Consider the following 121,896-nt stretch of genomic DNA (forward strand, 5'->3'; position numbering starts at 1 on the left):
CAGACCCTACTTCCACTCCAGCCCAACATAACCAACACCCTGTACGGCAGTGCTGAACAACTGAAGAGAACAGCACACTATTTTTCCTTGGCACTGTCTGCAAAAGAGCTCACAGCTCAGCAGTAAAAAGCTGGCTAGAAGAAGAAGAAGAGGCTATTCCCAAACATGGGAATGACTTCTGGAGTCAATCCTGAAAAACAATGACCTGGTGAAATGTATTCAGCTTGCAGCACGCAGTGCTACACCCTGGCTGAACCTCGGTTGCCGTTAAGGAAATTTATTTTAAAAGTTTGTTTCAAATTTTCTAATTTTTTTTTTCGTAAGTCATTTATTTTCTTAACATTTTAGTCACGGTTAAAATTCTCTATTCAACTCATACCTTCGTGGAACCTTTTGGGTGCGTAAAACTGGACGCGGATCTCGAAAACGGCTTTAACGATTTTCCTAGAATTTAGATAGCTGATGTATATTGCTGAGAAAAGTATTACTAGCTCGTTGACCACACTGAGAAAACTCTGGTTTGACCGTTATAACTTTTAAAAGTATAAAAATAAATTAATTAAAATTTTGCTAGAGAACCAGAAAATATTTATCTTGAACGGACCAGACTTCTAATGGTGTTTCTGCATTCATTCAAGAGTTTAATAAATTAATGTTCAGTAACATTTTGCGTATCGTCTTCTAGGTCTAGATCTGAAGGTTTATCTTATCATTGGAGTTTTTAAATCTAGTTGATCTTTACGTTCTTTCTCAGGGGTGGGAGCGGTATTGGACGCGGCGAAAATGTTCCATTTTATAAAATCTAAAATTAGTTATTAAAAGAAAAATAATGGCTCAAAAAGTTGTATAAATGAGGTATTGTTTCGTTAAAAAATGGACTTTAAAATGTTTTTCTTGTTTTAAAAATAAAATTTGTTAACCTTTGTAAAACTGGATACTTTCATACCAAGTAGAATTGAAATAAAAATAGAACATATCTAAAAAGTAACTAGATCTTTTTGATCCTTCACAAAGCTCGACCACGAATTGCCAACTACCTCACGATTTATTCAAACAGATTTTCTTTCCAACAAAAGAATGACATTCAAACAGAAAAACCGGTCTGACTGTGTTTCAACATCGCCTGTTTAATAATGCATGCAAAAACGAACTAGAATGTAAAAAAATAAAATACCCAGAATTCTTAATATTTGATTTCAGTATCTGGTTTGTCAAAACAAAAAGAAAAATACAATGGGCTGTGTTTTTCTTTTATACTCAAATTCAAACTAAGATTTCAATTTGAATGTTCCCTTGTGTAAGATAAATGGCAAATGAACAATGGGGGTAAAAACCCAAAGTTTCTTGAACAGAAACCTAGAAGTTGACGTAAACAGCTTCAGAGATAGATACATAAGAGGGTCGGCCTTAGATTTTTGGAGGCCCTATGCGAAGTGAAATGAAATAGCAAATAAAAGATAAAAATATAAATTTACCAAATTTATTTAAAATCTAGTGTACTCCAACAATAGCAATGTGCACAAGTTTCGCCATTTTTTTCCTCTAAAAAATTGTTTAGAGTCCCTGTAGGAGGTTCTACCCATCGCAGGCCTTAGACGGCTGCTTTGCCTACGTTTAGGGTCGGCACTGAAGTCGTAAACAGAGGAACACATGACAGATTTTTTTGTATAAGGTCGTAGACAGCTGGACACATAACAGATTCTTGATAAATTTGTAAACAGAGGAACACAAGACATATTCTTGATAAAGTCGTAAACAGTGGAACACAAGATATATTTTTGATAAAGTTGTAAACAGAGGAACACAAGACATAAGACATAATTGTGATAAAGTTGTAAACAGAGGAACACAAGACATATTGTTGATAAAGTTGTAAACAGAGGAACACAAGACAAAATCTTGATAAAGTTGTAAACAGAGGAACACAAGACATATTGTTCTAAAGTTGTAAACAGAGGAACACAAGACATATTGTTGATAAAGTTGTAAACAGAGGAACACAAGACATATTGTTCTAAAGTTGTAAACAGAGGAACACAAGACATATTGTTCTAAAGTTGTAAACAGAGGAACACAAGACATATTGTTCTAAAGTTGTAAACAGAGGAACACAAGACATATTGTTCTAAAGTTGTAAACAGAGGAACACAAGACATATTGTTCTAAAGTTGTTAACAGAGGAACACAAGACATATTGTTGATAAAGTTGTAAACAGAGGAACACAAGACATATTGTTCTAAAGTTGTAAACAGAGGAACACAAGACATATTGTTGATAAAGTTGTAAACAGAGGAACACAAGACATATTGTTGATAAAGTTCTAAGCAACATTCAAAATAGTTTCTACATCTAAGTTATTGCGCTGGCTTGTAGACCTACACTGTCAAACTGACGAGACCCAATTGAGAATACCTCTAGCCAGTTTGTAGTGACAAAATCTGCCCGGGTACACTTTCTTTCTGTGTAGCGTGACACCTTTGTGATATTTCCCACAATAAATTAGAAGTACACTTTCTTTCTCTGTGTGTGTTTGTGTGACCACCTGGTTGGAATTGGGGCTCGCCGCTTTGGTCTCTGATGCCGAAATAGTAATTGAAAAAAAAAACATGCAGCGATAATAATATTTACATAAAATCATCGAAGTGTGACGATCTAATTGGGTGTTTTATTTTATTTGATGAGAGTAACACCTTTAGTAAAATCACTAAGTGTAGAGACATAAGACTAAAAATTAAAGTAGCAATAATACATAAAACACTGAACCATAATCTTTAAATACAAAAACAAAAACAAATAAAATATTCAGAAAGACATAAAGTCATATTCGAATTTCATATTCTAGGACGAATTTGTACAAATGCTCCTTCCCTGGCTCTATTAGAGTACGCTTAAATAAAAAAAAATTGTTGAAACATTTTAGGGCACAACATAAAAAGGATGACCTGAAGACCTCACACATTTTTTATCTTTCTCAATAAGTGAGCTATAAAGAAGCAAAAGTCTAGAAAAGGGGCAGGAACCACACAATTACTTCCTTATCTCAATACTGCAAAACGTATTGCTTTTTTCTGTATTAAAAAAAAACTTCTACTAATTAATTAACTAATCGGTTGATTTTTTTTATTGATTCATGTGTTGTCATCGACTTTGAATAATTATGCAAAGTTTTAACTTGATCCTAGAATGGGAAGTGGGAGAAATAATGAGTTCAAGATTTGTACCAGATAGATGGAGCTTTGTAATAAGTAGCTGACATGGCTTTAAAAGAGACATCAGTATTTAGAGTGTAAAGCTGACAAGTGTTTCAATTACCTCGGAGCGTCTCAGGAGGCAAAGGAACCAAACCTACTGGCCAGAATTACTAAGCCCACAGCAGCACTTGCAAAACTCAAAGCAATATGGAAAGACAAAAGTATCCCCAACAGACTATAACGGAAGCGCTGCAAGCGGGAAGCGTGGTCGAGGGGCCAAGAGCGCTTGAACTTGGCTTGGCTTAGCTACCTAGAATTGGGCTCGAGGTTCGACACCCAACTCGACACCGGAGTTGTGTTTACTGAGCGCCTAAAGGCAGCACGGAAAACCAACTCCTAGATACCCCCTTCCCCCACTGTCCACAAATGAGATTGGACTAAAAGCGCTCTAAGCATGCTATAAGCATGAAAGTAGTGCTATATAAAAGCTATAATATATATATATATATGCTTACGTATCTTGGATACTGACTGCAGAACTAGAGAGGAGGATCTTAGCAATGGAAATGAGATGCTGCAGAAACATCCTAAGCATCACATACAAAGACCGCATCACAAACGAAGAGATAAGAGACAGGTTAGTTCAGCTATCGGACCCCACGATGACCTGCTAACTAACCAGTGAAAATCTGCCCATGTGGAATGTTGATCATATCCTTCAAAACTGCTCTCTTTACCAAAAGGCCCGTACAAGACACTGACTCCAAAACACCCCAATAGAAAGAAAACTATATGGAGAGCTCCCTGATTTGGAAACCATTGCGCAGTTCATCTCATGTATTGGTCTAGTCATCTGAACGCACCAACATAACAATGAGAACGAGGAAGAAGAAGAAGAAAGACCTTCCTTCAGGGAACAGTACCAGGAAAAAGGAAGAGGCAGACAGAGAAAACGATGGGAAGGCCACATAAAAGAATGGACGGGCCTGCCATTGAAAGAGATTCTAATAAAGGCAAAAGACATAGAGGAATGGAGAAAGGAGAAAGACGGTCAACAAATCTTGTGTGGTGCCCCAACGGTCCGACAGACTAAAAGACAGGGATAGTTGAAAGGTGAAGGTAAAAAAGCAGACATAAAAAAAACGTATTACTTTTTTTAGGGTGAGCACAATGCCAGCTTAGGGTACTGTAAGTATTTACAGTACCCCCACAGACTTCCTAGCTGGCTGAGGAAACTCGAGCATACATTGGTTAGCCTTGGGGGCGTCACAAGTAAAAGTTTGAGAAACACTGGGCTTTAATGACAAAAGAGAGCCAGGATTATTTTAAAATCTTTTTTTTTTTCCATCTGGATTATCCTTTACTGAACAAAGAAGTTCATATCGTGTACGTCTGTAACCAGACTTTAAGCGGGGTATCTGCGTTCACCATCGTTATGGAGAATTGAAAGTCTTAGAAAAAAATTGAATAGGTAGGCCCACGTCAGTATTTACAGAAAGAGAAACGTCAAATAAACGAGTCGCTTTACTTATGCTTCTCAACCTAATTTTTTTAAATATTCTATAATCTATATTTATTTTACCTGTAAAGTACAAAATCCAGCATAAAATGCCTAGAAATGCTCTATAGAATGATTGCTAGTCTGGATTTCCTGATTCGACGGTATATATATATGTTACAACAAAAATAATGTAAAAATTAATTTTTTTTTAATTTCGCCACCGCTCTATTTTATGTGTATTCCATATTTTTTGGTTTAGTTTTCTTTTTTGTCTGTCTGTCTTTTTTATCTGTCTTTCTTTTATGTCTGTCTTTCTTTTATGTCTGTCTTTCTTTTTTGTCTGTCTTTCTTTTTTGTCTGTCTTTCTTTTTTGTCTGTCTTTCTTTTTTGTCTGTCTTTCTTATTTTTCTGTCTTCCTTTTTTGTTTCTCTTTCTTTTTTTTTTGTCTCTCTTTCTTATTTGTATGTCTTTTATATTTGTCTGTTTTTCTTCTTTTTTTTTTTGTCCGACTTTCTTATTTATGTCTGTCTTTCTTTTTTGTCTGTCTTTCTTATTTGTCTGTCTTTCTTATTTGTCCATCTTTCTTTTTTTTCCGTCTTTCTTTTTTTTTTGTCTGTCTTTCTTAATGTTCTATCTTTCTTATTTGTCTTAAATTTTTTAAATTTGTTTTTCTTTCTTATTTATTTGTCTTTTCTTATTTGTCTGTTTTTTCTTCTTTTTTGTCTCCCTTTTTTATAATTTTTCTGTCTTTTCTTATTTGTGCGTCTTTTCTTATTGGTCTGTGTTTCAGGACAAAAGCGGTATTTAAGATGTCTTCAAGGAGACGGATATTTGTAGTACTGGTGATGCTTATCCTACTGAGTATCCTGTATGTATCTCTTAGTCCTTACAAAGAGAAACAAAGAACACATTCTCTGAATGCATTCCAAGACAACAATCTACAACTAAGACAAATCATTTGTCATGACACTGACACACGATTAAGTGCCATGTCACTGCCATTCAGTGACGATGAACGCACGGGGATAACAAATGAATTGAAAAGGGAAGACAAGCCCGATAACTCAGGGGCTGTAAGTAAGTCATTTACAATTGTGTACTCTTTTAGTGCTGAAGTATGTAGTCACTTTTCCTTAAGTAATGTAATTATTTTTGTAATAAAGCTTTAGAACTAATTATCCTAGATCTGAATGTCCTAGCTTTAAATGTTCTAGATCTGAATGTCCTAGCTTTAAATGTTCTAGATCTGAATGTCCTAGTTTTAAATGTTCTAGATCTGAATGTCCTAGCTTTAAATGTTCTAGATCTGAATGTCATAGCTCTAAATGTTCTAGCTCTAAATGTTCTAGATCTAAATGTTCTAGATCTGAATGTCCTAGCTGTAAATGTTCTAGATCTGAATGTCATAGCTCTAAATGTTCTAGATCTGAATGTCATAGCTTTAAATGTTCTGGATCTGAATGTCATAGCTTTAAATGTTCTGGATCTGAATGTCCTAGCTTTAAATGTTCTGGATCTGAATGTTCTAGATCTAAATGTTCTAGATCTGAATGTCCTAGCTGTAAATGCTCTAGATCTGAATGTCATAGCTCTAAATGTTCTAGATCTGAATGTTCTAGATCTAAATGTTCTAGATCTGAATGTTCTAGCTTTAAATGTTCTGGATCTGAATGTTCTAGATCTAAATGTTCTAGATCTGAATGTCCTAGCTGTAAATGCTCTAGATCTGAATGTCATAGCTCTAAATGTTCTAGATCTGAATGTTCTAGATCTAAATGTTCTGGATCTGAATGTCCTAGCTTTAAATGTTCTAGATCTGAATGTTCTAGATCTAAATGTTCTAGATCTGAATGTTCTAGATCTAAATGTTCTAGATCTGAATGTTCTAGATCTGAATGTTCTAGATCTAAATGTTCTAGATCTAAATGTCCTAGCTCTAAATGTTCTAGATCTAAATGTTCTAGATCTGAATGTCCTAGCTGTAAATGTTCTAGATCTGAATGTCATAGCTCTAAATGTTCTAGATCTGAATTTTATACGTTCTAAATGTTTTAGATCTGAATGTTCTAGATCTGAATGTTCTAGATCTAAATGTTCTGGATCTAAATGTTCTAGATCTGAATGTTCTAGATCTAAATGTTCTAGATCTGAATGTTCTAGATCTAAATGTTCTAGATCTGAATGTTCTAGATCTTAATGTTCTAGATCTGAATGTTCTAGATCTAAATGTTCTAGATATAAATGTTTTAGATTTGAATGTTCTAGATCTAACTGTCCTAGATCTAAATGTCCTAGATCTAAATGTTCTAGATCTAAATGTTCTAGATCTCAACAGCGCGGGCCTTAGGCTTAGGTAAACTAAGCAGCCGTTTAAAGGGCCTCCGATTGTTAGGGGCCTTGCACAGGACTCAAAAATAATTTTTTTTTAGAGAACAAATTGCGAAACATGGATCAAATCTCAAAATCGCAGAACTCTGTGGCCCTACGTCTCTAGCCCTTGTTCTAGGTCTCTATAATTGAAGGATTACTCAGGGATGTTTGGATCTAATTGTTAGACTATATTTGTTAGAAGACCTTTGTTTCTTTTGGTGAAATGTCGAAACATTATTTTTAGTCTGGTGATCAGGAATCGTCCACGCAGCACTTTCGTGTATATGCTAGATATGAATTTAATTTAACTTATTTGTTGATTTTGATATAGATACATGACAGGTTTTTTTTAGCGGCCCTCGAAAGGGAAATAGACGCTATTAGTTTTATGTGGTCTGTTTGTCCGTCCGTCCGTCCGTCCCATTAAGATCTCGTAAACTGGAAAAGATATGAAAATCTGACATCATGTTAGTTTAGACCAGGGGTGGGCAACCTTTTTCTGCCGAGGGCCGCATTAAAAATAAATTGGCGACTGGGGGGGGGGGCCGCATATATATATATATATATATATATATATATATATATATATATATATATATATATATATATATATATATATATATATATATATTTGCACTCCCAATTGAGGAATTATAACAAGAGTTAGTAATTTTCTTGAACTAATTTTACGAATGATTTTTTTTTATAATTTTGCCGATATCTGTTTTAATCACAACACTATCACCACAAACATGTAATTGTACTTAATGTGAAGTATATAACTGTTTACTCTCGTGGAACTAGCTTACTAGTTGTTATCATTGTGATTGCTGTGAAATTACAGTCAATAAGTAATATTTGATATTTTAAGATTTTGGCACATCAATAAGCATCGACCTATTCTAGCACTTGATAATTTTTTTTAAAAAAAAGCATGTTCGCAGATGAATGTGGTTACAAATAATATGAAAGTTTAGTAGGAAAGTGTTTTTATAAGTGCGGGTATGCAGCTTCTGGCATTCATGAAACTCCCGCGAAAGAACTGACTGAAACTTCTCTTTCAGGTCATCTGGAGCTGAAACAGCTTTTGCATAAATGGTGAGTGGATGGTATTAAAAACTGGTCCCAAGCTGCTGACGTCTTAAAATTTGCTTTCAAATTACACAATCAAGGAATACAAATAAGCCTTGTACATTTCAACCATTTCACTAGAAATAGTTTCACCTTTCAGGTAAAGACAATGATAAAGCCTAATTTCACTTGCTGGCTTCAAGAAATGGAATAGCTTTGTTTGGAAAGAATTACGATGCACATGCATTTCGTGTGCAAACAACAAATTGCAATGCTTCCGAAGATAATAATGAAATCTGTCTTCAACTCTTCATTACAAATATTAGTAACAAGGTCACAGTCAATGTCCTTCATGGAACATAACAATTTCATCCTTGAGATTCCATATTCTTCTAATGCTTAGGCCAGTGGATACTACTGTGTTAGCGAACATCGGAATGTTTTGTTTCCAAATCTTAAAGTACTTTTCGGAACTTCCAGTCAGGGCCGGCCTTAGATAATTGGATTCACTAGGGTAGGCGAAGTGAATTTGGTGGCCCCAAATTAAATAGAAAAATATAATAAATTAACTGCAAAAAAATCTAAAACTATGCAACTTATTAAAAGCCTAATGTATTTCAAGAATAACAGTCAGGATAGGTGTCGCTATTTCTTCTAAAAAAATAATACTACAATTGACTTCTGCGGGGCTCTTAACAATCGTAGGCCTTACACAGATGCTAAGTCTTATATGAATTAGGCAGGTCCTGCATGTTTCATCTTATAATATCTGTCATACCGTCATGCAACATTAATGGTATTCAAAACAGATTTGTGTAAACTTTTCAGTAATGAGTTTATGGTTGGGGTATTGCACTTTATTTTATTTTAAAGTCTGTTTTTCTCAGTCAAAGCAGGATCTCCATCAGTTGTTACCCTTGCCATCTTGTTCAAGCCAACCCAACACTTTCAACACAGTTCTTCATAGCATTGAATAAATACTGGCCTGGACTTGTGTCTTGGACTGAATTTTTTTTTAAGTTTCAATAATTTCTATAGATATTTACAATTATTTATTTTTAATATATTTGCAATTTTTATATGTGTAATGTGATTTCTTTAGGTGTTCGCGGGCCGCATAAAACACTCCGACGGGCCGTACGTCATAGGGTTCAACACTGAACAGAGACGTGACAACAAGCCATTGGTCTCCCGAGTCTCCCCTGACCATAGGTTGCCACGTCACGGGTCAGTGTTCAGGTCTACTAAAAAGATTTGTCACGAGCCTACTCCAGGTTGAGGAACGCTATTTGCGACTAAGTGTAGGCCTAGCAGTTGCAGGACTCATAAAAAGTGAGCTGTTGAAATTCGTCTTTTGAGAAATATGAAACTTGTACAATCAATATTAGATACAAAAATTAACAGTGCTTATTTTATTACAGCACCGTATCATCCCTTCTCAGCAAAAGGGAGCAAAGGCCTACCCGTGTGTCTGCAACAAAGCCGTTCAATTTCAGTAGGAGCCTCGAATTTCGACACAAATATCTATAGTTCGAATCCACTTAGTTGTCCTCTGGTTTCCGCATGACACCTTTGGCCTTACAACTGTTTGTTCCTTGCAAAAGACAGCTGCCTGGTCGTGTCGTATGCGCTCTGGACTGTCTTTCGGTTATCTCGATGATCCTGGGTTCACACCCTGCCCGCTGCCAACCCCCGTCGTCCTGCGGGAGGTTTGGACTACCAAGTAAATAATCTTTAACTCTGAAGGGACATCCGATGATGCGAAAGTTGTAAACTATTTGACAACATAGATCTTTATTTTCTTGACCAGTGTATCTGGTGAACTACACCAACATGTTCAGCCAAAACAGTTCGACACCTGAAGCAGATCCCAACAATGCCAGCACAGTCCAAACTTGGTGGCAGGCTGCAGCTATGATAGACTGGTAATAATTAAGTAAAGATGTAGTAGACATTTAGACATACATTTGTTGTTTATAGTTTTGTGATGCTGTTTTTATAAACTTGTGATGTTTTCATAAACTTGTGATGTTTTTATAGTCTCGTGATGTTGTTTTTATAGTCTTGTGATATTTTTTTTTAATAATCGTGTGATGTTTTTTATTTTTTATGATGTTTTTATAGTCTTAAGATGTTTTTATAGTTTTGTGATGTTTTATAATCTTGTGATGTTTTTATAATCTTGTGATATTGTTTGATTTCCCTCCAATATAAAAAAAGAAATATTTAAAAAGAAAATTAAAATAAAATAGTATATTTAATATAGCTGCTACATTCAGTATTATCATGCTACCTTTGCCTCTCTCTCTCTCTCTCTCTCTCTTTCTCTCTCACACACACACACTGTGTGACTTTTCCCTTTCACTAAACCTCAGTGTCTTTTGTGTCAATACCTCTCTCACAATCTCCTACATTCCCTCCCTCTCTTTCTCTCTTTCATTCAACACAGTACTCTCTCTCTCTTCCCCGGACTTTTTGTTTCCATTGAGAAAGCGTTTAAGTACGTTTACTGTTAATGTTTAAATCAACATAAATTCAATCTATTAGAAAAGTGTATGACCTCTTTTAAACAAGTTTTCATCTGTTATTAGCTTACACTTTACATTACATTAGATCGCACGGTCTCATCGTATCATGAAACAGTGACGTCACTCTTGTCCGGGTCACCTGGTGCGATTAGCTCAAGGTACCACTTACCCCCCCCCCCAAATCAACTTTCATCAAATATGTCCCAATTAAACACTCTTGTCAGTTACTTCTTTTTTTTTGAACCAATGCAGCGAGCCGATTACTCAAATGTTATTGCACATTTTAAAATGAAATTTATTAAAATTAAAAACAGACTTAACATCACCTGAACAGGTTTCCACTTTTATACTTTAAGACAGAAATGGTATAACGTTGTGCTATGTCATTGGAACTAAACTACCTTCTAGATGTGTCTAGGCATATTTGGGCGATTTTATTTTTTTCCCGATCTGTCTGCTTTTGCCAAGATATAATTTTTCCAACTTGAGTCAGTTGAGTGTCACCCCCTCACACCCCGCTAGTGACGCCACTGACGTTACATTGTCGTAAACATTCTCTCTTTTTTTCAAATTATTTATTCGAATGCCATTTATAATATCTTGACGTTCTATAAAGCTATTATCTCTTGGAGGGACCATGTCTCCAATCAGGAAGTTAAGAGATTGGCCAATATGAACAGCATGAATGCTCTCCTGACACAAAGAAGATTACGCTGGCTCGGACATGTCACCCGCATGCCAGATGGTAGAATCCCGAAAGATATCTTATAAGCTGAGCTTTTGGAAGGAGTCAGACCAAAGGGCCGCCCAAGACTAACATATAGAGATGTCTGCAAGCGAGACATAAGAGCCACAGGGATAAGCGAAAGTATGTGGGAAAACATAGCCAAAGACCGGAGTGCATGGAGACAGACTGTGCATGCTGGGACAACCCTTGCTGAGAACAAAAGAATTGAAGCGACCTTAATCAATAAGGAAAAAAAGGAAGCTGCCCTGTCCGCTAGCCCTTAATCAGAGGCATACACATGTATGAATTGCGGCAAAGTCTGCCGTTCTAGAATTGGCCTGATTAGCCTGACGCCTTCTCAAGATTAAGCCAAAATCCATTGCCTTTCGAGACACGAGGAGCCATATATATATATATATATATATATATATATATATATATATATATATATATATATATATATATATATATATATATATATATATATATATACAAAGCTATCTCGTGTGTTAGATTGAAGACGGATATTGTTCATTAAATTTGATGTTTTCTTTATAGCAAACCTGCTCACGGAAGTGCATGGACTAGGACAAAGAGGCAATGTTTAGTTATGCTTAAGTTATGACACTAATAAGTTGACTGTAACACGTTAACGCTAGCAAGTTATAGCGCTAGCAAGTTAGCGCTGGCAGGTTAGCGCTAGCAGGTTAACGCTAGCAAGTTAGCGCTAGCAAGCAAAGTTGACCTTTCTCTCTCTATTTTCAGGTGCGAAAGGCCGGCCCTTTTGAGTAGTGTCTTTAAAGTGTTTGTTTTATGTTCCACTTTTGTGTCTTCAAAGGCTCCACTGCTGGACAAACCCTCTGTTGAAAGGTCACGTGACTTCATCCATAAAGAAATTTAAAACGCATTCCTCCATTTTGTTCCAATAACCTGTTTACACCAGTGTTTCTCCAGCTTACATCAGTGGCGTCCCTCCCCAGACGAAAAAAAAAACCGTTTGTGCTCACCTTGGGCAGCCTGGGGGGGGGGGGGGGGATGGGGTTGGGATAATCGCTGTAGGCCCCACGTTGGTTACGGTAGTTGTGTTTTTTTAATAACAAGCAAAATAAAAAAAAATTACTTTGTTGAAAAAAAAGTACTCTGAAGGGAAGAACTCCGCATTTACAAACCATATATCTCAATACTGTAGGATTGATTTCCCTTATTCAATATCAAAATAAATTATCAATTACCAAAATTTACTTCAATAATTTGTTAATTTGTTTTTATTGATTCATGTTTTGTTAGTTGCAATAAATAATTGTGTAAAGTTTCCACCTGTGTTTGGAGGCAATATAAAAATCCATAAGACATTTTGACGTTAAGTGACAAATTTACAATGATCACAATCTAAAATCTAGTAGACAAATATAACTATTGTTCTTTAAAGGAACAAAAAATCCTTTGAATAAAAACACACATACAAATTTTAGATAGATTTCATTCTTTTTAATGACATAATAAAATAAACGAAACTATTAGCACGAAAATTTCCTGCGCCAAAACGTCTGCGTCAAAACGATCACTGCGCCAAAACCGCGGCGTCAAAAAATGGCTGTACCAAAACACCCTGCTTCGGTTACTGTTATGTAGTAAAGGCATACTTTGTTTTTATGCTCTGTTCTATTGACCACAGGTATTACAACGGACCAGTGCGATACACTTGTCAACATATCAAGGCTGTTGGCAACTGGCACATATGTCAAGACTTCCCTTACACTGTCAGCCCACCTTGTCTCGTGTATTCTTTCGGGTGAGTAATATTTAGGTCAGCGGTCAGCACACCGTTCCTTGTGTATTCTTTCGGGTAAGTAATATCTAGGTCAATGGTCAGCACACCGTTTATTGTGTATGCTTTCGGGTTTGTAATATCTAGGTCAGTGGTCAGCACACCGTTCCTTGTGTATTCTTTCGGGTGAGTAATATCTAGGTCAGTGGTCAGCACAACGTTCCTTGTGTATTCTTTCGGGTGAGTAATATCTAGGTCAGTGGTCAGCACAACGTTCCTTGTGTATTCTTTCGGGTGAGTAATATCTAGGTCAGTGGTCAGCACAACGTTTCTTGTGTATTCTTTCGGGTGAGTAATATCTAGGTCAGTGGTCAGTCCACCTTGTTTCGTGTATTCTTTCGGGTGAGTAATATTTAGGTCAGTGGTCAGCACACCGTTCCTTTTGTATTCTTTCGGGTGAGTAATATTTAGGTCAGTGGTCAGCACACCGTTACTTGTGTATTCTTTCGGGTGAGTAATGTGGCCGTTGAACGCTATCAAATAAAATAAAATTGGAAGGAGCAGACCGAAATAGGAACGTTTGGGGGGGGGGGGGGGAGGAAGAAGGTGCAAAGTAACAAATGTTGTGGTTTGAAATTTGTTTATATTTCGTAAGCTGCATTTGTTGTAGCTTTACTATCTCAGATATTTCCAATGAATTCTTTAACAAGTTTTATGATCTATCGTTAAAAACCTTGTAGCTTTTTTAAAAATCTATCTTTGTATGTCTATTTAAGAGAGAGAGAGAGTGTGTGTGTGTGTGTGTGTGTAAGTGTGTAGGCATGTTAAAGTAAATCATCAAAGAATCGCTTCTTTATTTTTTTTTTAAGGAGAACGAGATTGGTGTTAATACCCGATCGTTGATTTATAGCTTTAGACAGCTAGTAAAAGTACAACTAACCGATGTAGATGTATTAAATTCTTAAGGGGGAAAAAATAAAAAAATAAATATAACATTTATATACAAATATAAGCATCATCAGCTTGAAAAGATACTGCGATTGATGACCACTTTTGTCATCGGGGTGGGGGGGGGGGCTGAGGGCTTTGCACTGAGGTTTTGTGCCTCCTCATGTGGCTGGTGAGACCTATGTTAGCCCGGAATGTTCGGCCCGGCCGCACACTGGGCAGGTTATTCCAGCTGGAGCTAGTGTCGTGGGCCTTGCTTTTCTTCTCTGGCGTTTTTCTTCTGCCAGCGTGGTTCTCTTTTCCTCAGCAACCTGCGCGCCAGTTTTCACAGCGCAACACCACGATTCTCTGTCATGTGCCTCTGTCTCCCAGGGGGCTGAGTCTATGCTGAACGCTTCATAGAAGCTTTAATTAAGAGTGTCCCTTGAAAGTAGATTTATGTATAAATACAAGTAAATGATAATTTAAACAAGATATAGCTGACTAAAAATGCACACGTCTTTTCTGTCTGAATTCTCTCGTTTCTCTTCCCTTCTTCAGCTTCTACATAGATATATATGGAAATAAACTAGGACATAATATCTCGTGGTTTCGTCAGAGACTCTTAAGCCTACCCAAACGAAAAACACCCGCCCCCAGTTTCCTCAAAGTTGCATCAGAAACACGCATATAATAATAATAATCTTTATTATCCATTCCGAAATTTGTCTTACAATTTGTGCATTACACCAAAAAAAAATAGAAAAAAAAAGACCAAACAAAAAACATTATAACTATAGAAAACCAAAGTATACATCCACACTAGACCCACTCAAAATTTGCATGCCGAAAGTTTATATCAAATTGTTTCTATTTAATGATTTGATTGCCAGGGGAACAAAAGAGTGTTTGTGCCTGTTTGTCTTTGCTATCGGTGTCTTGTATCTCTTTTGTGACGATAAAATTAAAAATACTGACTCAATATGTACTAGATAACAATCAAAAGTAAAGATTCTTAAGTTGTTGTTTTTTTAAATCCTTTTCTTAATCATATTGAAGGGCTGTCTGGTAGCGTGCTATCCCCTCAGGACTTTTGCTATAAATAGTCACACTGGGTCATGGATTTTAAGTCCAGAATTAGTCAATCTATAATATATTAGCAAAATACCACTGCCCAGTGCTATTAGAGCATGGAATGGGTTGCCTGAATCAGCCAGATGAACCAATGACTTGGCAGAATTTAAGTCATTGATTAACATGCATGACGCGTAGGACGTGATCATCTTCTTTTTTGAAGTAACGTCTGTATTTTATAAGATAAGAAGACTGATTTGTTCTCTGATTTCGTCAAGAGATCTCTGGAACTGCCTAAAGTTATTTCTTGAGCTATAAATATTTTATCTTTTCAACTATTTTTTTTCCTTTCAGAATAAACTATGACTTCTCTTTTGACAATGCCATGATTTCACTTGGCTGTGAGGTGCATTCGTTTGATCCAAGGTACATTTATCACAATATACTTGATTGTTTATTAATAGAATCATTTTTTTTTTAAAGTAGTCCAGAGATGGATTTGAAAAGCCGCATAAGTACACTAATCACAAGCTCTTCTAACTCAAAGACAAGTGTATTAAATGTAGGTCTTTTCTGGGTCTGAATAGCCAGATAAAAAAAAATTCAACACTGACAGATATTCTGCATCCTCGAAGACAGTGTCTTATATGTAGGTCATAGTTGAGTCTGAATCACTGGCGGATCCAGGGGGGGGGGGCGGTAGGGGCGATCGCCCCCCCCCACTCGGCCGACCCCCCCCCCCCCGAAGGGGGGGGCGGACGAATTTTAGTATAGAAGTCACACAATTCGTATACGAATTTATTACTTATGTTAATAATATATACTAATTATTTCTATTTCAAACTTTTTTTAGATTATTTCGCCCCCCCTTTAGTATGTTGGCCGATTAGGTGGGGTCGGGAGGGGGCGATAGCATCAATCCGCCCCCCCCCCCCCAACCATAAACTTTTGAGTGGGGGGGGCGGTCCAATTTATTTGTAGAAATCACAGCTTGCCAAAAGAATCAATTAAATATCTATATGATTAAAACTTGTTATTGATATTTTAACCGATCTTTATATTATGTCGTTCCCCTGTTGTCCGATTGGTGTGTGTGTGGGGGGGGGGGCAAAACCTCTACTGCCCTTCCCACCTAAACCCTTTGAGTGGGGGGGGGGCGGTCCTACTTTTATGGAGAAATCATAGTTTGTGAGCAAGATTAGTTGCATTGATATATAAATTTGATATTATGTCGCTCTCCTTCGGGTATCTTGGCCGATACGGTGGGGTAAGGGGGGGGGGCGATTGCATGTACTGCCCTCCCCGCTCTAGCCCTATGAGTGGGGGGGGGCGGTCATATTTTTATGGAGGAATCATATTTTGTGAACAAAAATAGTTGAATTTCTATATAATTGATATGTGAAACCATTTGTATATTATGTCGCACCACACTCTAATCTCAAATTTTATGATTAGTAAATATGAAAGGAAAAAGGTGGGAGGGGCGATACATGCCATCTCCTTTCCCTCATCGGACGAAGCAATAATTTTTCTTTTTGTATTACAGTTAAGAAATTACAAAATGTAAAAAAAAATCAGCCACTAATATAATTTATATATGCTATAAATTAAATTCTCGTATCGAGTGGCCCCACCCTTATTCTTTAATGCCAAATGCAATCATTAGCAGAAATTATAAAAAGGAGCGAGGATAAATCGTTTTCATTCTACCGCCCCTCCCATTTCCAGACAGAGTTTATAATATGTAATTTCACATGAATTTATCATAATTATTTTAAGAAAGACTTTGCTTTGGAAAAATTAGATTCTAACAAAAATTTTCAATATAAGAGTCACGATTGAGATGAGTAGCCTTTTTTCCAACCTCTACTCAATCTAATATTTTTCTAGTTAAATTTGGGACTATAACTCACAATTTATGCTTGAATTTTATTGAATATTATTTATCGAATTTTTTTTTTCGGCGGCGATCCTCAAAGCCTTAATCTAAATATGTGGGGTGTCTGATCTTTTCAAGGAACAAATCGGTTTTATTTGCAATGTATTAAGGGCGTATACATTCAAATTAGAATATTTTTCAATTACAATATTATTCAAAAGCTCCTTTTTTAATAGGGTGAATAATGAGCTTTAGGTAAGGAGAATGCGTTTCTTCAGTGAAGAATGCAAGAAAACGCTTTTAGCGTCGGGGCTTCGCCCCGAAAATCACTGATGAATAGTGAGCTGTAGTTGTCAGGAGCAGGCGTTTCTGCAGTGAAAAATGCAAGAAAACGGTTTTTGGCGTCGGGGCTTCGCCCCGAACTCCACTGATTAATAATGAGCTGTAGATGTCAGGAGAATGCGTTTCTTCAGTGAAGAATGCATGAAAACGCTTTATGCGTCGGGGCTACGCCCCGAAACTCACTGATGAATAGTGAGCTGTAGATGTCAGGAGCAGGCGTTTCTGCAGTGAAAAATGCAAGAAAACGCTTTTTGGCGTCGGGGCTTCGCCCCGAACTCCACTGATGGATAAAGAGCTGTAGATGTCAGGAGAATGCGTTTCTTCAGTGAAGAATGCATGAAAATACTGAGAAATACTGCTTATTTATTGTTATATATATATATATATATATATATCTGTGTGTGTGTGTGTGTGTGTGTGTGTGCTGTACACACGATTATGTATAGGGTTAGGGTTTACTGGGCGTTAGGGTTAGGGTTTGGAAAAAAATCGCCCCCCCCACTCCAAAGTTCTGGATCCGCTAGTGGTCTGAATAGCCATAGCCCCCCCCCCCCCCCCCCAGATGATATTGTCTTTTTTTTTGTATATATGACCTTTTCCTATATGTGAATATTAAAGGCCATAGATTTGTCTGAATAGCCACATTAAAAAAAAAAAACACTATTAGTTCATCTTATCTCTGTTGACTCTGCCTGTGGTCCCGTCGGGGTCATAGGCCACCAACCAGCTTCTTCCAGGGGTCTTGGTTCTGGGCGAGTCTCTCCAAATGTCCCACACGTCTTTCACATCTGCTTGGAGTCTGCATCCAAATCTCGGTGCCATGTAAAGACTACATTAACGATTATTGTTCATATTTCAAGAGACTATCATATGTTGTAGTTAAGGTCGACATCCGTGTTAAAAATGATATTCATATTTTTTATAATCCCATATATATTTTAAATATTCTTTACTTGTAGCATGAAATTAGAAACACACAAAAGGGGCAATAACTCGGCTTTCTATAAATGGGGAATCAGCAATGTCAACTCTGATGCTTACCAGCCTCGAAGAGATATGTACGTGAAACATGAACAGACCTGGAAGATGAGGACACTCAAGTCCATAATCCAAGAATTGGGTCACGAAAAGGTCAATTTATTTTTAAAACTACTATTAGTTTCTCTATAACCTCCTTCTTCAGCTTTTGAAAAACACAGTTTGGCAAAGTGGCATAAACCACTTTCCAAACTACAGATATATGAGTTTAAGAGTTCAAATTCCAATGTAAACCTAGGAATTACATATATATATATATATATATATATATAGATAGATAGATAGATAGATATAGATATAGATAGATAGATAGATAGGTAGATAATTAGATAGATAGATAGATAGATAATTAGATAGATAGATAGATAGATAGATAGATATATAGATAGATAGATATAGATAGATAGATAGATAGATAGATAGATAGATAGATAGATAGATAGATAGATAGATAGATAGATAGATAGATAGATTTGTACAAATTTGTCCTAGCATATGGGATGAGTCTTTCAGAGTATTTTATTAAATTTTGTTTTTGTATTTGAAGATTATGTTTCAGTGTTTTATGTATAATTGCTACTTTCCTTTTAAGTCTTCTATCCTGAAGGCCTTCTAAATTTAGTGATTTAACTAAAGGACTTAAGAGACTTTCTATTCTAATCGCCATGTACGATTACATTGAGAACTGACAGAACGAAAAAGCAACTCTTCCAATTGATAGTCTTTACCCGATCGTTCATTTTCGTAATTACAATAATATTTCCAAATTGACTTCGGGAATATTTCCTTCCTTAACAAATTATTCATCCGAGCGAGGCTCGGCCACTTGGTACTACAGATTAAAACATTTACTTTGTACTGGAAAGAAGACAAAAGTAAGAATAACAGTAACTCTTTTTATCTTCGTCCCATATGCTAGGACAAATTTGTATAAATACTCCTTCTTCCCTAGTGCTATTAGAGCATGGTATGGGGTTGCCTGAGCCAGCCAGGAAAACCAGTGACTTGGCTGAATTTAGGTCATTCCAGGACGTAATCATCTTCTTTTTTGAAGTAATATCTGTATCATATTAAGATAAGAAGATAAGATCTGATTTTGTTTGCAGAGAGTTCTCGATGTTCTAAAACTGGACGTGGAAGCCTATGAATGGGGGATCGTCGACAACTTGATTCAAACTGATGTTTTAAAATACGTACGGCAGCTGATGATTGAGTTTCACCTGTTCCCGAACTTTCCAGCTCGGTCTGAATACGTCTATTTATATAAGGTAACTATATTTCTCTCTATTTGTCAATTTCCTAGCGCACGCAGACTTACAAAGTTAAGATCTGTGGGTAGTTTTCTATACTGCAAGCAGACACCTCCCTCTAAACCCGGCCCATGCGATCAAAGATGTCATTTTTATTTCTGTGTCGATATTGTGATAGTCATTAAATAGAGTACTTAAAGATTTATAGAGAAAACGTAACATACGAGAGAGTAAGAGATACTTCTAAGACTCTTGGAACTCTAGGCCTATGGAAGCTTGTCCTAGGTGTTGAGTCTAAGATTCTTGGACATCTTAGACTATAGAAGTTTGTCTTAAGACAGTAGTCTAAGACTCTTGGAACTCTAGGCCTATGGAAGCTTGTCCTAGGTGTTGAGTCTAAGATTCTTGGACATCTTAGACTATAGAAGTTTGTCTTAAGACAGTAGTCTAAGACTCTTGGAACTCTAGGCCTATGGAAGCTTGTCCTAGGTGTTGAGTCTAAGATTCTTGGACATCTAAGCCTACAGAAGTTTGTCTTAAGATAGAAGTCTAAGTTTCTTGGATATCTAAGTCTATGGAAGCTTGTCCTATGAGAGAAGTCTAAGATTCATGGACATCGATGCATATGGAAGCTTGTCCTAAGAGTTGAGTCTAAGATTCTTGGACATCTAAGCCTATAGAAGTTTGTCTTAAGATAGAAGTCTAAGTTTCTTGGATATCTAAGTCTATGGAAGCTTGTCCTATGAGAGAAGTCTAAGATTCATGGACATCGATGCATATGGAAGCTTGTCCTAAGAGTTGAGTCTAAGATTCTTGGACATCTACACCTATAGAAGTTTGTCTCCACCTGCCTGTCTGAACAAACTTCGGTAATTCTGCAGGAGTTCAAGGGGCAGCCATCTTTGTACTATTTTGTTATTGTTTATGTTCCAAAGAAATCCCAAGATAGTGTCTTAAAAAATACCAAGAATTAACATTACTTCTGTGTTTTCAAAGCAATGCTATTTTTTTTCTTTTAATTTTGACTTGGTGTAATTACAATACGTTTCTTATTGTTCTGTCTTCTTTTTAATTGTTAAATAGTGTCTAGAATCTATATCTATTTTGAATTATTCTGATATAGAGAATCTAAATTTAACTAGGCCTACAATAAATATCAGCACAGTTTAATAGACCTTTAAGAACCTTGTCATATTAATATAATAATTAGTCTAGTTCTAGGAGTTAGATTATGAGTCTAATTAATAGACTTATTAGGACTAGATGATACCAGTATAGCTAGATCTAGCATATTATTTAGTTTAAAAAATAAAAACAAACAAAAACCCAAATCTGAGAGATATCCCAAGATACAAGATTACAGTCTAAAAAATAACAAAGATGGCTGCCCCTTGAACTCCTGCAGAATTACCCAAACTTCTATCTGGGAAAGATCCAAGCAGATGTACATTTTAACATCACTATTGCCGATTACTCGTATTCCAAGACGCTCAGGTAAGAATCGATGTTTCAGGTGTACAAAATCATTTAGATCTCGTTTTTTCCTGATGTTTCATTTTGTTCTGGTTTATTTATTTTTTCCTTGATGTTTCAGACTTACACTCGACTCAGAGAGATGGGCTTCAGAGAATACGCGACCTGGCGAGAGCCCAGGAATATCAACGAGAGACGATTTATCAACCAGCGAGCAGTTGACTTTGTGAACTATTTCTTTAATTAAACCAGATAATTGGCCACTTCTAAAACTTGGGTCCAATCTATAGACTTTGCGATAAAACAACTTTATAACACTTTGGTGCTGGAGTCTGTGTTCGTGTTGGCTGAGGAGATTCTGATGCAAACACGTAACCACGAGTAACACTGATGGTTTGCAAAGTTATAAAAACGCAAAATGTGAAAATTTCTTTTTAAAAAGGGGGCTTACCTAAGGGGATGAACTCCACATGTGCAGACATATATCTCAATATTGTAAGATTTATTTACCTTTTCCCACCTCAAACAAGATTAATTAATTTATTACTACTTTTTAATTGATATTTTTTTTTGTTAGGTACATTGAATAATTGTGCAAGGTTTTACCATTACTCGAGAAAGTGGGAGAAAGAAGGTGAGAGTTGAAGTTGAAAGTTGAAGTTGAGAGTTGAAGTTGAGAGTTGAGAGTTGTTGAAGTTGAAAGTTGAAGTTGAGAGTTGAAGATGAGGGTTGAAGTTGAAAGAAGTTGAGAGTTGTTGAAGTTGAAAGTTAAAGTTGAAGTTGAGAGTTGAAGATGAGGATTGAAGTTGAAAGTTGAAGTTGAGAGTTGAAAGTTGAAGTTGAGAGTTAAATTTGAATTAACGTGAAAGTTGAATTTGAGAGTTGAAAGTTGAAGTTGAGAGTTAAATTTGAATTAACTTGAAAGTTGAATTGGAAAGTTGAAAGTTGAAGTTGAGAGTTGAAGTTGAGAGTTAAATTTGAATTAATGTGAAAGTTGAGAGTTGAAAGTTGAGAGTTGAAGTTGAGAGTTGAAGTTGAAAGCTGAGAGTTGAAAGTTGAAGTTGAGAGTTAAATTTGAATTTACGTGAAAGTTGAAGTTGACAGTTGGAAGTTGAAGTTGAGAGTTGAAGTTGAGAGTTAAATATGAATTAATATGAAAGTTGAATTTGAGAGTTGAAAGTTAAAGTTGAGAGTTGAAGTTGAGAGTTGAAGTTGAGAGTTAAATTTGAATTAACGTGAAAGTTGAAGTTGAAAGTTGAAGTTGAATTCACGTGAAAGTTGAAGTCCGAGACGGATAGTCAGAGGTGAAATGGTTTGTATTTCGTTTCAATCGGTGACGTCTTTTGTTTCTACATACTTTACTGATCCTGGACTAATGCTGGGCTTTATCCAGGAGGTGGGGGTTTGACTACTAACATTTGAGTTGAGATCGGGCAAAGTACTTGTAAATATATACATATTTACAACAGATTTTTTTATTAGATTGTTAAAATGCTTGCTATTTCAGTTTTGAGTGGACTTTAGTTCTAATAACTCATTTGTGTAACTTTTAGCACCTAACATATAATGGGGAAGTAATCAACTTTTGAGGGATTATGGCCTAAATTGTGCCGATGTGCCAAAAAAAAACATAATATCATATCATATCATACTTTAGAAGCTGTCTACATATACTGTCAATAAAAGTTTAAATTCATTTCTTGAAAAGAAATTTGTTCATCTTTTCTTCAACCTCAGTATTAATATAAGAACAATACAAAAAATAATTTTAAAAAAAAAGAACAAAATCTTATATTAAGTGTAATTGTATTAATTAGTTTGGATAAATGTAAAGGTTAGCATGGTAGCTTTTTAAATGTATTTTTTTTAAAGTTGTAAAACATGAATACGAATTCGAGGGCTCAAGCCTACTCAAGCCAATGCACTAACCGCTGTGCTAGCGAATTGCTTATGAAAATAGAAATAACTAGCTATTGTTAGTTTCAAACTTTTTAAGCAACAAAGTATAAAGGGAACTAACTAAACTGATACCGCCACATCAGTCAATTACAATTTCTTTCCCTTGTTTTCTACCAAGCAAAATAATTGAATACCAATAATTAATTAACTAATCGGTTATTTTTTTAAATTCTATTTTGTCATGTACAAGAAATAGTTGTGCATAGTTTCAACTTGATCCAAGAATGAGTGTGGGAGACATAACGTGTTGAAACATTTTACCAGACAGAGTGAGTAGATATAAGCTTTGAAAGAATGGACGAACCCGTCAATGAAACAGACTCTAGCCAAGGTGAAGGACAGGGAGTAATGACGAAAGACGGTCAACAGATCATGTGTGGTGCCTAATAGACTATGCGGTAGGAGCAGTGGGCTAGACGGATTCATTCTTCTTGTTGTGGGGTATATGCATAATCATAATGCATTTCATCTAGAGAGTAAACATCGTGGTAGTTTGTAGTAGAAACATGACATTTTCATACCTGAATGAAACAAGTTTACACAATTTTTTTTTAAAATAATAACAGATGATTTTCCTTTGATACTAACATGATGTCACTGTGGTCAAGGGTCTTTTTGTTGTCTGTTGTATTTATGTGTATTTTTCTGTTGTGTTGTCTTTATATGAGAAAAGAGTCCTTGTAATCACAACAAATTTCCGTAAGGATCAATAAAGCAGTCTTAGTCTTAGTATTCTATCCCACGAATAGAAACACACGTATATATATATATTTATTAAGAACCAAACTAAAAACTGCGCTATTCTGAACTTGTATCTCCGGACTCGAAGACATTACCTTTGTACAATACCTCTCTTCATTTAGGTCAAAACTTCATGGGGGGGGGGGGAGGGTGGGCGAAGAGTGGGAGCTGGGTCTTTAAATTGGCTCTAAAGATTTTCCTAGACATTGAACAGTTGATGTATATTGCTGAGAAAGGGATTACTAGTTCATTACAAACACGGGGAAAACTCTAGTTAGACCGATATAACTTTAAAAAAAAAAATTAAAAAGAAATTAATTAAACTTCGGCTAGAAAATTAGAAATTAGGTCTAGATCTAGATCCAACATCGATTCTTGAAAGTATTGCTTCCTGGAATTTTAGAATGTAAGACGTTCTTGATTCAATAGTTATATACACTTTGCGCATCGTCTTCTAAGTCTAGATCTTATCTTATCTTATATAATACAGACGTTACATCAAAAAAAGAAGATGAATACGTCCTACGCGTCATGCATGTAGTCATGCATATTAACCAATGACTTAAATTCAGCCAAGTCACTGGTTTTCCTGGCTAGCTCAGGCAACCCATTCCATGCTCTAATAGCACTAGGGAAGAAGGAGTATTTGTACAAATTTGTCCTAGCATATGGGACAATGTTTTTGCCTTTAACTTTGTGTCTTTCAGAGTATTTGATTAAATTTTGTTTTTGTAGTTGAAGATTATGGTTCAGTGTTTTATGCATAATTGCTACTTTACTTCTGAGTCTTCTGAAGGCTTTCTAAATTTAGTGATTTTACTAAAGGTGTTACTCTGGTTAAGTGTGAATATTCGTTTGTTATGAATCTCACTGCTCTAGTCTGTTCCAGTTTCTTAATGTTTTCTTGAGTTGAGGGGTCCCAAACGGAGGATGTATATTCTATTATTGGCCTAACCAAGGTTAAATAACATTTTAGTTTTATGTTCTTATTTGATTTATAGAAATTTCTTTTAATAAATTCTAATGCTTTGTTTGATTTTTTTTATAGTTTCATCAATATGTGGATTCCATGACAGTTATTCATTTATTATAACACCTAGGTATTTTGCGTTTTTAGTCTGTGTTACTAGTTTGCCATGAATGAGATAAGTGGAATTAATTTGTTTTAGTTTTTTTGTTACTCTTAACAGATCTAAAGACCTATCATTGGAATATTATAAAGTGTAGTAGATTATATACATTCGCTTAACCAGGATTCTTTTTTCCGATTGAAGGGGGGGGGGAAGGGGTAAAAATGGCCTATTGTTTTTTATTCTAACATTCAATAGTTATTACGAGAAAGAAAATCGCGCTATACGTGATATAAAGGAGGTTATATACACCATCCAATGTAAAACAATTGGGGCAATAACTCGAATGCCTATAATATGGGAATCCATGACATCCAATCTCAACAACTCTAGAAGAGGTGACTAAATCTACATCTACGTATTAAAAATAAAACAAGTCTGGAAGATGTATTACAACATAAATCGTAAAGTATATGTGTGTGATGACAATAGTTGAATTGTTCCCCTGTGCAAGAGAGTCACTGAGCAATTCTGTGTTTTACGTCATAGGTCTGTGTATAAATAGAATGACATCATGATTCCGGCTTTTGTTCTATTGACGCTACTATTGACGTTATTTTCTGGTTGACATAGTTTGTTGTAATTAACCCTTAAAGTGCTGAACTGTTTTACAATGAGTGCATACACAATTCTGATGTTTAGAGGCTAAACTGTCACACGCGCTTAAAGGGTTAAATCAGTGGAGTCCGTAATACAAGATATTTATATAGTTGGATGCTCAGGTCCCTCTTGTCAGGGTTGTGTTTTCAGCCTTAGCTCGTTGGCCCGGGCCCCTGGCATTCAATATAAACCTTCGTGCTTAAAATAAATAATAGACTAGATGTTAACATATCAATGTAATATTTAATGAGATGGCATTATTTACACTGAATACAGTGATAACGTAATCTATTAGTGTTTGTAATTATTGAATTTAACAATTATTATAATATAGATGTTATGTTAATAGTCAAGTAAGCGCTCTGCACCTTGCGTTCCCACACTACCAACACAACACATAAGTACGTATTTGGCATCTACTCAACAAACGCACAACACTGGCCCACTGCTGACTCTAGTGTAGACTCAACCTACAATCCCATCACTAGCTCTCTTAGACGGGGGTACACAGGCAAAACCTCAAAGGGACGTTACATTAGCATAATATAAAATAAAAAAAACCATCTCCATAAGCTTAACAGCAATGCCACAAAGAAGGTGCGTTCAAAAATTGTTCAGCTAATTTAATAAGAATTTGTGCTAGAATGATATATCCTCCTGTGGTCCCTGCCTCCTGTGGTCCCTGCCTTCTGTGGTCCCTGCCTCCTGTGGTCCCTCCTTTCTGTGGTCCCTCCCTCCTGTGGTCCCTCCTTTCTGTGGTCCCTCCTTTCTGTGGTCCCTGCCTCCTGTGGTCCCTGCCTCCTGTGGTCCCTCCTTTCTGTGGTCCCTGCCTCCTGTGGTCCCTCCCTCCTGTCGTCCATGTCCATCCTTCATGTGGTCCCTCCCTCATGTGGTCCCTCCCTCCTGTGGTCCCTCCCTCCTGTCGTCCATGTCCATCCTTCATGTGGTCCCTCCCTCATGTGGTCCCTCCCTCCTGTCGTCCATGTCCATCCTTCATGTGGTCCCTCCCTCATGTGGTCCCTCCCTCCTTTCGTCCATGTCCATCCTTCATGTGGTCCCTCCCTCCTGTGGTCCCTCCCTCCTGTGGTCCCTGCCTCCTGTGGTCCCTCCCTCCTGTGGTCCCTGCCTCCTGTGGTCCCTCCCTCCTGTGGTCCCTCCTTTCTGTGGTCCCTGCCTCCTGTGGTCCCTCCCTCCTGTTGTACCTCCCTCCTGTCGTCCATGTCCATCCTTCATGTGGTCACTCCCTCCTGTGGTCCCTGCCTCCTGTGGTCCCTCCCTCCTGTGGTCCCACCTTTCTGTGGTCCCTGCCTCCTGTGGTACCTCCCTCCTGTGGTACCTCCCTCCTGTCGTCCATGTCCATCCTTCATGTGGTCACTCCCTCCTGTGGTCCCTGCCTCCTGTGGTCCCTCCCTCCTGTGGTCCCACCTTTCTGTGGTACCTTCCTCCTGTGGTCCCTCCCTCCTGTGGTACCTCCCTCCTGTGGTACCTCCCTCCTGTCGTCCTTGTCCATCCTTCATGTGGTCACTCCCTCCTGTGGTCCCTGCCTCCTGTGGTCCCTCCCTCCTGTGGTCCCACCTTTCTGTGGTCCCTGCCTCCTGTGGTCCCTCCCTCCTGTCGTCCATGTCCATCCTTCATGTGGTCCCTCCCTCCTGTGGTCCCTCCTTTCTGTGGTCATTCTTTCTGTGGTCCCTGCCTCCTGTGGTCCCTCCCTCCTCTGCTAACAAGAAACAAAGTTTTTTTCTTCTCCATTACGTAGCTAGTGAACGATATTAATAGCTTCACGACACAGATCCAGACATGGCGACATTATAAGACAGTGGTCTTAGACTGGACTACTGAATCTAGATATATGGTATTGACAATTAAAATTTACTTTGGTGATAGGCCTCTAGGTCTAGACTTGGATCCTGAAAGTCTATTAATAAATTTAACATAAGGAACTCCCGCTGACGTGATGTGTGTTCAAGATTGTCTAGACCTCCAAACCAAAGTTAATTTAAGCTTTTATAGTTAGAAAAATTTTAACTGTGTGACCCATTGTCATGTATCAGTTTTAGAACCCCTGTAATATTTGGTGACTAGTAGTCACTGAACTATTCCGTGCTAACACCACGAGATTTTGTCTACTGGTCGGGGACTGACCACGAGGTGGACACCTCAGTTGTTTTATGTCTCTTGTAGATGGAGGAGCGTTATTATCTCCTTAGGTATATTGTATGAGCACTGAGTAATTATTATGTAGTATGCAGTTCTTTTCATTGGATTATTATTGACCATAGTTTGTGATGGCTTATGATGCCAATATCTTTTGTGATTTATTTTATATGCAATAAATTTCATGTCTGCTACCAGTGTGTTTATCAATAATTCTAAATGTTGTCGTTGGAGACCTTAGTATACCAGTGTTGTTGCGCACTTGCAAATCTAGTGCGTGTAAGAAAGTATTTAGTTTAGAAGAGCACTATAGTAGTACCAGAAGAGGTACCTACAATAAACACGACATTCGCGTCATCACGCCTTGGACAACAATACCAGGCTGTGACACCAATTAGCTACTAATTCTTTTTCCAAAAATACAAATGAACTTGTCAAAATTCTACGAAAATCTTTAGAGCCGTCTTTGGACATTTCGGATGTCTTTGGTATGTTGTTTTTTCCCTTGTTGTGTTTTGAACCCACGAAGAATTGTATGTAAACAGGTGCTTTGCTAATGAATAAATAAAGATTATTATGTTTATAAGATCTCACTTTTTAAAAAAATGTATGTTATTAATCAGTGCTTTTTTTTTAAAAAAAAAATAGGTACCGGTACTCAGTGATTGATTGCCTAACTTTTAATTACTAATAAATTATAAATATACATTAAAATACAAGAAAAGTAAGTATTTTTTCCCCACATTCAAAAAGGTGCCGGTACGCCGTACCGGTGCGTAACGTCACACAAAAAAAAGGGCCCTGCTATTAATACTTCGTTATATCTGATGGTTAACTGACAGTTGATCTGAATGAAACAAATAAATAATAAAGTATCGTCTATTCAAATAGTTTAATTTACCTTGACATACATGACAACAGTGAGGTAAATTCTATCAGCCTCGATCTGATTCAGTAATGGGACAGTTGAATCACAGTTTTGATAAATGTCACACGTATATTACCAGGGGCTATAATTCGTGATGAGAGTTGGTGTAGTTGTTCTTCGAATTGCCTCCCTTATCTTGTTGTAATTTTTTTTTCTGGATATTTGTAAGTGTGGATGTGCGCGCTGTTCAGGTGGTTATTGTATTTCGGTTGTTGCTTTTTTTGTGTATTGCTTGAAATGTTGGCGTGTTTGGACGCATTGATTTTTAGTTTTGATGTCTCTCTAGGGCTTTGCGCTGTCACATTGTCAGGGATCTGTTTCTCCAGCATCCAGGTAGAGTTGTGCCTGAGCTCCAGCAGAAGGTTCAACAGAATCACAGCCTTGACATCGTTGACCCCCTTCCCGTAATGAAGGTTGTCGATGCCCATGACGTTAGCGGTCAGCTGAGTCCAGTCCATCACGGGCACCTTGTGGGCAGACAGCACAGTCTTCAGGGCAGCGTTGTAAGCCAGGATCTCAGTCGGCTGTTGCATGTAGCTTGTAGTCGTTTGCAATATGGTTGGCATGTGTGTGGCCAGCCAGATGAACTTTGGCCATGCGGATTTGGCCAACTCCTGGAAAATGGGATTGAACACCTGTGAGAAAAAGAAACACTTATCATGAGATCTCATAGAACAGTTCTTGGATTCGTTCTTGTAATTTTAGCCATATATATATATATTGTAATAACTTAAGTGAGGCAAACTCAACGAGGCACATATATCTTTATTTACACGACATCACAAGTTCATAAAACATCATCTTTCTTAGGCACAATCTCTCCATATTGGCTCTCTACTTGGGTGGAAATCGTTCTCCTCTCTAATGTTGACATCCTTTTAGGTCTAGTCTATCACAGTGCGCACCTTCTAGCACTAGCCTGGATGGCGGTGCGCATGGCAGAGTTATAACAATATATATATCTATATATCTATATATCTATCTATATATATATAGAAAGAGAGAGAGAGAGAGAGAACAAATTGATTCTATGTCTCAGCTTCTGACTACTTAATGAAAATTTACATCCCTGCTTATCCTCCCTGCTGTTAGGCTTTGTTTTTTAAAGGATTTTTTTATAAAGCTTACAACTCACTCTGTCTGTTAAAAAGTTTGAACATGTTTTTCTTCCATTTCCCATTCTCTGATCAAGTTGAAACTTTGCACAATTGTTCATTGTATCAGGCAAAACATAAGATCAATCAAAAAATTACCCAATTTGTTAATTACTTGTTGCTGATTAATTATTTTGTTTGATATCGAAATAAGGGTAATAAATGCTACTTGATGAGAGATGTGGATGTATATATGGATTTTATCCCACGTTTTGACAGGTTGTATCTCCGACTTCCCATTCTCGGATCAAGTTGAAATTTTGCATAATTATTTATAGTCGAGGACAATACACGAATGAATCCAAAAAATTAACCAGTTAGTTGATTAGTACTAATTAATTATTCTAATTTATAAGGAAAGGGAGCTAAACCCTGCCATTTTCAGATCAATGGCTGCAATTAGCTGTTCTTTCCCTAAGACGAGCTTTATTTTTAAACAAGCATTCTTATTTCTATTGCTTGTTTTTAATGCCATGGAAATGTTCATTATTTGTGCTAGGTGGCGAAGTTTCCGAGTGGCAAAAAGCTCGTCTTCCGAAAAGTTTCAGTTTGAATCCTGGTGAAGACTAGAGTTTGTTTGTTTTTAATTTTTAGGACACATCTGACTCCATGCGACTCTATGCATGGGGAATCTTAGCTTGAACCCACACAATCATTTAGCGTTCCCCCTCTTTGTTTTCAATAAAAGAAATTTTTTACATAAAAGTGGGCACCGTGTCCAGTCTAATTTTAATAATTTTAATAATAGATAAGCCGATGAATATATTTCGTTTGATTACAGAAGGAAGAGACTTACTTTTGAAATAACTGGATCAGCCTTGAACCGATCATGGAACCCAAACCCAGAGACATAGAAAGTGTTCGGAATTCCTGACAGCTCTTTCAACTGTCTCAGCACCTCGCTGACATCGCTGGGCCGGAGCGCTTCCTTAAACCGCAATCTGGTCTGGAGAGTAGGTTGAAAAAATAAAAAAAAAAAGGGACCGTTCATTGGCATAAGACCAGCAACCACACAGACAATACCTGTTAAATTAAAGCATTTATTTTTATTGTAAGTAGTGAAACTCCTCTTTCAGACCAGGCGATCTAAAGGGGCAGATAATGTAAGGGCCATCAATTTCTGTGGCCCACGGTTAACCAGGGTGTCATGTGGCCAGCACAACGACCAACCTCCTTTTCTTTTTACCAGCTTAGGTCAGGTACCCATTAGAGCTGGGTGGACTCAGGGGTGCCCCTAAAGATCCCAAAATTAAAAGACCCAGTCTTCATCAGGATTCGAGCCTTGACCAACGGTTCAGAAGCCAAGTTCTTTACCACTCAGCCACCGCGCCTCCACTTATTTTTATTGGGTAAAGAAAAAAATATATTTTTGATTGCTTTCTATATTCTAAACCAGTGATGCCCAAACTACGGCCAGCGGGCCAGATCCGGCCCGCGATGTGGCTTTATCCGGCTCGCCTAAACATGTTTACAAGCACTTCATTGAGTAGACATTGAGTAGACAAACGTTTCACTAATAAAACAGATGAAACCGATCTTACATAATAGCCAGTAGGCCAAATAGTGCTACGGGTTTCTGATAAAACTATTTAAAATGGTTTATTCTCTATTTCTTTTTTTTATCTATTCAATGATGTGGCCCGGAAATTAAACTGGCCCGCCGGCCGAAAATGGTTGGGCATCACTGTTCTAAACGAATAATCTTCAAGCAGGACATGCTCCTGAGCATAGACTGGTTACCCAGCAATAAAAAAATATCAATTCCAATCTCTGATATAGTATCACATGATGACCTTAAAACACAGTGCTTTCTAAGGGGATTAACTCTGCACATCTCTCGTCACGATATTTATTCTTCTCTTACATTTCCCATTCTCGGATAAAATTGAATTTTTTTGCATAATTATTTGTAGTCTACGACAAAGCATGCATCAATTAAAAGACTTACCAATTACTAGTTTATCAATAAGTGGTAATTAGTTTTTTTTAAAATTAATAGTAAAAAGGGAGTTAAACCTTGTAGCATTGAGATGACTGACTTTTGGTATTTCGTAGGCCTACACGTTTTTATTCCAGATCAAGTTGAAACTTCGCACAATTATTTATTGACATAGATATGATGTGAATTAATTTTAAATTTTTAAAACGTAACCAATTAGTCAATTAATTAATGATAATTAATTTTTTTGTTTCCTACCAACAAGGGAAATAGATCCTTCAGTATTCACAGGTATTGATAAAGTTGTTGGATTTAGTGCCCTTAAAACAATTGTTGACGCAATTTCTCCCATCAAGTTGATACTTTAAACAATTATTTATTGAACCTAACAAAGCATGAATCAATAAAAAAAATTAACCAACAAGTCAATTAATTATTGGACAATTATTTATTTTGTTTGATGTCGAATAAGGAAATTACTTGTACATTATTGATAGACTTTTAAAGGCGGAGTTCTCGCCCTTTAGATATGCTTTGTTTTTTTCTTAAAAAAAGGATTTTAAAATATTTTGCTTGTTTTAACGCGCATTAAAAATTTTTGGTTTGTTGTTAGTCAGCCGTGAGTCTGTTCATCTTATATTACTGAGACGTTGGATACCAGCTTTCCATTGAGCTAACTGCTTGTAATATGGGGATTACTCTTGAATCATATAAGTGAAGGAAGCTGATTTTGTACTTCAAGTGTGCAAGTAACTAAGCTATCTCGCTTTGACCTGTTTCTCCCCACCCCCGTGTATAATATGAAATTTACCGCGCACAGTACCTGAGATCTAGGTGTAACACTAGATGTTTTGTTCAGACATCAATACAAGTTTTGTGGATCGAAGATTTGGGCTCCTTAAAATACTCAATGCAAAGAACTGCTATCCTATCTTGTCTTATACAAGACGTTACGAAATGTATTTGTTAAGTCTTAATTATCCTTCCCACACATTTCCACACTCACATTATCATTCCTAGAGAATTTGAATCTGAGTGAGTTCCAGTAGCCAAGGTGCTGTTTCTGCAGCCAAAAGTTCTAGCATCTAGATCTAGATCTACTTCACTATCATCATTATCAGAACGAAAAGTAATTAAAAGATTTAATGATGAAAAAAAATTACAGGTGGACTGCACGATATGGTGGACAGAAACGCATTGTGGGTGGTCAAATACTCGCTACGCATGAATGGATCTAGGTTAAACCGGCTGGCTAAGAGTAATTACCTTACAGTCCAGCGGTTCTCAACCTTTTAAGCTCGGCGACCCCTTTTTACAATTCCTCACTTTGCCACGACCCCCGACCCCCTTACACACACACACAGCAATAGAGGAGTAGACAATAACAATCCATATTTTCGATGGTCTTTGACGACCCCTGGCAAATCGTCAATCGACCCCCCCCCCCAAATGGGGTCGCGACCCACAGGTTGAGAACCCCTGCCTTACGCGCTAAGTCAAAAAGTTGACCTACTTTCCATACCATAACGACACGAAGCCGTGAAGTAGGTAGATAAGACATCTCGAATGGCTACGAGACTAAGACTTTTTGAGTGTCCCCTAAAACCCACATTACAATGCTAATATCTCATAGTTTGAAAGTTCTAGAAAATATTTTGCATGCATGTTTTTTTAAGCATTACATTACTGAAAACAAGGTATTAAAAACAATTTCTGTGATCATTCCCCAAAACCTCCTTAGTTGGTCTTTAAAGCCCATGGACTAATAAACTCGCCCAGGTCTGACTGTTTACTTTTGAATTGATTAAACGAGTCTAAGTAGGTCACAGTGTAATTACATAATGCACACATACAACTTACTTTACCATTGCACTCAACGCTGTCCCTCATTATAAATGGTTTGCATGGTGGACTGTACCGCAGGTAAACGTGACATCCCCTGTCTGGACAGAGTGCACAAGTGTTAATACAAACCGTTGCTAGGCACTATGACATAGCCCCATTGCCTGATAGAAACAAAAAGTTTGGTTTGGTTTTGGTTTTGGTTTTAGGCACATCGGCACAATTTAGGCCATGTCGTGCCTGTAGTCCTTTTAGGACTACTCTCTCTCTAAACAACAAGGGCCAAATTCTATACAGTCATATCATTAAAATCAAGGTCTATTCACAGTTAAAATAGTAAAGGTGGTAAAAAAATTAATTATTTGGTAAAAATCGAATGTAAATAGTACATGTTCACAAATTCATAAATCAGATCTTCGTAGACAACCCCACTTCCCGGATAAAACCCAGTACCTTCACAGGGTCGACATTATCAAATAGTGTTTTTAAATTAGTGGCTCTAAAATATTTCTCCCTGACATCCTGGTATCTGGGGCAATCAACGAGGATATGTTCCACCGTTGAGGCGAGAGTCACAGTACTCACAAAGTGGGGGCTCGTCTCTCTTCAGCACAAAAGAGTGCGTGATGTAGGTGTGGCCAATCCTAAGTCTGGACATTCCACTTCTATCCCTGTCATCTAAAGTATGAGAAATGTAAGTCTATTCTGAAGTCCTTACACATTTGAGACAAAAAGAAAATCCGCTGCCGAGGACAGACGCAGACGGCGAAAAGAAAATCTAAATTGACCACCTGCGGACAATGGTTATGCTTGCCCCGGATGTGGCAAAATAGGTAGGTCACAGCTGGGGCTGCGCAGCCCCGGGAAATACTGCATTCCTCACTAATCTTCGGACTCGAAGACAAGCCTTATTATTACAGTGACATTCAGATATGTATTTGCTCGACTGAGAGGCCAGAACAATGCACTGGCCCAATACATCCTTATAGAAGACAGAACTGTTGGGAAAACATCCTGATCTGGAAAAGAATGCGCAGTTCATCCCAGATCTAGGACTCGTTACCTGAACCGCCCTCCAAAACGATAATGAGAATGCAGAAAAATGAGATGAAGACGATCGTGCAAGAAAGTTACTCCTTGCTTCTTACTGGGAAGTCTATTCAGGGTCGGCCTTAGGCCGCACTTTCATAGGCCCCGCGCTCATTCTAGGTGTAAATTATGAAATTAAACCATAATAACGTATATATAACAACAGGGTTTCCGCGGCCTCCTCATTTCCCAGGGTCTCCTGGAGATCTCATGTAATTACAAAGTATACGAAAAAGTATAGGAAACTTCCTGAAATTATTTAAATCTCATGAAAATAGACAAAATTGTCAATTTCGGGGAGAGAGCCGCAGGTCTCCTACTTTTAAGGTATAATGATGTATGCAAATCCGACATGAAGCGATTCAAAAAAGATAACAGTTGGTAAAAAGAGACACTAGATCCAGATGGAAAGCAAGCATAAAGGAAGAGTCCTGGATCACAGATGGCGTACACATGAAAATTAGAAAAAAAGGTTAAAGAGCGTCTAGTGATTACAGGATTTACAGCTGTACCTGTGCATCAAGGATTGGCCTCTCTAGTCACATTTGAAGATGCAAAGGAAAAAGATCGTCTCTCGAGACGTAAAATGCCACAGACTGCGACACTTAGATCTAGATCATGCATATATAAAGTTAATATTAAGAACATCATTAATAATTGAGCTTGTTTCGTCATCTGATCAGAGTAGCGTGTTATTTCACCCTAATGTATTATATGAAAATATGTATTTATACTCCACATTCTTTAAGAAATAATTGGTACGGGAACTTTATTTCTAAAAGTAAAAGTGCCAAGAGTTTGTGGTGGCCACATGGTACCTTAGTTAACCGCTGAACAGACTTTTTTTAAAAATCGTCCGAGCAATATTTCGCTCGCTATCAGAGATAAATTTTACATTTAATTATATAAGTAAGTCACACAAAAAATAGGCTGATATAAATACAGTTGTGATGTATTTTTATATTAGCAGTGTTATGGTTTAGAAGTAAAGATACTTTATAAATAGAAAATAGATCTTCTACCTTAAATGGAATCCTTAAAAGGAATCCACTATTTGTAGTGGAGTTAAATAGAATATGATCCACTACTTGCGGTGGAGTTGTTAAATAGAAACTAGATCTAAATCATGTGATATCATTGTTAATTGTATAATACCTATCATGGGCGTAGCCAGGGGGGGGTTCTTGGGGTTTAAACCCCCCCCGAAATGAAATCCCCCCCCCCGCAGGGGGGGGGCGGAATTAATCGACTGATTTTTGCTTTCATTTTGTTTATTTTAGGTGAGATTTTAATACTAAATCATCACTTACCACAGCACAGCCGAGGCAGTTTTGAGTTAAAAACCCTCTAGCAGGGGGTTTTAAGTTTAAATCCCTCTACCAGGGGGTTTTGAGATTTTAAAAACACCTATCAGGGGGTTTTGAGATACAAATCCCTCTACCAGGGGGCTTTGAGTTTAAAACCCTCTACACGGGGTTTTGAATTTTAAACCCCCTACCAGAGGTTTTTGCAGTTAAATCCCCCTCTTCTATAAAACAAAACAAAAAAAATGCAAACAACAATCCCCAAATTCCAACAGCACAGTTGAGGAAGATTTTGATTTTAAAACCCCATCCAAAATTTACGATAACCCCATCTTCAATATACAAAAAGCAAATTACACACTCAAAATTCTATGAGCGTAGCCAAAGGGGTTTTGAGTTTAACCCCCTCCCCCTTCCAGTTGGGGTTTGAAGCTAAAAAGTACCTCTTCAATATAAAAAAAAAGCAAATTACACACTATAAAATCTATGAGCGTAGCCAAAGGGGTTTTGAGTTTAAATCCCCCTTCTCCAGATGGCTTTTTCTTTAACGTTTAAAACCCCTCCAGATGGTTTTGAGTTTAAAATTCCCCTACAGAGCGTTTCGAGTTGAAAACCTCTCTCTTCAATATTATTTTAAAGCAAACTACAGTCACCAAACTCTATGATCGTAGCTAAATGGGGTTTTGAATTAAAAACAAAACAAAAAAAAACAACATATTTTTTAGTTTAAAACCCCTCAACAGATGATTTGACAAAAAAACTTTCCTTTTCGATATAAAATCTAAAGCGAAATACAGGCATGTAATTCCAAGAGCGTAGTCAAGAAAGGTTACAAATTTCTAACAATGGCTTGGGCTCCATTAATTAAGTGTGAATAGTCTTCTGCCGAAATTGAAAATCATTAAATGTGTCTCAACAAAGATGGCTAAGACAGATTTTAGGAGTCAGTCATAGAGATCGGGTCTAAATCAAAGAAATCATATGCCGAACTGGGAGTCGAATCCTTAGTAAGGTTGTGACAGAGCGTCGCATGAGGTTTTGCGGGACATGTTTTCCGACAAAATGAATTACGCAAAATAAGAGTTGCGGAAACAGCGAGAGGGTCTAAGTCAGTAAGAATAGCACATTAGGTTTTTGAAATAAAACTTTTTAATAGCAAGATAATGCACTGTAGATACCTCAGAATATGCATTTTGTTGGCTTTTAGTACCAGAAATAGTTCTCGGCGGCGGGGCGAAGCGCTGGGGGAGCGCTGCGAACTCCCCCAGACCCCCTTGCTAGCAAGGGCGGGGAGTCTACAATAAACAATAAACGTCTTCCGAAAGGGTCAGAATGTAATAAAGATTAATTATGTACACACACACACACACATATATATTTTTTTTTTCGCGGGGGGGGGGGGGGGTGTCGGGGGGGGGGAATCCCCCCCCCCCCCAAACCCTCCCCGAAAAAAAATCCTGGCTACGCCCATGATACCTATGTTAACCTGTGTTAAAGTCGTGAAAAAAAATATAGATATACTGCCTGTAGTAGGATTGGTGAAAAACAATATAGATATACTGCCTGTGGTGGAGTTGTGAACAAGAATATAGATCTATGGTGGAGTTGTGGATAAGAATATAGATCTATGGTGGAGTTGTGGATAAGAATATAGATCTATGGTGGAGTTGTGGATAAGAATATAGATCTATGGTGGAGTTGTGGACAAGAATATAGATTTATGGTGGTGTTGTAAAGAAGAATATAGATCTATGGTGGAGTTGTGAAGAAGAATATAGATCTATGGTGGAGTTGTGAAAAAGAATGTAGATATACTGCCTGTTGTGGAGTTGTGAAAAAGAATATAGATCTATGGTGGAGTTGTGAAAAAGAATGTAGATATACTGCCTGTTGTGGAGTTGTGAAAAAGAATATAGATCTATGGTGGAGTTGTGAAAAAGAATGTAGATATACTGCCTGTTGTGGAGTTGTGAAGAAGAATATAGATCTATGGTGGAGTTGTGAAACAGAATATAGATATACTACCTGTGGTAGAGTTGTCAATCAGAATGTGGGTCTCATATTTCTGGTCTCTCAAAAGCCCCAAGAGTGACATGTACAACATCCTGGTCAGTGACTCGCCCACAAAGTAAATGGTCACGTTGTCAAGCACCTGGCAGATTTGCTTTTCTGACCTCAGGTCCAACATCTGAAACCATCATCAAACAGTTAGCACCGTCACGTGACACTTTGCTAAGAGTGCTGTCTTGAATGTACAGACAGTCCTCGTTTAAAGGCGGGACTGCTTACAGGCGGTTCGAATGTTCTGGAGGACTCAACAACTGACCAGGAGCCCGGTGGGCCGGTACTCAAATGGGCCGGTACGACCACAGTGATCCTGTTCATTTTTGACCTCACGCCTGTATTTTGTAATATAAGGGCACTTAATGCCACAACGGCACGTATTAAGTTCTTAAAGGGTTTATATTATTCTCCTACAAAAAGGGCCCTCTGGGTGACTTTTTTTTTTTTAAATAATCTTTTACAGACTCTATTAGGGCCTAATAATTTAATCTAACACATTTTTTCGAAATAAAGTAATAGCCTACACCCTTAGACAGTGCTACTAGTAGGCTTCATCCTATTAGGGCCTACATACTTTGCGATAGAAAAACAAAAAAAGGGCTATATAAGGACATAGTGTTCACTGTATGCATGTGTACAGCTATCGATACATTATCAAACTTAACAGAATGATTTTCAGGACAGGTAGACCTAGACCTGGATGTCCGTCGTATAATATACAATTTATCGGCCGAATGGTATAGAAATGCCCAGGCCGATTTTGACACCCAGTCCGCCCCTGCAACTGATCCGTATGTTTTCTTTGTACAACGAAAGTTTGAGGTTACGACACTGTCGCCCGGAGTGCAGGGGCAGCGCAGTGGCGAATGTTATTGTAGATTTGACTGATACAACTGTCAGCGTAGCCTCTTCTAGATTCGTTGAACGGCGAATTTTTTTAGAAGATGAAATGATAGCCCGTAGACTACCGACGTGTCTTTTTTTTTTTATTTTACAGAGCTTACGTTTGTTCACTCCGTCTGTCTGTCTGTCTGTCTGGGAGGATTCTTTTACGTGTTTTTTTCTCCCACTTCCTATTCTCAGATAAATTTAAATTTGGCCCAGGCCCAATTTTTTTTTATAGTCTATGAGAATACGTGCATCAATTTAAAAAAAATAAATTAATTAGTTAATCTATAAGTGGTAATTACTCTTTTTTTCCTATGTAGCAAAAGGGGAGTAAAACATTTCAGTATTGAGAAATTATGTGACAGTGATTGTGAGGTTTTTCTCCTTAGGTACGATTTTATTTTTTGTTTAAGATAGGATAAAATAAGATTTCTATTTGATTGGATCAATAAAAATTATCTTATCTTTTATATTTATTTTTTTTTTGCTTGTTTTTTTTTTCCTCCACGAAATACCTAGTACGCTGTGCTTTACTTTGTGTGAACAAGATGCCACATCAGTGTCTGCAGGCTCAACTACACTTCACTTGCTTTCTTGTTGTTTGATTGTATGCGTGGTTAGTGTATGGAGTAGTGACATTTGAACTTTTGGGGTTTTTTTTTTTGGCACAACGGCACAATTTAGGAGGTCATGTCATGCCCATTAGAGTGACCTGTGCACTTAACATATTTCATAGAGTGATCTGTGCCCTTGGCAGATTTCATAGTGACCAGTGCCCTTGAAAGTGTTTATAGAATTACCAGAGCCCTTGACAGTGTTCATAGAATGACCAGTGCCCTTGACAGATTTCATAGTGTTATCTGTGCCCTTGAAAGATTTCATTGTGTTACCAGTGCCCTTGACAGATTTCATTCGGTGACCAGTGCCTTTGACAGATTTCATTCGGTGACCAGTGCCTTTGACAGATTTCATTTGGTGACCATTGCCTTTGACAGATTTCATTCGGTGACCAGTGCCTTTGACAGATTTCATTCGGTGACCAGTGTCTTTGACAGATTTCATTCAGTGACCAGTGCCTTTGACAGATTTCATATGGTGACCAGTGCCCTTGATATATTTCATAAGTGACCAGTGCCCTTGACAGATTTTAAACAGTGGCCAGAGCCCTTTATAGATTTCATACAGTGACCAGTGCCCTTGACAGATTTTATACAGTGGCCAGAGCCCTATATAGATTTCATACAGTGACTAGTGCCGTCTCATAATTTCAAGGATGGAGTCTTTTTCTACTCTAATTTAATGATCAATTTCCAATACGCTTTCAATTAGATCGAAACTCTCATACTATATACACACAATTTAAATGATTTTTTTCCGAATCTCATACCTTACACGTAGGATCGTCTGGTATCCACGTTGCAAACTCGGCCTGGAACACTTGCCGCACGTCCAACGCCCAAGGACCTTGACATTGATCGATGGTTTTGTTCACACACGTATAGCTGAAACAACATGGCGTCTCACCTTCCGGTTCACATAGAGCACGGTAGTAATGATTCCCCTCTAGGTCAACGTTTCCTGAAATAGGGCACAATGGCTGTCAACGAATGTCACGTGTTCACAGTTGACGTCATGAACACAAAGAAATGTATGTTGGCGCTTTTACAAAGCTTATATCAACTCTGTCTTGTAAAATGTTTGTTCACGTTATTTCTCCGACACCATACCTCGGAATAAAATACATTTTTCAGTATTCTTTCTTTTACCTGACAACACACACACACACAAAATCCCCAATTTATTTTGTTTGGTATCTCGAACAAGGGAAAGAAATTGTACTTGACTGAAGTGGTGGTATAATCTGAATTAGTTCCACTTTATAGGTCTCCGCTCAAAATTGAATCGATCAATATATAACAATACAATCTTCGTAAGCACCTCACTAGCAGAGTGGTTAGAACGTCGCCACGGAAAGCGTTAGACACAAGTTCGAATCCAGGTCGTTACCGTTTTCTTTTATTGCGTTTAAAAACCAATAACAGTAAAAAAAAAAATCCCACCCAGATATGCCTTTCTCCCCCCCCCCCCCCCCAACCAATTAATCCCAAAAATTTATTGTTGTTGGTCTAGATATATTACAATTTTAACTACATGACTGATTCAAACTAATTGATACAATTACACTTCGTATAAAAAAAAAAGTTTCCCATTTCAGATCTTGTGATGTATGGGGCAGATGATGTTAAGGCCATCTGTTTCTTTGGCCAACGGTTAACGAGTAGGGTGTCATGTGACGAGCACAACGACCAACCGCCTTTACTTTTCCCCAACTAACGTCAGGTACCCATTAAGGCTGGGTGGACTCAGGGGCGCCCTAAAAATCTCGAAATTTAAAATTCTAGTCTTCACCGAGATTCGGAACCCAGGACCTCATGTTCGGAAGCCAAGCGCTTAACCACTCGACCACCGCGCCGTATAAGCTTTGTATTTTATTTTATAAGTATTTTTTATATGTTTTTCTTGTTCTAGAGCAGAGGCAGCAGCTTTTGAAGGTAGCGAGCGGGGGTCGACCTTAGATGGGGCCTCGCAAAATGTATATTCTTTCGTCACCATCAGCCCATTACAAAATACGAGGGGGTCTCTGTCACACATTCTACGGTAGGCCCTACCTACCAATACGCTATAGACTGATGGATGGTGTAGTGGACTTTATGGAAAACAATGCTCCTATTCAATTACTTGCGACTATTGTTGAAGCCTTTCCGGCACCAATACCAGTTACATGAAAATTCTTAAGGTTTATGCCTGCATATGTTATTCTCCCAGAACCTAATGTAGGCCTACTGCTAAGGCCGATTTCAACCAGTGGTAGTCTGAAATGTCAACACACAAGAAAATAGAGTAGCTCACACACCCGAACTAAACTTTATTCTATACATTTCAAAATATCTAATTAAATGTTCTGCCTTATGTGGAGTATTGCACTTCGAGTGTATAATATGAAACACTACTTATTTATTGTTGTTTTTAATTAGATTCAGCTTATATGCATACTAAGTAGATATTTTTTAAAGCAAACATTTTGTTAAATAATACAAATTATTTAAAAACATTTATTTTTTTTTTACAAAAAATCTAAAACCGTTTTCATTAATGTGTTAAAAATATGCTAAATAGACACAGAAACAGATGAACTTTGCATTATCTGCTCTTAAAATAAATTGGTCTAAAAGGGGAACTATTTACTTCACAATTTAAATTTGCGTCTCAGTGATCGTCAGTTGACCTAATTAAATTCTCTTTGCATTACATGCTACTGATGGTTCCTTCAGGTCTTCTGTTTCTGTGGCCTACTATTATTGAGGCTGTCATGTGGCCAGCACAACGACCAACCGCCTTTACTTTTCCCCAACTAATGTCATGTAACCATTAGAGCTGGGTGGACTCAGAGGCGCCCGAAGATCCCGAAATTAAAAATCCCAGTCTTCACCAGGATTCGAACCCCGGTCCCCGCTCAGCCACCGCGCCTCCAACCCTAACCCAGAACTGTATCTGCAGGGTTACTGGGCACGGCTGCTGGCAGGGCTCGTACCCTGGACTATAGACACCTTCAAACGACAGTCTGGCGCACATACCACAGGACCAGGAAGCCATGTCTTTCTTTTTTCTTTATTCTTATATCGCTTTGCCCCGCTCCAACTTCGGAGATACTCTTCCATTTTCTATCCTGGCTTGTTCAGCATGAAGTTGTATTAATCTATGTGGCTGTTCCCCCTTTCATACCTTTACCGCTCAGACAGCTCGCCTCGTATTAATCTGAGGCATGTTAAAAATATCATTGTAATCAAAGTCTTACCGCATCTTTTATCCTTTCTTTCAAGGACGCCGGAGATTTTGTTGTGACGTAACGTCTTCCTCAGTGCGTCATCAACAAGCGTCATTTCCTTCTTGCTGTAGTCCTTGTTCTTCAGCCAGTGGCCGACCACCATTCTACTTATCACGTTTGGACAGGACTTAAACTCGCCCTCCAGCAACTCTTCGGTCTCGGCTCTTGTCCTTGTCTGGCTCAAGCTCCATGAGGCTATGTTGTTATAGAACGTGTACAAGACAAGAGTTGACACACATGCTAACAACAGCACACTCCTCTTGGCTCGAATCAAAGACGAAAGCGAGGCTGACAGCATTCTCACCCTTGACAACGAACTAGTGCTAGAAATAGACGTAAACTTATGTTGTGTTAAAAAAACAAAATCATTTATAGAACAAATACTTACGGGTAACAATTATAATACATAAAACTAAACTGTTTTTTTTTTCGGATTCAAAGTAAATAGAGTTTGTATTTTTTTTTATAAACTATCACTAAATGCAAATAATTAAAATTGTAACGATTCTATCTAGTCAGATTCTCTGCAAATACTACAGCACACGGAATAACCTACTCAAAGAACTTGACATCTAAGGCTCAAAATAATGTAACTCTTTAATGTCTAATATAACACAGCCCAAACTAGAATTTTCAACACCTATATGACTACTTCTGTCTCGGAAGACAATGGATGTGCTCTGATGAGTCACTGGCTTTGGTTTCGTCTTGAGACGGGGCAGAATCTGGTGTGGCTGATAAATCCAATTCTGGAGAGGCAGATTTTGCTACAGTTCATGCATGTATATGTATCTGTCCTAGGTCTACCTGATAGGGCAGCTTTCTTCTTCTTTCTCTTGACTTAGGCAGCTTCGCTACTTTTGCTCTCGGTGAGGTTCGTCCCAGCACGCACAGTCTGTCTCCATGCTGTCCGGTCTTGGACTATCTCCTTCCACATACTTTCGTCGATCCCTGTGGTTCTAAAGTCTCGCTTGCGGACATCTCTATAGGCCAGTCTTGGGCGGCCCTTGGTTCTGACTCCCTCCACAAGCTCATCATATTATTATTATTATTAATTATTATAGCTTTTATATAGCGCTACTTTCATGCTTATAGCATGCTCAGAGCGCTTTTGGTCCAATCTCATTTGTGGACCAGTGGGGGGGGGGGAGGGGTATCTAGGAGTTGGTTTTCCGTGCTGCCTTTAGGCGCTCAGTAAACACAGCTCTGCCCGAGTCGGGTGTCGAACCTCGAGCCCCCTTCTAGGTAGCCAAGCCAAGCCAACTTAGCCTCTCGACCACGCTTGGATGTGTTTTAGTATTCTTCCGTCTGGCACGCGAGCGACATGACCAAGCCAGAGTAGCCTTCTTTTTGTCAGAAGAGCATAGATGTTGTGCATGTTGGCCCGTTTCAGAACGTCCTGGTTGGAGGCATGATCCCTCCAAGAGATGCACATTATGCGGCGCAGGCAGCGTGACCCGTGTATGTTGACCAGCTCTCACTACCATGAAGAAGAGCGCAAACGTAACACCGTAGGTCAGTGTAGGTCAGTGTAGGTCAGTGTAGGTCAGTGTAGGTCAGTGTAGGTCAGTTTAGGTCAGTGTAGGTCAGTGTAGGTCAGTTTAGGTCAGTGTAGGTCAGTTTAGGTCAGTTTAGGTCAGTGTAGGTCAGTGTATGTCAGTGTAGGTCAGTTTAGGTCAGTGTAGGTCAGTGTATGTCAGTGAAGGTCAGTGTAGGTCAGTTTAGGTCAGTGTAGGTCAGTGTTTCCCAAACTTTTGGCCTATGCGTAACTCTTCTAGAATTTTCGTAACACTGAATTCCCCTCCCACCCCCCTCCCACGTATTTATTTTAATAATAAAAATGCATTTTATTTTTCTTATGTAGGCCTACATACACAAAATAGCAATTACTCTACCACAATTAAGTATTTAATTAGTGAATCTATCTTTTGCTTGCTTCAGAGACACATGAAATCATGGGCGTAGCCAGGGGGGGGTTCTTGGGGTTCAAACCCCGCCCGAAATGAAATCCCCCCCCCGGGGGACGGAATTAAGTGACTGATTTTTGCTTTCATTTTGTTTATTTTAGGTGACATTTTAATACTAAATCATCACTTACCACAGCACAGCCGAGGCAGTTTTGAGTTAAAAACCCTCTACCAGCGGGTTTTGAGTTTAAATCCCCCTACCTTGGGGTTTTGAGATTTTAAAAACCCCTATCAGGGGGTTTTGAGATTTTAAAAACCCCTATCAGGGGGTTTTGAGATACAAATCCCTCTACCAGGGGGCTTTGAGTTTAAAACCCCCTACAGGGGGTTTTGAATTTTAAACCCCCTACCAGAGGTTTTTGCAGTTAAATCCCCCTCTTCTATAAAAAAAAAATGCAAACAACAATCCCAAATTCCAACAGCACAGTTGAGGAAGATTTTGTTTTTAAAACCCCATCCAAAATTTACGATAACCCCATCTTCAATATCAAAAAGCAAATTACACACTCAAAATTCTATGAGCGTAGCCAAAGGGGTTTTGAGTTTAACCCCCCTCCCCCTTCCAGTTGGGGTTTGAAGCTAAAAAGTACCTCTTCAATATAAAAAAAAAGCAAATTACACACTATAAAATCTATGAGCGTAGCCAAAGGGGTTTTGAGTTTAAATCCCCCTCCTCCAGATGGCTTTTTCTTTAAAGTTTAAAACCCCTCCAGATGGTTTTGAGTTTAAAATTCCCCTACAGAGCGTTTAGAGTTGAAAACCTCTCTCTTCACTATTATTTTAAAGCAAACTACAGTCACCAAATTCTATGATCGTAGCTAAATGGGGTTTTAAATTAAAAACAAAACAAACAAAAAACCCAGAGATTTTTTAGTTTAAAACCCCTCAACAGATGATTTGACGAAAAAACTTTCCTTTTCGATATAAAATCAAAAGCGAAATACAGGCATGTAATTCCAAGAGCGTAATCAAGAGAGGTTACAAATTTCTACCAGTGGCTAGGGCTCCATTAATTAAGTGTGAATATTCTTATGCCGAAATTGACAATCATTAAATGTGTCTCAACAAAGATGGCTAAGACAGATTTTAGGAGTCAGTCATAGAGATCGGGTCTAAATCAAAGAAATCATATGCCGAACTGGGAGTCGAATCCTTAGTAAGGTTGTGACAGAGCGTCGCATGAGGTTTTGAGGGACATGTTTTCCGACAAAATAAATTACGCAAAATAAGAGTTGCGGATACAGCTTGCCGGAAAATGCGCCGAACGGCGCGAGAGGGTCTAAGTCAGTAAGAATAGCACATTAGGTTTGTGAAATAAAACTTTTTAATAGCAAGATAATGCACTGTAGATACCTCAGAATATGCATTTTGTTGGCTTTCAATACCAGAAATAGTGCTCGGCGGCGGGGCTTCGCCCCGCGCTGGGGGAGCACTGCGAACTCCAAGGGCGGGGAGTCTACAATAAACAATAAACGTCTTCCGAAAGGGTCAGAATGTAATAAAGATTAATTATGTACACACACACACACACACACACATATATATATATATATAATTTTTTTTTCGCGGGAGGGGGGGGGTGTCGGGGGTGGGAATCCCCCCCAAAACCCTCCCCGAAAAAAAATCCTGGCTACGCCCATGCATGAAATACATTTATTAAAACAAATGGAAACATAGTTTTGACATTGGAAAAAGTGGGCGTGTCACCGGAAGCTGTAACATCTCTATCCATTTCCGGATCTTTGCAGAACTTAGACTTGAAATGTAAAATAGAGCCGTATTTGATTTAGTAAAAAATTAAAATAAATAACAAAAAGGATTTAAAACTTAGGATATTTTATTCTAATTTATACATTAAATGGGTATTTTAAAAACAAAATCAGCATAGTTAACTGTGTGCAACGCGTACCCTCTTCACACTCTACCCGTACCCCCATTTTGGGAAACACTGCTGCAGTACAGCTCGTTCCTTCTGGACGATTGCTATATGTCTGTGTAAGTGTGTGTGTATATATATATGTGTAAGTGTGTGTGTGTGTATGTATTTGTGTGTGTATATATATGTGTGTAAGTGTGTGTGTATGTATTTGTGTGTGTAAGTGTGTGTGTGTGTGTATATATATATATATATATATATATATATATATGTGTGTGTGTGTGTGTGTGTGTGTAAGTGTGTGTGTGTGTATGTGTGTGCGTGTGTTTATATTTTTTTTATATTTTTTTTCAAGGTGATTATAAAGAAAGGGAGCATTCACTTCTAGTTTTGTAGAATGTTGCAAGAAGATTAGCGGCCCCTGTCATAACCTATGTTTTTAGATCAAGAGACGAGTCCAGGAGGCCAGATTATTATAGACCTCTGGATCGTGAGTTTGATTCATTGAAGTATATGCTAATTTCATTTCATCTCAAGTTAAGTTTGCCTATATTGCAATAATATTCTTCTCAAGGAAGTTATTGAAGTGATTTTCGTAATTGAAATATGATAAGTCTACAGAGGTTTAGTAGTCTACCAGCAGTTTGGTGCTATGAGTCAACAACCGACAATATAAAAATGATCGCGTTACCATATCACGCGTGAATTAGTGGAGTCAAAACACAGGTCTTTCCAGAGGCGTCGCCATCCTCGTCACTCGTCACAGTTATGTCTGTGCTATCTGTGTCTGCTTAATGCGCACATGATTACCACCTACACGTGTGACCACCACAATTATAACAATATATTTGCCTGTATAACCGCCAGCGGCGTAGCAAGCTACCCACGGACTCAAGTTCAAGAATATGTCGGTGGGCACCCTTCCGCCCCCCCCCCCCCCATATGACAACCTTAGGGTGTAACACAAAATTGAGTAATCTGAATGTATCTGTAAATTTACCAAAAGATATTCCAGTTCCAATACAAGGATCGTACCTTTTTTTTTTAAATACGTAATAACGCCAATACGTCTGATTCAGTTGTGACTCTCTGCTAGTCTTGGAAGTTAGTGTTAGTACTACTTACTTAACAGAATGAAACGACCTTTTTTAAAATCGCTTTTCACAAAAGTACACTTTTTGTTTCACTTTGGTGTCATCCCAAGTGCTCATGTGGGCCCCCCAACTGGTCACGAGTCATGGGCTCAAGCGCCATGAACCCCTTCGCGCCATGGATGCTACGCCACTGATAACCATATCACTATTTAAAAAAAGGGCAATAAAAGAAATGTTTGATGTTTTATGTTGAAGTGTTCGATGCTATTTAAACAAGCTTTTAGAAAATGGCTTTGGTCGAATCTATACAACAGTTCAAGTAAGGCAAGGGTTCTCAACCTGACGATTTGCCAGGGGTCGCCTAAGACCATCGAAAATATGGATTGTTTTTGTCTATTCTTTTGTTGTGTGTGTGGGGAAGGGGGTGGGTCGCGGCCGAGTGGGGGATTCTAAAAAGGGGTCGCCGAGCTTAAAAGGTTGAGAACCGCTCAAGTAAGGAGACGAGGAACTAACTGAGCTCAGCGGCAATAAAAGACATACCGAGATCGTGACATCAAAAATACGTTCATCAAATTGGCATTTTCCCCTCTAAGCCAACGAGTGAGTGGACGCTGTTTGCGGCTCTCTGTACATCTCCAAAGTCCAAAGACAAGGATGAGCCCATGTTCTAGAAAACAGCAAGGTGCCGTACCTTAATGGAAGATTTAATGAAAGATTTAAAAACCGTGGACACCAGGTGGGGAAGAAGCACCGGACGTTGCGGGTCACTAATAATATAAATATAGCTTGTATATAGCGACACTTTCATGGCTTATAGCATGCTCAGAGTGCTTTGGTCCAATCTCGTTTGTGGACCAAAAGGGAGGGGGGGAGGTTGTATCTGGGAGAAGGTTTTCAGTGCTGCCTTTAGGCGCTCAGTAAGCACAACTCTGTTCGAGTCGGGTGTCGAACTTCGAGCCCCCTTTCTATGGTAGTCAAGCCAGGCCAAGTCCAAGCGTGCTTGTCCTCTCTATGGAGACAGCTTGCCGCCCGATGCCCGATCTAAGACGAATAAATCAGTACCGAGAAATCAGATCTCTAGATCTATGTGGCCAGCACAAATTTCCCCCCAGCTTGTCAGGTTCGAATTAAGAGCCGGGTGGACTCAGAGTCGTTTTAACCATTTCGAAATTTTAAAATCCGCTTGACCACAACACCCCCCCCCCCAAGAAATCAGTTAGACCAGTGATGCCCAAAATACGGCCCGCGGGCCACATCCGTCCCGCGATACAGGTCTAACCGGCCCTTCAGAACTTCTCTCAGCAATACAATAAATGGGAATGTAAAATATATGATACAAAAATAACCGAACCGTGTCCTTGCCCTTTTTAGTTGACTTCTTTTGGTAGCACCGTGATTGGTAGCTTGCTGGTCAACATTCGAGTGTTGAATACATGGGAATGCCGAACAAAAACGTGGCTTTGAGTGAACACAGTAAATAGAAAAATGGACACATTTTTTTTGTACAGAATACGTAAAGTATATCTGTTTTAATGGAGTATTTGCATTGCAGCCTGTCATTCAGAAGTTTGAAACATCCAACTAATAGAATTAATGTTGGATACAACTTGTTTCTAATCAAAATGTCGTCTGCTCTATTGCTTTTCCATTTTCGCAATGATTTGGCCCGCGACAAGAGTGTGGGAGAATTTCTTTGGCCCGCGGGCTGAAGAAGGTTGGGCATCACTGAGTTACATTAACTATAATCATCACGTATATGTGATAGGAAATTGAACGAAAAATTAAAAAATAAAAAATAAAAAAACTACAATGCTCTTAAGTGGATGTTAGACTCTCAGCTCAAGAAAACATAAAGAAACATACAGAAAGGAAAAAAAAAAAGGTACATTAGCAAGATAAAAGACTACAAGTTAATGTAGCATTGATACATAAATCACTAAACAATAACTTATCAATACCAAAATATTTGAATAAAAGAAAAATTACCGAATAAAATACTTTAAATTCTTATCTTATCTTATTAAATATACAAGTTACTTCAAAAAAGAAGTGTTCCTAGGTCCGTCTAGTTAATTACTTAAATTCTGCCAAGTCATTGGTTTTCCTGGATGGCTCAGGCAACCCATTCCATGCTCTATTAGCACTAGGCTCTAGGGAAGAAAGAGCATTTGTACAAATTTGTCCTAGCTTATAGGAGAGGGTGTAAGCTTTTATCTTTGTGTCTTTCTATTTTATTAGGTTTTGTATTTGAAGATTATGGTTCAGTGTTTTATGCATAATCGCTACTTTACTTTTAAGTCTCCTATCCTCAAGCCTTACTTATGGCTCAAGTCATGGGTTTCTAAATTTAGTTATTTTATGAATGGTGTTACTTATGGTACAACACTACATAAACAACTTACTAATAAATATCTTAGGTGTTACAATGACACCAACACAGAACTACAAGCCATATAGAATTTTAATCCTGTTCAGCCAATAAGAATGTCAACACTATTTTCGATCCCAGTACTCCATTTTGTTTTAAACTCCTTTCCTTTCAACAAGCATTTCCACCATTCAACATTCACACTACGCTGCGCGCGACCTAACACTAGACCATAGACTATATATAGTCGTTGGTATGACGTCCAAAGACCGTCCTCTTAAATTAATGAAGAGATAGAGACAGCTAAGACAAGAGTACCTGGTGACCAAGCCTTTCTCGGTTGAATAATTTGTTGAGGAAAAGATGTTTTACCTATTTTGGAAACATTTTTGTCATGACAAAAATGAGCGATTGAGTAAAGACTCCCAATCCAAACTGTCAGTGTCGTATACATTTAGTTCTAAATGTCAATCTAGTTATCTTATCTTTACCTTATCTTTATCTTATCTTATCTTATCTTTACCTTATCTTATCTTACTTTATCTTATCTTATCTTATCTTATATAACACAGACGTTAATTCAAAAAAGAGAATGATTACGTTCTACGCGTAATGTATCTTGTCATGCATGTTAACCAATGACTTAAATTCTGCTAGGGCCAGTTTGGACGCCTCCAGGCGAGAGTTTGGCGGAATAAATCGCTCCGCCTGTCTACAAAAAAAAATCAGTGTCTACCAGGCGGTGGTTCTCTCAACCCTTCTATATGGATCTGAGACATGGACACTATAAAGAAAGCAACTAAGACTACTTGAGCGCTTTAACCAAAGATTCTTGCGCTCCATCATGGACATACGGTGTCAAAACCGCACTACAAACAGCGATGTCCTTGCTAACACCGGTATAGATAGTATAGAGGGACTTTTTATGGTCCGACAGTTACGCAGGGAAGTATCCCGTATGGGAGACGAACGAATGCCAAAGGCAGTCTTTTTTGGTGAGCTAAAATGTGGTCGACGTGACAGAACCGCCCCACGGAAACGCTTCAAAGACCAGCTTAGGCGTCAACTTTCCTTAGCTGACATAGAAGAGATCACCTTGTTGCATGCGACCTAAGAACGAGACAGCTGGAGGTCACTCACTAAGGCCGCGGGATACACATTTGAGACCAAAAGAAAATCCGCTGCCGAGGACAGACGCAGACGGCGAAAAGAAAATCTAAATCGACCACCTGTTGACAATGGTTATGCTTGCCTTGGTTGTGGCAAAATATGTATGTCACAACTGGGGCTGCGCAGCCACGGGAAATACTGCATTCCTCACTAATCTTCAGACTCGAAGACAAGCCTGCCAAGTCACTGGTTTTCTTGGCTGGCTCAGGCAACCCATTCCATGCTCTAATTTGTCATAGAATATGGAACGAGGAATGTGTCTTTATCTTTGTGTCTTTCTGGGTATTTTATTATTTTTTGTATTTGAAGATAATGGTTCAGTGTTTTACGTATAATTGCTACTTTACTTTTGAGTTTCTTTCCTGAAGGCTTTCTAAATTGAATGATGGCCTGATGGTATAAAAAGGGCAAATCTTTAAAGAATATGCTGAACAACTAGCTGAACCTTTCCTAGAGATTTTCCCCGCTTCATTACTAAACCATGAGATACCATCTATGTGGAAGTCATCTATAATTGTACCTGTGCCAAAGGTTTCCAAACCGAAGGAAATGAATGACTTTAGACCTGTTTCACTTACATCCATTGTGTTTAAATGTTTAGAAAAACTGGTTAAAATGTTTCTTCTGAATGATCTTTGTAATAAGTTTGACCCTTTACAATTCGCTTACCAAAAGGGTAAAGGTGTAGACAATGCATTCCTAAATATTTTAAATTGTGTCTACAAACATCTGGACCTACCGAACACTTATGTAAGATTGTTCTTTATTGATTTCTTTTCAGCTTTTAATACCATACAACTTAATACTATGGGCAATGAATTTTTGACCCAGTGACCTCAGAGGCTTAGGATAAACAATGTAATATCAAATGCACACAGATTTAAAACAGGGGCGCCCAAGGGGGCTGTGACATCGCCATTGTGGTTCATTTTGTACACCAATGATTTTCAATTTGATAGTCCTTTTCGCTCCTTCACGAAATTCGCTGATGATGCGGCTCTTCTTGCCCTGCTCTCAGAGAGCTCAGACGTTAATATTTCAGAGAAACTGAACACATTGAAAAATACTGTAAAGATAATTTTTTATTATTAAATGTAAAAAAAACCTGGTTATGTCATTGGCAAAAGCAAATCCCATTTGGGCAGCCGTTTTAGACAAAAGAGTTACAAGACACCGATAGCAAAGACAAACAGACACAAACACTCTTTTGTTCCCCTGGCAATCAAATAATTAAAAAGAAACAATCTTATATGAACTTTTCACATGTAAATTATGAGCGAGCCTGGTGTGAATGTAAATATTGTGTTTTTTTTATAGCTACAATGTTTTATTTGGTGTAATGCACAAATTGTAAGACAAATTTCCTTATGGACAATAAAGATAATTATAATTATTGTTATTATTATTATAATTATTATTAAAAGATTTCCCGCGGCCTCCTGATTTACCAGGAGCTCCTAGTAATCTCATGAAATTGCAAAATATACGAAAAAGTCCTGGAAATCTCCTGAAATTATTAAATCTTTTGAAAACTCATATAAATCTCTTGTAATATAGACAAAAATTGTCATTTTGGGAGTGATTCATTATGGAAAACGCAAATCCTTCTCGCGATAAAAAAAAGAAAAAAAAGAAAACTGCATTCTACAATACTCGCAACTGTGGCATCTAGTGAAAGAAGATTCTCGCGCCTCAAACTCATGAATTAAGTTGAGTTACTAGAGGTCAACGATTCATGAAGATAGATTGAAACATTTGGTAATTCTGGCTATTGAGCGTGATCTATGTAGGAAACAGAATTTTGACGATAAACTGTATGACTTCACTACGCCAAGGCTTGTAAACTTTATTTGATCGTGATTTTGTACTTAGTAAAGAATAAATAAAATGCAAAGACCAATTTATTTTCTATAGCTGTTTGCCTTCCCAAACTGGGCCCCGCACAATCCGTTTCGCATAGGTCCCCGTCAATGGTTAGGGCCGGCCCTTGTCCTCAGGGATCGCAGAGACTTTGCTTCAAGAAACGTTTGCAGGAAAAAGAAGAAGAAGAAGCGGACAGAGAAAGACAACATAAAGGAATGGGGTTAGGGTGGGCTTTGAGGGCAAACATGCCCCCTTCTCTCTTTCCGACACATAACTAAGGATTACTTTTGGGAAAAGATTAATCAGTTTAATAATATCACAGTAATTGTTTATTATGTTTACATATAATGATAATAATTTTGAGTCGCGGTGGCCGTGCGTTAAAGCCATTGGCTTGTGAATCCTGATGACGACTAGTATTTTTAATTTCGGGCTCTTTATGGCGCCACTGAGTCCACCCTACCATTACTTGAGGAAAAGTAAAGGCGGTTGGTCGTTGTGCTGACCAAACGACACCCTTGTTAAACGTGGGCCACAAAAAAAAAAGGATGATCTTTAACCCTTAGCATCATCTGCCCTATAAGTTGCAAGGTCTGAACATTGAAGTTTACTTTAAGTTATGTATAATAATGTAGTTATAGCATCTCCTAACGACAACTCCTGTTTATTTCTTTCCGCGCAGTATACTGTTTGCTTAGACCAGTGCCTTCCCCTGCCAACCCTAACCCCTCCACCTAATATGCTTATAGACCAGGGGTTCTCAGCCTGTGGATCGCGACCCCCTTAGGGGTCGATTGACGATTTGCCAGGGGTCGCCTAAGACCATCGAAAATATGGATTGTTTTTGTCTATTTTTCTATTGCTGTGTGGATGGGGGTCGCCGAAGAGTGAAATTGTAAAAAGGGGGTCGTAAGGTTATAAAGGTTGAGAACAGCTGTTATAGACTGTGTATTCTAATACCTCAGCTTACATTGGGTGACCAGTACAGGAATGGAACAATTGATAGCATATGTTGTTTTATTTTGTCTTACAAATATACGTCACCTTATAACTGTAAGAACTAGTCAAATTAAGAAATGTTAAAATTTTAAATAACAATACCAGTAAATATTATGCGCCTCAATGTCACACATCTTCAATAAGAACAGAGTGAGTTTGTCGAATAACTTTGTACCGTTCCATAATTCAGAGTGAGACTTTGTGTAGTTGTCATTCTTCGAATTGTGTCCCTTTTGATCACACGTAGGTTAAAAATAGTAACGAAATTTTCGCAAAGCTTATATCAACTCACTCAGACTGACTGGCACAAATCTGTGAAAAGTCGTTTTTTCTTTTCCCTTTTCTTGAATCAAGTTGAAACTTTGCACAATTAGCTGTTCTTGACAACACAGGAAGCATGAAAAATTAACCAAGCATTTAATTAATTTGGGGTAATTAATTTATGCAGGCATTATGTAGAAAAGTAAAGTTTCCCTTAAAGATCATGCGGTCTATAGGGCAGATGTTTGTGTGGCCCACAGCTAACGAGGGTGACATATGGCCAACACAACGACCAGCCACCTAATAGCAGGTGCCCATTAGAACTGGGTTCCCTAAAGATCCCGAAGTTTAAAAAATTCCAGTCTTCACCAGCATTCGAACCCGGGAACCTCTGGTTTGGAAGGCAAGCGCTTCATCACTCAACCACCGCGGCTCCTTTATATAGAAAAAGGGATATATGTATTGCAATATTGAGAGATATTACACTAATTTTGTTGTTTTTTTTTGTTGTTGTTGTTGTTTTTTTAATTATATAAGTTTTTTTTAGTGTTAAAGTACTTTTTTAATTTGCTTGTTTGTGTACAGTTAGCTGTGTCGTGCTTCTGTTATGATGTTGTTAGTAACCTATCCTCTTAATGTAGTTTCGGCTGCTGTTTGTCTTGTTGTGGTGGCTGTAGTCTTGTGCGTTGTTGTCACATCACCAGGGATCTGTTTCTCCAGCATCCAGGTCGAGTTGTGCCTGAGCTCCAGCAGAAGGTTCAACAGAATCACCGCCTTGACATCGTTGACCCCCTTCCCGTAATGGATGTTGTCGATGCCCATGGCGTTAGCGGTCAGCTGTGTCCAGTCCATCACGGGCACCTTGTGCTTGGCCAGCACAACTTTTATGGCCTCGTTGTAAGCCAGGATCTCAGTCGGCTGCTGCATGTAGCTTGTAGTCGTTTGCAACATGGTTGGCATGTGTGTGGCCAGCCAGATGAACTTTGGCCAGGTAGCATTGGCCAGCTCCTTGAAGATGGGATTAAACACCTGTCAGAGTATAAATATTACATGATATAAAACATGCTAGAGATTTAACTCTTTCTCTCCTAACTGACGCCACCAGCGTTGATTCCACCAGAATGTGGTAAATAATTACGGAGAGAAAGAGTTAAGAAGCGACGTGTTAGTGATACTAAAGTAGATCTATACTGTTCATGGTGAGACCGTGTTTATTATATGTGTGTTAGTGAGCTAAAACAAAAGGAGTGTTTGCAACAGATGATATAGTTTTTTTGTGATGCTTGAAGTGTGTGGTGATTACGAACTATTAATTCTAGATTTAAATCTACTGACAAAAACACCAGAGGCGTAGCTAGGGTGGGGAAGGGAGGGGGAGAATTGGAAAATACCCCTGGACACCTCTTGTAGGGGGCCCCCAAAGGATTGTGTTTTTTTAAATTAAATATTTAATATGACGCAAAATGCAGGCGACCCAAAAGAGGTCAACCCCCCCCCCCCCAGGCACTCAAATGAAGGCGAATTTCTAGCTACGCCACTGACAAACTTTAAGCGACAAACCGGGGATTCTGGGAATCAAAATTCACTGAGAAATAATCCAACGCAGAACATTTAATGTTGTAGTGAGACACACGTGAGCTATAGAGAATTAAAGTGCACGCGATGTATTCCAGATGTAGATATAAATATGTGGCTCCTTCTGTCTCGGAAGACATTGGATGCGCCCAGATGAGTCACAGGCTTTGGTTACGTCTGGATTGACTGATCAAGCCAATTCTGGAGCGGCAGAGTCTGTGCATGTATCTGTTTATGGGCTAGCGGCACTACGCCAAACAGCAGAGTGCCTTACCAGGGCACTGACGGGAGACCTAGGTCTCCCTGCCTTGTCAGCAATTGGAGTTCATCTCTCTCAGGTTTATGGGCTAGCTGACAGGGAAGCTTTCTTTTTTCTTTCTCTTGACTGATGCAGCTTCGTTTCTTTTGCTCTATTACGAAGTTCGTACCAGCGCGTACATCCCTCCCACAGATATAAATGTGTAATAGGGATAAATTCAAAGACTCAATTCACAAGAAGAAATAAAACAGAGTGAATAAATGTTGAACCACTCGACGTCTTTACTAATAAACTAAACTGGGCTCAATGAACACCTCTCTTTCTCTCTTTCTTTCTCTCTCTCTCCCTCCCCCTCCCTGTCTCATCCTCTCACTCTCCCTCTTTACACTATCCCATCAGTCTCTCTCTCTCTCTTTCTCTCTCTCTCCCTCCCCCTCCTTGTCTCATCCTCTCACTCTCCCTCTTTACACTATCCCCTCAGCCTCTCTCTCTCTCTCTCTCTCTCTCTCTCTTTCTTTCTCTCTCTCTCATTCCCCCTCCCTGTCTCATCCTCTCACTCTCCCTCCCTACACTATCCCCTCAGTCTCTCTCTCTCTCTCTCTGTCTGGACTTGAGAATGCCCTCATATCAGATGCTTGCCAGTTTGACCTGCTATACAACAAGGATGCGTAACAAGCTAGCGATCTAAACGATTTGTAGGAGCTTATGGTTTGATCACGTGACACAACTATTACGTGAGCTGTTTTGTCACAGAGTTACTTCCCGTTTATCAACGTCTACACCCCTCCCACAGACAGACAGACAGACAGATAGATAAAATTCACCCTGAACTCTACACACGCGATTGTTACATGAAAGTTGTTTTTTTATATGAAGGCTGTATAACTCAAGACAGAATCTCAATTAAATTTTGTACTTCAATAGCGTTTTGTCAACTATATAACGCCTTGAATCAACTACACAGATTTAAACAGATTTACTATGAACTCTAAATAGTATAACATCAAATCAAAAGAAACAAGTTGAACGTTTCAACTAGAACCGTATTAGTTGAAGAGCCTAGTTTGTCACTCGCCAATTTGGACTTAATAGCTAATGCTTGTATAGCAAGGTCAATCCGTCACCCTCAAATTTGTATTGACATCCTGAGATTCAGCATCTGCAGAGACAACCCGGATATTCTGTGTGGGTAAAAAGAGACGTTTTTAAAATCTTTGTGGATGAAAATACAGTACCGTACTGGAGCACATCCTGCCAGCCCAGCACCAGTAGCTGCCACAGTATCCTAACAAGTCATCATGACCGCTCGTCACATCAGTCTCCAGTGACACGCTCCGACATTATAGCGGCCTTACCGCACGTGTCTTGTAGAAGAGTGCTCTTTGTGTTGACCTCTTTCTACTCTTGGTCATTTTAGTCATATTTCTTTTTCAGCGACTTTACATAGTTCTGGATTATCTGACCTGAGGTCATCTGCTCACTTACTAATGGATTATTTTACATGAATGCTATTTACTCAAGTACTCTTGGGTTATTTACCTTTGTTACCTTGAAGTTGGATTATACTGAACATGTACGCGTTGGGGCCCTCTAAGGCAGCGGTTCTCAACCTTTTAAGCTCGGCGACCCCTTTTACAATCCCCCACTCTGCCGCGACCCCCCCCCCACACACACACACAACACATACAGGAATAGAAGAGTAGACAATAACAATCCATATTTTCGATGGTCTTAGGCGACCCCTGGCACATCGTTAATCGACCCCAAGGGGGTCGCGACCCACAGGTTGAGAACCCCTTCTCTAAGTCATCTAAGACAAGGAAATAGCCCGTTCCTGTACCACTGTATCTAGCCTATTGGATTTCTATATCATTTTGCTTTGAACAGATTGGATTATTTGCACATCTATTATCTCTTTGGAGTATTATCCTGCCTCACTACATCGACGTGCTTAGTACTAACTGAATTATTTGTATATCTGTTATCTTTTTGGATTATTATCGTACAACCTGACTAGATAATCAAATTAGTTTTGAATGTATACATTATTATTACTATTAGCATTATATCGATGTTGAAATAATTTTGTTTTTGTATTTGTTTCATTCTCTATATCGGATGTGAGTAATAAAGCGTTTACAATGAGGCTGAACAATGACCGGACACTCCAGAAGATTTCTACATTCTCAACGTAACTGGCGATTTAACACCGTCGTGTGGAAAGAGTTGTTATCCCTTCCCTGGCATCAGACAGAGCACAGATAAGCTAAGTTTTCTTTTAGTGTCTGTTGTATCGGGTATTCAGGGTCGAATCGTGCATTACCTTATCAGTAAGGGAAACAGTGGGCTAAATTTGTTCGTTTTATGATCCTTTTTGGAACTTTATGTAATTATTAAGTAGAAGAAGCAAAAAAGAAAGTTGTATACAGTATACATTTTATTTTAACCAGTCTAATTATTGAACGTAACCTCTATAAATTATTGAACGTTATAGAGTCAGTGATACTCCCCACTATCTTGGTTACCACGGACGATTTTAAACCTCGGTCGATCGATGTAATAATAAAGCAGGCCCAGAAGATAGGAGTTGAGTGTAAGGAATTAAGAGAGTTTGTTGTGAATCAACAAAAAACTGGATTAGCAAATAATGGCGATAGTAGCAGAGGAAAGGATACAAATACAGAAGATAGAGGATAGAAAGTTAAAACAAGAACGTGACATAAAAAAGTTCCAATTGATCAGACTTGACCTTTAAGGTAGCAATGGACACTTCTGATCTAAATTGTAATATTGTAGAACAAAACAGAACGTGTCACATGAGTAGTAGGTATCGTGATAAGTCAGGCACAGTTAGCCAAACACAAACAATACGCCCTGTTATGTTGTTGTTGTTATCAGTGTGATAGAAGATAAGAGAGAAGTCATTGAAAATGTCTTAGAAACTAACAAGGAACTGACTGATTGTCAGTATATTGCTAGTAATAGTGTTCAAGTTGTTGGACCATTTCAAGTACACAAAACTAAACCATTGAAGAAAATTAACTAGAGATGTTTGTCAGGTAGCTGGTTGGGGTAAATGGAAACCAGACCCCAATAATCTACAGAAGTTCTTGTACATAAAGATCCCCAGAAAAAAGAAAAAAAAGTTTTGATGTTGTGTTTCCCCTCTCCCAGTTGCTGAGAAGGAGAATGTCTACGAGGGTCACCTGAAGTCCAGAGTTCGACCAGGCATCGAGGAAAATTAAGTCTTGTCTGTCCACTTCACTTAAAAAAAAAAGTTCCCCTTTCAGACCTTGAGGTCTATAGGGCAGATGATGTAAAGGCCATCTGTTTCTGTGGCCTACGGTTAACAAGAGTGTCATGTGGCCAGCACAACGATCAACCGCCTTTACTTTTCCCTAACTAATGTCAGGTACCCATTAGAGCTGGGTGGCCTCAGAGGCGCCCGAAGTTCCCGAAATTAAAAATCCCAGTCTTCACCAGGATTTGAACCCCGGTCCCCGATTCGGAAGCCAAGCGCTTTACCGCTCAGCCACCGCGCCTCTCCTCTTCACTTAGTTTAATTTTATTTTACCAAATCCTAACAGTTCTTTTAGTGTCTAAACAGTGCATCCGACAAGGGAATAGCTTGCGGCTTGTTGCACCAAGTGGATGGCATCCTTCATCCTGTATAGTACCTCAGCAGAAAGCTGTTACGTAGTGCCATCATTTAGCGTGAATGTCCAACGCCTAGACAGATACTAAATTCACAATTCAGTGCGACCACAGACCATTTTTTTGATATTGTCACATTGAAGACTACAGCTAATTCCTAGCTGATACACTGTCAAGACTAAACTAGCTATTGAACATGATTGTATTAGAAATTTTTTAGAAGCCAACTCGGCTTAATTTACTGGAAGAGATTGTTTCTTTGTTTGACATGTTTCGGATGTTCCTTCAGAGTTGAAGATAGTTTACTTCCAAGTCCAAACCTCCCGCAGGACGACGGGGGATGGGAACAGGCAGGATTTGAACCCTCGACCATCGATAAATCCGAACGACAGTCCAGCGCTCAAACCGCATGACCGGGCAGCCATCCTCCTAGACAATCAATGTTTTTTTTTGTTTTTTGTTTTTTCTTCCCTTCCTGCTGTAGTTCTTACAAATTAAATCCAACTCCAGATAGCCATGAAAAGTAATAATACTTTAATATCCAATAAATCACACAATGGCATCAACTTTCATAAAATATCAATAAGCAAACACCAGTCCAGGAGGAAGCCACAGTCCAACTTTCCTGGACCGGGAACAAGACCGCACTGACTATCACACTCTCTCTCTTTTTTACATTCAAGGAAAACTAAAACATTCAGTTCATAAAACGTGCAGACTATTCACATTCATAACTGGGCCTGGGAGTGGATAAACAAAGGGATATAACTATCATACCAAAATATCAACAAAGTAGCATTTTCACTCTTGCCATACCTGCCCCCTGAGATCCCGCCTCTCACGGTATGACTGTTGACTGTTCAAAAGATAAGATAAGATTAGATGATAGATTGATACAGATAAGCATAATATTTAGGAATTCGACAAGCAGCTACTTACTTTTGTTACAACCGGCTCCGCTTGGAATCGATTATGAAATCCAAACCCCAGTACATAGAAAGAGTTTGGAACGTTTAACAGTTCACGGAACTGACTTAACATTTCACTGGCCTCGTTGGAGCTGAGCAATTGTCTGAATCGAATTCTGGTCTGGAGAAGTCATTACAAAAAGATTCAGTTTTTTAAATTGGCTGAATTACAAAACTATATGTTACAATGCTAATGCCCGGTGGGCCGGTACCCAAATGGGCAGGTAAGGTCATCTAAAGGGCCTAACGAATGCCACTATTGAAAGTATTAAATTGTTAAAGGTTTTATAGTAATCTGTTGTAAAAAGGGCCCTCTAAGCGTCGTGTTTAAAAACAAAAGAACTTTAACACTCTTACAGTGTAATGCTAATTTAATCTATCATATTTTCTGAAATACTGTAATAGACTAAAAACATAGAAACTCCTACTAATAGGCTTCATCCTTGAAGGGCCTACATACTTAGCGATTAAAAAGCAACACAAGTCCTATATTTCTTATAAGGATATAGAGTTCACTGTATGCATGCGTAAAGTTATCGATACATTATCAAACTTATCAAAATGATTTTTAGGACAGGTAGACCTAGAATTGGGTGCTCACTATATGGTATACAAGTTATGGACCAAATGGTATAGAAATGCCCGGGCCGATTTTGACACCCAGTCCGCCCCTGTCTACTAGACTTTTTAATATTCAAATTATAGATCTTTCGATCTAGACTTGGAAAACGGTGCGTAAAATTTTCCTGAACATGAATTTATTAAACTCTTGAATCAACAAAAATGCCTTACAAAAGGAAAATCCCCAACTCGATATTTTTATTCACGAACGCGATAATCCACTCAAAACCAGTTTGGATCTAGATCTAGACCTAGTTCTTAAGCCAATTTTTTTTTCTTTTTTTTCTTTGAAAAATTATAACGATCAAACGACACATAGTTCACTCTTTTCTTTCATTAAAAATGTGATCCCCAGTAATGCCTTTATCTAGACTTTAGTTACTTGTATGCATACAATTAGCTCAATGCTGCTGATTGTAAGTAATCGAACTATTTAGAAAGTCAAGCTGCAAGCTACAATGTTATTACGTGGCTCACATAACACACAATGTCAACTTACTGTACCGCTACATTCGATGCTGTCTTGCAAAAAATAGGGCCTGCATGGTGGACTGTATCTGTAGTAAGTGTGACAATTCCTGGCTGGACAGACAAAAAACTACAGTAAAGTGTTGAATTAAAGGTGGTCCATAAGTCTGTGGAAGCTGAGGTACCAGACGTTTTCTCAGAACACGCCTCTGCAGACCGCACTTTGACACTTAGATCATGGTTAGATAAATTTAAGTTATATAATGTACATTTTCAAAATGACCTTATTTCTTCTCTTGTGTTATTCTATTCTAGTATTCCAATTCATTTGTTTTATTAACTCTTTCTCTCCTAATCAACGATACCATCGTTGATTTGACCCCATTAAATTTAAACTAATTTTTGGTTTTAGAAAGTATAATTTGTGTTAAATAAAAAGAGCATGCATTCTCCTATAATTCTAAATCAACAGTAACGTTTTCTGATTACAAACAAAAATGTTATTGAAGTTTAATCATAACAGGGAAGAATGTACAAATGTGAAAAATGAACAATTCTTTCAGAACGTGGAAAATAATTACGGAGATAAAGAGTTAAATACAAAGACAAGGCTTATAATTATACAAGTTTCAGCTTGATCCGAGAATGGGTGTGGGAGAAATAACGTGTGCAAAAGTTTTACCAGACAGACTGATAGTAAAAAAGTTTCAGACCTTGTGGTCTATAGGGCAGATGATGTAAAGTTCATCTGTTTCTGTGACTTACGGTTAACGAGGGTGTCATGTGGCCAGCACAACGACCAAACGCCTTTACTTTTCCCCAACTAAAGTCTGGTATCCATTTGAGCTGGGTGGACTCAGAGGTGCCCAAAGATCCCTTAATTAAAAATCCCAGTCTTCACCACGATTCAAACACGGGAGCTCCTGTTCGGAAGTAAATCGCTTTACCACTCAGCCACCGCGCATCCCTCAGACAGAGTGAGTTGATATAAGCTTTGTAAAAAGAGCTGTTAAACAATTAAATATAAATCCGCTACCTGAAGCAAAAAAAATTACAATATTATTTGAAAAGTAAAATCGCATTTTTGTTTGTGATGGTCACGTGATATCTTTCTTAGGTATCGTTCACTTCTGCAGCAATAAATCTTTGTGTTACCTGCAGTTGAGTTGTCAACCAGGACGTGAGTCTCATACTTTTCGTCTCTCAGAAACCCCAGCACTGAGATGTACATCTGTCTGGTCAGCGACTCCCCGACAAAGTAGATGGTCACGTTTTTAAGTACCTGGCAGGCGGTTTCTTCTGACGTCAAGTCGACCACCTGAAATCACATCATCAACATGAAACGATGACGTGAGACTTAGTTTTGTGGTACGCGTCATCACATAGGGTTAGACACCGAACTGGCATTTTACAGGCTGCTGTGCGGATTAAGGTGTCTGGAGATTTAGGCACTGGAAATTTTGGCACCGGATAATTAGTATTTAGTATTTACATTAATAACTAAATATTTACAAAAATTGCGTAGTTATCGATTTCAAAAACTCATCATCCGTCGTCAACCTTAGGGGTTGGTGATGGAGGTGAAGCAATGAGCGGAGAATCCTCTCTACCTCTTATCCCCTGAATCTTGTGATGCCTATATTATATAATGACTCTTAATCCGGAGTCATTTTTTCCACACATTCTCAATATTGTTATTTTCACCCCGTTTTGTCACCTATTCTTTTGTATCCTGAAAATGCAGTTAGAAATTGTTATAGTTATATTTTTTATAAGTCACCAATAGCCCAGAGTCTAAGGATAAAATATATGTTAAAATGTTATAATTATTTTCAAAATTAAGATCGCTATTAAAGAGTGCCTAATTTTCCAGTGATTAATTTTCCCGCTAGGCAAAAAGCAGCGCAAGCTTAACCATTATCCGCCGGTGGTCGATTAAGATTTTCTTTAAGCCGTCTGCGTCTGTCCTCGGCTGTTGATTTTCTTTCGGTCTCAAATATGTGTATCCCGCGTCCTTTGCGAGTGACCTCCAGCAATAGTTTAATATGATAAATTACAGACGTTATGATATCATACAGACGTTAATGATTGTTTTTTTAAGGCCTCTTACCTTACAATTAGGATCGTCTGGTATCCAGGTTGCAAATTCAGCCTGAATCAGTTGCCGGATGTCTAGAGCCCAAGGACCTTGACATTGGTCAATCGTTTTATTCACACACATATAGTTAAGACAACATGGCGTCTCACCTTCCGGTTCACACAGAGCTCTAAAGTAAGGATTGCCTCCTAGGATGGTATTTCCTACAAGAAAACAAAGTCGCTGTAAACTAATGTGACAGACACATCTTAACTCTTTCTCTCCGTAATTATTTACCATACTATGTTGGAATCAACGTTGGTATCGTCAGTTAGGAGAGAAAGAGTTAAGTAACTGTAAACAAGTGTGACAGACACATCTTAAGTAACTGTAAAATACTGTGACAGACACATATTAAGTAACTGTAAATTACTGTGACAGACACATCTTAAGTAACTGTAAATTACTGTGACAGACACATCTTAAGTAACTGTAAATAACTGTGACAGACACATCTTAAGTAACTGTAAATTACTGTGACAGACACATCTTAAGTATCTGTAAATAACTGTGACAGACACATCTTAAGTAACTGTAAATAACTGTGACAGACACATCTTAAATAACTGTAAATTACTGTGACAGACACATCTTAAGTAACTGTAAATTACTGTGACATACACATCTTAAGTAACTGTAAATTACTGTGACCAGACACATCTTAAGTAACTGTAAATTACTGTGACCAGACACATCTTAAGTAACTGTAAATTACTGTGACCAGACACATCTTAAGTAACTGTAAATAACCGTGACAGACACATCTTAAGTAACTATAAATTACTGTGCCAGGCACATCTTAAGTAGCTGTAAATTACCGTCACCAGACACATCTTAAGTAACTGGAAATTACTGTGACAGACACATCTTAAGTAACTGTAAATAACTGTGACCCGACACATCTTAAGTAACTGTAAATAACTGTGACCAGACACATCTTAAGTAACTGTAAATAACTGTGACAGACACATCTTAAGTAACTGTAAATTACTGTGACAGACACATCTTAAGTAACTGTAAATAACTTTGACCCGACACATCTTAAGTAACTGTAAATTACTGTGACATACACATCTTAAGTAACTGTAAACTAATCTGACAGACACATCTTAAGTAGCTGTAAATAACTGTGACCAGACACATCTTAAGTAACTGTAAATTACTGTGACCAGACACATCTTAAGTAACTGTAAATTACTGTGACCAGACACATCTTAAGTAACTGTAAATTACTGTGACCAGACACATCTTAAGTAACTGTAAATTACTGTGACCAGACACATCTTAAGTAACTGTAAATAACTGTGACAGACACATCTTAAGTAACTGTAAATTACTGTGACCAGACACATCTTAAGTAACTGTAAATAACCGTGACAGACACATCTTAAGTACCTATAAATTACTGTGCCAGGCACATCTTAAGTAGCTGTAAATTACCGTGACCAGACACATCTTAAGTAACTGTAAATAACTGTGACAGACACATCTTAAGTAACTATAAATTACTGTGACAGGCACATCTTAAGTAACTATAAATTACTGTGACATGCACATCTTAAGTAACTGTGAATTACTGTGACCAGACACATCTTAAGTTAAGAAAAATATCTCCCCAAATCCCCTTCCCGAAAGAAAAATCCTGGCTACGCCCATGATATATATAGATATACAAGATAAGGGAGCACGGCGTGATAGTGGTGCCAACCGACGGACCAGCGATGAAGATCAAGTCAGGCGCCATTTCTCTCTCACTGGCATCGATGATAGCAGCTGATAGCAGGTGGCCTCTAAAACAGACAGCTGAAGAACTCTTACGAAGGTCGCGGGGCAAAATTTAAGACTCGCTGAATATACCTTGCCGAAGACAGACGCAAACAACAAAATTGGAACTTGAGTAGCCCCCCCCCCCCCCCCAGCGGACAACAGACAACATCTGCATTAGATGTGGCAAAATATGCAAGTTGCAACTGGGTGTGCCTGGTCATGTGAAATACGCCTCTTTTAAATTTTACCAGTTTCAGTCCATTAAAGTAAGACAAATAGTACATATGTACCCACGTCGGTGTGTAGTGGAGGAAGTGGTTTACTAAAAAATAAAATAAACAAGACACTTAATAGGTCTGTCTTTTTTAACATACTAGTTTGTATTTATAATTTTAATTTCCTAGAATTCAATATTTCTTTAAGGCCTATGGACTTTTAAATAATTTATGATCAATAAGTATTTTTAAATAAAAACACCGCCCCATACAAGCAAAAACTATGTAACTATAGCAAGACCTATGACTTTGCTTTGCTTTTACCAAATATGTGACATTAAGAGTTAACTTCGTGACTTCAGTTTGTTTTTATTATATTCTGGAGAAGGATAATGCTTGCTTGCATCCGTATTGGACAGGGATATAGTTCCAGTAACTCTACCAGGCTTTGACGATTTTAGTTTACTAAATATAATTGATGATTTCCTAGACATGACTTAGCTTCCTTATGTCTGACTAAGTAGTATTTTCTTAGAGTGTAAAAGATGTATAAATTATAATCAATCCATCAATCCAGATGATAATGAAAAGCTTAGCTAAGTAACAAAAAAATGTCAAGAACTTGGTCCACGATAAACTAAATTATATCCACTACGAAAGAACGAACGAGCTTTGGCTTTTTTTTAATCTGTAAAGTTTATAGCATGGCGGTCAATTTGTGCGTCGAAATAGTTATACAATTAATTCCCTGTTTAATTTTTTCTGTCTTTATAGAACTCGGTTATTATTTGCGAAAAACCTCTTTCCTGATTTTTTCTCGGGGCTGAAATGCGCCACTCATAATTGTGCAATGCGTCATCTTTGGCATATGCTCCATAGGTCGGCCGCCCCTGATCTAATGTAATGTATCATCTTTGGCATATGCTCCATAGGTCGGCCGCCCCTGATCTAATGTAATGTATCATCTTTGGCATATGCTCCATAGGTCGGCCGCCCCTGATCTAATGTAATGTATCATCTTTGGCATATGCTCCATAGGTCGGCCGCCCATGATCTAATGTAATGTATCATCTTTGGCATATGCTCCATAGGTCGGCCGCCCCTGATCTAATGTAATGTATCATCTTTGGCATATGCTCCATAGGTCGGCCGCCCATGATCTAATGTAATGTATCATCTTTGGCATATGCTCCATAGGTCGGCCGCCCCTGATCTAATGTAATGTATCATCTTTGGCATATGCTCCATAGGTCGGCCAACCCTTGATCTAATGTAATGTATCATCTTTGGCATATGCTCCATAGGTCGGCCGCCCCTGATCTAATGTAATGTATCATCTTTGGCATATGCTCCATAGGTCGGCCGCCCCTGATCTAATGTAATGTATCATCTTTGGCATATGCTCCATAGGTCGGCCGCCCCTGATCTAATGTAATGTATCATCTTTGGCATATGCTCCATAGGTCGGCCGCCCCTGATCTAATGTAATGTATCATCTTTGACATATGCTCCATAGGTCGGCCGCCCCTGATCTAATGTAATGTATCATCTTTGGCATATGCTCCATAGGTCGGCCGCCCCTGATCTAATGTAATGTATCATCTTTGGCATATGCTCCATAGGTCGGCCGCCCCTGATCTAATGTAATGTATCATCTTTGACATATGCTCCATAGGTCGGCCGCCCCTGATCTAATGTAATGTATCATCTTTGGCATATGCTCCATAGGTCGGCCGCCCCTGATCTAATGTAATGTATCATCTTTGGCATATGCTCCATAGGTCGGCCGCCCCTGATCTAATGTAATGTATCATCTTTGGCATATGCTCCATAGGTCGGCCGCCCCTGATCTAATGTAATGTATCATCTTTGGCATATGCTCCATAGGTCGGCCGCCCATGATCTAATGTAATGTATCATCTTTGGCATATGCTCCATAGGTCGGCCGCCCCTGATCTAATGTAATGTATCATCTTTGGCATATGCTCCATAGGTCGGCCGCCCCTGATCTAATGTAATGTATCATCTTTGGCATATGCTCCATAGGTCGGCCGCCCCTGATCTAATGTAATGTATCATCTTTGGCATATGCTCCATAGGTCGGCCGCCCCTGATCTAATGTAATGTATCATCTTTGGCATATGCTCCATAGGTCGGCCGCCCCTGATCTAATGTAATGTATCATCCTTGACATATGCTCCATAGGTCGGCCGCCCCTGATCTAATGTAATGTATCATCTTTGGCATATGCTCCATAGGTCGGCCGCCCCTGATCTAATGTAATGTATCATCTTTGGCATATGCTCCATAGGTCGGCCGCCCCTGATCTAATGTAATGTATCATCTTTGGCATATGCTCCATAGGTCGGCCGCCCCTGATCTAATGTAATGTATCATCTTTGACATATGCTCCATAGGTCGGCCGCCCCTGATCTAATGTAATGTATCATCTTTGGCATATGCTCCATAGGTCGGCCACCCCTGATCTAATGTAATGCTTGTTTTAACAGTTTAGGACGTACCATCAGAAACAGTGGCGTAGCTAGGAGTTAGCTTCCAGTTGGGCGCGCCCGGTAGGCTTGACCTCTTTGGGAACCCCTGCATTTAGCGTAATGTTTAATGCAAAAAACAACAACAACTCATTTGGGTGCCCCCTCAAGTGGAGGCCGGGGGATTTTCAAATTCTCCCCCCTCCCTCCCCCACCCTAGCTACGCCTCTGATCAGAAAGGAAGATTGTTTCTTGGAAAGGCAGTTCTGGGTTCTTTTATAACGGACTTTGATTGATCGCGTCTTTCATGCTGCAGGGCACCCTGAGGCAGCTCTGGACCAATCTGTTTTGTGAAGCTGTGAGGTGAGGGGGAATCCTGGAGAAGGTTTTCGTACAAATGAAACTCAGCTCAACTCGTGATTCGAACTTGAGCCCCCTTGTTAGGGTTCCTGCCCCTCTTATCTTATCTTATACAATACAGACGTTACTTTAAAAAAGAAGATGATTACGTCCTACGCGTCATGCATTTAGTCATGCATGTTAACCAATGACTTAAATTCTGCCAAGTCACTTTTTTTCCTGGCTAGCTCAGGCAACCCATTCCATGCTCTAATAGCACTAGAGAAGAAGGAGTATTTGTACAAATTTGTCCTAGCATATGGGACGAGGACTATTATAACACCTAGGTATTTTGCGTTGTTAGTCTGTGTTACTGATTTACCATAAATAAGTAAAGTGGAATTAATTTGTTTTAGTTTTTTTGTTACTTTTAATAGTAACATTATTCTAAACGTAAAAACATCTGTAATTCATCTAATTTTGTTTGTAAAATATCTGTGTCTCGTGTTGTTTTTATTGTCCTATATATTATGCAATCGTCTGCAAATAATGTGACTTTTGTTCCTGAAGTAATGCAATTTGGTAAATCATTTATGTAAATTAAAAATAGTAGTGGACCTATTACTGTTCCTTGAGGTACACCTGAGTTTACTGTTATAGGTGTTGATCTAGAGCCATTTATTATTACAGTTTATTCTCAGTCAGACATCTTATCTTCTTATCTTATAGAATACAAACGTTACTTCAAAAAAGAAGATGATTACGTCCTACGCGTCATGCATTTAGTCATGCATATTAACCAATGACTTAAATTCTGCCAAGTCACTGGTTTTCCTGGCTAGCTTTGGTTAAAGCTATGGAATTGAGATGCTACCTAGTTATTACATTTAAAGACCTCATCACAAACCAAGAGATTGGAGACAGGGTAACTGCAGCGATTGGACCCCCATGACGACCTGCTAACTATTGTAAAAAAAAAACGCAAGCTAAAAATCTATGGCCATATTACAAGATCCTCGGAGCTCGCAAAGACCTTCCTTCATGGAACAGTACCAGGAAAAATAATAAGAGGCAGACAAAGAAAACGATGAAAAGACTAAATAAAGAATGGACGGGCCTTCTATTGAAAGAGGTTCTAACTAAGGCAAAAGACAAGAATGGAGAAAGACGGTCGACAATTCTTGTATGGTTCCCCATCGGTCCTACAGACTAAGGGATAGGTGAAGGTAAAAAAAAAAAAGGGTAAATTAAGTTAAAAGTCTTACCGCATCTTTTATCTTTATTCTGTAGAGAGGGCGGCATATTGTTATGCATTAGCGTTTTCCTTAGTGCGTCATCAACAAGCGCAATGTCTTCTTTGCTGTAGTCCTTGTGCCTCACCCAATGGCCGATCACCATTCTACTTATCACGTTCGGACAAGACTTAAACTCGCCCTCCAGCAGATTGGCGAAGCCGTCTCCAGTCCTATCCAAATCTGGTTGGGCGCTCTTGGTCTCGGTCAAGTTCCCCGAAAACAGAAATGAGAAAGACACGTTCCGCGAGACATTGTTGTTGAAGAGAAGAGACAGGAGAATAATGCACAGCAATACGCCAGTCACAAGTTTATTGGTCCGAACAAAAGTCGTCATGCAATCTGGCAATGTGATCATGTTGGACAATAAATCAAAGCTAAAAATAGATTAAAATTTAAAATATACCTTTCTGTAAATTATTAATGAAATATACCTTTCTGTAAATTATTAATGAAATATATCTCCATGAGAAATATTGTAGATTTTTAAAATTCTTTTTCGATTTTAAGTCGTCTGTTTTGAGGTTTTAAACACAAATATTTATGATTATGTGTGAATTCGTTGTATTCTACTATTAGCTTTAATATAGTTGTGTATAGTACCGTACCAGCTGCTGCGCGTTTTATTGTCAAATAAGTTTACGAAATACATAAGTATAACAGGTGGGGTGGATTATGAATACTGCTGCAGCCGCGCAATGACAATAAGAAAATTCAAAATCGCGTCCGTTGATTGGCCAACACTGTGCTGCTCGGAAGCGCCAGCTTAAGCTTAATGAGTAAGCCATCCAAATACGTGGTTAAACTAGATTTACTGTGTAACAAGCTTAATGAGTAATCCATCCAAATACGTGGTTAAACTAGATTTACTGTGTAACAAGCTTAATGAGTAATCCATCCAAATACGTGGCTAAACTAGACTTACTGTGTAACAAGCTTAATGAGTAATCCATCCAAATACGTGGCTAAACTAGACTTACTGTGTAACAAGCTTAATGAGTAAGCCATCCAAATACGTGGCTAAACTAGATTTACTGTGTAACAAGCTTAATGAGTAAGCCAAGAAAAGTAGACTACATCTAGTCACTAGAGGACACCTTCGCCTTGCTTTGACTCATTGAAAGCTTGACATTTCCTAATATTTTTAGACTGCAGGAGGCACTAGGTCCACATTAGCTTAATTTAATTTTGTAGTGAATTAAGCAATATTAATAGTTATATAAAAATAGAAACCACATTTACAATTAAACCTTAAAATAGTAGGCCCTAATATTCAATAGTTTAAAATCAGGTGATATAGTAGTATTGAAAGAAAGTCTTGACAATGAGGTTAATTTGCGGATGTAACCACTGTAAGCTATTGCCTTAATTGTTTGTATGTTAGTTATAAAAGTCACGATCGGTTATTGACAGCATGAAAATTAATAAATAAATGACATTTTATTCAAATTTGCCTTCTGGAGTTTCTTTGTTAGTATTTTTTTTTTCTTAGAGAGGGGGCGCTTGAGGATTATTTTAAAAGAAAAAATACGAAAAGGGGGCGGTAGATCGAAAAAGGTTGCAGACCACTGCTCTAGATTATGACTTATGTTGTACTGACTAAAAAACTGGCTTGAACTTTTTGTTTTCGTTTAGAGAATCCTACATTTATTTGCTTTATCTCTATCTATTCTAGTTCTAGACTATTCTACTTTGATGATTATTATAATTAGTATAATACATAATCCCTTAAAGGCATTCTATAGACTTTTACAAATTTAAACTATCTTCATGCATAAACTATAGATTTTTAAAGGCCTATTTAAATCTAGAATTTAGATGTTTACTTTCAGACCATAGAATTATTTCTTTTTAAATAAACCTCAACATTTGTTTTTTTCTTGATTGTAGCCCTGTTTTGAATACAGCTAGATCAACAACTTCTGAAACTCCAATAATAGGCTACTACCTGCAAGTGCTGCTGAAAGAAAAATAACCCTAACAGCCTTTAAATTTACTACATATATTCTAATGCTGACAACATCAATTAGATCTAGATGCTGCCTGAAGATTTCATGTACACAATGATAAACTCAACGCACTATGATAAACTCAACGCACTATGATAAACTCAACGCACTATGATAAACTCAACGCACTATGATAAACTCAACGCACAATGATAAACTCAACGAACTATGATAAACACAACGTACTATGATAAACACAACGTACTATGATAAACACAACGCCCTATGATAAACTCAACGTACTATGATAAACACAACGCCCTATGATAAACTCAACGCACAAGGATAAACTCAACGCCCTATGATAAACTCAACGCACAATGATAAACACAACGCCCTATGATAAACTCAACGCACAATGATAAACACAACGCCCTATGATAAACACAACGCACAATGATAAACACAACGCCCTATGATAAACTCAACGCACAATGATAAACTCAATGCACTATGATAAACTCAACGCACAATGATAAACTCAACGCACTATGATAAACTCAATGCACTATGATAAACTCAACGCACTATGATAAACTCAACGCACAATGATAAACTCAATGCACTATGATTAACTCAACGCACAATGATAAACTCAACGCACAATGATAAACTCAACGCACTATGATAAACTCAACGCACAATGATAAACTCAACGCACAATGATAAACACAACGCCCTATGATAAACACAACGCACAATGATAAACACAACGCCCTATGATAAACTCAACGCACAATGATAAACTCAATGCACTATGATAAACTCAACGCACAATGATAAACTCAACGCACTATGATAAACTCAATGCACTATGATAAACTCAACGCACTATGATAAACTCAACGCACAATGATAAACTCAATGCACTATGATTAACTCAACGCACAATGATAAACTCAACGCACAATGATAAACTCAACGCACTATGATAAACTCAACGCACAATGATAAACTCAATGCACTATGATTAACTCAACGCACAATTATAAACTCAACGCACAATGATAAACTCAACAAAGTTGACTACCATGATCCCCATGTCCAGATTGTTTCAACAAGAATCTGTTGTGAAAGTCTATTAAGGATATGTCATCAGCGAACTCCAGATCTTCTAGCTTTTGTGTGAAAGTCCATTGGATTCCTTTCCCTGAATTAGAGTAGGTATCTTTTGTGACCCAATCCAATACTAGAAGGAACAGGAGTGGTGAAAGAAGACATCCCTGTTTGACTCCTGCTGTGACTGGAAATTCCTCTGACAGCTTGCCACAGTGGGCTACTTGACAAATAAAACCATCATAAAGGTTTTTGATTATTGTTATTACTTTATTTGGGATCCCATAATGTCACATTACTGTCCAGATAGATTCTCTGTCGATACTATCAAAGTCGACAAATGTTGCATAAAGAGGAGATTGCCATTCGACACATTGTTCTACAATTTTTCTGAGTGTTGCTATTTGATCAGCACAAGATCTCCCTTTTCTGAATCCGGCCTGTTCTTCCCTTTGGTGTTCACCAAGTGCTCCCTTTCTTCTGTTCAACAAGATTCTGTTGAAAATCTTGCTTGGTACTGACTACAGAGTGATGCCTCGCTTTGGCACTGACAACAGAGTGATGCCTCGCCTTGACACTGACAACAGAGTGATGCCTCGCCTTGGCACTGACAACAGAGGGATGCCTCGCCTTGGCACTGACAACAGAGTGATGCCTCGCCCTGGCACTGACAACAGAGTGATGCCTCGCCTTGGCACTGACAACAGAGTGATGCCTCGCCTTGACACTGACAACAGAGTGATGCCTCGCCTTGGCACTGACAACAGAGGGATGCCTCACCTTGGCACTGACAACAGAGTGATGCCTCGCCTTGGCACTGACAACAGAGTGATGCCTCACCTTGGCACTGACAACAGAGTGATGCCTCGCCTTGGTACTGACAACAGAGTGATGCCTCCACGATCATTGGCTTATTAAGTCAAAAATGTAATTAAAAAAATATATAAACTATTACTTTTTGAGCTCTGCTCCAAAATGCTCCTGATATTCTAATGATGAAGCTGTCTGTTATGGGCTCATTTTATCACACGATGAGTTCTGACCTGGATCACAATCACAGGTTGTGTCCCGATGGCACTAAACCTTGGTATCACTTCTAAAGATCAGCGGCACTGAAGCAGCCATAACAAAAAGCACAGTGTGACCATCACACCGGAGCTAGGTAAAGTCGTATTTCCTATCATTAAAAGACTCACAGACATTGAACTGTTAGTAAAATTCTAAAATGGGAACTCCAAATGCCATTGAATCATTTCATTCACTCACTTAACAAAGATGACGTAACTCAGACTTTGCCACTGTTACTCTGAACATGCAGCTGCGACGTACCTAGCGGTTTTGGTGTTCAATTACTTAACTGTTGGCATCAAATTGTTGTTTTTTTTTAATTTTATAAATTCCCTGACTCTAAAAAAACATTTGTTTCAGTGGGAAAAAAATGTTAAACTTCAGTTAGTCAAAAAATATAGCTTAGGTGTACAGAAGGGAGAACTTAAAAAAAACACAAACAGCACCGGGCAGGGGTTCAAGACTGACTAAGCTATTGTTGTAACCCTGTTCCTCCCTGACTAACCATTTTTTATCCACGTACAAAATAGGGTGACTTTTGTGTATACTGTTGGGCATAAATGTTAAATGTTATTTAACTTTGGTTAGGCCAATAATAGAATATAATAGAATATGCATCCTCCGTTTGGGACCCCTCAACTCAAGAAAACATTAAGAAACTAGAACAGACACAAAATAGAGCAGTGCGATTCATAACAAATTTAACAAACGAATATTCACATTTGACTAGAGTAACATCTTTAGTAAAATCACTAAATTTAGAAAGCCTTCAGGACAGAAGGCTCAAAAGTAAAGTAGCAATAATACATAAAACACTGAACCATAATCTTCAAATACAAAAACAAAATTTAATAAAATACTCAGAAAGACACAAAGATAAAGGCACATTCCTCGTCCCATATGCTAGGACAAATTTGTACAAATACTCCTTCTTCCCTAGTTCTATTAGAGCATGGAATGGGTTGGCTGAGCTAGCCAGGAAAACCAGTGACTTGGCAGAGTTTAAGTCATTGGTTAATATGCATGACTAAATGCATGACGCGTAGGACGTAATCATTTTCTTTTTAGAAGTAACGTCTGTATTGTATAAGATAAGATGATGGTCTTGGATAAACCCACATCGCTGATTGACACGGTTAAATAAACAATGGTAAGGATGCTAAGTTGAACTTAAAAGCTGCCAACTTAATTTTGTTTACAATTTCAGCTACCAAGAAGAGCTAAGACAATATGATTTGTAGTACTTCTAGAAAGTGCACTAAAAGTATCACCACTTTCGCATTCACCTATCCCTTTGTCTGTTGGATCGTTGGGGCACCACACAAGATTTGTTCACCGTCGTTCTCCATTCCTCTCTGTTGTTGGTTGTTTTTTTTTTTTGCCTTGGATAGAACCTCTCTCAATGACAGGCCCGTCCATTCTTTGATGTTATCTTCCAATCGCAAAGGTTTTACAAAATAAGCTTCCAAACTTAACTTAGACCTGTGTTTCACAAACTATCGACATTTGCTTATCCCTTCAATAAATTTTCGTATCCCTGAGTACCCTTCGCCAAAATAAATAAATAAACGAATGAAAATAATAAGGCTTGTCTTCAAGTCCTAAGATTAGTGAGGAGTGCAGTATTTCCCGTGGATCGCAGCCCCAGCTGTGACCTACATATTTTGCCACACCCAGAGCAAGCATAACCATTATCCGCAGGCGGTCGATTTAGATTTCCTTTTCGCCGTCTGCGTTTGTCCTCGGCAGAGGATTTTCTTTTGGTCTCAAATGTGTATCCCGCGTGACCTCCAGCTGTCTCGTTCTGAGGTCTTTTATGACAGCCAAGAAAAGTTGACTCCTAAGCTAGTCTTTGAAGCGTTTTCGTGGGGCGGCTGTTACGTCGACCACCTTTTAGCTCACGAAAAAAAAGACGAGCCCTGCCCAGCGTAACTGCCGGACCATAAGAAGTCCATCTATACTGTCCATACCAACGTTTGCAAGGACATCGCTGTTTGTAGTGCGGTCTTGCCACCGTATGTCCATGATGGAGCGCAAGCATTTTGGTGGAAGTGTTCAAGAAGTCTTAGTTGTTTTCTGTATAGTGTCCATGGCATGTCTCAAAGCCATATAGAAGGGTTGAGAGAACCACCGCCTGAAGGCGTCCAAAACTGATAACAAACGAAACCAATAAACGAAAAATAAAATGCTTTCTGAAAAACAAATTTTTTTTTTTAAATGAAATTTAATTAATAAATACTAAGCAATACAAAAAAAAGGTGTTACATAATTTTATTTAATTCATTTTGTAATGTATGGACCAGGTGATGTAGTGGTAGTGGTCATCTTTTTCTGCGACCTACAGTTAACGAGGGTGTCAGCACAACGACCAACCGCCTTTGCGTTTCCCCAACTTATGTCAGGTCTTCACCAGGATTCGAACCTGGGGTTCGGAAGCCAAGCGCTTTACCACTGAGCCACCGCGCCTCCAATTAATACTTAAAATATTCATAATAAAAACAGTATATAAGGCAATGTCTTTGATTCCTAAACAGAGTGCAGTAATTCACATGACTTAACAAACCTAAATGCGACCTGCATATTTTGCCACATGTCAAGCAGACAAAGTCGTTGCCCGCGTTTAATTTTCTTGTCTCCGGCAATGGACCGCTTTATATGAAAAATCAGCCGTCAACAGATGGCCACTGAAAGTGACACCGCTGGAGAGCTCTCGCGAAGATCCTGGTGCATCGCCAGATATATAATATTTAAGCAAATAATATTAATGTGGATTTGTAAAATTTGTTCCATTCATTGTTCTGTTCATATAGTTTCAATTTACGTTAAGTTCCATTTAAAAATGTGGGTGCTTTATTTGTTAAGGTTCCATAATTCGTAAAAAAAAAATTGTACTTGTGGCTCTTCGAGTTATCCCACCATGTGAACGTAGACTTTGTAATTATGTTGTAAGTATTTTTAGGCCTGTGGTCTGTATGGTCTCTGTTTTGTTTTTTTTCCCTGTTGTTTTTATTGTTTTTGGTGTTTTAAGAGACGTTGATTTAGTCACATTGCTTGCAGTCATGTGACTCGTTGTGTTCGCTGTAGTCGTTTCATTCATCGGCACCTCATCAGGGATCTGTTTCTCCAGCATCCAGGTCGAGTTGTGCCTGAGCTCCAGCAAGTGGTTTAAAAGAATCACAGCCTTGACATCGTTGACCCCCTTCCCGTAATGGATGTTGTCGATGCCCATGGCGTTAGCGGTCAGCTGGGTCGGGTCCATGACGGGCACCTTGTGGGCAGACATCACAGCTTGAATCGCCTCGTTGTAGGCCAAGATCTCCAGGGGTTGTTGGCGACTGGCTGTAAGGCCTTGCAACATGGTTGGCATGTGTGTGGCCAGCCAGATGAACTTTGGCCAGGTAGAATTGGCAAGCTCCTGGAAAATGGGATTGAACACCTGTCAGGTAAAAAAAAATAAACTGTGTTAGAAAAAATTGCAGTACAAAGAACAGTTCTAAATTATACGTCGAGCTGAGGGAATGCGTCGTTTTGGTGTAGCTGGTTAGGCGCTTGGCTTTCAAATCGAGGGGTCTCGGGTTTGAATCCGGGTGAAGACTGTGTTTTTCAATTTTGAGATCTTGAGGGCACCTCTGAGTCCACCCAGTACTAATGGGTGACTTAAATTAGTTGGGGAAAAGTAAAGGCGGTTGGTCGTTGTGCTGGCCTCATGACACCATAGTTAACCGTGGTCCACAGAAGAATTAACACGACCTTTACACCATCTGCCCTATAGATTCTAAGATCTGTAAGGGGGTACTTTACTTTTACTTTCATGCTGGCCACTCGCCTCGTATCTTGAGACTCCTTCACTGACGGTTTTGCGCCATGAGAAAGCTAGTGTTTCCATACAAATTAGAAAATACTAGACGGCCAAAGTTTTGTTTCATTGTGAATGGTTCTACGTGTCTTGACAGGAGGGTACTTACTTTTGTAACAACTGGTTCAACTTGAAACCGATTGTGGAATCCAAACCCAGCGACATAGAAAGTGTTGGGTATTCCTGACAGTTCTCGAAACTGATTCAACATTTCCGTAGCCTCGTTGGAACTGAGCAAACGTCTGTACCGTAATCTGGTCTGAAAAATAAGGTCAAGATAATCAAAAAGGGGGGAAAAAACTTGAAAAACAAAAAGCTTATATTGAGTTAATGGAGACTGCTACAAACTGTCTCTATAGTGATTGCCTTGAGTGGTACTGCAATTTGTGGTTTGTGTTTATTGTTAGACACCTTATTTATATAGGTTAGTTATTTTAGTTATTTAGCGACGCACCATAGTAGACGCATATTGAACGGGACTAGTGACGTTTGGGATATGTTGGGTTAGAGACCGGAAAATCAGTTAGCGATAGAACACTCCAGGGTAACGACGTGTTTAGTGACAGAGACTTCTACTGTGGCCTTTTATCAGAATAAATCTATGTAAATTTGTTCATCATCGTTTGACTACATCTCTTCACTTGTTACAATAGATGTGCCAGTTCTTGTTTGTGTTGTAGTTCAACTGCACGTAATACACCCGAACAATTACACCCAAACGATTGCAGAGTAATTGGTTGACTTCAAGACAGCCTGAACTAGCAACATCACAGTGGCGACCCCGAACCTCGAAGCCGGACCCCTGTTGAAGCCGAACATCGAACCGGACCTCGAAGCAGAACGTTTACTCAGGTGAGGGTCGTGCACTCGAAGTTATAAGATTTCATCGGAGTACGGCTGAACACAGCAGCATCGCAGAGTGACTTTGTTCTAGATCTACATGCAGTCGTCGCCTGTTTGATCGCACGTTTAACGAGCCGTTAACTCAGGGTGACCTTCGTCAGGACAGTAATCATCGCAACGTCTGGTTGAGTAGACTTAACCAGTATATTATCAAAGCCTGATCTTCATATGCTGAATCGACCTACAACCAGAGAAACCGTTCATTCATAACGGGTGAGAGATCGTTAGTGAACCTGTTGGACATATTTTTTCTTCGTCATAGGAGCCACATCGAGTATCAAGTTTTACCTCGTCAGTTTCGAGAAGGACAGTTTGCCCGCTGTCAGAAGTATTGTGAGTACTACAAGTTTGGTAGCTAACTAAATCGAAATCGCTCTGTCGTCTTACCCTTGGAGAGATTCTTGTGGAGCAGTTTGCTCATTGAACCGGTTGCTTGCCACGTTTATAACGGTCACTGTGTTTAACCTTTGGAAGGTTAGTAAAGTTGTATGTATCATTACTGAACATTGATATATCTAGTATTCGTCGGTCTAGACCATACCTAGACTTGTTAGCAGTGAAGTTGTGGAAACAGCTACATCCACTTAATTTCGTTGAAAACCGTTAGTCGTATAACGGAACGTCGTCGGAGGTGACCTTGGTTTCACCTAGTCTACATTGGACAGTTTGGTCTAGTGAAGCAGAGTACAACAGCAAACTTCGTCGTACTACCAGAGTAGCAGCAGAAGCAGTGAACTATTTTAGAGAACCGTTATTCGTCAGCCCAGATCAAGTCATCGTCAAGAAAGTCGTTATTCGTCAACCCAGATCAAGTCATCGTCAAGAAATTCGTTATTCGTCAGTCGTCCAGATCAAGTTGCCGTCAAGAGACTGTTGTTTATCAGTAGTCATCTACACAAGTCAAGTCATCGCCAGAAGAACCGTTAACCTATTCGTCAGTAACTGTGTACACTAAGTCGTCGGAACTACACATACGGTCATCAACAGTCGTCGAAGGAACTGAAACATTTTGCTGTGGCATATCAGGACATCTGTGGCATTACGTGGGATACTGGTAGCACCGGAGAACAGAGTCAGAACTGGAAGAGAGGCAGTGGAATTTGTTGTGATCTAGCATATTCGGGAGTCCGAACAAAGGGATCTTTCTTATCAAAAGCTAAGTGCCATTTTTCTTATTAGTATATGTTTAGATTGCCCTTAGAAATAGATTTTGTCTAAATTTGGTACGTTAGCCTGAGTAAAATCAGGTGGTGCGCCTTAAAACCCGTCGGGGTAGAAGACGTAATTTAGATGAAAAGCTATATTATACGTTTAGGATTGTAATTTGTTTTGTTTGTGTAAACGTCATATCCGTTGTTGCCTGGTTACTTCGTGACGTTATCATTGTGTGCCATATTGTCACATCCCAACCCATAGCGATAGTCTCATTTAATTATTTCATTTGTTTATATTATTTTAAATTATTTATTTTTATTAATTTAATTAGATCTGTATTTTTTTTTCACTTAATGATAGAAAGTGCGGGTAGGATTCTTTCATTGTGAATCAGACTAAAATAATTTTAGTTTGAGCGGTTAAAATCAAATATGATTTTGCCATGAGAATAATGCCGAAACTGGCTATGTAGTCAAACACTATCGTCTGGCTAAATTTAGATCTGCAAATTGTTGTACATCTCTTTGGTACAATTAAATCATCTAGACTCTAATTTGAAATATTATTAATTGAAAGATGAATGAAGGTAATACATTCTAGATATATATATCTTGTTGAAGATATATTTGACATTGTATAAACATATTTGTTTCATATGGTTAAATAGAACCATAATCTACTCTAGATCTAGACTCTAGACAGTCTTTGAATTTACTCTAGACACTTCGGTCACATCAAATTTTAGAAGTGATCATAGTTATTCATACTAGATCTAAAAGTCATAGTGCTCTTGATAACTATAGATCTAAATAGTATTATTATACATACTATAATATACTAGATTTAAATTTGTGTAATACTGGACCTAATATACAGATTTGAATATAACCATAATAACTCAGACTAGATTTACTCATTTACTAAATCTATAGATAGAGACATAACACTTAAAACTGGTATAAAAGTGTGTAAAAACCAATATAGGCTAAGTAAAAATATATATAAAATATAAAACACAATGGCTACATCATCATATGTGGACCTTAAGGAGGTTAAGGAAGCAGCTATGCAGGATGGAAAGGCCATGGAGTTAAAAGGAAAGGACTTAGCAGCTTATGTACAGCAAGTTGTGAAGGAAGAAATGGAGAGACAAAAAGAAGAAAAAAGACAAGAGATAGAAAGACAAGAAAGGATCAGAAAGGAAGAATATGAGAAGCAAAAAGAGGACCAAGAAAGGCAAGACAAAGAGAGAGAAAAAATTAGAGAGCATGAAGCTAAAATGGAAAAGATGAGATTGGATGCAGCACAAGCCAGAACTCAAGCTGAACAAGGAAATAACTCAAATAATCATACCACACAAAGAGACAACCCTAATTCGCAGACATGGCTAAAGAGAAAGATACAAAGTTTTGATGAACAGAAGGATGACATTGGTGATTTTCTGAAAAGATATGAGGCAAAAATGTCTACATTTAATATGCCAGAAGAAGAGTGGTCTGAAATACTGATAGACTTTGTTCATGGTCAAGCTCTAACAATATGCCAAAATCATGACCATCATATTGATGATAGCTATCAGGTTTTAAAAAAAGAGTTATTGAATGCCTATGGTCATAATGCTACAACTTTTAGAAAGAAATACTTTGACAATATACCATCATTAGGAATAGAACCCCAAACTACCATTAATATGGAAAAGGATTTTTTCAATAAGTGGGTAAAATTAGAAAAAGTGAATAACTCTTATGAGGGATTAAAAAATTTTATTTTAGTGGACAACTTTGTAAATAAATGTGATTCTCAATTACAATCTTTTATTAGAGAAAGAAACCCCAAAACTATAGATGAAATAACAGAGATAATGAGAGTATACAAAAATGCTTATCCAAATAAACCATTTTCTGATAGGGATAAGAGCAAAGTAGATTTAATAGGATACACCAAAGAAAATGTTGATAGAAGTAGAAATAGAAACAGATCAAATAGTGGAAATAGAAAATATAGTGAAATAACCTGTTTTAAATGTCAAGGAAAAGGTCATATAGCAGCTAACTGTAGAAGAGGGAATAGCAGGTCTGGAAGTAGAAATAGATACAATGAACAAAATAACAGTAGATATAGGAGTAGAGATAGGAATGACAGGGGAAATTATAGAAATAGGAGTTACAGTAGGGAATACAAAAATAAAGGTACAGATAGGATATATTTCATGGAAGGAAATAGGAACAATTTTGCAGTGTACCCAGGGTTTGTAGATAGAATTCCGGTGGAATTAATCAGGGATTCAGGTTGTAACACTTTGGCAGTAAAAACTAAATTTGTCAAACCTCATTGGTATAAAGGGTTTACTAAGAAAGTAGAATTAGCAGATGGCACCGTAAGGGAATTTAAAGCTATAAGGGTATACATTGAAACTCCATTTTTCACTGGTTATTGTGATGGCATTGCAATACCAGAAATGAGATATGATATGTTAGTAGGAAACATAAAAGGAGTTAAAGAATGTTCTAGAAAAGAATTAGAAGACTGGCAAAACAAATACAAAAACATAAGACAAAATTATGAAAACATAGAAACACAAAATATAACAAGTATGGTAATAACAAGATCAATGGATAAACAAGATGAGAAACAGAAAAATACAATAAATGTAATAAGTAATGATAAAGAAAAAGAAACCAGTAATGTAATACAAATAGAAAATACAGATGTTAAGGAAAGAGAGATAGAAAATGAAACACAAAATAGTCTTGAAACACAAATATCTCAAAGTGAAAAAGAAACAACACCCACATTTGCATTAGAACAAATGAATGATAATATTATTGGGAAAATTTATTCAAGAATATCAGATAAAAACAATAATAATCCAATGGAGAAATTTTGTATAGAGAATAAAATATTGTTTAGACAAACAAGTAATGATAACAAGAAAATAAAACAACTTGTCTTACCACAAAAATATTGGAAAGATGTTTTAATCATGACACATGATAATAATTTAGCAGCACATAGGGGAGTAAAGAAATGTTATAGGAATTTGTCAAAACAAGTATTTTGGCCCAAAATGAAAGCAACAATCAACAAATACATAAACTCATGTGACATATGTCAAAAGAGATCTAACAAAAGCCTAGTGAATAAAGCACCTATTCAAGAAATGGATGAACCTACAGCACCATTTCAGAAAGTATCTATTGATTTAATAGGTCCTTTAATTCAAACAGAAAATAATAACAAATACATTCTAACAGTAATAGACATGTTTAGTAGATACCCAGAGGCAATTCCATTATCAAATACAAGTGCAGAGAATATCATTAATGCCATAACTCAAAAAGTAATTACAAGACATGGTATACCTAAAATTATATTGAGTGATCAGGGATCTCAGTTTAAGTCAGAACAATTTAAGAAATGGACTAAACAATACAATATACAACACATATACTCTTCGGTTTACCACCCAGAGAGTAATGGTTTATGTGAACGATATGGTGGTTCATTAAAAAGATCACTAACAAAAATAATTCAGAATAATCAGAACAAGTGGGATCATTACATTAACTATGTACTATTTGCTCATAGAAACAACATCCATGAAGCAACACAATTTTCACCATATGAAATAATACATGGAAGAAAACCTAGAGATGAATTAGATGTTTTTAAAGAAAATCTAATAGACAATGAGAATAAATTAAATAATGACAGTGAAACAACAATCAAAACAGAATTGAAAGAAATATGGACTCAAGCATATAACAACAATAAGAAGTACAAACAAAGTGCTCATGAGAATTTAAATAAGAAAAGACAATTGAAAACACTAGAAGTAGGAAACAATGTATTAATATTGATAAATGACCTGAAAAATAAAATTGGTAAACAATGGAAAGGTCCATTTAAGGTGATAAAACAAATTAGTGATGTGAATTATCAAATTGAAATAAATGGGAAAATTAAAACATATCACATAAATAATTTGAAACTGTATCATGATAGAGAAGATGAGTTAATACAAAACATTCAGGAGGAAATAGAAAATAAATTTTCAGAAAGAGAAGAATGCCTGATGATAATAACAAATGAAAATCATAATGAAAATGATATTAAGGAAATACCTGTAATAGAAACAAAAGAGAATCAAACTTGGCAAAAGATTAATCTTAATAATTTAACTAAGGAAAAGTCAAAAGATATAACTAAAATAATACAGGAATACAAAGAAATTTTTTCCAGCATACCAGGAAAAACTAATATTATTAAACATGACATTAAAGTAACAGATCCAAAACCTATCAAGCTTAAGCCATATAGAATACCGCTACATTTACAAGACAAAGTAAAGAAAGAAATAGATAATTTACTAGAATCAGGTATAATTGAGCCATCAACATCTCCTTATGCTTCACCAATTGTGATAGCCAAAAAGAAGAATGGAGATATAAGGTTATGTATTGATTATAGGAAACTTAACAACATCACAGAATTTGACCCATATCCAATGCCAAATATAGAGGATATTTTACATAAATTAAATGGAGCAAAATTTTTTACTAAATTGGATTTAACTAAAGGTTATTGGCAAATACCTTTAACAGAAAATGCAAAACCTTACACAGCATTTGTAACACCATATGGTATTTTTCAATGGAATTATATGAGTTTTGGATTAGTAAATGCACCTGCCACATTTAATAGAATGATGAACATGATAATTGGAAACAAAGAAAATGTTATTTGCTATTTGGATGACATATGTATTTTTAATAATAGTTGGGAGGAACATTTGGTAGATGTAAAAGAAGTATTCAAAATAATAAAAGAAAGTGGACTTACAATTCAAGCAGAAAAAGTAGAAATAGGATTGGAGGAAATAATTTTCTTAGGACATAAAGTAAATAACAACATGATTAGCCCTATTGAAGATAACATAAAGAAAGTACTTAATATTGAAATACCTACAACAAAAAGACAAATTAAAAGCATATTAGGAATAGTAAATTATTACAGAAAGTTTATAAAGAACTTAGCAGAAATAGTGAATCCATTAAATGACTTACTTAAAAAAGGAAAACCTCAAAAAGTAGTTTGTAATGAGGAATGTGTGAAAGCTATTGACAGAATTAAAGATGTTTTTAGTCATGAACTAATATTAAGACTACCTGATAAAGACAAAATATTTTATGTCACAACTGATGCATCTGGTAATGCTATTGGTGGTTGTTTAATGCAGAACTATGATAACTTACATCCTATATTATATGTAAGCAGAAAATTGTCAGAGGCAGAGAAAAAATATAGTGTCATTGAAAGAGAAGCCTTAGCTGTAATATGGGTAATTACTAAGCTAGAGAGCTATTTAATAGGAAGGAAATTCATATTATTAACTGATCATAAACCTATTCAGTATATACAGCAAAAGAGCATGAAAAACAGTCGTGTTTATAGATGGTTCTTAGCACTACAGGAGTATAAATTTGAAGTGAAAGCTATTAGTGGATCTGTGAATATTGTAGCTGATCTATTGTCTAGAATGACATTGAAATGAAATAATTTTGTAAATAAACTATGATTATAGTGATTATGTAATATATATTAATATATTGGCACAATTTATATGTTATGGAAAAGGGAGATAAGTAAAGTTGATGTTAAGCATTTAAAAGTAAGTATGGATATTTTTTTTTGTGTGAATCACTTCATATATCATTGACGAAAGTTAGTTCTATGGAAAAGGGTGAGTATAAAAGAAAAATGGACAAAAGCGAATAAAAGGGTGGTAAGAAAAAATTTATTGAATATGTAAATAAAGTCTATAATTGTTTTTTGAAATATTGTATTTTATCAGATTACTACCAGTGAAGAACATTTGTGATGTGTGACGTGCCCATAAGATGCCACATTTTCTTTTATGATGAACTGTGTACTAATGAAGATGATTTTGGAATGTTATGAACTGTTATGAACATTGACATGAATATGAGGAACTGTCAAGATGAAGATGTCAAGATGAAGAGATCAAGATTTTATGTTTGTGGTCTTCCCCTTAAATTGAAAATGCCCTTGTAAGACTTGACAGTAGTGGAAAAATATTGACATATTTTTTTTTCAAGGGGGGGAGGAATCTGTTAGACACCTTATTTATATAGGTTAGTTATTTTAGTTATTTAGCGACGCACCATAGTAGACGCATATTGAACGGGACTAGTGACGTTTGGGATATGTTGGGTTAGAGACCGGAAAATCAGTTAGCGATAGAACACTCCAGGGTAACGACGTGTTTAGTGACAGAGACTTCTACTGTGGCCTTTTATCAGAATAAATCTATGTAAATTTGTTCATCATCGTTTGACTACATCTCTTCACTTGTTACAATAGATGTGCCAGTTCTTGTTTGTGTTGTAGTTCAACTGCACGTAATACACCCGAACAATTACACCCAAACGATTGCAGAGTAATTGGTTGACTTCAAGACAGCCTGAACTAGCAACATCACATTATGCATTGCCATATTTTCTGTCTTTTCCATAAAGATGTCAGGAAATTAGTTCTAAAATAGCTGTTGAAGTTTATGTTTGTTATAATATAGTTCGGATTTATTAGAGATCGCTGGTTGGTCTGGGTGCCACTGTGCGTCATTTTTTGTCATAGGTTCGCCCGCCGCCTATTGGTGTTTCATAATGGTTTTAGTTTGGCGCAACTTTCGTGCTTATAGCATACTGAGTGCGCTATGGTCTAATGACTCCAGTGAACCAGTTGAGGGTGGAGCAGTAGCTATCTGGGAGAAGGTTTCCGCATGGTCTACGACGACTTCCAGAGGGTCAAGGTAAGTGAGATGTGAACGGGGGTAAACATTAGGGGATCTCGTTTGAGCAGGCAACACCATTACAGACTCCTTGGCCCACCAGGGAGGGCAAACACCACCCACGGAACAGACTGCCAGTTTTCATCATGCTCTGGCTATAATTAAAAAAAAACAGAAATGGAAAAGTGGTTTGAGTTATGGGACAAATCCCAAACGCCCGTGGAGTCTGGGAGCACATGAGGCGCCCTGACCAAATTTCCCCGTGGTAGAGGCTGTCTAAACCTGAAGAAGCTATTATAGCACAATGCAGGACAGGCCACTGACCTGTGGGCTCATACTTCTCAAGGCTATGGCCAAATTTTGATTCGCCGTGCCCCTGCTGTGGTCAAGAAGAGGAAAGTGGTTTGAGTGCTGGGACAAATCCCAAAAAAGCCCATGGAGTCTGGGAGCGCATGAGGCGCCCTGACCGAATTTCCCCGTGGTAGAGGCTGTCTAGACCTGAAGAAGCTATTATAGCACAATGCAGGACAGGCCACTGACCTGTGGGCTCATACTTCTCAGGGCTATGGCCAAATTTTGATTCACCGTGCCCCGGCTATGGTCAAGAAGAAGAAACTGTCTCATTTTCTGTTTGACTGCCCCAGACTTGCTGATCTCCGCCTCGACAGGTCTGGGAAACCCAAAATTCTCGATCTGTATGGTGACATTTATGCACTACTCAAGACAGCAGGGTTTCTGTCCAGGGCTTTTGCAAGAGAGGATTTAAGCCTCTCAAGCCCTCACTCAAATGGAGTTTAATAATGATGATGATGATTTAAGCAGGCCGTGTCTTTAATTACCTCATACACACGTGTGTACGTGTATAATTTGTACCTAAGGTAATCCTTTACATTTAAATCCTGCTATTCGAATGAGAACCAAATCGTCGTAATTCAATTTTACGACCGTCAAATCAATAGATCAAGTTACTGCACAATGTGCACTCAGGGTTAAAACATAGCTAACAATTTGTTTCAAAGTTTGGGAAACTTACTGTCCCATTACATTCAATGCTGTCTTTCAAAATGACGTCTGTGCAGGTTGGACTGTATCTGTAGTAAGTGTGGCATATCCTGGCTGAACAAAGAACAAAAGTATTAGTAAGACTAATGGAAAAATAAAAGGAAAAAAAATCGTATAGTATCAATTAGTTTGGATCAGTCATGCAATTAAATTTGTGCGATTAGATATATTTTAACCAATTGTTTTTGTTTAGCGCAATTTCATGTTTTTAGCTTTCTCAATGCGCTTTGATCCTCCCACTGAACTGGACCAGTTGGGAAAGGGGGGGGGGAGAAAGAAAAAAAAAGGGGGGGGATATCTGTGTGAATGTTACCGTGATCGCTTTTTAAATGTATTTTATAAATGTAAAGAAAAGTGAACTGTTTATTAATCAATTACAATTTCTTTCCCTTGTTCGAGACCAAAAATAAAATTATTACCAATATTTTATTAACTAATTGTTGTTTTTTTTAATGATAAAGAATTGTTTTGTCATGTACAAGAAAAAAGTATGCAAAATTTTAACTTGATCAAAGATTTGGTGTGGGAAAAATAACGTGTAAAACATTTTTACCAGACAGACAGACAGACAGACAAGACAAACTGCTGCTTAAAACTATCAAAAATTTTCTAATCACCTCCCTTTGACACGTTTGGTCCCAAGTATATCAACGAACAGTAGAGAAGTCCAAAGTCACCTTAACATGGTAATCTTACTGGCATGTAAACGTAATACAGTAACCATAAAAAATTAGACATTAAGCTTACTTCAATATTTCTATTGGGATAGCACAATGCCATACTATTTTTTATGAAGAATGTCATTCGTGTGTATTATGTCCCGCCTGACAGCACACAATCATCTGATCAGCAGGAAATCAACTTATTATTTAGGTCACGTTACGTGTGAGTGGGGAAATAAGACTCTTCCAGACAGCCTTGATTAGCATAAACATGTCAGGGTAGAAGCTGGTCAAAAGTACGATCGCTGACGTAAAGGGTCTAGATAAATCCCGGGGAGGTAATATTCAGGGGCGTCGAGCTAACAACCGGTATCAGTCAGACTAACCATTAGTCATTGGTGCCTGTGGATTATTTAATCTACTTTTTAACTATTGGATTATACATGAACGCTTGTATTTTTACTGTGTTTTGTTTAAAAAGCTTATATCAACTGTGTATATCTGTCCGTCTGTCTGTCTGTCTGTCCGTCTGTCTGTCTGGTATTATTGTCCTGCATATTATTTCTCCCGGATCCCATACTTGGATCAGGTTGAAACTTTTATACAATTATTCACTGCGCTTTATAAAACATGAATCAATAAAAATATTATTTAATTAATAAGTCAATTAATATTTTGTTTTCACATCGGAAAAAAAGGAAATACATCCTACAGTATTGAACTATATGGCTGTAAATATGGAGTTCTTCCCCTAAGTTAACCGTTGTTTTTTTTTTAAAGGATTGTTAACAATTTGCTTGTTCCATCTACTCTATTCAAGCTTTTATACTTTGAATCAGTGCTTTTTTTTTTTGTGACGGTACGCACCGGTACGGTGTACCGGCACTTTTTTCAAAGTGGGGAAAAAAAAGTATTAATTACTTTTCTTGCATTTTAATGTTTATTAGAAATGTATTAGTAGTTCAAAGTTAGGCAATTCATCACTGAGTACTGGCACCTATTTTGTAACACACAAAAAAACAACAAAAAGAGCACTGCTTTGAATTATTTATTTCGTCGTTCGAAGTTTGAAGGAATTAAAGCTGAGAAAAAAATATATATTCAGGGTATTGCTTCTTTAGTGCATCGTAGCCGTTTATTCATTTCTGGGCTCCTCTAGAGACTCACGTTGGTGGAGACAATGGGAAGCCTTTTTTTTTTCTTTCATTGCGACAAAGAACAAAGTAACCATAATTCAAATAATCTGACTGAAGTACAAAATAACCACAATTCAAATAATCTGTAGTGCAATGGACCTCATTCACCGAAACGTACGGTCACGTGACTACCATCAACGTTTACGATTGGTGAACGAGGTCTATTGAAATTTTCCCTTTTTTTCTTTAATACAGGCTTATCCAAGTCTATTAGATTATGGTTACTTTAAGACAGGGGTTCTCAACCTGTAGGTCGAGACCCGGGGGGGGCTGAATGACGATTTGCCGGGGGTCGCCTAAGACCATCGAAAACATGAAAACTTAATATTGGGAGTTACTTTTTAAAATTGTTATTCACTCATAGAAAACTAGATCAGACTGATTTCAAACAATTTAGTCGTCGCATTATATATATATTTTTTTTACAGTTGCAGATTCATAGTATTTCTGGTATTTCTACGGCAATGTCGTGACGAAATTGAAAAGCGATTGCGTTTATAGTTACTAATAGGTTGTAACATTTTCAAAAACGTCAACCCAATGAAAGCTGGTGGGCCTGATGGAATACAAGGGCGAATCTTAAAAGAATGTGCTGAACAACTAGCTGAACCTTTCCAAGATATTTTTTTCTACTTCACTACTAAACCATGAGATACCACCTGTGTGGAAGTCATCTATAATTGTACCTGTGCCAAAGGTTTCCAAACCGAAGGAAATGAATGACTATAGACCTGTTTCACTTACTTCCATTGTGTCTAAATGTTTAGAAAAATTGGTTAAAATGTTTCTTCTGAATGATCTTTGTAATAAGTTAGACCCTTTACAATTTGCTTACCAAAAGGGTAAAGGTGTTGACGATGCCATCCTAAATATTTTAAACTGTGTCTACAAACATCTGGACTTACCGAACACTTATGTAAGATTGTCCTTTATGGATTTCTCATCAGCCTTTAACACTATACAACTTCATTTACTCATTGCAGATTAGTCCATACATAATACTAACAAAAGATGTCTATTTATTGTTGGCACTCATAGCACAATTTGTCTTTGTTGCACTTTTTATTTCATTTTGTAATAGTATATTTTTTCCGCAACATGGTTTTCCATTCTGTTAGTTATCAAGCATAATACGGAGAAAGACGTGATGCAGAAGGTTACATTCTTTGTGATTTTACAAAAGACTGTCCCGAAAACTCCTCATCTGGTGAAACAGAAGCATTGTCAGACTGTAGCAACAATAGTAGCAATGTAGCTTACTATTACCCTGATCACTATTCCTGTTCCGTCATGCTTTTCCAACTGTATGGAACATGAATTTAGTTGATGCCAAATACGAAAGTTGATAAATGCACGTCATAAAAATCAAATTTCATTTATTTGGAATTTAATTCTATGGGGAAATATCTATTTTAGGATTATACGGCAATTACATCTTGTTTTTTGCGATTAAGCATAAGGCTTTGGCAATGCATATATCTATCAGATAATCACACGCGGATATACCATTAGCAAAGGCACAGTTACTTAGACTTATGAACGAAAATGGTTTATGGGGAAGGGGGGGGGGGGTCGCCGAACATTTGGAAATAGTAAACGGGGTCGCCGAGCTGAGAGGGTTGAGAACCGCTGCTTTAAGAGCTTAATGTATAAACTTTACTGTTGCACTCTATATGTTATCCTTTTAATGTCAATGTAACATGTGAATCTTATAGTATATATTTACGTATGAAAATTGGTTTTTGTAGTTTTCATACTGCGCCTTCGTAACTGTTGATAAGAAAGCATTCCATATATTAGCACCTAAAATGACTAGCCCTCAAAGATAATCTTTACATCTTATTGGGACTACCCTTGAGTCATTTGTTATCCCACAGAAATGATTTGGCCAAAGTTAATGTGTTTTGTGTGTGTGTTTCAATGGGTGGCTGTTTCCCCTAGCAGTGCAGTGTTTTCGCAATGTATAGATGTAGGTCAAGGTCTACTACCTCTTGTGGAATTGTCAACCAGGACGTGAGTGTCGAATTTCTTGTCTCTCAAAAACCCCAGAACTGAGATGTACAATTGTCTGGTCAGCGACTCGCCGATGAAGTAGATGGTCAAGTTGTTGAGAACCTGGCAGGCAGTGTCTTCTGAGGTCACGTCCACCACCTGAAATCATATCAACATGGAGCAATGACGCACCGATTTCCTGTCGACAGAGTTGAGCCGAAGCTCATGAAAGCCTAAGCTTGTACGCCTGATTAAACAAAGGGCCCTGTCTGGTAAATGACCCAATCTTGTGTCCCGATTTAACTCTACTATTTAGAACTAATGGACTCGCAGCGTAGCATACGCCGCTATTTTGCAGTGCTGGCCTTAGGCCACTGCAACCTATGCGACCACAGTGGGCCCCACACTTTCATTGGCCCCACGTTAATCATAGGTGTAAATTATTAAATTAAACCATTTTATAACTTATAACAGATTTTCCGCGGCCTCCTGATTTACCAGGAGCTCCTGTAAATCTTTTGAAATTGCAAAATATAGGAAAAAGTTCTGGAAATCTTCGGAAATTATTTAAAAATTTTGAAAACTCATACAGATCTCCTGAAATAAAGACAAAATTGTCATATTGAGGTGTCATTCAATATGGGAAAACGCCAATCCTATGCGCGATAAAAAAAAAAAAAACGGCATTAAACAATACCCTTTATTGTAGAATCTGGTGAAAGAAGCTTCTCGCGCCTCAAAACTAATGAAGAATTATTTGTGGTCAAGAATTTTTGAAGATAGATGGAAACTTTTGGTAATTCTTGCTATTGAGCGTGCTCTTTGTAGGAAACATTTTTATGATATACTGTATGACTTCGCTACACGCAAGGCTCGTAAAGTAATTCTGTACGTAGTAAAGAATGAATAAAATGCAAAGACGAATTTATTTTCTAATTCAAACTCTTAAATTTCACTTATCCGTATCCCAACCCAAACTGGGCCCCGCGCAATCCGTTTCGCACAGGGCCACGCAATGTTTAAGTCCGGCCCTGCTATTTAGTGACTTGTGAATACAGAGAATATTACTTGTTCTTCATCCCCCCCCCCCTTTTTTTTTTTGCTCCGCTAAAGTTACGTGGAGTAACTCTAGTCCGACTTGCAGAAAAGAGTTGTCTTTCCATGACTTTGGTGGTGTCAGGAATGGTTTGGCCATGAAAAGAATGATATTGTTACAAATGAACAGTGATAGGTAGAGGTCAACGTATGACCCCGGCGAGATGACACAGCAGCTAGTGTTCCCTGGAATCTACATGTACAAACAAAGACAGGATGTGACGTGTCCTCACGTGTTGTTCCAGGGGACGAATAGATCTAAGTAGAGGGACAGTTACTAATGAACAGTGACAGATAAAGGTCACAACTTGTGACCCCGGCAAGATGACACTGCAGCCGATGTTTTCTGGAATCTACATGTATAAACAAAGACAGGATGTGACGTTTCCTCACGTGTTATTCCAGAGGATACTAGCCGTGTTTGTGCAACTTTGGACAAGCGATTAGGGACTCTATATAAGCCAGAGAGTTAATGTGAAAGTCAGTCGTATGGAGTCTTGAGTGAGCCGTTACAGTCGATACAGACTATGTAAGACGTGTGCGGCTCTGTGGAAGAGAAATGTGTACGACTCGATGCAAGTTAACTAGGGTAGAGTTAACTGGAGTGGACTACTGTCGTTAAAGTCTATACAGCGAACTACAGTGGACTTGAGCTGTTACAGTCGATACAGTCGATGTAAGACGTGTGCGGCTCTGATTCGGTAGACTTGAGTACGACTTGGTTCAGCTTTGGGAGACCTGGAGCGACACTGGGAAGTGTGTCGTTGGTCTGTTCTGTGGAATACGGCTCGAGGAAAGTTGAGAAGAGAGGAATTGCAACGAAGTGAAGAGATGAATTGCAACGAAGTATAGCTAACTGTAAACTGACAGATATTGTACAGTCTTCTACGCTACATGTTACAGTAACGAATTGTTAGAGTTAATAGTCATTAAAGTTATATGATACTGAAAGTTTAGTCGTCAAGTTCTTTGCTGTGTTTTTATTTGTGTGCCAACTAATACATCTAGCCAGAAGATTCAGAAATACGTAACAATATATATAGATGGGTTGGACACTCCGGACTAGAACATGTGGTCAAAGAACGAGCACGCCGGGAAAACACCCTCCGCGCAATTTCCTATAGTTTGCACAAGCTAACCGTTGCAGGACTTTCGATTGATGACTGGTCCCTTCAGGAACAGCGCCTGGATTGTTGACCAGGTCGTTAAGCTCTCGTACAACTCCGTACTGCGCATGGCTCTCGCACTCCCTTAGACACTTCCACAGGAGTCTTGTGCTGCTACTCATTTAGTCTAATGCAGCGGTTCTCAACCTTTTAAGCTCGGCGACCCCCTTTTTACAATCTCAATCTTCGGCGACCCCCATTCACACAGCAATAGAAGAATAGACAAAAACGATCCATATTTTCGATGGACTTAGGCGACCCCTGGCAAATTATCAATCGACCCCTAAGGGGGTCGCGACCCACAGGTTGAGAACCCCTGATCTAATGCTTTCTTTAGCGATCGTTTCTTATCTTATCTTATATAATACAGTGCACCCTTAGTGCGCAAGGTATGACTTGCTGTAGGTACTTACTTTTTAGTAAAACATTACAACCAGTGACATGCTAAAAACTAACAAAGATTACGTCATTTTGATGACGTCATTTTAGTCCATTTATACTTTTTAAAAAAAAAAGGTTCTCTTCAATCAGGGCCGGAGACAATGTGGGGCCTTTTGGGCCTCGGGTGTGGTAAAACAGACGTTTATATTTAAAATAACTTATAGCGAATCTTATGTCGGTTGCTTGAATCAGACAACTTAGACAAGAATGAAGTCAGAAAATGGATAAGGTAATGACGTAATAATCTTTAGTATAACAATAATAATAATGATTTTATGTATTAAGCGCTGTCAACGAACAAAATGTAGGCTCAAGGCGCTGTAATAACATTACAAACACAAACACGACAGCTAACATGACAAACTAATCTAATCAGATGATTGTGGACACAATGCACATCTCTCCAAAATACAAGGGTGATAATCAAAACCAAAGCTGAACGTTGAAAAAGTTTCACTTCACTTTAATCTGCAGATCACGGTCCATGTCGGTTGTTTTAGAAATAAATAAATAAAGGCGACATTACAGATACAAAAGAAGTCAATGACTACGGTCATATTAATTCTGCAAAGACACGAATACAATGCAGAAAGAATTTTGTTTTAATGCTCTTAAAAAAAAAAAAAAAAACAATAATTGCAACGCATTAAAGAATGAATGTTTTTGAAAAGCAGCCTTAGCAATTCTTTATAGCATGAATCATCATCGGCAATGTCTCGCTTTGAAAGGATTCACAAATAGTTTATTTGAAAGACTCACAAAAAGGGTATTTGTATTAATGAATAAAGGCAATTTCTAAATTGGGGTGAAATAGAAAATAAAATCCTTAAATTGTGTAAGCACACAAATACTTTCACAAAACATAAGACTGTACACCAGATGTGTTCCATACCGAACTAAGCACTACTATTAGTGCTTCTTTTTTTCTTATGTATCTCATATTGCAATACATGAACATTTTTCTGAGTTGTTTTTTTTTGCCCAATGACTGGTACAACTGGAGAAGGACTTTATAACGCCGTAAAAGAAAACAATGCAAAGTTAAAATTGGAAATAAAACACCTAGAGGGCATGACAACGTGCGAATATGAAAGGGAAAAAAAGGAATAATCTACGGAAATGGATTTAAATTAAATTGCGGCTTTTGGTACAGTGTCCAACTCACTGTTGTAATACATTTTTTTTTTTTTGTAGAAAAAAAAGGGAGGGGCGGCATTTTTTTTATTTCGCACGCAGGAGGCCACAACCCTCGCGGCGGCCCTGATCATCAACCACATAAACAGCGATGTCTTCATTGGAATTTCCTTAAGTACTATTCTATGTGAATTATCGATCTCCAACAAGAACACTCATCTGATGTATTATGTACAAAAAGTAATCATTTTCTGTAGATGATATATGAGTATTTCTTGTTTTGTTTCATTATTTTTTTTTATTTACAAAAAAAAAAGAATAATACCTTACATGTCGGATCGTCTGGTATCCACGTGGCGAACTCGGTCTGGATCTGTTGCCGGATGTCAAACGCCCAAGGACCTTGACATTGATCCACAGTCTTGTTCACACAAATGTAGTTAAAACAACATGGGGTCTCACCTTCGGGTTCGCAAAGAGCCCGGAAGTAGCGATTGTCGGCTAGGTTTACATTTCCTGGGAGAGAAACAAGACATTTTTTTTTCTTTTATTGTATCGACAATGTACACTAACATCTAAAGCAGTGATGCCCAAAATACGGCCCGCGGGCCAGATCCGGCCCGCGACGTGCTTCCATCCGGCCCACCGAAACGTCTGCACAAAATATAGAACCCCCCCCCCTTTTAAAATGTATCTTTACCTAAGATAGGTCCCTCAATTTTGTTCTAATGGATTGCTACCAAGGCATTAAAAATTTGTGCGTTTATGAAATAGGACTCAGAATATAGAATCAGGAAAAGTGAACGGATCTTTACTTTTTATGGAAAAATAACAAAACATAAACAGAACTTACGCAAATTTTTCTGACGCGTAAAAAGAAAATTCAAATACCCCCATAATTAATGTAAGTACAAGATCCTCGGGTCTCAAATAGAAAGTTCCAGGTCTATTTCATTAAGTTTTTGTATCTTTTCCATGATGTGGCCCGCGACAGTAAAGTTGTAAATTAAAATGGCCCGCAGGTTGAATTAGGTTGGGCATCACTGGTCTAAAGCTGTAACGGCAACGGTGAAACGACCAGAAGGCAAAGGTTGTGTCGAAAAATTCTACAGCATTGAATACGATGAGGAACTGAATCTCTCTCTCTGTCTCTTTTCTCTCTCTCTTTATTTCTCTTTTTTTTCTCTCTTGTTATTCTCACTTTCTTTCTCTCTCTCTCTCTCTTTCTTAATCTCTTTCTATCCATCTTTTTCTATCTGTATATCTTTACCTTTAATTCTCTCTTTTCCTCTCTCCCTCTTTGTCTCTCTCCTTCTCTCTTTATCTATCCCCTCTTATTTTGTCTCTCTCTCTTTTTTCTCTCTCTTTATCTCTCTCTCTCTCTAATTCTATTTCTCTCTCTCCCTTATTTCTCTCTCTCTTTCTCATTCTCACTCACAATCTCTTTCTTTCTCTATCTCTCTTTTTTTCTCTCTCTTTTTCTCTCTTTCTTGCTCTCATTCTATCTTTTTTTTTCCCAATCTCTTTTTTTCTCTCCCTCTCTCTCTCTTTGTATCTCTCTGTTTTCTCTTTCTTTCTCTCTCTCTTTATCACTCTCTCTTCTTGTAAGCTAGGCTCGAGAGGATCTCGTGTAGCGTAGGCACAGCACGTAGCAGTTATGAGTGAAAATTATTCAGTTTACTTTCGTTAAATTTGTAATGGGGAATTTTACAATAAGCCAAACAATGTCAAGGACAATAGTTTGAACTTCAATGCTGCCAACTAAAAAATGAGTTACAGACGAATAAACAAAGAAAATGTGATTCTGCAGTGCTAAGAGCTACACACAAATTGTCATACAATTAACAAAAAAACAGTTTATTAATAGTTCCGTTATTTTGTACGCCGGATACACCAAACAGTAAGCTATTTATAGTTTTTACGCTACGTATGAAAATCTCCATTAGTGGTTGTTTTTTTTTTCTTCCATGGAGGACAATCTCTAATGCTGACGTGGAAGCAATGTTGAAATGTGATCGTTTGTGTAGGTAAGGGAGATAATTAAGTGTTTCCCTGTTTGTGAATTTATTTATTTGATTGTCGCCCCTAGTGTTTGGTTACATTTGTTAAGCCTGTGTACTGACCATATTTCGTGTTGTGACCTCCACTATGGGTGTAGCTGTTTGTCATTCAGTGTAATAAACTGCAGTGATGCCCAAAATACGGCCCGCGGGCCACATGACGTGGTTCCAACCGGCCCACCGAAACGTCAGCACAAAGTGTAGAAAATTCCCATTTAAAAAAAAAAATGTATGTTTACCTACGTTATGGACCTCACTGAAGGATTGGTACCATGACCTTTGTATGTTTATGAACTAGGACTCTAAAAGAAGAATCTTCTAGGAAAAGTGAACAGTTCTTTGCTTTTTTGTGTAATGTGATAATAAGCCAAGATATTTGTTTTATGAAGCAAGTGTGACTATTTTGAAAAAAAAAAACATAAAAAAAAATATAAACGACATTAAACAAATATGGCGGCATTCTTAATTTTAGCCACGAATAAAAGATTGTTAAACTACGCCCAGAGATTAGAGCAGGGGTTTTCAACCTGTGGGTCGCGACCCCCTTGGGGGTCGATTGACGATTTGCCAGGGGTCACATAAGACAATCGAAAATATGGATTTTTATTGTCTATTCTTCTATTGCTGTGTGGTTGGGGGGTCGCGGCAGAGTGGGGGATTATAATAAGGGGTCGCCGAGCAAATAGGTTGAGAACCGCTGGATTAGAGGATTGATGGGAATATTTACCAAAAAGAGACTAGAAAATGAGTCAGTGGTAAAGCTAGCTACAATGTTGCTCATATTTTAAGCAGAGAGATGAAGACACTTTCAGATGTGTAAAAAAAATGGAATAAACCTCAAATATCTCATTTATTAATATAAGTACTAGAGCCACGGTTTCTAATCAAATAGTTTGAGGCCAATTTCCTTTCGTTTTTGCACCTTTTCGGTGGTATGGCCCGCGACACGGGTATTGGAAATTAAAGTGGCCCGCAGAACGAATTAGGCTGGGCATCCCTGTAATAAAGCTTTGAATGTAGCATGGTTTTGTTATTGTTGAAGTACGACAACTTATAACACTGAATCTATCTAAACATGGATAGACTGCTTCGACCGGAAAGTTTTGATATGGAACCTACCGCACCACAAGCATGCATCAGAAAAGTGGCTACACTGGTATAAAACCTTTTAAAACACTTTTTGTCTGTTGTTACCATAGAAAACATTGATAACAAGAAGCTATTTATAAACTACATTTCGCCATCGGTGTACCAGATGATAAGTGACAAAGAAACGAATGAAGATGCAATTTAGTCACTAAATAACATCTACATTCAGAATAAAGTATTCACAAGGCACAAGTTAGCCACGTGTAGACAGGAACAGGGTCAAGGTATTGACGCCTTTCTTCAAGAACCCCGCAGTCTATCCAAGGATTGCGATTTCAAAGCCGTAACAGCTGAGCAACATCGTGACGAGTCTATACGTGATGCATTCATCACACGGATTGCCTCCAAAAGCATTAGAAAACGTCTCCTAGAGAAATCAGATTTAAAGTTGGAAGCCAGAGTACTTGAACACGCCTATCAACATTCGTTGTTGTACGAGTCACAGCCAGAAACCACTTACTACAAATGCTGTAAGAGAACACTCTGCTGATTATGTCGCTTCCCAGTTGCCTGATCTACGATCCTCGATTAATTCGACTCAAACAAAACAAGAGGTAAGCGCTATATCTATCAAGTGTTACTTCTGCGGCAGGGGAAGACATTAATGCTGAGACTCACGCAATAAATATCTGCTTACCATGATCGACGAATTCTCTAGGTTTCCTTTTGCCTTTGCATGCCCAGATATGTCATCTGCTACTGTTGTTAAATGCCTAAATGACTTGTTTGCCTTATTCGGGCTACCCTCCTATGTCCATACTGACCTAGGTACTTCCTTTATGTCTGCGGAAGTACAGAAGTACCTTAACGAAAGAGGAGTTGCTACGAGCAGGACCACGGCTTACAATCCTAGAGGGATTGGTCAAATAGAGAAGCTGAACAGTAGTCTTTGGAAAGCTATAACCTTAGCTTTACACTCCCAGGACTTGAGTACGTCTCAGTGGGAACTAGTATTGCAAGACGCGTTGCATTCAATTCGGTCACTCCTGTGTACGGCGACGAACAAAACTCCAAACGAGAGACTCTTTGGATTCTATCGCAGAAGTAGTTCTGGAACATCCCTACCAACGTGGTTAACATCCCCTGGTCCCGTGTTGTTAAAAAGAAATAATAGATCCTCTAAGTATGACCCATTAACAGAAGAGGTAGAGCTTGTGAGCAGCAACCCTCAAAACGATCTTATCAGAACACCTACGGGCCGAGAAGAAACAGTTTCTTTAAGATTGTTGGCGCCCAAAGAAAAAGACTGTTTCACAGAGAATGTGAGACACCTTGTGCAGAGAGACGGTTCTTTCGGGAATGCGACACCCTCGCTTCAAAGCGAAACAGAAAACAACGCAGAGAACTCTACTCTGAATTCTCCTGTTAACCAAACAACCAAGTCATTCTTATCGGGGGGAAGTGGACTCGGTTGAAGCCCCGACCATCGAGTCACCAAGTAATGTTGTTGATACTGATTGTACCAATCCAACTTGCCGATACAACGTAAGAGAAGGAAAATCAAACCCAACTACAGGGTTTAATAGACTAATGTGTTTAATAAACAGTTTGCTGTATAACAGACTAATGTGTTTGATAAACAGTTTGCTATTAACCCGTATTACAGATGTGTTTAGATGTTTATGTTTTATTGATCTTTGTATTTGCTTTGTCTACCTGTGGTTGTGTTATATGTATAAAATTGAAACGTGGGGTGAATGTCGTGAATTTGCTTATTTGATTGTCGCCCCTTAGTGTTTGTTTACATTTGTTAGCCTGTGTACTGACCATATTTCGTGTTGTGATCTCTACTATGTGTGTAGTTGTTTGTCATTCAGTGTAATAAAGCTTTGAATGTAGCATGGTTTTGTTAGTGTTGAAGTACGACAGTCCTTAATTGAGACCGTAGACTATATACGTAGTCTATGATTGAGACTAATTTACGTTGTATGCAACTATAGTGAATGAAGCTTCGTTTAAGAAAAAAAAAAAAAGAAGAAGAAAAAAAAAATTCACTTGCTTCACAATTGTTGTGTACAGTGTACCTAGAGACCTATTCAATTTCAATTCAATTTTAGAAATAATGAAAGGATAGTCGGCCTACAATCCGTCATAGTAAGCCAGTGTATTCAAATACAGCGTTTCTCAAACGGAGTTCTTTCAGCCCTGAACCCCGTTTAAAGCGCTCCCCCAGATCCCCTAGCTGTCTGATGGTGGAGTGGAGAGAAAACGCGAATTTATTTTATTGGTGGGGGAGGGGGTTTAGAAGGGAGGGGGCGTCACATGTAAACAAAAAATAATTTGAGAACCATTGTTCTTATATGTTATTGTACTTGGTCTATGTGGGGATTAGGAATATGAGAAGTGCAAGTGTCGATGTCGAAATGAGACATTTCTTGTCATTGTATTATGATACGGTTGGGTGGCTGTGAAACGTGAACAATAGGAATATCTCCGTGGTCAGTGACTAATGTGTTTTGTTGCTCTCCCTTTCGTTCATTCAACAGGTTCCGGTGAGACTGTACGGTGGAACCAAACATGTACTTAAAGGCTTGATTTTGTTCTGGTCGATAAGAGCTGGTAGAGAGAGTTTAGTTCGAATTTGTTATGAGAGTTAAGTTAGAATTTGTAGAGAGTTTAGTTAGAATTTGTAGAGAGTGTTTTGTTAGAACTTGTAGAGAGAGTTTAGTTAGAATTTGTAGAGAGAGTTTAGTTAGAATATGTAGAGAAAGTTTAGTTAGAATTTGTAGAGAGAGTCTAGTTAGAATTAGTAGAGAGAGTTTAGTTAGAACTTGTAGAGAGAGTTTAGTTAGAATTTGTAGAGAGAGTTTAGTTAGAATTTGTAGAGAGAGTTAAGTTAGAATTTGTAGAGAGAGTCTAGTTAGAATTAGTAGAGAGAGTTTAGTTAGAATTTGTAGAGAGAGTTTTGTTAGAACTTGTAGAGAGAGTTTTGTTAGAATTTGTAGAGAGAGTTTAGTTAGAATTTTTACAGAGAGTTGAAGACTAAAGAAAGCACTGTACCTGTATGAATACACATTGAAACTGCTTCAAAATGAGACTTTGCTGGTATTCAAAAAATAAGCCACAATAGTAAATAAAAGAACTCGCATCATAACAGCCTAGTAGCACTGTTGTAGGTGTATCAGATTGGACAGAGTCAGTTTACTAATGTTTATAATAGCTCAGATTTGGCGCAATATTTTAGAGAATCTTTGGTATACATATATAGTGCACAGATATATATTGTACATAGGAAATGTTAAATGTGCTGATCAAGATTTTAATGATTAGTTTCAAAGGATACGGTTAACGAGTGTTTCATGTGGCCAGCACAACGATCAACTGCCTTTACTTTTCCCCAACTGTCAGGTACCCACTGGAGCTGGGTGGACTTCACTAGAATTCGAACATTGGACACCGGTTTGGAAACAACCGCGCCTCTAAATAAGGGGACTAAATCCATATATATATATATATATATATATATATATATATATATATATATATATATAAAATAATAATAATAATAATAATTTTATAATAATTTTATTTATAAAGCGCTGTTAACAAACAAAATGTAGGCTCAAGGCGCTGTAATAACATTACAAACATGACATTGTTATATAAGAACTAATCTAAAAAAGTTTTAAACAAGTAATCAGAAATGTTCTTCTTGACAGTGGTGTAGCATGTTGTCTGTCTGAGATCAATGAGAGTATGACGTATTTATATACCACAATCTCTCATTAAGTAGCATTTATTCCCCTTATTTTGACCCAAAAAAAAATTACTCACCAACAATTAATTTACTGATTGTTTTCTTTTTTTATTCATGTCATGCCAGATTTAATGAATGGTGCAATGTGCAATGTTGTAACTTGATCCGAGAATGGGCAATGGGAGAAAAACATGTTCAAACTTTTTACCAGACAGATTGAGTTGGTATAAGCATTGTACAAAATAGAATGTCGTATTCACCACCTAATCACCTAATTCTATTGTATACATGACTAGATTTAAGTGAACATGAACATGAAAGAGTGAATAAGGTCCTACGTCTTAAACTCTAATCCTCCAATACCGATCGTCGCTTTGGGCTGCAAGCTTCATCCATAAAGATATTACACTTGCAATGTCTGAAGCCTCTTCCCGCCTGATGTCCACTGCTTTGAGGTCCTCCATGAAAGTGCGGAGCCAAGTTATACGAAGACGTCCTTGTTCTCGCTTTCCTCGTATTGGCCTCCATGTCATCTTGTTCATTTTTGTCGGAGGACATGTCCCGCACACCTCAAGTGGCGCAAACTCATTAACTGAGTCGAGTCCCGGTTCGGCATAGGATGTCTGTCTTTGTTTGAAAGCCACGATCAACTTGACTGGTCGCAGCACGAACTCAAATACAGACACGTATACATGACCCTTGCAGCAGACACATATACTGCAACCTGCCACCACCGTGTCAGTGTAATGATATAGTCGAGATTATCTTCATCAGATTCAGACAAACGTGATATACACTGGATAATTTAGGTTAAGTAATTTTAAGTGAGCACGCCAGTCGCCATGGGAGGGGGGGGGCGAGACTTTAGTCCAAGGCCCCAACAGAAAAAGGTGGAGAGGGGGGGGGCTACAATGTTTTATGTTTCTTATACTTACGTAAGAATTAGTTTTTCTTTTTTTTTTTTTTTTTTTTTTACATGTAGGCAGGGCCGGCCTTAGGTAATTGAAGGCCCTAGGCGAAGTGAATTTGGTGGCCCCAAAATTGAAAAAAAAAACAAAAAAAAAAACGAAAAAAAAAAAGAATTGCGTGATCTAACAAGAGAATGTAATCAATCGTTAATAAACCTGGAGTCCTGGGGAAACTTAAGAGCTAGTCTAGCAGACATAGAGCACTAGAGCTTTGCAATGTTTGAAATTTTATCCAAGTTTTGTTTTGTTTTTTTTCTCTATTTTGTTTTTGTAGTCCTATGCGAGGCCCACACCAATCGGAGTCGGCTGCCTAGTTTGCCTATGCCTAAAAGGCCAGCCATGATGTAGGGTAAGGCCAAGAGGGTCATATATACCTAGGTCTAAGGCCTACCTATTTCTGGCGGCGGGCCTGAAGTGAGACAGACATCTGTGTGAGCGACTCTTTGCATCCCATATGCTTAATATCAAGGTGGCCAGTATTATACCTTATCTTATCTTATCTATCTTATAAAATACAGACGTTACTTTAAAAAAAAAAAAAAAGGAAAATGATTACGTCCTACGCGTCATGAATCTAGTCGTGCATGTTAACCAATGACTTAAATTTTGCCAGGTCATTAGTTTTCCTGGCTAGCTCAGGCAACCCATTCCATGCTCTAATAGCACTAGGGAAGAAGGAGTATTTGTACAAATTTGTCCTAGCATATGGGACGAGGAATGTGCCTTTATCTTTGTGTCTTTCAGAGTATTTTATTAAATTGTGTTTTTGTATTTGAAGATTATGGTTCAGTGTTTTATGTATAATTGCTACTTTACTTTTGAGTCTTCTATCCTGAGGGCTTTCTAAATTAAGTGATTTTACTGAAGGTGTTACTCTAGTCAAATGTGAATATTCGTTTGTTATGAATCTCACTGCTCTATTTTGTGTCGGTTCCAGTTTCTTAATGTTGATGTCCCAAACAGACAATGAATATTCTATTATTGGCCTAACCAAAGTTAAATAACATTTTAGTTTTATGTTCTTATTTGATTTATAGAAATTTCTTTTAATAAACCCTAATGCTTTGTTTGATTCTTTAATATTTATAATATTTAAGCTAAGTACTGATTTAATGAAAGTACAAGATATCTATTTTTTTTGTGTGTTGTTCAAGTTTCATTGAAGAATCACTTACTCGGTAACAAGGCTGAGTTGTTATTGACATTTCAGGTTTTACCTCATCTCTCACCTGGTAGAACTAGGCGTCACAATAGAACGAATTATGAAGACAGAATTGTCCATTTTGTAATCATTAAATAGGGTGATGCCTTCCATTATAATAAGAATAAAAATAATAATAATAGCTTTTATATAGCGCTACTTTCATGCTTATAGCATGCTCAGAGTGCTATGATCCAATCTCATTTGTGGACCAGTTGGGAAAGGGGGGGGGGGGGTATCAGGGAGAAGGTTTTCCGTGCTGCCTTTAGACGCTCAGTAAATACAACTCTGCTCGAGTCGGGTGTCGAACCTCAAGCCCACTCATACGTAGCCAAACCAAGCCAAGTTTAAGCGTACTTGGCTTCTCGGTCATGCTAGCATGTATGCATTTTGAATTAGAAAGAGAAAAATTAGTAAAGAAAAAAAATAGCAATATGTGAAACTGTTGAATAACTTAAATTCTAAATCTGTACAAATACTGTAATTTAATATTGTAAAAAAATGCGGATAAACCATATAGTATTCATAAAGTTAGCTTTGCCATTTTTGAAAAGTGAAATCCTGTTATAGAATTTCATTTGGTTCTTTAAATAACCCACTTTATTACGTTACGGTGTGTGTGTGTAGCTGTTTTGCATTGACTGTGAATCACGTGATCTGATAGTTGTATTGTTGTTCATTATTATTGTTATATTTATATGCTATATTACCACCTACAATATTATTACTTTTCTTTTGTTTTCATTTTGATTATCTTGAGTATGTTGATTATGTTTATATTGTTACTATTTTATAATTTTGACAGCCTTTGCAAAACAAAATAAAATGGCTAAACTGTTCAAGTTGCCAACGCAACGCTAGCAGATGTAACAGCAGAAAAACGTTTGCAAAGATTTTCAAACTAAGCTTATCTGCCTTATCAATGTTCTGTAATGTAGACTACACGATTGCGGAGGGCTATCTTATCTTATCTTATTAAATGCAGACGTTACTTAAAAAAAAAAAGATGATGAGTTCGTCCTACACATATCCTTAGGTTAATGTAGCCATGCATGTAAACCAGACAACCCCTTCTATGTTTTAATAGCACTAGGAGAGAAGAAGTATATCTCCAGATTTGTCCCAGCATATGGAACAAGGAACAGAGATTAAAGAGAGACTGAAACGAGAAGAAGGAGAGACAGAGAGAGAGACAAAAGAGAAACAGGTAACACAGAATGGTGTAAAAGAGAATGAGGTAAAAGAGAAAAAAAGACAAACGATTATGAGGTAAAAGAGAAAGAGATAAAAGAGAGAGAGATAAAAGAGAAAGAGAAAAAAGAGAGAGAGATAAAAGAGAAAGAGAAAAAAGAATAAACATAGAAACGATTACTTTAGAGCTACTTAAAAAAGAGGGAAGCGAAATAGAGAAACAAAAAAAAACACAACAGGATGAAAAAAAAGAGAGACAATAGATAAAAAGTTTAAAGAGAAAGAGACAAAAGAGAAAGAGTTAAAATTGAGAGAGGTAAAACAGAAATAAACAAAAGAGAAAAAAGGCAAACGATTATGAGGTAAAAGAGAAAGAGGAGAAAGAGACAAAGAGAAAGAGCTAAAATAGAAAGAGAAAGATTTAAAATAGAAAGAGCCAAAGGAGAAAGAGTTAAAAGAGAAAGTGACAAAAGAGAAAGAGGTAAAATTGAAAGAGGTAAAACAGAAAGAGGTAAAAGAGAAATAGACAAAAGAGAAAGATAAAAGAGAAACAGGTAACACAGAATGTTTTAAAAGAGAATGATGTAAAAGAGAAAAAAGACAAACGATTATGAGGTAAAAGAGAAAGAGATAAAATTGAAAGCTGTAAATGAGAAAGAAACAAAACATAAATAGAGAAAATTGAAAGACAAAAAAGAGAAAGAGACAAAAGAGAAAGAGGTAAAGGAGAAAGAGATAGACGTATAAGCGAAAGAGACAAAAGAGAAAGAGCTATAAGAGAAAGAGACAAAAGAGAAAGAGCTAAAATAGAAAGAGACAAAAGAGAAAGAGTTAAAATAGAAAGAGACAAAAGAGAAAGATTTAAAGGAGAAAGTCGAAAGAGAGAAAGTGATTAGATATTCGGGGAGGGAAAGAGGGACACGGGAATTCAAAAGGACAAAAACAGATTTTTGTTCAAGCAAGTATTGCTTTCAACAGCTTTAGACTTTAGGTACACACACAATTTACGCACATTGCAGTCCTACACACACAATAACTTAAATAATTGAAGGCTTCCTGAAACATTTTCCCATTTAGAACATCTATATGTGTGACCCATCTGAAAGCGTAAGCCTGTTGAATGTGCATCTCTCTCTCTCACTCTCTCTCTCGCTCTCTCTCTCGCTCTCTCTCACTCTCTCTCTCTCTCTCTCTCACTCTCTCTCTCGCTCTCTCTCACTCTCTCTCTCTCTCCCTCTCTCCCTGAAATACTCGGCACAATTTTCGTAAAAGTATACAATCACTTTTTGTAACCAGCTCGCGTCACCGGTAAAATAAATCTAAGTCCTCCTTTGAGTACAAACCTTTATACATTTCCATGCTTCTTTTTTGTCCATTTCTGAACCAAATTGGTCAAAGGAAAAAATACACCAAGAACACTGACATTTAATAAACTGAACTTCTGCATGGAGTATTGACTCAATATTGTGTACAGAATTCAACTACTATTCAGTATTATTCAGCACACGGGTTTTCACATAAGCTTTTGATTTGGGTGGGACACTACTCTTGTGAAAAGAAAAATGATTTCAAAGCAGGATATATTTAATTAGTCTCTCTACCGAAGGCTTCAGGACTACCCACCTGGCCTTTCCATAGCCCGAAATTTTACTATGTTCTAATGTAAATAGAGGGGTTTTTTTTCCTTTTTTTTTCTCTCGAAGGGTTGCACCAGGGGTGGCCAAACTATGACGCATGCGATATAAGTGGTGCATATCACAATTACAAGTGGAGCATTTCACACCGAGCAAAAATAAAATCATCGTCTGTTGGCAACAAAAATCAAGAAAAAAAGCATTGCCTTTTGCAAAAAAAAAAAAAAAATCAAGAAAAAAGCATGCCTGTGTTGAACACTTGCAGTATGTTATGGATGGCTGCATTGTCGTGCAGTATGTGCGCTAAACTGTCGTTTGGACTTGTGATGGTCCCGGGTTCAAACCCTGCCGTAACCCGTCGCCCTGCGGGAAAGTAAATAATCTTCAACTCTGAAGGAACATCTGAAACATTATTTTATCATTTGTGTCTGTGAAATGTTTCAATAACATTACGAGAAATATGAAAAAAACATAAGAATTCAGAGAAAAATGTGATTTGTAAGATCCTTTTATTTTGAGGTGCGTTAACTTTCTAGCGGAAAAGGTCTCAGAAGATTTTTGAAAATGAAAAAATATCGCACATGGTATTCTGGGAAACTAGGCTTTCTGTGTTTAAATTAAGTATTGTTAGGCGCTTTCGCGCTGTCTTATGCTAAGTTGACGACATTTTTGTCGCTCAGTAAAAAGTTAAGTAAAGTTTTCCCTTTCAGACCTTGCGATCTTCCCTATAGGGCAGATGACGTCAAGGTCATCTGTTGTTGTTGTTTTTTTGGCCAACGGTTAACGAGCAGGGTGTCATGTGGTCAGCACAACGACCGACCCCCAGCTAAAGTCAGGTACCCATTAGAGCTGGATGGACTCAGGGACGCCCTAAAAAATTCCGAAATTAAAAATCCTCATCGTTGGTGATCATTCGTTTTGGTTGGAAGATCCTGAACGTTGTAGATAGAAAGTTGAACTGAACCGGACGAACCTGCAGACTTGTTGAGTTGGAAACTGCGGTGACCAGACACCTCATCATACCAGACATTTCATGATTGCAACAATTCATCATTATAGCAATTCATCATTTAGGGTTAAGGTTAGGGCTAGTGTTAACTTGCTCAGTATGTTAATTACTTAATTACACCTGCATGTACTTATGTTTGCAAAATGCACTTTATGCAATGATGAAATGGTATGGTGATGAAATGTAATGATGAAATGGTATGGTGATGAAATGTAATGATGAAATGTCTTGTTTTGATGAGATATCAGGAAACCGGACCGGAAACTTTAGTGGTGTTGACGTCAATATTATCAGACAACATACTATAAGATGTTCATTTATTTAAGTGTTTAATTGGACTGGAATCGTTAGCTTCATATCATGTCATATGTATTTATGTGTACTTTTTCATTGACATTAGTAATTGTTCGTATCATTGTGCAAATATCATTGAATTAAATTTTATAATTTAATTGTCGATCATCATACACATCGTTTATTCATTTATGTACAACTGGCTGTGTAAGGTGTGTCTGTTGGGCTGAACTTCGGGACTGATAGAGTTAACAAGTAAAAAGAAATTATAATTAATTTTAACACACACTCGCATTGCAATTAAAATTACATTTTAGTACTTAGACCTATTAATAAGTGGTCAAAGAACTGACAATCGAGTTAAAACAGAAAGGAAATTTTTAAATTAAAGCTTGACCTTGAACGACATTTTTTTAAATAAAAGTGGGACATTGGCGTCCCACCCGGACTATTATGAAACACGTGACATACGGTGTTAACTCGGGACTCCGGGTCCCCTTATCAAACAGAAAGAAGTAAAAGAAAAAGAAGTAAATGAGAAAGAGGTCAAAGAGAAAGAGGTCAAAGAGAAAGAGGTCAAGGAGAAAGAGGTCAAAGAGAAAGAGGTCAAGGAGAAAGAAGTGAAAGAGAAAGAAGTCAAAGAGAAAGAAGTCAAAGAGAAAGAGGTCGAGGAGAAAGAAGTCAAAGAGAAAGAGGTCAAGGAGAAAGAAGTCAAATAGAAAGAGGTCAAAGAGAAAGAAGTCAAAGAGAAAGAGGTCAAGGAGAAAGAAGTCAAAGAGAAAGAGGTCAAAGAGAAAGAGGTCAAAGAGAAAGAGGTCGAGAAGAAAGAGGTCAAGGAGAAAGAAGTCAAAGAGAAAGAGGTCAAAGAGAAAGAGGTCAAAGAGAAAGAGGTCAAGGAGAAAGAAGTCAAAGAGAAAGAGGTCAAAGAGAAAGAAGTCAAGGAGAAAGAAGTCAAAGAGAAAGAGGTCAAGGAGAAAGAAGTCAAAGAGAAAGAGGTCAAAGAGAAAGAAGTCAAAGAGAAAGTGGTCGAAGAGGAGGAGACAAAAGAGAAAGAGGTAAATGTAAAAGAGACAAAAGAGAAAGAGTTCAAAGAGAAAGTGGTCAAAGAGGAGGAGACAAAAGAGAAAGAGGTAAATGTAAAAGAGACAAAAGAGGAAGAGGTCAAAGAGAAAGAAGTAAAAGATAAAGAGACAAAAGAGAGAGAGGGGGGAAAATGTCCACACTCTCCCTTGCCCAGAAAAATAAGACAATATATTTTTTTTAAATCTGTAAGAAGTTATTCTCTATACAGTATAAAAACAAGGTTACAAAGACAGTTTTTGTGGAAACACAAACTCAAAATCGGCCCCCGAAGTGGTCCACCCAGGCAGGTAAAAAGGCAGAAAGAATATCAGAAAAAATTCTATCAAAGGCAAATGACAGAGAAGAATGGAGAAAGAAGTTTGACAAATCCTGTGTGGTGCCCCAACGGTCCAGCAGACCAAGGGATTGGTGAAAGTGAATGTGAAGTTACATGTAAACCTGGCCTAACTGATGTCTTTGAAAAATTCCTTTAGTTATATGTTCCATGGCTATGAGTGTGGTGTAGTAGTACTAAATAGACTCCCGTGTTTGTTGCTATTAATAGTGAATAGTTGAAAAAATGGTGTATTTTTTATGAAAAAAATGATTGCATACTTGATTTTAAAAATTAGATTGTTCGCTTTTAGAAAAGAAAAAAATAGCCGTTGCATCAGAACTTTGAATGGTCTAAAAATATTATGATGTCGGATTTTTACTCTCTTTTCTAGTATACGAGATCTAAACGGTACGGACGCACGGACGGACGGACAGATAGACCACACTAAACTAACAGTCTTTTACCCTTTCGGGGGACTCTAAAAACACGTAAATATTTACTGCATTTATTGTACTGAAGGAATACAAAGAAATGATTAAAAGTATATACTTTGTCAATTAAGCATGATTAATGTTTTAATTGAGAAAAAAATTATTTATTAGTTTCTTTTATAATAAATGTACTAAATATATAATCCTGCTTGTTTTTTTTTATCACTGTATACCTACTATTGCATCGCCCTCATACGCCCTGTATACTAAAATATTTGTATTTCTATCGCATGCATCCTTCCCACTTCTACTATTTCAACTATCAACGGATGGAGCCAGTCCTCGACAGTTAAACAAGTCCGTGTAAATATAACAGGGGTGGAGAGGGAAGGACGATAAAGGTCTTTGCGTCCCCCCACCCATCACCGCCCCCTCCCTCCCACCACCTCTATAATATCATTATATAGTCATGCTTTTAAACCAGGACAATGAGAGATCTTATTACAAATGCATTGACTTGATCTATGTTTTATCTTGACAGTTTTGAGCTCTATATCTACGGTACATTGTTATTTCTAGCTACCAGTCAAGGAGGATATCTACCTGTGATAAATGATAGTTATGGCTACTAGTCAAGGAGGATAATCTACATGTGATAAATGATAGTTATGGCTACTAGTCAAGGAGGATAATCTACCTGTGATAAATGATAGTTATGGCTACTAGTCAAGGAGGATAATCTACCTGTGATAAATGATAGTTATGGCTACTAGTCAAGGAGGATAATCTGCCTGTGATAAATGATAGTTATGGCTACTAGTCAAGGAGGATAATCTACCTGTGATAAATGATAGTTATGGCTACTAGTCAAGGAGGATATCTACCTGTGATAAATGATAGTTCTAGCTACCAGGCAAGGAGGATATCTACCAGTGATATATGATAGTTCTAGCTACCAGGCAAGGAGGATATCTACCAGTGATATATGAAAGTTCTAGCTACCAGGCAAGGAGGATATCTACCTGTGATAAATGATAGTTATGGCTACTAGTCAAGGAGGATATCTACCTGTGATAAATGATAGTTCTAGCTACCAGGCAAGGAGGATATCTACCAGTGATATATGATAGTTCTAGCTACCAGGCAAGGAGGATATCTACCAGTGATATATGAAAGTTCTAGCTACCAGGCAAGGAGGATATCTACCTGTGATAAATGATAGTTATGGCTACCAGGCAAGGAAGATATCTAACAGTGATATATGATAGTTATGGCTACTAGTCAAGGAAATATATCCACCAGTGATATATGATAGATCTAGCTACCAGGCAAGGAGAATATCCGCCAGCTAAGAAGATGAGTCAAACATACTTTGAACAAAATCAAGCAATCCAGCAAGAGACCAGACTTACACTAGTTCCACCGTCTTTTAATAGTCGACAATGTGATAAAGCTTACATTGGACCTTCAATAAGTGGATAGTCGACAATGTGTTTATGGTTACATTGGACCTTCAATAAGTGGATAGTCGACAATGTGTTTATGGTTACATTGGACCTTCAATAAGTGGATAGTCGACAATGTGATTATGCTTACTTTTTACCTTCAATAAGTGGATATAAAATATTGTGAAATATTTAATATAGTTGAGGAAAAATTATGTTAATAGAACAGTAACTGCCTGGTCGAGTGGTTTTCTCTCTGGACAGTCATCTCGATGATCCCTGGTTTGATTTCTGCCCGTCGCCTTCAATTCTAAAGGAACATTCGAAACATGTATTTCAAAAAATAAACTAGTACCATTATCTGTTAGCGTGTTAGTTCAATTTCTATAGAAGGGAAAGAATGTTGAAATATGTATTAATAGAGTTATGCTACTTTGTCAATGTTAGTAATGTCCCTTTTCTTAACTGTTGTCAATCAAGATTACAAAATGGTTTATTATTAAACATTATGTAGAAATTTACAGCCCCCCCAAAAAAAAATAGAATTCTTAAGCAATAAAAGCCATAAGTGGAAACTTTTAATTTGATATGAAAATATAGAATTGTAACTAATTCTCTTAAAGGTCTAGAATTATGAGAACTTAAAATAAAAATTTATAAAAAAATGAAAATTAAAAATATTAAAAAAAAGCCCACAAAAGAGGCAAGAGGGCTCATAAAAAAAGAGGCAAAGAAAAGAGGCCTAAAGCCCAATGATCCCTATGATGATAAAGCTAAAATTGAATAGCGCAAATTATGAGGTTTCTTATTTAAAAAAAAAAAGATAAGAAGATGCAGTGCTCAAGGCAGATGTTTTTTTATTGTGTTTCTGAAGCTCTAAGTGTTTGTCATGTCTACATGTAAATAAACACCCATACCTCGATGAGTTGCCTCCCTATAACAAACTTCAGAAGCATCTCGTCAACTCACTTTGATAAGCTCGCATCGTATTTACACTAATTTGATTTTGTTCAGACAGCCCACATCTTTTTTCGTTACTATTGCCTATATTTTGTTATTTAACTTTAACTACTTCCAATGCGGAGGCGCGGTGGCTGAGAGGTAGAGCGCTAGGCTTCCGAACCGGGGTCCTGGGTTCGAATCCTGGCGAAGACTGGGATTTTTAATTTCGGGATCTTTGGGCTCCTCTGATTCCACCCAGTTTTAAAGGGTACCTGACAATAGTTGAGGAAAAGTAAAGACGGTTGGTCGTTGTGCTGGCCACATGACACCCTCTTTAAACGTAGGCCACAGAAACAGATGACCTTTTCGAGAAATTTGGGAGCGCTGGGAGCCAAAGGTGCGGTAGGGGGCGCTGGGCACAATAGTTGGCGGTACGGGGGCGCTGGGCATAAAGATGGAAAGAAGAAACTAAAGGTGCACTGAAACAAAACAAATAACAAAATTTCTTCAAAATTAAAGCTGGTGAGCTAAATATAGACAAATTAGAGTTAGCTTGCTTCTTAATTAAGAACAGAAACAACGTTAGAAATTGAGTTCGGGAATCCCATTTTCTATTTTTAAATTCTTATTTTGTTAAAAATGTTTGTTGTTTGTTTGTAAAATGTTTTACATTTTTCGGATGTTCCTTCAGAGTTGAAGATAGTTTACTTCCTAGTCCAAACCTCCCGCAGGACGACGGGGATGGGAGCGGGCAGGATTTGAACCCTCGACCATCGATAAATCCGTACGACAGTCCAGCGCGCAAACCTCACGACCAAGCAGCCATCCCGACCAAGCAGCCATTACTTTGTAATCGGATGGTATCTATTGTCCTATTACATAAGATCTGAACGAAGTGGTCGTCTCCTTTCCATTAGAACTAAAGCAGAAATATTTAAAAACTCCTTCATCCCACTGTCGGTCAGAGTGCTACTAGATCATCTGTCGTCATCGAGAAGTACATAGAAGTCTAAATTCATAAAGCGCTGGTTCGTGACTGTGTATGTGTTTCGTGTGTGAATGTTGTTCGTATTTGCATCTATATTGTTTTTGTACAGTAGTTACGCTGAGGTGCTCAATTGTAGTCAAACTGAATTTCCATTTGATTGGATCAATAAAAATTATCTTATCTTATCTTAACGATTAAGATTTGATAGAACAAACTAGATAATACGCCTTTTAGTTTATAGTTTTATTTTAACTACATATATTGATATGTAAATGTTAATTGAAAAAAAAACGTTAAAGCTAACATTCAAATAAATGAGAAATGGACGAGCTCCCATCCAAATCACAAGAAAGATAACGCTTACTATAAGCTATCCCGACAAGACCAACGTCTAATCTTTCGACTCAGGACCGGACACAACAGAATGCGACAACACATGTACCGGAAGCTCAAAATTGGAACCAGTGAAATCTGCCCATGTGGAGTCTCACCAGAGAATGCCGACCACGTCCTCCAAAACGGCTACCTTTACCAAGAGGCCCATATAAAACCTGGCCCCAAAACACCCCAATAGAAAGAAAACTCTATGGAGAGCTCTCTGATTTGGAAACCACTGCGCAGTTCATCTCATCTATTGGTCTAGTCATATGAACACTCCAACATAACAATGAGAACGAAGAAGAAGAAGAACATTCAAATAAAATAATTTAACTTTTTTAAACAAATAAAAAAACATTGACAAAGTGTTGTTACGAAAACTCGTTAGTAAGTAATGGACTATATCGGTGAGTTTTGGTGAATTGCCACTAGATAAAAAGTATTCCAACGTTCTGCTTTGAATAACGGCATTTTCAGATGAAATTATGAAATCAAGTCGGTTTCACGAACATATAGCAATAGCCAAAAATAATTCAAGAATATTCATCATGAACAATGACAAAAATCAACTATTTAAAAAATATTAAATACACACAAAAAAAAACGGCAAAGCAGGATATGTTTTAATAGCCTCTTAGAAAAATGCATAGCTTTTTTTTTTAAGTCTTATGATATTGTTTGACAACAGATTATAGCTAAAATTACAATTTTTTTTAAACATATCTATGACACAAAAACCTTTTTTTTTTTGTTAGTGATGAAATATTTTTTCAAAATTGCCTAGTTATATAGCTTATGACGACACATAGGGAACCATCAGTGGTTGGACGCTACAATGGCTACAATAAACAACATATCTATCCACTATTCACATTGTGAGTTATGATACACAGGCAATATCTTAATAAAAGTTTAGCCCGCGATTTCATTCCTATTTGAATCTAATTTTTAAAATTGTGAATAAATAACAAACCCATGGGGAAAATAACCGCACCTTTCAACAGTTTTGTGAAACAAATGATGAGCAGCATGTTAAACTGTTTTTGTAAACTGAAAGTTCGCTGGATTTCGAAAGGGGTTTCTTATTGCTCGTTTTGTTAAGCTTTTTAATTCTTCTTCTTCTTCTAGCCAGCTTTATTGCTGCTGAGCTGTGAGCTCTTTTGCAGGACTGTGCCAAGGAAAAAATAGTGTGCTGTTTTTTCTTCAGTTGTTCAGCACTGCCGTACAGGGTGTTGGTTATGTTGGGCTGTAGTGGAAGTAGGGTCTGCCTAAGGTGGGTTAGGGAGGGGCATTCAAAAAGGATATGGTTTAAAGCTTTTTAATTAAATTTTGGAATTTTGCTTTTGAGAAACAAGAAGATTCAACGGGGAAAAAAGTAAAGGCGGTTGGTCGTTCTGCTGGCCACATGACACCCTCGTTAAACGTAGGCCACAGAAACAGAGGACCTTTACAATTTCTGCCCCATCGACCACATAGTAGGCATCTAACGCAAATGATTGAAACCAGCCACCTACTGCAAGGAAAGATATTGACTTTCATTGATAAAATCATTAAGACCAAGACTAAGACTAAGACTGCTTTACTGATCCTTACGGAAATTTGTTGTGTTTACAAGGACTCTTTTCTCATATAAAGACAACATAACAGAAAAATACACATAAATACAACAGACACAACATGAATCTATTTTAAAGAGTTTTACAATCTCACATAACTTGTTTGTTGACAAATGAATTACTGCCTAAGGACAACGATGCTATGCAATTCACCTAACAATGCTCTAGGAAGAAATGACGATTCGCCTCTGGGATGTATACAAAAATAAATATAAATGACAATTATTAAATATCTGTTACTGGTGTGCAACTTGAGTAGCAGGAAAAAAAAATAGATTTACAAAATTATGTCTTTAGTAAAAAGAATGGCTAACATGGGAGGCACAAGGAGGCTGCAATTAAATATTTCAGTAAAATTCCAAATTTGCCTTCTCACGCTTATTTATACGTGTGTTTTTTTAAGGGAGGTGCTGGCGGATTCTTTTTAAAGAAAAAATACGAAAAGGGGGCGGTAGGTCGAAAAAAAGGTTGAAGACCACTGCTCTAATGGCACAAGAAGAAGCACTGGTATCCTGGCATATGGAATAAGAAATGTGCCTCTATCTTTGTATCTTTCTCAATGTTTTATTTAGTTTTTATTTTTAAGTTATGGTTCATTGTTTTATATGTTAGTTCTACTTTACTTTTTATTCTCATGTCCTGACGTGAGACCAACCGTAGAGGGCCTTTACACTGACCTGCAACGTCGCAACCTGTGGGCAGAGGAGACCAATAGCTCCTTACCACGTCCTACAGACTAACCAATGAGCCAGTGAATGGCTTGTGAAAAGACAAAGTTTTACAGTTATCTATTGTTAGCATCAAACTTTAAACCGCCCCCTACAAAGTATAAAGGGGGGGGGCTAATTCTACTTAAACCACCACATTTGTCAAGTACAATTTCTTTTTTTTGTTGTTTAATACCAAACAAAATAGTTAATTACCAATAGTTAATTAACTAAATTGGTTATTTTTTTAAATTGATTCCTTGTTTTGTCAGGTAAAAGAAATAATTGTGCTATAAATTTCAGCTTGATCCAAGAGTGGATGTGTGAGATGTGTACAAACTTTTTACCAGGATTTTTTACAGGATGTTGGTTAAAAACTACAAAACTTATAGATTCTTTTCTGAAAAAAAATGTTGTCTTGAAATGTCCAGCAGTTTTAAAACAGTAATTGTACTTTACAAGAAAACGAAGCCTTCTAGTTGCTAATACCGCGCCATGCTGAAAGATAATTCAGAAAGTAAGTCTTACCGCATCTTTTATCATTTCTCTGTAGAACTGCGGGAATGTGGCTGTGACGTAAGGTCTTCCTTAGTGCGTCATCAACCAGCGCCATTTCTTCTTTACTGTAGTCCTTGTTCTTCAGCCAGTGGCCGACCACCATTCTTCTCATTACGTTGGGACAAGACTTAAACTCGCCCTCCAGCAAATTATCAGCGCCATCTTCGGTAATGTCCAGGTCTGAGGGAACATTTTCTGTCTCGGTCAGGTTCCCCGACACTTGAAACGTAAAAGACACAAATCGCGAGACATTGTTGTTGAAGAGAACAGACAAGACAATAACGCACAACAATGCTAATAACACAAATATCCTTTTGGTCTGAAAAAAAGACGTAATCCAATCTGGCAACATGCTCACGTCTGGCAACGAATCAATATACTAAAAATAGATATTTAAATGTAGAATAATTAGTGGGTAGCGTTTATCCATGGCCTGTTGTCTGTGCACAGATTATAAATCCATAAGAATTGTCATTACTTAGTTAATTATTTAAAGCTCCTCCTAGGAGAACAATCACTTTTGCTATGAACTAGAAGATAAAGTCAAATTTTACCCCGAAAAGCCAGCCGAACACAAGGCTTGTGCAATTTTATTACTTTTAATCCACTAGTTTCATACATCTAAACACTGAAATGACTATAATGTGTTCAATTATGTAAAATATGTATTTCTCATTATTTCCAAACAGTGTCCATTATAGTCAAGCTGTATATTCGTTTATAAAAATAAGTATATGGGTATAAGGTATTTGAAATATTTCTATGAAAAAAAAAAAAACACACATGAAGAAAATATCGCAATTTTTGGTAACGCAAAGCAAGTAAGTAGTCGATTACATATTTAACAAGGTGCTGAATGTAAGACACAGAAACTCGCACGATTCTAATAAAGCTTGCGACATTCGCTGATTGGCTACCACACTATCAGTTTGGAATGCGCGAGCCGTGACGTCTGCGATATCGGTCTTGTTAAGCATTTCTGCACTGGAATCCGGTTGAAGTTAGAGTTTTCGTGGGGGGAAATGTATTTCTCAGCTAATATCGATAACAAATAGTTCATGTTTTGAACGCCGTTAAGAAAGTCTTTCAAATTTGATTTACAGTGCATGATGTCACTGTCAAGATGATTTCACTGTATGGGGTGTGCTGCTTTAATAAGGCTCATTACTCCTTCTCATGTGAACGGCCTTTGTCTGATTATTAGTATGTCTGAACTTTAGCTATGTATTATTAGATATTTAATGTCTAGGTAGTCAAGAATAATTTTAATTACAATCTATGCGTGTTTTAGAGAGTAATTATGTTTTCTTTTTGCTTGATAATTATAGGCTACTAGTCCCGAAGTTCAACCTGACACACCATACACTCTCAGCTGTAGGCCTACACGAATTAATGAACAATGTGTATGATGCTTTAAAATAAAATATGAATTTAATACAATGATATGTATGCATTGATATTTAAATGAATAATGTGATTGATAAGTGTCACGATCATCAATGGTGTCAGATGTCACGATGTCTAAGATGATGCTACTGTCACGATCAGACTTGAACTATATTGCACCATCAATGACCGTGATTGCCGAGGATCTTGAAATGATCTTTCGATAAGATGATCGTATAGAAGTAGACAGATCTATGTTGATGATACGATCATACAGAATGTTGCCAATTGATAAGAGGATCATCTAGGTCTAGGAGACAATAAGTAATCAGAAGTAAATATGAAGATAAAAATCATAAATTCATTCTAATAATTACTTAAATAATATTAATAAAGTAAGCACCTTATATATACATAGTTCGTCCATCGTGCTTCGATGATGACCACTTTTATCATCCAGGGGGCTGAGGGCTTTGCACTGGGGTTTTGTGCCTCCTCATGTGGCTGGTGAGACCTATGTGAGCCCGGAATGTTCGGCTGCACACTGGGCAGGTTATTCCAGCTGGAGCTAGTGTCATTGTCCTTGCTTTTCTTCTCTGGCGTTTTCTCTTCTGCCAGCTTGGTTCTCTTTTCCTCAGCCATGTGTCTGCCAGTTTTCACAGCGCGACGCCATGATGCCCTGTCTCCCAGGTGGCTGGGTTTATATTATGTTGCTTGACAACATTGACTTCAAAAACATCACAGTTTCATAAAGTATGCGAAAGATAAGTCTCTGTAGTAGGCACTGTACAAACTGTCAATGAACATCAATCTTGGCAGCAGCCTACAAGGGACTGTCTTTAATTTCTGACCAACAAGACTGACAAAGATGGCGTGATGATGACAACAATGTCCAAAGTACTACCAGAACTCACAGTATCAAAACGTAACGCCAACACCGAAACCCTATAGAAATAAATAACAGAGAATCTAACGTCTGGTCTAAAACTACAAATACGAGTCCGTATAAGAAATATCTTTACAATATGAAATAAAACTCTCACCCTAAACAGAGGTCAAAGAGTCTTACCCAGAATACATTCAAGGCCAATCGCCAAAGAACGTAAAACAAAGGAAAAAATCAGGACCACAAAAAGTTCAGCATATTTATCAAAACCAACATGGCGTAATGCACTCTAAAGCTAGAGAAGAAATTTGACGTCACATCGAATAATAAAAAAACTCGACAAAAGAAAAAAAAAATACAACGCAAAATTCTAATAGAAAAAAAAAAAGACGTCATTGCCCTAGAAGAAATCAACCACACAGACGAAAGCAGCGCTCTTAATTTAACTCTTTCTCTCCTAACTGACGATACCAGCGTTGATTCCACCAGAATGTGGAAAATAATTACGGAGAGAAAGAGTTAATACAAACTAACTGCAACACAGTATACATAAAAAAAATAAACTTTATCCAAAAAAAAATGGAGTTGTCTATTTTGCGTTTTATTTTCCCCGGAACATATTTCACAGCTTAAGTTTAGTGTCAACTTTTGAACGAAGATCCTTCTACCGATCGATATTTTCTCCGATATTAAAAAGATGAATTGAAAATGTAATTAATTTTACTTAATTTACATTATTGCTTTTAACAACTATTGAATAATTGAAATAAAAAAAAAGTCATTTAATGAAACATTATCAAAAGATATGTTTACAAATCAAACAAAAACATAAAATTAAAATGCTATTTAACTTTAGTAAGGCCAATATTAGAATATACATCCTCTGTTTGGGATGCCTTAACTCAAGAAAACATTAAGAAACAAGAAACAAATACAAAATAGAGCAGTGAGATTTACAACAAACGAATATTCCAATTTTATTAGAGTGACACCATTAGTAAAATCCCTTAACTTAGAGACACTTCGGGACAGAAGAATTAAAAGTAAAGTAACTACAATACATAAAACACTGGACCATAATTTACAAACTTAAAAACAAAACCTAACGAAATACCGGTACTCAGAAAGACACAACGGTAGATGCACATTTCTTATTCCATACGCTAGAACAAATTCGTACAAGTGCTCCTAAAATTAGCTCAAAAAAAAAAATCAAAGGGAACTAAACAAAGTTTTCCAAACATACGATGTGTTTCTGTTTCTCAACTTCGAAAACTATAAAAGAGTTAAAACGCAAAGAGATATTAAGTGGTGGGAAATGTATATATAATGTGCCATAGATAATTCATATTAATAACAAAACAAAGTGCCGAAACTTGTGAAAGCTGGGTCCATTCTAAAAGCAGCATTAGAGTATTTAAATATTTCGATATTGAATTGAGAAGCCGACAGATTGTCATAGTCTAAATTTAAGACTGTCACAGTCTCGATTGACATTGCCTGTTAAATGTTCACCTCGGGTTAAGAAGGTGAAAAGACACGTGAAACTCCTGATATAGAAACAGGAAGTAAGGATGACTAAACGGACTTTGAGTTCAGCCAGTCAAGTAGTATCCTTTGGTCCAGGGCAGTCAGGTAGTATCTTTTGGTCCGGTACGGACAGTAGTGACTTGGAGAGTCAAGTAGTAATTTTGAGTTAACGAAGTATCCTTTGGGTAGTCGAAGCCAGTGGTCACTTGAGACATGTATTTCTAGTAGTTATTATTCTGTACTATTTTTATTGAAGTATATGTTACCCGATGTCATGCGAACGTTACTTGAAGTCTATTTTGGAGGATTTGACATGTTGGATATATTTGATACCGCTGTTATGCGGATATGGCTTTGTTTCTTACTGGATCATGTAACTGCCAAGAAGTGCGGTATTTGTATTGTCATTAAACAAACTTTATATTTTGTCTGCCAACGTGGATTTAGGTCACTCTGTAATATCTATGTTTGTCACGTGTCACGTGTGACTCCAGGAAGCAGAAACCCAGCATTCTACGACATTCGCGACACATTAATAGTAACCAGTCTCATGTGTAATGTTATAACCCTATTCGCGACGCAAAAGGGTTAACTGTGTGTGATCAGCTGACATTTGTGACA

The 121,896-nt window shown here is 37.7% G+C and overlaps 6 protein-coding genes and 1 long non-coding RNA gene across 10 annotated transcripts; 3 read left to right on the forward strand and 4 right to left on the reverse strand.

Moving 5' to 3' along the window:
- Positions 1-4,549: 4,549 nt before the first annotated feature.
- Positions 4,550-22,882, forward strand: LOC129924432 (probable methyltransferase-like protein 24). 3 transcript variants are annotated; one of them, XM_056018770.1, is made up of 8 exons: positions 4,550-4,663; positions 5,484-5,770; positions 9,945-10,059; positions 13,065-13,181; positions 15,513-15,584; positions 18,339-18,510; positions 19,524-19,685; positions 21,262-22,881. In XM_056018770.1, exons 2-8 carry the CDS (start codon positions 5,503-5,505, stop codon positions 21,385-21,387), a joined length of 1,032 nt encoding a protein of 343 aa, XP_055874745.1. In that variant the 5' UTR covers positions 4,550-4,663; positions 5,484-5,502; the 3' UTR covers positions 21,388-22,881. The 3 variants fall into 3 exon arrangements, with proteins under 3 accessions (XP_055874745.1, XP_055874743.1, XP_055874744.1); XM_056018768.1 differs by lacking the exon at positions 4,550-4,663 and adding an exon at positions 4,699-4,854 and having other exon boundaries at positions 21,262-22,882; XM_056018769.1 differs by lacking the exon at positions 4,550-4,663 and adding an exon at positions 4,736-4,883 and having other exon boundaries at positions 21,262-22,880.
- Positions 22,883-26,799: 3,917 nt separating this feature from the next.
- Positions 26,800-27,198, reverse strand: LOC129924847 (uncharacterized transmembrane protein DDB_G0289901-like). Its single transcript, XM_056022153.1, has one exon. The coding sequence runs from the start codon at positions 27,196-27,198 to the stop codon at positions 26,800-26,802; it is 399 nt and encodes a 132-aa protein (XP_055878128.1).
- A 1,399-nt stretch (positions 27,199-28,597) lies between these two features.
- On the reverse strand, positions 28,598-50,333 carry LOC106072753 (uncharacterized). 2 transcript variants are annotated; one of them, XM_056018771.1, is made up of 8 exons: positions 50,158-50,333; positions 48,296-48,446; positions 42,789-43,141; positions 40,320-40,510; positions 38,006-38,168; positions 33,606-33,688; positions 30,603-30,752; positions 28,598-29,287 (listed from the first exon to the last, which is right to left on the reverse strand). In XM_056018771.1, the coding sequence occupies exons 2-8, from the start codon at positions 48,322-48,324 to the stop codon at positions 28,784-28,786; spliced, it is 1,473 nt and encodes a 490-aa protein (XP_055874746.1). In that variant the 5' UTR covers positions 48,325-48,446; positions 50,158-50,333; the 3' UTR covers positions 28,598-28,783. The 2 variants fall into 2 exon arrangements, with proteins under 2 accessions (XP_055874746.1, XP_055874747.1); XM_056018772.1 differs by lacking the exon at positions 48,296-48,446.
- A 2,029-nt stretch (positions 50,334-52,362) lies between these two features.
- On the reverse strand, positions 52,363-70,766 carry LOC106072744 (uncharacterized). The gene is made up of 6 exons (XM_056018773.1): positions 70,174-70,766; positions 64,072-64,262; positions 63,117-63,279; positions 61,993-62,075; positions 60,844-60,993; positions 52,363-55,445 (listed from the first exon to the last, which is right to left on the reverse strand). Exons 1-6 carry the CDS (start codon positions 70,556-70,558, stop codon positions 55,041-55,043), a joined length of 1,377 nt encoding a protein of 458 aa, XP_055874748.1. The 5' UTR covers positions 70,559-70,766; the 3' UTR covers positions 52,363-55,040.
- A 3,030-nt stretch (positions 70,767-73,796) lies between these two features.
- On the forward strand, positions 73,797-74,183 carry LOC129924848 (eukaryotic translation initiation factor 3 subunit A-like). The gene has a single exon (XM_056022154.1). The coding sequence runs from the start codon at positions 73,797-73,799 to the stop codon at positions 74,181-74,183; it is 387 nt and encodes a 128-aa protein (XP_055878129.1).
- A 2,406-nt stretch (positions 74,184-76,589) lies between these two features.
- LOC106071666 (uncharacterized) lies at positions 76,590-118,149 on the reverse strand. Its single transcript, XM_056018774.1, has 6 exons — positions 117,444-118,149; positions 96,132-96,322; positions 91,967-92,129; positions 88,092-88,174; positions 78,299-78,448; positions 76,590-77,769 (listed from the first exon to the last, which is right to left on the reverse strand). The coding sequence occupies exons 1-6, from the start codon at positions 117,823-117,825 to the stop codon at positions 77,272-77,274; spliced, it is 1,467 nt and encodes a 488-aa protein (XP_055874749.1). The 5' UTR covers positions 117,826-118,149; the 3' UTR covers positions 76,590-77,271.
- On the forward strand, positions 78,598-86,592 carry LOC129924433 (uncharacterized). Its single transcript, XR_008776377.1, has 2 exons — positions 78,598-80,833; positions 86,102-86,592. It is a non-coding gene; the product is annotated as an uncharacterized LOC129924433 (long non-coding RNA).
- Positions 118,150-121,896: the final 3,747 nt, after the last annotated feature.

Source organism: Biomphalaria glabrata, chromosome 2 (assembly GCF_947242115.1).
Source record: "Biomphalaria glabrata chromosome 2, xgBioGlab47.1, whole genome shotgun sequence".
In the NCBI taxonomy this organism is placed as follows: Eukaryota; Metazoa; Mollusca; class Gastropoda; family Planorbidae; genus Biomphalaria; species Biomphalaria glabrata.

What these genes read in the sequence shown, in the direction of transcription:
- LOC129924848 (XM_056022154.1), top strand. Translation starts at nt 73,797, where the DNA reads ATGCCTCGCTTTGGCACTGACAACAGAGTGATGCCTCGCCTTGACACT.
- LOC129924847 (XM_056022153.1), bottom strand. Translation starts at nt 27,198, where the DNA reads ATGGACATGGACGACAGGAGGGAGGGACCACAGGAGGCAGGGACCACA.
- LOC106071666 (XM_056018774.1), bottom strand. Translation starts at nt 117,825, where the DNA reads ATGTTGCCAGATTGGATTACGTCTTTTTTTCAGACCAAAAGGATATTT. An exon ending in CAGACGATCCGACATGTAAG is followed by an intron (nt 92,130 to 96,131) that starts GTATTATTCTTT and finishes ATATGATTTCAG; the next exon opens with GTGGTGGACGTGACCTCAGA. An exon ending in GCATTGAATGTAATGGGACA is followed by an intron (nt 78,449 to 88,091) that starts GTAAGTTTCCCA and finishes CTTATTTTTCAG; the next exon opens with ACCAGATTACGGTACAGACG.
- LOC129924432 (XM_056018768.1), top strand. Translation starts at nt 4,811, where the DNA reads ATGCTCTATAGAATGATTGCTAGTCTGGATTTCCTGATTCGACG. An exon ending in CGATAACTCAGGGGCTGTAA is followed by an intron (nt 5,771 to 9,944) that starts GTAAGTCATTTA and finishes TTTCTTGACCAG; the next exon opens with TGTATCTGGTGAACTACACC. An exon ending in AATACGTCTATTTATATAAG is followed by an intron (nt 19,686 to 21,261) that starts GTAACTATATTT and finishes TTGATGTTTCAG; the next exon opens with ACTTACACTCGACTCAGAGA.
- LOC106072753 (XM_056018771.1), bottom strand. Translation starts at nt 48,324, where the DNA reads ATGAACGTATTTTTGATGTCACGATCTCG. An exon ending in GATTGACAACTCTACCACAG is followed by an intron (nt 33,689 to 38,005) that starts GTAGTATATCTA and finishes CACTCTGTCCAG; the next exon opens with ACAGGGGATGTCACGTTTAC. An exon ending in CTGATCCAGTTATTTCAAAA is followed by an intron (nt 29,288 to 30,602) that starts GTAAGTCTCTTC and finishes TTTTTCTCACAG; the next exon opens with GTGTTCAATCCCATTTTCCA.
- LOC106072744 (XM_056018773.1), bottom strand. Translation starts at nt 70,558, where the DNA reads ATGATCACATTGCCAGATTGCATGACGACTTTTGTTCGGACCAATAAA. An exon ending in CAGACGATCCTAATTGTAAG is followed by an intron (nt 63,280 to 64,071) that starts GTAAGAGGCCTT and finishes ATGTGATTTCAG; the next exon opens with GTGGTCGACTTGACGTCAGA. An exon ending in GCATCGAATGTAGCGGTACA is followed by an intron (nt 60,994 to 61,992) that starts GTAAGTTGACAT and finishes TGACTTCTCCAG; the next exon opens with ACCAGAATTCGATTCAGACA.